At 36.0% G+C, this 139093-nt stretch overlaps 11 protein-coding genes, 1 long non-coding RNA gene and 1 pseudogene across 23 annotated transcripts in view; 7 read left to right on the top strand and 6 right to left on the bottom strand.

The window, feature by feature from the left end:
* Nucleotides 1-2496, top strand: part of LOC113697571 (uncharacterized) — a 3543-nt gene extending 1047 nt beyond the window's left edge. Inside the window, exon 3 of the mRNA XM_027217249.2 lies at nucleotides 2044-2496. Coding sequence (XP_027073050.1) covers nucleotides 2044-2290 — 247 coding nt within the window. The 3' untranslated portion in view covers nucleotides 2291-2496. The remainder of the gene's footprint in view (nucleotides 1-2043) is intronic.
* A 542-nt stretch (nucleotides 2497-3038) lies between these two features.
* Nucleotides 3039-11604, bottom strand: LOC113697285 (plasma membrane ATPase 4). The gene is made up of 16 exons (XM_027216838.2): nucleotides 11200-11604; nucleotides 8124-8243; nucleotides 7771-8007; nucleotides 6847-7608; nucleotides 6591-6713; nucleotides 6386-6490; nucleotides 6006-6150; nucleotides 5741-5905; nucleotides 5414-5652; nucleotides 5294-5326; nucleotides 5120-5201; nucleotides 4873-5033; nucleotides 4592-4765; nucleotides 3914-4096; nucleotides 3628-3809; nucleotides 3039-3523 (listed from the first exon to the last, which is right to left on the bottom strand). Exons 1-16 carry the CDS (start codon nucleotides 11254-11256, stop codon nucleotides 3427-3429), a joined length of 2865 nt encoding a protein of 954 aa, XP_027072639.1. The 5' UTR covers nucleotides 11257-11604; the 3' UTR covers nucleotides 3039-3426.
* A 12184-nt stretch (nucleotides 11605-23788) lies between these two features.
* On the bottom strand, nucleotides 23789-31244 carry LOC113694769 (homogentisate phytyltransferase 1, chloroplastic-like). 3 transcript variants are annotated; one of them, XM_027213632.2, is made up of 12 exons: nucleotides 31016-31244; nucleotides 30258-30529; nucleotides 29995-30078; nucleotides 29832-29906; nucleotides 29028-29111; nucleotides 27996-28085; nucleotides 26151-26252; nucleotides 25613-25708; nucleotides 25017-25088; nucleotides 24829-24924; nucleotides 24534-24638; nucleotides 23789-24063 (listed from the first exon to the last, which is right to left on the bottom strand). In XM_027213632.2, exons 1-12 carry the CDS (start codon nucleotides 31101-31103, stop codon nucleotides 24022-24024), a joined length of 1206 nt encoding a protein of 401 aa, XP_027069433.1. In that variant the 5' UTR covers nucleotides 31104-31244; the 3' UTR covers nucleotides 23789-24021. The 3 variants fall into 3 exon arrangements, with proteins under 3 accessions (XP_027069433.1, XP_027069434.1, XP_071911319.1); XM_027213633.2 differs by having other exon boundaries at nucleotides 30378-30529; XM_072055218.1 differs by lacking the exon at nucleotides 25613-25708.
* Nucleotides 31245-47215: 15971 nt separating this feature from the next.
* On the bottom strand, nucleotides 47216-50109 carry LOC113696336 (protein FAR1-RELATED SEQUENCE 5-like). The gene is made up of 4 exons (XM_027215763.1): nucleotides 47912-50109; nucleotides 47650-47779; nucleotides 47386-47463; nucleotides 47216-47290 (listed from the first exon to the last, which is right to left on the bottom strand). Exons 1-4 carry the CDS (start codon nucleotides 50107-50109, stop codon nucleotides 47216-47218), a joined length of 2481 nt encoding a protein of 826 aa, XP_027071564.1.
* A 4385-nt stretch (nucleotides 50110-54494) lies between these two features.
* Nucleotides 54495-57589, top strand: LOC113697609 (uncharacterized). Its single transcript, XM_027217292.2, has one exon. The coding sequence runs from the start codon at nucleotides 54695-54697 to the stop codon at nucleotides 57251-57253; it is 2559 nt and encodes an 852-aa protein (XP_027073093.1). The 5' UTR covers nucleotides 54495-54694; the 3' UTR covers nucleotides 57254-57589.
* Nucleotides 57590-59913: 2324 nt separating this feature from the next.
* Nucleotides 59914-66461, bottom strand: LOC113696107 (adagio protein 1-like). The gene is made up of 2 exons (XM_027215444.2): nucleotides 65734-66461; nucleotides 59914-62116 (listed from the first exon to the last, which is right to left on the bottom strand). Exons 1-2 carry the CDS (start codon nucleotides 66027-66029, stop codon nucleotides 60511-60513), a joined length of 1902 nt encoding a protein of 633 aa, XP_027071245.1. The 5' UTR covers nucleotides 66030-66461; the 3' UTR covers nucleotides 59914-60510.
* A 7072-nt stretch (nucleotides 66462-73533) lies between these two features.
* Nucleotides 73534-75446, top strand: LOC140010055 (uncharacterized). Its single transcript, XR_011817317.1, has 3 exons — nucleotides 73534-73959; nucleotides 74083-74161; nucleotides 75219-75446. It is a non-coding gene; the product is annotated as an uncharacterized lncRNA (long non-coding RNA).
* Nucleotides 75447-78142: 2696 nt separating this feature from the next.
* LOC140010015 (uncharacterized) lies at nucleotides 78143-81256 on the top strand. Of its 4 annotated transcripts, XR_011817272.1 has the most exons (4): nucleotides 78143-78713; nucleotides 78907-78994; nucleotides 80185-80306; nucleotides 81084-81256. XR_011817272.1 is itself a non-coding variant. In XM_072056392.1 (3 exons), exons 1-3 carry the CDS (start codon nucleotides 78373-78375, stop codon nucleotides 80236-80238), a joined length of 483 nt encoding a protein of 160 aa, XP_071912493.1. In that variant the 5' UTR covers nucleotides 78143-78372; the 3' UTR covers nucleotides 80239-80547. The 4 variants fall into 4 exon arrangements, 3 of the variants coding, with proteins under 3 accessions (XP_071912493.1, XP_071912495.1, XP_071912494.1); XM_072056392.1 differs by lacking the exon at nucleotides 81084-81256 and having other exon boundaries at nucleotides 80185-80547; XM_072056394.1 differs by lacking the exon at nucleotides 78907-78994 and having other exon boundaries at nucleotides 78144-78713.
* A 7754-nt stretch (nucleotides 81257-89010) lies between these two features.
* On the top strand, nucleotides 89011-98724 carry LOC113693605 (uncharacterized). Of its 2 annotated transcripts, XM_072055217.1 has the most exons (5): nucleotides 91788-92209; nucleotides 93316-93436; nucleotides 95932-97240; nucleotides 97524-97610; nucleotides 98345-98724. In XM_072055217.1, the coding sequence occupies exons 3-5, from the start codon at nucleotides 96900-96902 to the stop codon at nucleotides 98352-98354; spliced, it is 438 nt and encodes a 145-aa protein (XP_071911318.1). In that variant the 5' UTR covers nucleotides 91788-92209; nucleotides 93316-93436; nucleotides 95932-96899; the 3' UTR covers nucleotides 98355-98724. The 2 variants fall into 2 exon arrangements, 1 of the variants encoding a protein (XP_071911318.1); XR_011816913.1 differs by lacking the exons at nucleotides 95932-97240; nucleotides 97524-97610; nucleotides 98345-98724 and adding an exon at nucleotides 89011-89985 and having other exon boundaries at nucleotides 90377-92209; nucleotides 93316-93755.
* A 12186-nt stretch (nucleotides 98725-110910) lies between these two features.
* LOC140009722 (metal transporter Nramp1-like) lies at nucleotides 110911-115842 on the top strand (annotated as a pseudogene).
* Nucleotides 115843-117519: 1677 nt separating this feature from the next.
* On the bottom strand, nucleotides 117520-120098 carry LOC140009500 (uncharacterized). 3 transcript variants are annotated; one of them, XM_072055215.1, is made up of 4 exons: nucleotides 119566-120098; nucleotides 119318-119415; nucleotides 117954-118023; nucleotides 117520-117866 (listed from the first exon to the last, which is right to left on the bottom strand). In XM_072055215.1, the coding sequence occupies exons 1-3, from the start codon at nucleotides 119879-119881 to the stop codon at nucleotides 117970-117972; spliced, it is 468 nt and encodes a 155-aa protein (XP_071911316.1). In that variant the 5' UTR covers nucleotides 119882-120098; the 3' UTR covers nucleotides 117520-117866; nucleotides 117954-117969. The 3 variants fall into 3 exon arrangements, with proteins under 3 accessions (XP_071911316.1, XP_071911317.1, XP_071911315.1); XM_072055216.1 differs by having other exon boundaries at nucleotides 117520-117861; XM_072055214.1 differs by having other exon boundaries at nucleotides 117520-118023; nucleotides 119566-120097.
* Nucleotides 120099-124215: 4117 nt separating this feature from the next.
* LOC113694125 (uncharacterized) lies at nucleotides 124216-127964 on the bottom strand. Of its 4 annotated transcripts, XR_003449263.2 has the most exons (4): nucleotides 127431-127935; nucleotides 126805-127000; nucleotides 125013-125111; nucleotides 124216-124634 (listed from the first exon to the last, which is right to left on the bottom strand). XR_003449263.2 is itself a non-coding variant. In XM_072055213.1 (3 exons), exons 1-2 carry the CDS (start codon nucleotides 127618-127620, stop codon nucleotides 125023-125025), a joined length of 279 nt encoding a protein of 92 aa, XP_071911314.1. In that variant the 5' UTR covers nucleotides 127621-127964; the 3' UTR covers nucleotides 124216-124634; nucleotides 125013-125022. The 4 variants fall into 4 exon arrangements, 2 of the variants coding, with proteins under 2 accessions (XP_071911314.1, XP_027068779.1); XR_003449261.2 differs by having other exon boundaries at nucleotides 124216-125111; XM_072055213.1 differs by lacking the exon at nucleotides 126805-127000 and having other exon boundaries at nucleotides 127431-127964.
* Nucleotides 127965-132388: 4424 nt separating this feature from the next.
* LOC140009498 (cold-responsive protein kinase 1-like) lies at nucleotides 132389-138072 on the top strand. The gene is made up of 7 exons (XM_072055212.1): nucleotides 132389-133005; nucleotides 134648-134836; nucleotides 134919-135049; nucleotides 135414-135627; nucleotides 136152-136383; nucleotides 137267-137417; nucleotides 137514-138072. The coding sequence occupies exons 1-7, from the start codon at nucleotides 132972-132974 to the stop codon at nucleotides 137907-137909; spliced, it is 1347 nt and encodes a 448-aa protein (XP_071911313.1). The 5' UTR covers nucleotides 132389-132971; the 3' UTR covers nucleotides 137910-138072.
* Nucleotides 138073-139093: the final 1021 nt, after the last annotated feature.

The raw sequence follows: 139093 nt of genomic DNA, 5'->3' as shown, positions 1-139093 counted from the left end.
AGCACGTCAAATGGTAGGAGATTCTAGGAATTAGAAGTCTTGAGTTTAAATTCTCCTTCCCCTTCTCGACTCCTAAATCCCACCCTTCCTTAATGGCAAAAAAAAAAAAAAAAAAGGATGGTAAGGCGGCACATAATTGTCTTCTCCTGCTCCGTTTAAATTCATTTAAAAGTGTGAGCAATTAGGATTTGGTAAGTTTTAACCCAGAGGGGAAAAAAAAAAACTGAAGTGTAAAGCATTTGAATTGAAATTTTGGTACAAAAAGGAAGCGCAACTTGGAGTCGGAGAGATTTTTGATCTGCCTTCTTTTGATTTTCTTTATTGGTGTCACAATCAACATCGGAATCACGACTCTAGATTTGGGGTGCATTTTTGGGATATTGCGCAGAATATAATAATACCAAATGGTAGAAGTGCGTGTTGTTTATGCTTTCAATTTTATAGTCTACATCCACCAATTCAACAATGAAAATCATTATTATGTTGCTATGTATCTGAGTTTGGTAATATTAATTAAAACTTGTTCTTGTTAAATTGGCAATCATTATTAAACTTGAAGTAGTTCCAATACTCTTGTAAAAAGTAATCGTTCTAAATTTTTAATTGCTTAATTGGGCCAATGTAGACGTAAAAGGGAATACCACCAAATTGTTTTGGAGATTTGGGGGAGGGCGAGAGAATCGTGCAATCTAAAGAATTCTCAGATTTACCAGGCCTTTTTCTAATCTTGTATGTACGAATTAAGCAATTAGATCGGCTGATAAAACTCTAGAAAACTTTACATCTTTTTGGTTTTCAACTTATTGTTTGTCTATAGCTGTTGAGAACCCTAAATTGCTAATTTACGTCTCTTCTTCTAACTTGCATTTGTAACAATACCCGGACTAAAAAGGTTAAACCACGTTGCAGTCTTTCTCAGTTGTAGCAAATAATACTACATGTTTTAACAACTGCTCTGATTTAACCTGTTCTTTTAATTATAGCCAACCGCCTCGAGTATGCTCTTAAGACGTCCCTAGATGTTGTCAGCATGCTTCGAATCCATCTAATATTCCTATACTTCTTAGACAATTTTGCATATCTTTAAATTCAGAATTGCTGAAGGAAAATCCATACGTTGACAGCATAGTTCTCGCGTCTTGGCATTCAATTCAATACGTTACGTGCAAGTAGTTAGTAGTCGCTGCTGCGTAGATCTGGTGATTATAGCAAGCTTCATTAGTTGACACTATTTTCATGAGCATCCAACAACGTTTGTTTGTTTTATACACAAGGAGAGATCAGGAAACGTTTATTTACAGATGATGAAAGCATGCATCTTTGCTGTTTTTTTGTACTGTCATTTGTCTAATCCTTGACTTGGATGGGATGAAAATGAAAGGATTCCAAATATTAAATAGGATTGGAACTTGAAAGCTTTGTAATACTAATAGTAGAATATGGCAACTTAACAGAGAGTGGCGGCCGGTGAGTTCATGATAGGTGAAACTTTTTGATTTTTGTGTACGTCTCATCACCTTGGTGCAGTACAAACTTTATAGTAGTAATTGGCTTTGAGTATTTTGCACGAATTGTGGACCGTGGATCGGTATTTATCTGTTTGGTAGAAACTAATCAATATTGCTCTATCTTTTAGATTTGTTCTCTTTTCCTCCAAATCCTGCAATCGATCGGTTGCTTTCAGTCCCCGTTTGTTTTTCTCCTCTGGTCTTTTCAGTTCTCCTCCCGTCTTGTTTTCTGCCCTTTTTTCCAGCCTCGCCCGCCTTTTCCTCCCAAGGGAATACTTTTGTATCAATCAATGAAAGTATCATCCGTGACGTATACCAAACCTCAGTCAAATTATTAATTTTTGTGTCAGCTGAATGGCTTCAGATCTCATTTTTCTCTTTTCATCGTCTATATCTTACCATATACAAAGCATCGTCTACATCTTGCTTTTAGTGATATATTTTTATGAGGAATCCACCAGTTGTTTCAGCTATTACGAGGAACCCAGCCTCGATAATGCTTCGCTGAATAAGTTAACATGCTTCTTGGTTGCAGGACCAATATTTATGTAAACCCACCGGTTGCTCCTCCCCTCATCGGAGGATATGGATATGGGTTCGGAGTTCCATTTTATGGTGGTTGGGGCTGGACGCCATTCTCATTCTTTGCTCCAGGTCCAAGTGTTGCAATTGGCGTTGGCGGGGGATTTGATCTCTTTCTCTTGTTTTTTATTTTGGGCGCTGTTTCCGCAGTCATCAGAAGGTTTCTTTCATCAAGGGACGAGGATATGGATGAGTACTAGGCGGCGGCACGTCTATGCTTCTGAGGAAATTAGACTGCAAATCTGTGGCCTTTATACCAAACATGGCAAATCATGTATATATAGATAGTTTTGCAGATCACATTCTAATTAAATTACAAGTACCACTTGGAATTAATTCCCAGAGCCAACTTCCTTGGCTAGGGAAGATTTTCTTGTTTTTTGGAATCAATAGTCAAGATTTGAAACTTTCCTCTTCAAACAAAAGCAGCCCTAAGAGCATCTTCAGATAAAAAGTATTTTGTGCGTCTGTCAATCAGACGACTGGGCTCTTTGAATCCTGAATGGACAGTAAGTCAATTAACATCAACCGATTATGTCCCTTTTCTTTTTCTCATACAAGAACAATGATTACATCAGGTAATGTTTACTCCAATAAAAATTTTCAATTGCCCCTGGGAGATTCTGACAAAGATTAATTGATGCAGTAAAAAGTTTATTGACTTCCAACGAAAACAATTATCGATATTGTTGCATAAGGGTCCACGCTTTCATGCTTTGAGCATACGGAAGACAAATAACAAGAAAGTGATTGGGCCATTATTCAGCCCGAACTCACATAAATTTCAATTCGCAATAGTAGCTCTGTTTTGGACGCAGTTTCTGTCAAAAAGAGAGCCCGGTGGATGCTGTGAGTAGAGAGTAGTCGGTATATTGGCACTGTAAAATCCAAATTCAGTGAAAATTCGCTGGACGAACGAGAATTTGAAGCATCCTGGCTCAATTAGAATTTTCAGGGAACGAACGTCCACTGCAAACATTTGATTGAGAGCATCTCTTGAGTTGAAAATTGGAAGGTTTTCTGTTAGTTACATTATTCAAAAGTGACATCCAGAGACTGTAAAACCCACCAGGATGATAGAAGGAAGCAAAAGTGAGAGGGAAATTCAAGTTGAAGACGTGTTACAGAAGATATAACTAGGAGGCCCTTTTTTACTTGGGTACCCCTAAAACCATTAAAAAAAAAAAACTGAAGTAGACAGAAAGGGAGCTGTGTGGCACATATATTGCCCTTTCTCAAGACAGACTTTTATCTAACTAATATGGCCTTCTCTGCTTTCTCTGATCGACACTTCTTTTTCCAGCAGGCCCCTCACGCTCAGGGTTCATTAACTTCTTCAGACGGTATAATGCTGCTGAATAGTTTCAATGTCCAAGCCTTTGAGCTTCACCACTGACTCAACATGACCCTTGAGTGTATGCAGCTCCCGAAGCCTATGCCAATCGACGTAGAAAATGTTTATTACAGAGTTCCCAGGCACAAAATGCACATGCGTAAGGTGAAAATTTGACACACGGCTAAGCAACGTCTTAATTACCTGGCCATTTCAGCTCTCCTTTTGGCTTGTTCAGCAATTTCAGAAAGTTCTCTGTAGCTGCTCTTTTCGTCCAAGATGCCAGAGGCAGCAGGTGGTTGAAGTCCATGCAAAGTCCTCTGAGCAACAGCCCATTGAGCTTCCCTCTCCTCTTTGCCATAATCCTTCTTGGTTGTGAAAGCGATCTGTTTCCAAGGCAGCACAAGATGAGTTGAAGAGAGAGGAACACGAGCATGGGGAAGGGATAAAAAATTAAATTCAAGGCAGTTCGAGGAGAAATCCGCTATACCTTGTTGTCGATCAAGTTTAGCCAAGCCTTTCCACTTAATACATAACGAATGAAGAACTTAAGGAAGTCAAGTGGCACATAAAACACTACACTGTAAAGCCAGATTACACCAGCCCATCCCCAACCGCATCCTTTAATTCTAGCGAAACTCCAGTTAGCATAAACAGCAATCAACGTTGCAACCTGAAACACCAAAACATATTATGCATCTTAAACAGTCAGTAACAAATCAGAAGTAGCACCTTAATAAATTAGTAATCACAGGTAAAGGAATTCAACATCCAAGAAGAGTAGTATAATGTCATGTATGATAGGTAGGAAGGCTATCCAACTTCTTTCTCTATTCATGTGATACATTCAACTCTCATCATGGAGACATCCAAGTTGTGTGGATAATATCATGGAGAACATGGAAAAAAGATGGTTATTTAATCTAGTATCATTAGTAGTTAAACGCTGTTTCTAATCCTGAAAAGTCAGTTCTTAGGGAGGATAGTACATCAACTCTTTTGCTTCTGTTTATTTCCTTTTTCCTTGGTCATTCAACAAAATAAATGGAGACTCTACAATGAGGAGAAAGGAAGATGTAGAGCTCTTTCTACAACAGAATAGAAGTTTTTCCCCCAAATGGACAACTTAACTCTCTGAAGGTAGAAATGCGAAGGCACCAACACTTACCAGCTGAGCAATGACAAAAGCAGTTAACAACAACAGCCCAGGGCGTTCAACATAAGACCAACTGCGCGACCGAGTGACAAAAATCAGAGCCTGGCTAACAATACTGACTTGTAGGTATAGAGCAGCCATCATTTCATCCTCATTGTTCCTTATATTTTTGACCCCAAATTTGTCCTGAATCATCAAGAAAAAAGCAGAAAAATGATTTAAACAAGCAATATTTATGGAGTAGTAAACACAGAAAAAGAAATAAACATCAAACAGAAGAGCTTCATTCTTACGTGGAAAAAGTCAGTTTTATGCATTGCCCAAAAGAAAACAACAGTCATCACTGCCAGGTAGCCTCCAAGCACAACGCCAGTGGCAAAAATCTCTTTTAGTTTCCAGCTATCAGGGAGAGGTGATGGCTTCACTCTGTCCTTTGAGATTGTCATAATTGTTCCTGATTGAAGCAGCATATCCATTACACCAGACAACTTGGACACCCATACAAAAATTTGATTATTGGATTTGTACCAAAAAACTTACCGTCATTCAAGATAGCAATAATCAAAACCATAAAGGGAGAGAAATCAAACTTCCATATCAAAGCAATAAGCATGAAGCCAAACTGCAATAGAGATGGGGTGTCAGAAAAAGCAAGTAATTCAGTGTAAGGTTCTCTGCTGTTTAATTGTTATGCAAATGCTTTAATGAACTTACCACAATACGAATAGTAATGGAGACTGCATATATCTGTAAAAGAAAAAAGAAAATATAGATAATTTAGAAGGCCATCATACAAAAAGTCTGATACACTAATAGATAGGAGAAGAAACTAACCGTGTAATTCTTCATTCTCTGGAAAATAGCTCTACTAGTCAAAACAGCACTTATGATAACACTTAGACCAGGTTCAGTAAGCACAATATCAGAAGCACTTCTTGCAGCATCAGTAGCATCTGCAACTGCAATTCCAATGTCTGCCTTCTTCAATGCAGGGGCATCATTTACTCCATCTCCAGTCATCCCAACAATATGCTTCCTCTCCTGCAACTTCTTCACTATTTCATATTTGTGCTCTGCATGGAAACCATATAACCTTAAGCCTTGAAAGTCCCTGATATTAGTCTTCAGGAAGTGTAAATAGCCATGAGCAACACATCTTACCCGGAAATACTCCAGCAAATCCATCAGCCTTTTCGATCAACTCTTCGACAGGAAGGCCAGCAATGGACTCATCTTTGTGTTGACCGAGTAGAGAAGCAGAAGGATACATGTTTGTTCCCATTCCAAGTCTGCGTCCAGTCTCCTTGCCAATAGCAAGTTGATCACCTAGATATCAAACAATTTGAATAAATTAATAGTGAGAAGAATGAACATCAATAACATGCAGAACATGCTTTGAAGGGAAGATGAATAAGCAATCAATCACCTGTAATCATCTTTACATTTACACCAAGATTAAGGGCCCTGCGGATTGTCTCGGCACTATCATGTCTTGGAGGATCAAAGAGGGATAGCAAACCAACAAATTGCCATGGACCACCAGGACTGTCCTTTGATTTTGCAGGCACTTCCTGTGAATATGATATTACAGAGAGTTACCATCCAGTATATAAATGACATGATAAATGGTAAAACATAAAGTATCTAGCTGTGAGAAAGTAGTAGTATTTATAGCATATACGTTGACAGATGGGACATATTAGTGTAAAGGTAAACTGATGAGACATATTAGTATCTACATGTATCTATATATGAAAAACTAGTAGTATCCAAATGCATCAACCATAAATTTTGGGATCAGAAAACCTGTCTTGCAACAGCTAATGATCGCAACCCACGTTCCGCAAACTTATCTATGATAGCATGAACCTTCCTTTTAAAGTCTTCACTGGCATTGCAGAGAGTTAGAATCTGGTAACACATAATAAAACATGATTTTAGTGATTGTCTTTGAACTTTGAGCTATTTGTTTGTGGAGAAGGGAGCTGAATAAATGGATCTATATTAACACCTGCTCTGGGGCTCCCTTGCTAGCTCTATGCCAGTTGCCCTCGGCATCAATATAAGTCAAAGCAGTTCTCTTGTCCACAGGGTTAAAGGGCAAGAAATGGACTTCTCTGATACCAGCTCGTGCCTACAGAGCATAATGGAAATAACAGCATGATCTTTATTAAACCAAATATAGGAAGAACAGCAAAGTCAGAGGTTTTAATTGTCCAAAATTATATCAAAGAAAGATTTGGAAGGGTTCAAAATGACAGTGATACCTCCTTTGGATCAGCAAGCGTCCCTACAATGGCAGCATCAATTGCATCCTGATTTTCTACTCTAGAAGCCCTTGCAGCCAAAAGTAGAACATGCTCTTTGTCTACTCCCTTTGCAAATGCCTCGATTAAGTTTGTGTCAACAGTAAGCTTGTTAAGAGTCAAAGTTCCTGTCTTGTCACTGCAGAGGACATCCATGCCAGCCATTTCCTCAATGGCAGTCATTCTTTTTGTAATTGCACCCTGTTGAGATAGCCTGTGTGACCCAATAGCCATTGTAACAGACAAGACAGTGGGCATAGCAATGGGAATGCCTCCGATTAAGAGAACAAGGAGATTGTCAATTCCGTCTCTATATTTTCTGTGTTGAATGGGGTACATGACGATTAACTCAATCAACATTCCCACGGCAATGGAGCAGATGCAGAAGTTTCCAATGGCGGTTAGCACTTTCTGGAAATGCCCAACTTGGTTGGTGCTGTCCACAAGATGTGCTGCCTTGCCAAAGAAAGTGTGGACACCAGTAGCAATAACTACAGCTTCAATCTCCCCTTGTTTGCATGTTGAACCAGAGAAAACTTCTTCACCTGGATTCCTTGTAACAGGAAGGGACTCTCCAGTAAGGGCAGATTGATCCACCTTCAAGGGATCACCTTCGAGAAGACGAGCATCAGCAGGGATGATATCCCCCAATTTTATGCTTATAATATCTCCAGGAACCAGAATAGCTGCGTCCTGTTCACTCCATCGGCCATCTCTAAGCACCTATTTTTACCAGCCGGAATAAGACATAAGAAGCTAATGTACGTAATTGTTTAGTTTTATTTGTTTATTGGCATATGTGAGTCTGGCCAGTTTTAAAAAAGTGATTGGTGAAAGGTGAATTCCAAGATGATAGTTAGATGTAAAGGCGTGTGAATTTGGTACCTTAGTTTTTGGAGCAAGACCAGCCATAAGAGCTGCAGCAGCATTTCCAGCATTGTTCTCTTCAATGAAACTGATAGTGGAGTTGATAACGAGCAAGCACACAATACCAACAAAATCCTGCCAATCAGGGTCCTTACCACCTCCGTTTGCCAGTGCAATAGCCATGATAGCAGCAGCTTCCATGACCCACGAAAGTGGATTCCACATAAAACCAAGGAACTTGAGTATCTTGCTTTCCTGCGAACAGGTTGAAGAAATTATACAAAGTACAATGACATTCAGATACTTGCAAACTAGAAACTAGAGTAATTATGAAGCCATTAATAAATAAAATTAATAAGAATAAAACATACCTTTTTCTCTTCCAATTTGTTGGGGCCAAAGATTTGCAATCTGTTGGCTCCTTCCTCTGAAGATAAACCTTCCCTGGTACATTTTAACTGCTCAAACACTTCCTCGATGGGTATTTTTTCCTGTAATTAGACGGCAGAAAGCAAGAAAAAAAATCAAATCATTCAGCTTATTGTCTCAGGGATCATTTTAATGCACTGATTAAAGTCCATCAGCAAAATGAGTACTTCTGAATCCGAGTAACAAAATCCAATGCTTATTGCTAGGCACCGTGTCACATAGAAGTTCCACTAACACAACTTGAAACTAAACTAGAAGCCACCACTCTTCACAAAGCTGATTGATATTCAAATACATTGACTACAATTCTGATCTTTGCTTAGCTTTAAACATCTATTTGAGTATAGCTTTTGCACTATCCAGATCTGATACCAAAGTCAGATGGAGACAAGAAATAAAAATGAGCCATCACGTTATGAATATGAAAATAATGTACAATTAACAAATTTAAGTTAAAATGCTCCCTACAACTTAAATGAAAGGGCTTGTTCAACTCTAAAAGGGCATCCTCCGTTTGTGAGGGGGAAAAAAAGGAAAATAAAAAAAAAATTCCAAGTGGACTGATATTTCTTAAACATTTCTATCAATCAATTTAAATTTTTAATTTAATTTAAACAATTATCAACTAATCATTAGGATAATTATTGGGTAGCTTTACTTTTTGATTATTAATGGTGCAGCTTCACAACACTTTCTCAGTCACGCACTCGGATACCTGTTAGGCTGTTAGTCACATGAATAATACTCCTACTACTGTACTAGGACACCAAAAGTACAGTTTCATACGGATGTGTGAGTCATCTAAGTTGACTTTCGACTTGGGCAATGGACCCCACAAACAAGTTCCCAATCCCAAAAGAACGGCCCAGGGCCATCCCCACCAATCACACCAATTGACTAGCCCAGCCTTTGTAAGCCACCTTTCACGTGTCCATCACGCGCCAAAAAGCAAAAGTAACGAAGATATGGGTCGCGTCACGCTCTTCCTGACCTATTAGGCAGTATTGCTCCCCCGGTCCCCCCCCCCACAGGCCCCAACCACGAAGAAAAGACGGCATCCTTGAAATATCGGGAAAACCAACGGGTAAGATTTACTATTATTTTCATTAAAAATATTTCCATAATTAACTAATCCAGGGGCGGGTGCCAGCCTGAATCGTCAAAAAAAAAAGGGGGGGTAACAAAGGAAATAACCGAAATTGCGGACCAGTCAGAAAACCGTTAGGCCGGGCAGGCCGAGGTAAATTCCAAAACGAACCATCAATCCAGAGCAAGTGTAATGGTACCACGGAAAGGTACATGGAAAAGTTCCAACCTAAAAAAACACAAATCTGACACAACCAACAGTCGTAATAAAAAAGAAAACGTACTGCAAGTTTTAATTGGTAATTAAGCCTTACTTTCGCCATTAGGGACAAATTACATATGTGAAAAAGTCCTATATACGTTTTAATTTTTACCGGAATTAATTTTTATGTTTTTGTGCTTAGATCTTGTACAGAGTGGGTCAAGTGTGTTTGGATTGAGCTTTATTTGTAAAATAGTTTTTGATTATATCACAAACACATTTTTCAACAATCTTTTTATTTTTTCAGTATCCTTTTCATTTAAGGTATATCGCATCACAAAAAGGCAGTATCACCGCATTTTTCAAAAATATTATTTTAGATAAATCTCCAATCCAAACACATAATTTAAAACAAGATAAAAGATACAGATATCCGCTACAAGTATTGCTCATCGCTTAATGATGGTAATTTTGGGATTAAGTTGAAAGACAAATTTCTAATTGCTGGACAAAAAGATAAGGAATGACAAAATAAAGCAGTTATCCAGAACAACATGGTTTAGTTACCTATTTATTTAGCTAGGGACTAATCAAAGTACACAAGCCAGCGTATATGACATAAAATGGGCTGGTTTGTTAGACTGATAAACTATTGACCAAAACTTCCAATCACATCAGGTGAACATGGCTTCGTAATCGTAGCAAATTTAACAGGATATGATTATCAGTGGTACAATTAAAATAAAATGCAAATTGACCAGACCATATATAGTCCGATCCAAAATGGAAAACTCTTCTCATATCAAAATCATAGGAGTAATTATTTTCCCGTAGTTGCACCTATGGCTATGGCTATAACGCTAAGTCTTCGTCTTTTTTTCTTTTTTCTACTATTGGCCCCGCGCACCATTCTCGCACATCTATGTACGTATCAAAATTTACTTTCCATGACTAGTCAAAATTTTCTTGTACGCTACTATAATACTAGTAATTGAAAGCATCCGAAAAGGAAAATCTCAGGAAAAATTTTTTTTTTTGCTGAGAGATGGAATCATGGATTGAGAATAATCAAGTTTGACAATTATTACGTAATTGAAAATATTCAGAATACTTAATAATTTTATTTGTTTACTTTAAGAATAAACAAATAATGATAATTAGGAGTGAGTATTTAGGTTTGCATGAGTGCGTGCGTGCGTGGTGGGAACAAAAGAGAATCTGCCGAGCAATTTGCGCCGAAACGAAGCTAACAATAAAAGCAGTGAAAAGGGGCAGGGCAACACAGAGGATAGAAAAAGGTTAGGCCAGTGAAACTGGAGTGGCCCAAAATCGAATTTGGTTCTGAAAACTGCTGGTGAAATTAGTTCATGTTTGACCATGAGGAGAACGAAAACTGGAAAGGTTTATGTATCTACAAGCAAAGCATCTTAGGATTTCTCGTTTCACGCACAAAAACAGATTTACTGAAGTTAAAAACAGCTAAAAGAATGGAAAAGAATTTCTTTCTTTTTTTAAGAGAGAGAGAGAGAGAGAGACTATCAGGAATACTAAAAGTGAAGCAGATCATCGGTATAGCAGGTAGTAGGTGATTGGGAATTAAGGTTTAAGGGATGAAAAGGGCACTTGATGGATCCCTGTTTTTTCTGTTATCCAATTGAGAATGGATATGAAAGCAAAAATTCACCAAAGTCAAACGATGGAGAAGGGAGAAAGAAGGAAGAGAGTTTTACCAAATCGACGGTCTCATTCTTGATCTCTTCAAGACTGATAGCCTTGTCGCCACCCATGACTGGTGTCGCTGCCTCGCCTCCTCACCGCCGCTAGAGCTATCCCCGTATATATATATATACGCGAACTACTTGGTAAAGACACAAAAAGAGTTAAAAGAGTTTCCCAGCAGAAGGGATGGAGAGAACTTGAATGAAGAGGAGATAGAAGAGTTTATATCAAAGATTCATTGAATGAGTTATTACAATCCCCTAGGAAAGTAGTCCTAGTACATCACTAATACTAGAGGGTTGGGGATTGGGCGTGGGGGAGGTGAGATGAGGGGAGGGACAGGCGGCAGAACACACAATCCTGCCACAACCCGCAACAAGGCTACGGTTTAAAAGGGGTTCTGATCTCTTTGAAGTGAGATGAGGCCAAGAGGGGGTGCGTTTTTATACCTGCTCTGCCTAAACAAACCTCCTCAAGGGCACGAAGAGAATAGAGATGCAACCAGCTCCAAAAGTCTCAATCTTGCTTACAACCCCAACCCCTCAAGTGGCCCCTTTGTTTCTCCCTCGGTCTCTCTCACTTATAGGCATGCACATTTTATCTCTCTCTCTCTCAATATTAATTCGGCAAAATTTTTTTACCTACATAATATAAATATTGATTAATTTTCTATACGCTGACAGTATATACACTTTTTATCATTAAATTTATGACACATAATTCGAATTTAAATTTTGCATATGTAACGTATATCCAATTTTGATAGTGTATACGCCGTCAATATAAATAAAATTTACTTTATAGATATATGTATTTTTGGTTATTATTAGAATCTATTCGAGGAGCTTAACTAAATGAGATTTTCCAAATTTGGTCCTGAAGCTTGGTTCCACTTTTACCTCTTGACGGTTCATTTCTCTTCTTTAGTATTTGTAAAGGAAGTGCGTAGCATGTTTAAAGCTATTGTTCCTCGGCATTTAAGAGCAAAAAATGCTACTACTAGATCACTAAGCCGGCGTTAACAAAAAAAAAAAAAAAAATCATGTGCTTATACGTCTTCTATTATCATTGATTTGGATGAAACAATCGAAACATTAATAATTAAATTGTACATTCCACAACTCATAAATGTACTTTCCAAAAATTTTCAAATAAAAATGACCGAGAATTTCAACCAAAATATAGCTTTTAGCCTTTCGTTGATAAAATGCTATAGGTCAGAAGGAAGATTTTCAAAGATAAATGAAGGAGGATGAGAAATTCCAATCCATGCGAACTCGTAATCCCGTGCGGCTCACAATAATTGACTTTGACGCATCTTCACATAAAACACACTATTTATTGAGAAGTAACTTTTAGTTTTTTGGCTATAATGACTAAATAAATAGCTTTCGAACCATACATATATGGGGATTTTGGGAATTTACAAATTAGTCTTCAAGTATCAGGGACAAAATCGAAACTAAGAGTAAAGTTCAAGGATCAAATGTGCCAATTACTTTCCAATTGTTTCTCCCCGGCTACCTCACGCTTCTAGCCGGGTGCACCTGCATGATGCATCGGGGTGCCAACCTTCCTCACGCACTCGCCGTCCAAATTGGGCTGCCTTTGTGGGTCCCAAAGGCCAGAAAAAGGATACCATCAGCTTGTCAACATGGCAACCATTATTTGTGCAAGATAATTAATTGCCCCACCAACCCTTTCTCCTTTTAATTTGTCAGGCTGGGAGGGTACACCTGCTATAACGGTAAGGTACTACTAGAATGTTGTACGTGATGCTATATTAGTAGTACTTGTTCTAGGAAACTGAAACCTGGTCTGACACAATCATTTTCCCATTCTTTTATGTTAGTACAGTGCTAGTATATTATAGTACACTAATTAAGTTCTTCTGGTAGTAGTAATAGAAGCAACTGCTTTCCTCGGAAAGAAAAAAAATATATTATATACTCCCTCCGTCCCATTTTCATAGTCCTGTTTTCCTTTTTCGTCTGTTCCAAATTATATTCCACTTTCCAATTGAAGAATGTAGTTGTATTTTAATTTTCCTAAATTACCCTTATTCAACGTAAGTAGTTGTTACTATAAACCTACCCCATTTAATGAGAGTTGATTCTTTTTTTACCATCAATTCAAGTTCCCATAAAGTTGTACCATATTTAATGTGAGGGTATTTTAGGAAAATAGCAATCTAAATTTACTTTTCCAACAAAATTAATTACTTTTTCTTAAACTGTGTGAAAAAAAAAAAACAGGACTATCAAAGTGGGACGAAGGGAGTACTATCATTTATTATCTGCTGCCCTTAAATTCAATGTTAGTAGTCGACTCACGCACATACGGGGCAGCAGGAGAAATATGTTTCCCTGGGGGAGATCTTTTCCCATTTTTTGATGCCACTTTAATAATACTCCCTCCCTTTTTTTATAACTGACGTTTAAGAAATTTGCTCTTAAGTACTTTTATCTGTCGTTTTATTATCCCCATGTAGCATTAATTATTTTTTCACAAATTTACCATTTTATCTCTCTTTTCATAATTGGTGGGAGTTAGTTTGCATTGCTTTTGGCCTAGTAAAACAGCACCATTTAATACTCTAGTGAGAGAAAATATGGGTGAATTGGACAATTAATGAGGGTACAAAAGGAAAGTAGTGTATAGATTTAAACAATGAAAAATTTTTCTTAATTGGTGTGCAAAACTTTAAATGTCAGTTATAAAAAAAGGGAGGGAGTACAAGTTTTTGTTTCTTTTTATAGTATTATTTTAAAATTTTTAGAAGACGAGTTACGACTCTAATCTTCTTGTTAGGTGGGGAATTGTATTTAAAGTTGCTCAAATTTTACCTCTCAAAAAGTGAAGTCAAAATTCTTAACCAGTGGTGGCTTTAGAGGTACAATGAATGGAACTGTTCAATCTATATGTTCACTTTAGAAGTTGCTTTACAAGTTCCGTGAAATTCTGTATAGAAGCTCAAATGAGAGGATTTTTCAAATTCAGCTCAAATATTTCGAGAAAACCGATGCAATAAACAATTTAGGAGCTGAAAATTATATTGTTTCCGAGCGTTGAAGGACCATCCTTCATTTTGTATTCAAAGTTCGAGGAGAAAATCCGATTTATATCCATCAAATTTTGATGTCATAGACCAAAAATAAAAAATTTTTGGTGACTGGGGCCTCAACTATCTTCTGTTTTAGTCTTATAGACAATCAAATCTATCACTCAAAATAAGCAACAGCTCCAAAAAGCGTAATGTAACTCATACGCTAACATGAATTTTGCTCTTTTTTTTTTTTTTTAAAAAAAAATAGAGATCCTAAACTCTACTAGAATAAGGGAAAAAGGAAGTATTTGATAATTGAATTAAAAAGCCTTTAGTTATCTAATTGATATGGGTTTGTTTGGATTGAGACTTATTTACAAAATACTATTTATTTTTTATTATAGATACATTTTTCAATAAAATTTTTTTTATATTGTCAACTATCTTTTGTCTTACGTACATTATGCAATAAAAAGTACTATTATAATTATTTTAAATATTATTTCAAATAATTTCCTATTCAAACACTCTCAAAGTCGTCACTTAAACCGGTTTTTGGGAATGAAATTTGTTATTTCATTTCGATAATAGCAATGTTTGCTGTGAGAACGCAAACATACATACACAAAAAGTTAAAATCAAAAGCAAATATTAGCAATCTAACGAGATTATGGCTCTTGATTTTCGGGAAGCATTATCCCTTGTAATTTTACGGGGACCTAAATCCGTCCGTATCAAATGCAACACATGGTCAATGACTATCATGGCCACGGAAAACCGTTGAAAATGGGAAATGTCATGTGATAATTTCGCCAACTCTAGCTTTTGCATGGCCCACACTAATACTTTGCGCTATAAAAAAAACTACTAACAATTCATTACTCCACTGAAAATTTCAGAAATTAAAAATTCCCAGCTCAATAATATACATATCTTGTGAGCGTTTATCATTGCTAGGAAAATGGCAGTGACAGTGATTTATTTTATGACAAAAGAGATTGACTTTAATAGAGCGGGGCCCCCTACAACAGAAAGTCGTCGCCCCTTTGAAGCCTAAAAACGTCAAACACATTTGTGATTTCGATGTGAGTATTCCACTGTGCAATAACATAGTCAATAACGCCGGTTTTTTTTTTTTTTTTTTAAATTATAAAGTAAGTGGGAGGTCATAGTCCCGGTAAAACAAAGGACCGCATTACAAAAAGATTTAGGGTGCGTTCTCTGAAACTGAAGTTTTTGAAAAAGGAAATTTAAAATTTGAAATTTGAAATTATTAAATATTAAATATTAAATTTGATACATTCACGTTAAAGTGATAAATAAATAATTTATCATTTATTTGAATTGTTAAGTATTAAATCTAATATATTTGAGTGTATATCAAATTAAGAGATAAGTGAATAATTTATCACTTATTTTTAGGAATAAATTTTGCTTACAAAATTCAGTGCCACTTAATTAATTCAAATATTTTAAATTTTGATTATTAAAGACATATAAATATGTTAATATTTGAATCCATTAAGGATAAATGTTGAATTAGATTATTAAACAAGAACTTAACCTTCCGATTTGGACCGCTTCTTCTCCCGATTTGGACCGCCTCTTCTCCCGAGTCCTGACCTTCAGATTCCCTGAATTGTTAAATTTCTTGGATAAATTTCTTAGCAAGTGGTAGTATTTGTTCGCACCCAAATGACCACGATTCAACGCCATTGAAACATCCAATTCATATGCATGTCCCTCTCCGGCTCGTGCCACCCATTTTCCCTGATCTTTAGCTATATTGACAAGACGTTCCTCTGGGAGGGAAACCTAACTAAAGCCTGGTTTAACCACTGGGCCAATGGTTCAGTGGCCACCAGGGAAGGGTTTAAGTCCCTCCTTGGGTTGTAGGTGAGGGTTCAAACCTCACCTACAGCGAAAAAAATCTAAGAGTTGCGCCAGAACACTCCCTTAGTCTAGTTGGATCTGTATGTCCACTAGCCCCCATCACAGCCTCCTTAGACTCCCCCTTCCCCCTATATTAGGATAGAGTAGGTTATACAAATGTATTGTTGCTGACAAAAAAAAAAAAAAAAACTAAAGCCTGGTTTGAGATTTTTAAAAAGAAAACAAAAGAAAAAGAGAGCTCAACTCCTAAGAGAGAGAGAGAGAAGAAAAAGTTGGTAAGCTTGGAAGTTCAAGAGATAAATTGAGAAAGGGATAACCTCTCCTGAGGTTTTTGACAATTTCACTAGTCTCCCCTAAAGTTTATAAAATTATGCAAATCTCTCCTGAAATTAAGATTTTGATAATAAAATTTTAAGGTCTTGATAATAAAATTAGTCTAATTAGAAAAAATAACATTAAAAACCTACTTTAAAAAAAGAGATAAAACTTAGATTTCATGAATACACGTTATGCATGTATATAAGTTTTATTAGTAAAAGAATAAAAATAATTAAAAGTTAGAAACAATTAATTCATATATTTCATTATTCAAAAAGTTTATATTTAATAAATTAGACAACACCAATAAGTAAAAAACTACACTAATGATCACAAGATTCAGCAAAACAAACTAGTCATCTCTTTTGACATGATATTTGCTATTATTCTTGTGATTTTGATTAATAAAAATTTTCAAATTTTGTCTTTCTTTTTCATTCATTTTCATTTACTAATATCTAACGATTAAGTAATTAGAGTACTAATTAACTATTAGTAACTAATTAATGCAAATAACTGTTGAAAAGTTCATTAATAATGAACGATGACTTGTATTTACAAAATAACATCAATTAATATATCTAATGGAAGAAGAGGGAAAAGAAAGGCAAAATTTTAAAAAAATTTTTGTTCAAAATCATAAGAATCATAGCAAACACCATGTTAAAAGAGATGACTAGTCTATTTTGCTGAATCTTGTGATCGTTAGTGTAGTTTTGTTACTTATTTGTGTTGTCTAATTTATTAAATATAAACTTTTTGAATAATGAAATGTATGTATTAATTGTTTCTAACTTTTAATTATTTTTATTTTTTACTAACACAATTTATATATATGCATAACGGGGATTTATGGAATTAAAGTTTCATCTCTCTTCTTAAAATACTTTTTTTCTAATTGGACTAATTTTGTTATAAAAACCTTAATCGTAGGGGTGGTTTGTGAAATTGTGTAACTTTTGGGGAGGCTAGTGAAATTATCAGAAACCTCAGGGGAGGTTTTTGAAATTATCCCATTGAGAAACTTCTTACTTAGAGAGCGAAGAAAAAAGTTGGTAAGCTTGGGAGTTTAAGAGACGAAATAAACTGAGAAACTTCGTACTTGGAGAAAGAAGAAAAAGTGGGTAAGCTTGGAAGTTTAAGAGATAAATTGGAAAACTTGGTACTTATTTATCATCATAATTTTTGTGGATAGGGCCTCGTAGATAAGCTTGATATCTAATTTAAAATGTTCTTTTGACTTTGGCATCCAAAGTTGAACACAAAAGTTTGCAGCCCTGCCTCCTGAATTTAAAATTTTCCCGGTTTATCTTCCTTACTTATCTCATTCAATTCTCGAACCGCTTTGTCCTTCAGAAAGAAAGAAATGAAATGTTTGTTGAGATAAAAACTTCTTTCCCTGAACACATAAAAAGAGCACTCATATCATATGGTGGCAAACGGAAGCGTTGCCAGAAAAAATGCACTCAAAATTTAGATATTTTTTTATATATGGTAACATTATATTGCTACCATTATTAGCTAGTCCAATATCATAAGTATCAAAATTAAAAATGTAAAATGAGGTAAGATATAAATTTGAGTGCTCAAAGTCAAACTTGGTAAAAGTATTGGTCCTTGCTCAAAAAAAGGACGTTAGTTGTAGAACAATGGAACAGTAGTTTGAATATAACCGAACCATAGTTCAAAAGAAAATTTTCGTCTGATTTACGTTAATGATGAAGACGAAAACTACTGCACAAGAAGCTCGCACAGCTACGGCACCCAATCCCACTCGTTTATTTATGGTATTGCTATTCCCTTTGGTTTTTCGTTACAATTTGTAGTTTTACATGAAACGACAGCACAAAATGGTTTGTTAGTGCTTATATATAAAACTTTGCACCGTCGAATCTTGTCGGCCGAATCTGGACCCCTTTGTGTTCGATGGCGAAAACTATAGCTGTTTTTGGCCTCATCAAAGTAACCCGGGCTGGAGGATGATGGTTTATTCTCAAGGTCTCGTGGTTTGAATATTGTTGATTATTTCCCTGCAAGTTACGTTACAGCTTAAGCAGAATAATTGGCATCATTTGATTGAAAGCATCGAGAACCAGATATTTAAGAGCCATTTGGCAACACGTGTAGCCTGCTTGTTTGAAAATTCAATTCAATTCATACTTGCTGGTTTCTTCAATCACTTTGCCAGATTTCTTTTCTAATAATGCTGAGGAAAACGTAATCAGAGTACAATTATGGTGCCGCTAGACACATTTTGCCAAAATAGAAGATATATTTAGCCTTTTTGGTCGTTTTCATTGTCTTTGTCTCTGGGTTTTTATTGGCAAACTTACACGAAATTACCAACTATAGAAGTAAAAGTCAACCATTCAAGTGAGAGTTTCAGGAGATCATGATTCTGATGTCAATTATATTTGCACCAATTGAACCGGTTATGAGGGGGAAAAATGATATCTATTAAACAGCAAAAGCTCGAATGAAGTAATTCACTTTTATTCACGGATGAGTAGCAAGCATCTTCTGATGTTATCTCATCCGAACACATGATAAATTGATAATAGAGTTATTCACTAATTAAATATACATTAATATGTCTTTTTATAAAAAAAAGAAAAAAAAAAAAAGAGGATCAACCGTGACTCCTCACTTACCTCTTAGATAATTCGAACTCGTGACTTGTAGATTACAGATGAAATGTCTTATCAATTAGGCTACGCTTGCACCCGCTAGTCGCAAAACTTGTTTAGTTCACTGGCCATAATAAATTAGTTAATACTTGAATTTGCTTACGATAGTGACAAGGGTTTTTTTAAAAAAAATCTAAAGGCATTCCTTTAAAAAGAGAAACTCATATTTGAAGTGCTCCTTAATTATTAATTTAATACTCGTTGAGCACTCGTTAAATAAATCTAATATCTCCATTCTTATTTTGCTTTACCTTTGCAGTGAGTCGTGACGCATGGACTCATGAGAGTATGGCTTTTGGCTGGCTTTAATGTCCTTTTAGACAACTAAACCATGAGATCCACCCCATAAAGTAGATTTTGTTGGCCTAAATTTTCCAGGTTTCTTGTCTACTAGATATCTGCACAGAGCTCTCTGTCTGCAACCACTAAAAAAAAAAAAAAAGAAAAAGAAATTCAGCATTTCGCGAGCGATACTGGACATTCACATGAAGACATGCACGCACTCATATTATATTGTACAATCAATTAATTAGAGCTGAAATCACCATGATTTTGCAATTTGTACGGCTAATACCTGTTTTTCACTGTAGAAGGGCTTTCATATCATACCTACTACTTTGCATTGTTTGTCAACAACTATAGCCCTTCAATTTAAACTAGTGGCAATTAAATGTGTCTTAGTCCGCGAGATTATTCACCCTATTTTAATTACATGCTTACGTCCAGAGTCCCAATAATGGAGATAAAATTGCAGTCAAAGTGAAACGTTGGCTGTTAGTTGACATCAACAATGACTCAAAAGCGGGGTAGATTATGCAACTGATTTTTGACGCTATAAAAATAATGAAGTCAGCAATCACTCCAGCAGAAACCATACATGTCCGCAGCTTTCTGAAAAGGCCAAGTACATACAGTTCTCTAGAGGAAGTTTCATGTTCTCTGGAGTTTTTCAACTTCGTACCAGGCGTGGGATTTTTGATGACCAGGAGCCAAGTGTAGGAAGTAAAGAGAGCGACGTTTGTGGTAAATTTGGCTTCTGGGCAGCATATAGAAAATAGAGTAGAACCTTCCCTGGAAAAATATGGAAGTTGAAAATTTGAGCAGAGCAGCAGAGGGAATAAGCAATGTAGATAGTGATCTCATCGTCGTCGGTGGCTATCCACATACTTCAAACTGTTTCATAGTCAAACCTATATATGATATTACGGGTGATTGGATAGTCATTTCCAAATGTCTTAGCATAATGAATTTTTCTAAGCGACTAGTATAGATCATTGATTCTTACAAAACCCAAAAGATGTTCTTCTTCCTAATTTATCAGTAAAGGGAGGATGAGAGAGAGAGAACCAAACGAAGGAAAGGATAGGGAGATGGTAGATGGAGAGGCATCGAGAATTAAATCCCATTTTTAATGAGTGGAAGAAGCAAGCCGTAATTGTTTTGTTTGATTATGACCCAAAATCTCTCTCTCATCTTTTGTCTCAAATACTCGTCCAATGGTAATAGCACGCACTTTCCTTGCGTGCCCAACTTGAAGTTGGCCTCTTTGCAAGTTCACTTTTTCAACATGCTTTACGATGAAGGTTAGATAAACCAAGGTCTAAGGACTAAGGGTAGAGACTCCAAGGTTCTCGATTCTAAATTCTAATTCTCTGCTCCATTCCCGTTTTCAAATTCCATCCCTCCATGGAAAATAACGAGCAGATAAACCAAAACATTTTCATGTTTGAAGTTCATGGAAGGCAAATTTGTGGGGACTACTAATTCCTTGATTCTCAAATTTAACTACTACTATAGTAGATTTGGTCCTTAAAGTTTGATAAACAATATACTCCCTCCGTCCCACTTTGCTAGTCCCATTCCTTTTTTCATACAGTTTAAGAAAAAGTATTTAACTTTGTTGGAAAAGTAAATTTAAATTACTATTTTCCTAAAATACCCTCACATTAAATAGAGTACAACTTTTGGGAACTTGAATTGATGGTAAAAAAAGAATCAACTCTCATTAAATGGGGTAGGTTTATAGTAACAACAACTTACATTGAATAAGGGCATTTTAGGAAAATTAAAATACAACTACATTTTTCAATTGGAAAGTGGACTACAATTTGGGACAGACGAAAAAGGAAAACGGGACTATCAAAATGGGACGGAGGGAGTATATATATATATATATATATTGCCGTGAGAACCAACCTCTCATTACATTGCCCTTTTTCTCTCCCATTTTAGGTGATTATTGGGCACGTACACCTTAATTTGATTCTGTAACGGGGGACAAATGCGTGAATGTATAGCCTAAGAGACACATGGGACGGGAGAATAGGGCTATCCCCGCAACTCAAGTTTCTGGCTATTTTGGAATATATTCTACTTTATAGCCGTTTTGACTCTTGATTGAGAACTTTTGGCCGGATGGAATGGACAGAGGTCTCCTCCCCTTACTCTCCTCCATGATAAAAAATTCTCATGGTCCCACTCTCCATCTTCATCCCCCATTTTTTTTTTGGTGCCCCAGAAAATTTAGATAACAAAACTCCACTAGAAAAGCAACGACAAGATACAAGCGGTACCCAGAAGGATAAAAAGCCTAAAAATGAATACTACATGTTAACACGAGTGTTATTGAAAATTGCTTGTGTTTTGTACCCACTCCTTATCGTCCAGTGCTTTTTGAGGGGGTTTGCTTAAATTCCTCGTCTCCCATTATGTTCAGGCTTGAAAGTTGGTTTCAACTTTTCGACATTATTGTATGGGAAGATTGGGAGGAGAGAGGCTAAAAAGGCAGGCTAGATTCTATTCATCATTTGGTCTTATTTTCACTGCAGGTTTGGAAATAATTTAGTGGTTGTCTCGGTTGGGTACTTCCAATCAAGAAAAGCTTCTAACGCTCGATCATCCACATACATCTTAGGAAACACAAAGGCACTTGGATTTCAGGCTTGTAACATCCACTCATCCAACCCTTATTGCACTCCTTCGCACTTTGTCTCTCCTCCTCCCTTCGTGCTGTTCTTGTCAACTTGGTTCTTCTGTCCTGCCTTTTCTCTCTTCTTTTTTTTTTAAATTTTTTATGGGGTTGAAGAATAATCAATAAAGCATCCAAAAGCTCAACTTGAATTTATCTCCATCTCGTTAATTATGGGCTTGAATAGTTGAATGTGATATTGATTACAAATCAAACAGATCATCATTTTAAATGAATAGAGGAGGTCAAACTTTGGGCAAGCAAGTGAAAGATTGACAGGTAAGTTAAAAGGAATTTAATGTTTCCAAGACTTGACTTAATTAACTGGGACATTTCTAACTATGAGATCACACGCTGATTTACACTTTCATTTTTTTGTTCTTTCTTTCTTGGTGAATTGATCCCATCTTCAAACCTTCTCCTTTCCCCTTTCTCATTGTAAGGTTTGAAGTCTTTCTGATTCGACTTTCAGATCCTTCTCTTTTCCGTAGATTTTTTTTTTTTTTTAAATTCCAAACTCCATGGACTAAGCTAAAATTTGAACAAACTCTAAACCTAGGTAAAATGGCACCCAAAAAAAAAAAAAATCCTGTATAGCAATAAAATAAGCTCCAAATCTTACCTGAGCATAAAGATGACTAAGATGCCAACGAAAAAAAAAAAAAAAAAGCGGTCCCCATAAAATTTAAAAAAAAATTGAAAACTTCGTCAACTATTTGTACTCCTACTTTTTTTTTTTTAGCAATTTGGTAGTCCTAGTTAGTGATTCATGACGTTCACCATAATTGAACTAAAATTGCTTTGCCAGTTTGAGCTAATTTCTAATTGCCAGCAGCATCATCCTTGTAGGAAGCTTCCTGCATCTTTCCCTAACTCATCCAATTCACTCTGTCTACGTAATATAAACCCACTAAAATGCGTAGCCTGATTTACCTAAAATATTCAACCCACGGCCCAATGTTGAAGCTATCCCTTTCTGACGGGCAAAAGTTAAACAGGTGACCCAAAGAGACTAAATTAAAATATGTCTCATTCTTTGGCAATTTCTTCTTTAGCTCAAATGTACGACCGACACCTAGATTATGACTGAAAACGTTGTCAATTGGTAACATTAATATAATAACAGAGAAATAAACGTTTTTTTCGAGGGTCACTTTTTTTGAGGTAGTTTTCTTGGAAGTTTTCTTGGAATAAAGGTGAAGAAGGAGAACTAGAAAAGTCCTAGTCATGGTCTGGGCCCAACCCAACCCAACCAAACCGACAGTTCAACCCTCCAATCTTCGGCTCCGCCATGGTCTAGTGAAGATCAGCGAGCCCACCAGCTCCATCTCTACCGGTCCATAAGTTACAGCACCTAATTTTTCTTTCTTAATTTTTTTAAAAAAAAATAGGAAATGGTGGAATTTAAAGAATAGAAAAGAGGACAGAGAATCTAATTTAAACTCAAAGTTCAAAACTCTCAGACCTCAACTTTAACTATTAGATTAAGGCGTATTCATTTATCTACCACCCAATTATACTGAGCATTTGCATCCTCGTTTAGGATTATCTTCCTCTTTTTTTTTTTTTTCCCACTCTTTCACTTAATAATCCATATAACTATCAGAAAGAAAGAAAAAAAAAGCATGCGTACCACAATCATCAAGAAATTTTAACTCCTGAATTCAGTAAATGGTTAAGAGGGAAAATGACAACAATGACTTTGAAATAGGATTTCATGGCTAGAATTAGAAGTATTCGAGTCCAAGACTATGTCAGTCTTTTTTGCATGGAGTACAAATCTAAGCATCCTTGCTTGCCATATATATATACTTGATACAAAGCCACAGGGGTGCATAAGGGAAAAAAAAGGAAAAGGAAAAAGCCTTGTCATGCCATGAGGCAGACAAATGGGGGGCCATTCTCTTTAAATTTCTCCAGCTTACCTTACTAGAGGTATGAGGAAATACTCTGCATAAAAGAGCTGCAAAATGCAAAACGTTCCAAAACGCATTTTTAGTTTTGTACTGATGCTAAATTCAAAGATGCAGGAAAATAAGCATGTGTATAAAAGAACACCAGAGAACTTTCTGATGTATGTATGGGTCTAAACACCCCATTTCTCTTAGTAGTATGCACCAAATATGTACAGAAAGTTAAAATGGTTAATGGCTACCCAGCTTAGTGCCATTTGTCAATAGTTTGGATGCAAATTAAATCATGTGCTGCCAATAAGGACACACATCAGTGAGCTGGTCTCTAGAGCAAACATCCAAGAGTTGGTTTACCATTTGGACATTGCAATCATGCAAGGTTAAATAAAAGGAATGGAAATGTTTTCTTCAAGAAATATAAAAGTAGAAAGGAAAAAGAAAAAACTCTCACTTGTTTGATAGGCTAAAGTTTCATTTTGGTTTTAGAATATCCAATTTCATAGTTTGAACGAGACTGTACCTTCCAGATGAACATGTAAAAGGATATTATTTGTGTCTTGCTTTCCAGATCAACAGATTTGGCTCGCCTCCAAAGGATTGAAGCCAAGAGGATGTGACCACCAACCTGAATTTTACGATGTATTAAGACTGTAGTATGATGCTAGTTAATCGCTACTGAATTTAATTATGGAAGAAACCTATGTAAAGAAGTTTTGCAAATGAAACTCCTAACTTTTCAGAACTGTGTATGAGTGCAAGTTTAGTGCTTCGATGCCTCACAATGACAAAGTAATACTTTAGGAAGAGATCCTTACCATAATGTACTTGCTCCAGAGTTGGGAAGATGTCACTCCAACAAAAATAGCGACAATATAAGCCATTTGAAGAAGGGATATACAAATCCAAAACACCTGTCATAATTGAATCAGGACCAACCAGGGGAAAAGCAAAGCAAAATAAGACCTTGACCTGGAATTTTTGTGAACAATGTTTAAGAACTAACCCTCTCTTGACCCAATCGGACACTAAAAGATTCAATACCATATATCTTGTCTCCAACAATATCAGGAATATCCTACAAAAAAAAAAAAAAAATGTCATCACTTAACTCACTTTAGTCCAGTATCTTGCAGAAAAGCACAAACCAAGCTAAATGCAACCTGTATCAAAAAGTAGATAGTAATTTCTTCTTGTACATTGTTCAACATGCTGAATCACCTTTAGGCAGTTTAGATGTTCGTTTGAAGTAGCAATAGTCCTAAGTAAACCATTTATGTAAATTTTAGGGTTGAAGTTTCTTAGTCGCATCAGTCACCAGAATTCCAGATAACAGCAACGTTGACTTCAATGCAAGGGGACAAATTACAGAATGTTATCCTTTGATCTAAATATCAGAATTCGACACATTTAGTCACACTGGTTATGCTATCAGAGGAATGGTATAAAAAATCCAAGATAGCTTTAAATTGTAATCATAAAAAACCAAACTCATTTTATAGGTATCCCAATCCCCAAACTTCTATGATGCTGTTCAGTTGAAATGCTTTTGCTTTGTAACCAAGAGATTACCCCCACAGCATACCAAGTAAAAACATTCACCTTGAATAGTGCAATAACAACGGAGAAGAAGGTCATGAATGCAGTGGCAAAAATTACAGGCTTTGACAAGAGAGCTGGTCGTCTGAATACAAAAGTCTGAAAGAATTGACCACAGATTAGTAATCAGTTAGCAACTGAAGCTGACATAATATCATAAAGCTAAATATCAAGAACAAGCAATTCTTCACATCCCAGAAGAAACCCTATTTGTTAAGCTGCAGCAAAACTTATTACACTGCTATAAGTCTGTGAACAAGGGTCATAAAGAATCAGATCCACGCATCACCAGAACTATCAAGCTTATACATTGGTAATCATCCAGTCTACTGCTACCATATATGATAGTAAAGGATGATAAAAGTCCTCTTGTTGCATAAACTCGGAGACTACTAGGAAATGGTAAAAAGAATGCAATATTTCAACACGGTTAGCTTATCTGAGAATGACAACATAATTCGCAACTACAAACTGAGTCACTCCATTTCACAGAAAAAATATTTATACCAAAATATATTACTTAGAATGGATCGAGGATGACCTGAATGTGCAAATAAAATGCTAACTGTACAATTACAGCTCGCACAGCTAAGATGCAGAGTGCAGCAACAAATGCAAATCTCTTCCATCTCAACCATGGTACCTGCAAAGGACCGGGAAACAGTGAGCATTGGCATAGAAAACCCCTTCTGGGTATCCCAGATTTCTACCACTACAATGCTAAACATGGGCAAGTATTTACTTAAACAGCTAGGCCATTCCACTTTATGTAAGCCAACTCAGTCGCTCTATATTCTTATCCCAATATATCAACAGGAATCATTACTGTGCTAATTTGCATTGTCAGCAATAAATGTTCTAATTGGAGATGATATTTCAAAAAGGAAGTTATGGTCTCGTGCTTCCTGCTCTCGGATAGTTGCAAGGTTTTTCTTCTTTTTTTTTTTTTTGAGGGCTAGTTGTTGGCAATGTATTGAAGGAGCTGTTCACATATTAAAACGAATTAAATATTAGAAATATTTGAATCTAGAACCTCTTGCTTGATGACCTGCCAGCACCAAATGAACTGAAGATTGATAATTGAAAGGATGAAGGAGACTAAGAACAAGTTCCATTTTTTTCTTTTCATTCAGGAAAAAGCATCCTGTGCTAAACAAGGAATTCTGGAATCTTATATGCAACTATTATCTTGAAGGTTTACAAATAATTGCAAAATCGGAAGTTGGCCTGAAGTGGTACCACCAAAGAAAGGCCTGAAGAATTATAATACAGGAGGAAAAATAAGTTCCAAACCAAATTAATTCAGTGAAGCAATCCTGTGATCTATTAAGCAACAAAACTTGATTTTGAAAACTCTTATCACATAACATGACATCACGAGTAAATTAGCCAATAAATTGGAAATGTTATTCCTCTCACTCGAACAGTGTAGAAGCCAAAAACTGAACTACTTGCTAAAGCATAAGACTAAAATGAACACATTTTATGGGAGAAAATTTCAAAATAGGAGTTTCACATAATGTGTATCCACTTTTGCTTGCCAAGAACTTTTTCTCTTACAACAAATACAAGATTGGTTAGCAGCCTACTCACAGGATCTTCTGGCACATTTCATTAGGAAAGCTAGAATAATAGCAATGGTCCCTATAAACTAAGGACATGAGAGGGCAGAAGCCAGATGAGTTTGTGAGCTTCCAGAATTTAACAACCCTCAATGTAAAGTTGTTAATGACAATTTACTAGTGCATATAACTGAAACAACAATGCAGATCATATCATAGAGCAATTCAAGAACCATATATCCTTAAAGACAATCAAAGAATGTTTTAATGGAAAGATGACATGTTACAAGATTAGTTTCGTATGTATACCTGTCTAACAGAAATGTTGTAAGATCAGACTAAAAGGACAGATTGAACAAGTTACTGTCAACTTACCTCGTACTCTTATGATTAGTGACGATCAACCATTCTAACCAGCAAAATGCAGATGTCCATTCTAACCATTCTAAATCATGCTCATCAAACAGAACATTTTAGTTTCATGGGTGGAATATTCAGCTAACAATATTTACTTCAAATGTAAGTAGGTAGTGGCAAACATGTGGAGCCACTACGTTTTGCTGATGGATAGAGGGAAGGTGATACTAAATTGGGATGGACCAAAACCAAAACTAAAGACTTTATCAGTACTGACTTTGGGCAGGCAAAACATATAAATTGCTGCATTGGAGAACCAAAACTAAAGACTTTATACTTTGGGCAGGCCAAAAAAAAAAATTACTGCATTGGAAATTGACATCAGTAGTGCATTTGAAGGCAAAATCCAGAGTCTCCGGAAATAAGAAAACTATTTAGTGAAGGCATAGGTTTCATATTTCACTTACGTTCATTGAGTATGCAGTCCCAAGCACAAAGCTGACAAAAAGAGCCCAAAATAATGGCCATGAGCCTACTATCCATCCAAGCCAAAAGCTCTGTAAGGAGAAATAAATAAGTTTCATGATAAGTAAATAAGAATATATGAACATATTGCAAATATTCTAGAATTCCTCTGCTAACATTCAGAATATTTACTGAAGGAACTCCAAATATCCTCTAGAAAACTAATCACAATTGTTTCCAATATGGAAGAAAATACTAATAAAAACTAAATAGTTTATAGACTTATGACAAGTAATGAAGAACACACGAAAGTAGATAGGCAAAGATCTAACCACCAGCCTTTGGGTTGGTGGCCACCACCAATGCATTAAGGCTTGGTGGGGTGGGAGGCAAGAGTTACCAATTTGCCACAATTAAATGTGGCCTTGCTTAAAAAATCCAGGCGGGTGCGCAGTGCACCCGTCTGGTCCGGTGGTGGTTTAGTCCCCTCCGGGTTACCTCAGGACCTCTTCAGGCCCCCCTTCCCTATAGTGTAGGAAGCTATCGTATCGACAAAAAAAAATAAAAAAGATAGGCAAAGATCCGTGAGTTAAACTACATTGACTGACTCCCCCCATCAATGTTAACATGGAGTCACATTAAAGATGTTCTCAATTTTTAAAAACAGTTAGCCCTCTGGCCATCATCTTTAAAAGGATATTTCAGAGTTAACTACCTCTCAATTAAGGCAATTGTAATTTACAGAATTCATTGGAGCTCTTTGTAAATATACCATCTAATTAGTATAAAAAGTAGTTAACTACTTTTTATGATTTAAATATATAAGGTGAGTAGTGATAGGAGCTCACTGCCAGTAAAAAATGGTTAGCTATCCAGTGATTTATGTTCATGAAAAAAATTCTTTCAAGCTACTACATATCTAGAGGAAAAGTTTTGTGATTTGTCATACAATAGCTGGCAGACAACTAAACAGTCATACCATGAAAGAAAATGACAAAAGAACACACAAAGTTTGGTGGAAGCTTAAGAATTACCATTATGACAAATGATGAAACAATTATTATACCAGTCTTGACTGAATATTCCCCTGATGCCAATGGGAGATATGGCTTATTAACCTGAAATAACAACATCACTAAAATAAGTGGTGGAAGAGAAGAAAAAGAAGTAATGGCATTGACAAACAAAAGTCCAGTCATAAATTTAGTAGATCATAAAATAGTTAAACCCTGTCCATGTACGCCACCTCAGCTCCTAATTTATCCTTTGCGCCAAGGTAGAGAAAAGCAGTAATGTGGAAAATGAATTTTAATCTTGAAATTAAAATCAAACTTCCTAACAATCCCATATAACTGGACATGCAGCAACTCTCGGCGTGGCTAAAAGAAAACACTAATCGATATCGCAATTTCCAAGTGATAATTGTTATTGTTTACACATAATAACAGTTGTCACTTAATTCAAATGCAAAACAAAGTTTATGACTTTCTGATATAGTAAAAGAATCTATGATCTAGAAACTGCTCACATACTCTGCAAACTAGAAAATAAAGGTAATAGAGGTAACCATTCTGCAGAATTATATTATAAAAAATTAAATAAATTCCTTTACATGAATAGCCATATTGACCATGTCCTGCCATCAATCCTTCCCTTGAATTGCATAAGGTAGCTGGATTTCTTCTGATTCTTTGTTTCGTGAAAGTGCAATGCAAGAAGTAAATTTTAGATGTGGACCTAAAAGAGAAATGAATTTATACATGTCGTACCTTATCTATTTCCATGTCTGACAACTCATTCATGGACCTAAAAAAGAAATGAATTCATGCATGTCCTACCTTGTCAATATCTATGTCTGACAACTGATTCAGGCCAACAATGTATATGTTCATCAAGAAGGCAGCAGCAATGGCCTGAAAACCAACAACTTCAATGCCTAAAAACATCATATTAGATTATACCATACTTGAATTCTTGAATCATCCAAAACATCAAACGAACCTCGAACATCCCAGTGAAAAACAATGGAGAAAAATCTGAAACCTTTTCGACTGCAAGTAGAGAAACTGAAATTATGCTCAGTACCTGCTCACAGAAAAGTGAATAAAGTTTACAATCTTCCTTACAAACAGAGAAGTTACTTTCTATGTATGTGTACACATGCTATCCTGAAAATGCTAGCATACACAAACAAAAGTGATTACTGCTTAAAATTAGTTAGCATCTTAATGTCAACTCAGAGCAACGGGATCTCTGAACCTAACTGTTCCTATAACAGTGTGGGGACGTGAAAACCGATAGAAAGCATCTAAACTGGCTTGAAGTGACTTCAGGGGGCTGTTCGAAGGTTCAGATTCAAAAGGGTGTTCAGAGACAGCATTCACCAAATACTTATCACTTCCTTTCCAGCAAAAAGCAACAAATTTTTGGCTGCTGTCGCTACCAACATGCTGACTCATCAGAAGCCGCCTTTTTGGGATCACTGCTAACTGTTTCTCTAGATTGTTCCATCTTTTGCACTTCAAACCCAGCAGTCCTACATTTAAACCAATTATTTCAAGAGAAATCCTATAGAATCAACATAGTGGACCAATTTCAGAATTATAAGAAGTAACAAGAAAGGGAAATAAAACAGTAAAGAAACACAAGAAATTGCAGCATGCACCCCCTTTATGAGCTTCCGTATTTAATTCTTTTTTGTTTCTTCTTCAGTTAGCATGCATTCTCATAAAGCTAATATTTTTATCTACAAACAGCAGAAATTGAATTCCAGAATGAAGAAAATTAAGCTAAATTTTCTCAAGAACTGAATCCCAAGTGAAATTGACACGATTAGCTAAAAATTTTTCGATTATGAATTAAATGAGAACACATTAGACAATTTTAAAGTCCCATATAGCTTAATCCCAAAATCTTAAAAACTGAGACGAAAGCAAAAAAATCAATGCAGGTACCCCAGTTTTCCCAAAATCCAACAAAATAAATTATCAGAAACGACATTTGAGAACATATTTCTGCTTACCAGAGGAAGGAGAAGAAAGCTCAGAAGTGAGAGGAAATGAAGGTAAATATGAAGGCTTTGCAAAAGACCCAATGAGCAGAGACTCCATTACTGTTCTGGGCTTATTCAATAAACTCAAGTCAAGATGGTTCAGTTCTACTAGCACAGCAGTACTAGAGTACGGGCGTTAGCCAAGAAAGCGGGCTCTTTCTCCCTTCTTTTACGAGTGTTTGGTTACCAGATGGTCCATTACTTTCTATTTCAGAGGGAAGAAACACAGGCGAAAATCGAAAGGGACACGCCTTTGCAGTGCAACGTGTAGTCAGCAGGCAAGCAAAGCAAGGCAGTATGGGTCCATTAACCACATTTTTTATTTCAAGCCGACGTGCAAAGGGACAAGGACGGAATTTTAATGCACCACAATCCTATAAAATTTTTGTTTTTGTCTGAGGTAAAAAGATCCATATAGCCCCGTTTGACGAATGAATTTTTTGGATGTTTATCTAAAATTTAATTATAAATTATGATAAAAATTATAAAAATTTTTTGATGTGTATAAATTTTTAGATATTTTGAAATATATAGTTTAAAATTTTTGAGAAGTTTTTTGAGATTATTGTATTAAAAGTTGTTAAAAAAAACTTGAAGCAAATAAACTTGATTAAAAACTTATTTGCTAAACAGGCCCTAATTCTGTTGGGTCTATATTAGTAGCAGCAGGAGAAAAGAATAAAATTCGGAATTTGTTCAGCTGCAAAGATGATTTTTCCGAAATTCAATATTTCTTGTCAAATTTGCTGCTCTGCCATTTGGGTAGGCTCAATTTAGAGTCACATCAAGGATATAATTCAGAACATTTTGATTTAAGGGTAATTTTCTGCTTCACCATTTAGGGAGGCTTAATTTAGAGCCACACCAAGGATATACTTCAGAATATTTAGGGTCCGCTCATTTAATTGTTTTTGGTCAGTGCAATTAAAAATGGATCTGTTAAAAGAGTAAATACCTCAAAAAGCATAGTTATTAAATCTCAAGAAACCAATAAAAGGACCGAATAGATAGATAGGTCACTTGGTTCAATTAGTGACTAGGTGGTTAAATCAATGGGTTACTAACATGTATAAATATAAATAATATATTACTCATAAAGTGTTTTTAAATATTAATTATCATATTTAAAAATATTTATTTTGAATATATATAAATATTAATAGAATACTCAATTTAATTTTACATACTTACACATATAGACCATGTAGTAAAAAATAAAAAAAAAGTTATTTTATTTAGCAATAAAACAAGAGATAGCATTTTTTTATTAATAAGTTTTTTGCCTAAAAATGATATACTTCTGTGAATATACCACTATTGTTACATAATGATAACATTCTTAGTTTGAAGGTAAAATGGTTAAGTGTAAAATATAAAAGTAACCAAATATAGTTCAACGTGTATTTCATCGCATCTTAATGTGCTTAGTATTATTTCTGTTTATGTTATTTTTTATTTTCTCTTTTTTCCTTTTCAAATTTCATAACTCTCGTTGTATCATACGGCTACGAATTTCCTTCCTTTTGTTACCATTATTTATATATAGAAAATTAAATATTTATATGCATTAGCTTATTCTTTTGGTTTTGTATTATTGCTTATTCGGTGGTTTTTACTAGTAATAATTTACTATAGCTAAATATATGCTACATACGTTATTTAACTGCTTAAAATAGATTGGAGGATATCGTTAATCAATAACTACTAGTAAAAGTAGATGTGTTAAAATGGGTAATTTGAGCGGGTTTGGACGGGTTAAAATGGGTAATAGGTATAAGTGAGTCAATCCATTTATATTCATTTAATTAGATGAATATAAATGGGGAAGTCAAAAAATGAGTTGGGTTACAACCCATTTACTCCAACGTTTTACAAATTCATCTAATTTTATTTTGTAGACTAAATTATCAATTTATATCACCCTTTTGCAGTTTGCACCCATCATTAATTTTAAATATTTACTTGTAATGCTCAATAAGTCTAATTACCATTTTTTTTCCCATTTGTGTGCTATGTCGCAAAATTACATATTATTTAATAATTGAACAATAAGAATATTTTTGCTATATAATAGGGAAAGGATTTGGAGCCATGAAAAAGCGAGATATTAAATAATAATGATCGACCAACTTATGAACTTGAAATTGGATACCAAGAATTACAAATGAAAATAGAACAGAAAAATCTACAAGTGTATAGCTATTTTTTTATCTTTAAATTAAAAACTGGCCAACAGATTCTCCCACCTTTCGGTTAGGTTCTCCACTTTTTGATACTAACTTTGGTCAAAGGTGATGAAGAAATTAGGATACTATTACTAAAGACAATTCTAAATGGACGTGATTGTGAAAACAATTCTAAATGGATTAATTGAATTTGGTGGATTATTCAATTGAAGATACCCATACCCATTTATTCATGGTGCAAGTATGAGTAAAATTGCCTAAATGGATTTGTTTGACACGTATAAGTAAAAGTGATAAATTTATAGATTACATTAATAATATAGGTCGATTCATTATAATAAGAACAAAAAATATGTTTTATTAATAGAATTGTTGATGCTTATATTTCTTTTTTTTCCTTGTTATTAGTAATTGGTAAGGTTTAAGCTCTAATCCATTCATGTGAGTGAGCCAACTCAAGTTCTAAACTACATACACTTTGCATTAGAAGAAGCATATGCTTTGTTATGATCAATGTTTTCAAAAGATCTTTCGGTTTGTGGTTCAACCTTGATCAAATGTTTAATTTTTTTCATTTATTTTAGTGTTAAAATTTTTTAAATAAAACTAAAATATTTGTTTTAAAAATAAAAAATGAATGAAACTCGCTTGAACCATCTGATTTTTATCGATTTTTACCGGTTCATGATCGAGTTTGATCTATTCAATTGAATTTTTGAGTTAATGAGTGAATCGGACCAAAAGTATGATCAATTCATGGTTTGACCAATCAAATTGACCGATCCAATCCGATTTTCAAAACATTGGTTATGATATGGAGTTTGTGATTACTTATAAATAACAAAACTCTGCAATAAATAAACTACAACACAAAATAAATTAGAAGACACTAAAGTTTTAGTCTAAATTAATATATGATAATTGTTAAGGGAAGTTGTGTGAAAGGAGAGACAATAAAGGGGCAAAAGAGAAAAGGAAGATAAAGAAGATGAAAATAACCGAAAATAGAAAAATATGGTAATTGTATCTAGGGTACAGCATTGAATAGTCGTGTAAGATATTAAAGGGATTTTTCTATAATGGAGACAGTACGGATGTCCCCAGCAAGGGAAAAGCTGGCCCGTTGAAGCATCGATTAGCACGTGTCCAGCCACGGAAATCAAGGCTGCATGGAAACCGAAAGGAGAATTGCTGAGCCGGCGTGGAATAGTGGAGCACATGTTCCAGTTCCACCTCCACGTCAAACCAGTTGGCAAGAAATATGTGATGTTCCAGTTGGACGTCCACATCATTGCAAACGTGGAAAGATGATTAATTTAAGACCGGAGACCAACGAAACACTAAATTGCAAGTGGCCCCGGAAAAAGGCTGGGCAGTAAAAGGGGTACTTTCAGAAATATCCCCCGAGATTTCACTGAACTCCCTGAACTCCCTCTCACATAAAAATTAAACAATTACACATACCTTCCTTGGGATTTAAAAAGACAATTTAAATCTTAAATATTTTAAGAAAATTCTGTTATTTGGTATACGTATATTTACAATGAGTTTGTTAAAATTTTTTCCTTCTTATTTCTTTTTGTTATTTGTTCGTCAATGAAACTGTAGAACTGTCACTATTGTCTCTAGGTTCTATTATAACTAAATGTCGAATTAGTGAAATTTGTTACGAGTTAATTTTATATGTAATTCAATGTTTTTGTTTATTTTGTTTTCTAATTTTTATTTTTAATTGACAAAATGAACCTTTTTATGGGCCAAAACCAGTATTAAATTATGATAATTGCATTACTTGAAAAATTAATAAACTCGAAATGAGTTTATCAACATATTTTTTCTATCTTATAAATCTAAATCCATAATAAAATACCAGGAAAAAGTTTCCAATCATAATAATAAAATTATTATAGTTGTTTATAAAATAGCAGATATGTACATAAAAAAATTTGGCACCTATTCCATATAATTATACTAGATAATAGTCTAATTTTATAGAAAAAAATAAAACACGTTGTACAATGGCATTTATGGGTATTCATTTAAATTTGCCGAAATAAATATTATTTTAATATATTGTTACTTAAACTATTGAATTAATGGAGGTAAGCGTAATTATTCAAATCTCATGAGAATTCAATGAAATAGTCAGAAACCTTAGGAAAGGTTTCTGAAATCATCCCCAAATAAAAAGCATGGTATAGATGCATGTAATTTGTAGCAGGTTTAGTATGTCCATGAATAACAACTTTTATTTTGCTAGTGCAATCTTTTTTTTTTGCTTAATGATTAATTATGAATTGATCCAAGGTGTAAATAATTGTATAATAATGTTTGGTTAAAGTATTCATAGTTGTATGAAGAAATAATTGCACTTGAGGTATTTATGTACCATAGTAGTCTTAAAAAAGTTATGTATACAAAAATAGTGTGGTGCAATCATATCTGCTAAATAATACAATTCATACAATAGATGAAATATATTATGTGGGATGGTAATTAAATTTATGATGTGTGTGATTATATTGACATCGGTATTCATTTTAAGTAGAAATAAAATGAAAGATAGCATAGTGCATTTGTGCATTAGTGATGTATTACTATGTAACAAAATTAATAAGTTAAGCAATATAAAAAGTGAATTAATAAATGTACACGCAAATTACTATGTACGATAATGCAAGTGTATTGAAAAAGGATAAATAAAATTAGAAGGCAAGGATAAAAAGAATAACTGAAATGCATTAGGCACGATCGAGCTGATTAGAAGAGACAAATTATGAATGAAATTTGTTGGAAGAGAGTTAGATGAAAAATAAATACAACTCAATTAGAACAAATTAGTTGTTATATAATCAAAATAGATAATTATCGAAATTGGCAGAGTATAAATGATTAATTCTTAAAATAATAAATATGGTATATGTGTGTATGAGTGTATACATGTGTATATGTGTATGTATTGGTAACCATGATGAAATCGAACATTCCATGGGCGCATCAGTTTTGGCGAATTTGAGAAGTGGGATTTATGGGCTATAAGAATGATGCGATTAAAAGTTATAGAATGGAAGCAAAGAAGAGTTAAGTATTGTCACGTTTTTTTTGTGCAAGTGGCAGGTCTCGAACTTGAAAATAGGTACATCCAAATCATCCCTTCCTCTCTAAGTTTCATCTATAGTACAAGTTAAGGTATGACAAAGATGTTCGAGTTTGGTTCATTCGAGTGACAAAAAAGATTGATTGTTTAATAAATAAATCAAACTTGAACACGATGTCAGCTTCGTTTAGTAGTCGAGACAAGCACGATCCTATTCACAAACTTTGTGAATAGTTCGTGAACACATATATAACGACAAAGAATAAATGAATAGCAATATGAGTATACCTTTAAATATAGGATATATATGTCTTGTTTCATTATAAAAGTAATTATATATGAAATGAATATTATTTAAGTTGGTAAAAAAAGAAGCATAATTAAATTTATTGTAAATCATGAATGATCTTTGAAATGCATAATGAAATAGTTTTGAAAATGAAATTGGAGTTAGAGCTCAAGCTTGAATTCGATTAATTTAATTTAAGAAATTGACATCGAATTTGAAGTGTAACATATATACAAAATATTGAAGCTAGTTCGAGCAACATTTACAGGTCATTTAATATTCAATCAAGGTCGAATAATGTTCATATAATATGTGAATGTATCTTGAACATCATGTAATTAAATGGATTTGGCTCGTGGAAAACATATTATACAAGTATAATAAAAGTAAGAAAATCTGTGAACCCAATAAAATTAAATGGTAGAGAAATTGAATGGAAAGTAGATGAATGATCGCTTGGTAAGTAAAAAAAAGGGGAAAAAAATTTTTCCGGGTAATTTGGCAGAGCGCAAAATGCACAAGATATTAGCAATGCTTTAAAACGTAGTTAAGACTATGAACTTGATGTAGTTACATCGTTGCATAGAAAATGACCTTGTTGAAAAAAAAAAATTGGAAAAAATTGCCTTGTTGTATCGTTAACTGTTGAATGGGAACAAATTTGAGAGAACTTAGTGATGCAATATGTTTTGTTGCTTTAATCAAGTCCCAAAAAGTTTAAAATCAGTCACAGAATGTAACATTAGTAATATATATCATAGGTGTCAATGCATCTCATTTGTATGTACATTTTTTGAATGCTATCGTAGAAAATAGTATTCACATGATTATGGGATAACTTAAAATGTGAATCTTAAAAATGAAATAACTAATTGTATGAAAATGTGTTGTAGTTTGTACTTATATAATTTACGCTAGTCTAAAATAGCCAATACTGAGGACATTAAAATAAGAATTCTTCCCAAAGAAATCTAAGAATTCGTTGGGAATGTTACAAGATTGGTTAATTCGTATGTCTGTAATAGATGGTCATAATTTCATCTGGGTTTGAATCGTACTGAGAGGTACAGTAAAGGAAAAAAAATTGAAAAAACAACAAGATGTTTCTTTTGTCCCTTCAGGCAATCGAAAAAATATATTCAAGATACTTATGGGTTGGTGTGAATTTGAGAGTTTTTGAAATACTTGTTTTTTATCTACAATACTACAGTAATACACAAACAAAAACAACTCCAAAAACATCATATCTAAACAATATATCAAAAATAACTCCAAATATACAAAAAATAGAGTTTTATATATGTTTATATATAAATATTATATAGAAAAAAATATATTTGTTTAATAAATATACATATCTACATATAAATATTAATAAAAAATTAATATTAATAATTTGTTTAAAATAAATATATATACTTATAAAATTAACAAAATATAGATACAATAAATAAATAAATATATAAATATTGATATATTTTGTTTAAAATATATTGATATATATTTATAAATATATTTACACATATATATTTATGTAAATATATAAATATATATTTATATAAATATATTTATTTCAAAAAATAAAAATAATAAAATATATATACAAAAATATATAAAATTAATAAAATATATATACAAAAATATATAAATTAATAAAAAATATATACAAAAAATATTTTTTTAAAAAAATATAATTAATAAAATATATATACAAAAATAAATATATATCAATGTATATAAATATAAATACTTTGTTTAAAATATATTTATATATATTTATGTAAATATATAAATATGTTTATTTATATATATTTATATAAATTTATAAATATATTTATTTCAATTTTGTTTTATAATATGTATATTTCAATTATGTATATTATATTGTTTATATATTTATAAATATATTTATACATATTTACATATGAATATATGAATATACATATTATATTTATAAATTATATTTATTTATATGTATATCAAATATATATTAATATACATATTATATTTATAAATTATATTTATATTTATATGTATATCAAATATATATTAATATACATATTATAAAATAAAATTGAAAAAAAAATATTATATATATAAATAAATAAATATTAATATATAGAAAGAGAGCTGGTATTTTATTATTTATTAAAAATTATGACTTTATTTATGTCTTTGTTGAAAATTAGTTTTTAATGTTTTAAGGTCGAGGTAGATTCAAAATTGAATCTAACTTACCATTTTGACAAGGGTCTAGTTTCGTAAAATTATGTTGAGTTTCACATTGAATATATCGAAGGTAGAGTTGACTCAACTAGTTTGCACTTGTTGAAGTACATAAGAGGAAAGTAACAGTTGAGTGATAAATAGTTAAAAAATATAGGCGGGAAAGAAAGAAGACACGGAATTGATTGGAGGGAAAGGAAACTGGGCGGGAAAATATTGGGCGCTGAAAGGCTTATTCACCGAAGCGCACCGTTAATAAATAATTAAGTTGGACTTCAGCCAAAAACGATTATCATCATATAGGTTGCAGGCTATAGTGTAAACTCGGAAAGGAAAAGGTAGAATCGTAAAAAACTTGTAGAGTAGTGCAACCCATAAATAAGGCAGCAATGCGTCGGTAGGAGCTTTAAAGGCGGGAAAAAAAGAAGACACAGAATTGATTGGAGGGAAACTTTAATGGGCGGGAAATTATTGGGCGCCAAAAGGCTCATTCATCAAAGCACAGATTTAAAGAAGTAAGTGTGTTACATCCGGGATAAAGCTAAAAGTACAAAAGTAGGATATTGCAAAACTTGTAGAGGAGTGCAACCCAGCAAGAAGGCACGAAGGCGTCCCAAAGGAAGCCAAGGACCTGCTCGGCAAAGGAATCTGAGGATTCTACAGAAGATGTATGTCTCCCCTTATGTAGTCCAACGACACCCTTTTTCGGATGCTTCCCACATCCATGACAAACCACTGTCTACTATGTTTTTCCTTTATGTTGTGTGTGCATTAAAAAATATGAGAACAAAAGTTAAGTTCGTAGCTAATAGGACCTTCGTGAAGGTTTATAAAAAAATTAATGTTAAAGGTTTCGATTGGCATAACGTGTACGTGTATGTATCCACGGTCCAGAGTGAGTTGGGTTGCATTAAAGTTTCATGGAATATGCATGTTTCCGTGAGGGACCACATATTGATTACCAGCTTTGTTCTGTATGCATGAAACAGATGGTTTGGATGCATTTCATAGGCTAAGGGGAACAAGTAATTGTTTATTTGGTGAGGGCAAGGATGAACCAATTACAATGGTATTAATTACACTCCCATTATGAGATTATGTTAACAAAATTAGATAGTGGCATTTTGGAACCAAGCATTGGTTCGTGTATAATTAATATAGATAATTAATGCGCAGAAGACAAATATGTTGTGTTCGTTGTAAAAAATGAACTTAGTAACCAGTAATTTAACTGGAATGGCCCACATATTATTGATTTAATAAAATCAATTGTGTACCCCACACAAGACCAAGGGTTCCCGCATTACATTATCCTTCTTGGCAGTAGCTATACATTTAATTCTTCAACACAGGGATCCATTGAAAAAGAAAGGGAAAAATCCATACGGTGGACAGAGGACATGTGGCACGGATAGCTACTCCAACATAGTCAAGGTGCTGTCTTCAAATTGTAAGCAAGAGGTTGGTTGGAGCAGAGAAGTGAGTGTGATATCTGGTTATGGAGGCGTGCGTGAGGAGTTCCCGGAGCGGAGACACCCAATGGTTGCCAAGAATTCTGCTGGAATGGACACGAACGAGCATAGGGAAAAAGCCAGGGGATGGGATAACCCCATATCCATCTCTTCCACATTCACTCCCAGCGAAACTAATACAGCAGTAAGTAAGCCAAACGAGTCTCGCCCTAATGATGGCAAGGGCCAGACTGCAATGAGCCATATTGTAAGTGTTGCTCATACCATTCATTCCAATATCACGGATATTTTAATGAATGATATATTAATGTAGGTAGTATACAAGACTCGATCCTCAACTGAGCTGGTGAAGGAGGTTGTTGACGCTCTCACTATAGGCCAACAAAATGTTGTGCGTGAACTAGGCTTGGGTGGCTTGCTTGACATTAAAGGATTCAGGATCGATGATGAATTCCTAACATGGATTGTAAACAATTTCAATTGCCAAACGCGGACGCTTGATGTCCACGGTGTCAAGATGAAGGTCACACCTACTGATGTTGAAAGAGTTATAGGCGTGAGCTGTACTGGAGTGGATGTAAGTTTAGTGGGGCTAGACCTAGCCGTCGATGAAGACTTGGAAGCTCTACTTGAAATCCCAGTTAAAGATGGGGTAGTGGTTCTGTCAAGCATTAAAAAGGAGCTAAAAACCTTAGTCAGCCATGGATCAGCCTTCAGAGTGAAGTTCATACTCTTTGTCTTGGGGAAGCTTCTGGCTCCATCCCCCTATTGGGCACATAGGAGGGCATTAATTCCTTTTATGTACAATATTCAAACAGCTGGCAAGGTGAACTGGGCGACACTAGTGGTGGATGAGTTGAGCAACGGTATTGCCGAAGCTAAGAAGAAGAGTGCCCCAGAGGTCTATGGTTGCGTTGTATTACTGATGGTCAGTGAATTATTAATATATAATACATGTTGATAATTTTTTTTTTATCCATCTTAGTAGTAGTTTGATTTCATCCATCCTGCTCTTCCAATGGTTGCAAGTAGCTGTTGTACTTGGACAACTTCAATCTCTCCCATGAGCGGTACCAACCACTTAACGACCGATTTTTCCCACGATTAGGATGGTGGGATCATGCAAAAGTCGAAGAACGTGTGTTTGCCTTAAAGAGAAGCGGACTGTTTGCTGGAGCCAAGGTTGGAATTTAAGAATTTGTTGTATAAGGAGTATGTAATGGTTTATAATACATGTCAAGTTGGTTGATTGTGTCCTTCCCACTCGTTATTATGTTTCGTAGGTCAATGTAGTTGTCCATGGTAATGGATACGACAGACTGAATGGAATCTGTGCATCAGATGCTGAATCCTTGTATAGGAGGATGTCTGAAGTAGAGGATCGGAATACGGAGATGCAGCAGTCATTGAGGCAAGTTAATGGTGCCATGCGTTCCATGGCGCATGTATTTGAAATGCTAAAACGTGCAATGGTGCCTGAATCTAGTACGAAACCAAGCACCGACAAACGAGCTTGGGCATGCCACAAACTAGTAGATGAAGAAGACAGCGGCTACGGCTTGGGTAATGCCACGAAACAGACAATGAGTATTGCCTTGGCAACGTATTTGGCCAGTCCTCAGGGGGTGAATATTCTTAACCGCATGCATGTTGAAAACCACCTGAACAACCATTCACCTACTGCCCGATATACCCAATCAGTTGGTGCATATGATGGGGAAAAAAGTACATCCAATGACGTTACCTCACCTCCTAAAGACATCTCTGCTTGCATGAGACAGCCGAGGAGGGTATCTCCACCTATTCGACCAGTGGCAGATCAATTTAGATACACCTGTGGTGGTCGTGATACTTCACCAAAATATGAGTCAGAAACTGGATCAACAGGCCCACGCAACCTTATTGTTTTCAGACAAGGACGTGGTAGACCTTCTGGGGTTCACAACAAATCACTAGCACCTGTTCGAAAACATGCGAAGAAGAGTTGTACTCGCGAGAGGAAGCAGGTTGCTGCGAATGGTTGCGGCAATCTGAAAAATCAAACAGTATTTTTACTTAGTTTCAAATTTTTCCCCTTCAAGCTCTCATTGTTTTAAGTTCATCTGTGCACTCCAGGTGTATAAATGTGACCATGGCTCCCTTTTGTAGGTACGGCAGCGCTTGTTTACATCTCCTGATCTCCGTAATGGAGATATATCCCCTGTGCTCATCGCAGTAAGTGGTGGTAGTTTATATTATGTTCACGTATGTATACTGTTTCATTAACCATAGTTGTAATGCTCGTTCATTGATCCCACTTGTGTGCAGTATGTAAAACGTATGCAATGCGACTCCTTGCCGGTGCACCTATTTGGCAGGATCGTTAACTTTCTTTTTGACGACCAATTGCCTTCCAAGTCAGTGCACGTCACTGTGAGTGTACAATTTTATTAATCAGGATTTCCGTTTAATATTTGCTACCTGCTTTGTTACAGTACAACTCTCGTTAGATTGCTTGGACACACTGCATGCCGCAGTAACATTCTCCGACTGCGCCCCGGCATTTGGTTGGACACTGAGGTACTGTACTAGAGGCCGGCGTCGCTACGTGTATTAAATAACCAAACCTCGCCTAAATTTCAATTGTTTTTCATTAGGTTATAGATTGCTACTCTGCTTTTCTGACACTACGAAGAAGAAGAATCCTGGGATTAAGTACAGCTGCAACCATTTGGTACCTTCCAGCCATTGTTCAGGTAGGATTAATGTTGCTTTTGCACTTGGTAGGCCATTTTTTTGGAGTCAATGAATGATATCAACGCCCTGTTTGGATATTGTGCAGCAACTTGTTCTACAGAGGAACCTCTCTGCTCACAGACTATATTCTGACTACTTGACGGAAGCAAGTTTTGGAGGGGACATAAAAAAATGTGAGCAGGTAGGTTGTATGTGTATGTTTATTTTCTATTTCTTACATACCGACGTTGCAATTTCATATTTAGGAAGTGTACTCATGTGTTATTGCTACACTGTAGATATGTGTGCCCCTGAATTATCATGGGGAGCATTGGTACCTGTTCATCATTGACTTTGAATGCAAGAAATGCTTCATCTATGACTCCAAACCAGCTGAATATGCCACCGCTAGCAGGGAGGCATTAGCAAACTGTGTGGTAAGGCTATGCACTGCCACAAGTAACCATCTGTCCAAATTTACTCTCTACGCTCTGACTATTTTAGAATGTTCACCTCACAGCGCCGAAGGATTCACAGTGCCTTAGTGCATGGGTTTGGAAGTGCATACACCATAGACATCACTAACTTTGCTTTTCAGACGCCTAGTTGGTGCCCCAAGCAACATGACCAGTTTAGTCTCTCATTTCATTCACTTCTGCATTCTTAAATCTACACAATATAAGGGCGTAACAAATACACCCTCTATGATATTTTACCAATGTTTACTAATTCGTTTTGCTATAGTACAGTTTTGATTGTGGTATGTATGTCATGAAATATATGGAAAATATCCAGGAGATGCAGGAAGGCATTTTTTTTCAGGTTTGGCAGTCTTCCCATGCTACTATTGTACCTGTCTGTGTCAGTCCTTGGCTGACTTCTTCCTCTTCCTTTTTCCAGTTCAATTCGCAGACAGATCGGATGCGTCTTGCCGTGGAGCTATTTGTTTCAACAGAAAATACCGTGAGAAACACCGTTGTAATGGGGGTACCAGGGCTGGAACACATCCAGTTCACTTGATGTGGAATGAATCGATGTGTCTAGACTTTTTGGGTTTTTGTTTATGGGGTTTGTCATGTTGGAACAGGAAAGGATGAATTTTGGGGATTTTTTTTCCTTCTTGGGGTGGTTTTGAGATGAAGGCGCATGGGGAGACTCTTGAAGGACTTTTAGCAAGCATGTTATTTTTTGTCGGACTATCTTGTATCTGTTTGGAGTAGCCATGGGCCAAATATTAACTAGCTTATTGTCCCAATGAATGCATATGTTGAGAGACGACTGATATTTATGAGGTCAAAAAATGGACCATCAAACATAATGTGCTGACCAATTGCAATTTAGAGTTTTGGGAATTGTAAGTGGAAAATAGATTGTGCACAGATAGGGATATTAACTCTGTTGGTGCGAAATGAACGCATTTATTAATATATATTAACGTTCAAAATACATTTTTTTTGCAAGCACCTGATCAACATGTTTAGCAAACTCTCGTTCAATTTATTCACTTTTTTTTAATTACAAGACAAACATACAGGCGGTACTGGACTTAACTAGAAATGTATAGTTCATAAGACAAACAATGCATCATACAATCAGCAAGCAGACGCCTAGTTGTTCCAACACATACTTTGAAGAGCAGATAACCATCAAGCTAGTGCTCTATACTTATATATTGCGGCAATCTGAGTAGTCTGAGCAATCGTCCCAAGCATTTCTCTCATACTCGTCCCAAGCACCAAACCTCTGCAAAACCTCACTCAAAAAAATGCCACAAAAGACCCACAAAAGACCCGAATCTTAATTTCAATTTACTAATTTACCACTGTAATTTCTAATAAAATCAATTTCGAACAATTGGGTAACGCAACCGACCCAATTAACCCATCTACCACCACTCAGGTCATTTCACAAATACATTCATCAGACAAAGCTTTCCTCTTGTCACAAAAATTCAAAGCAATGTGGTACATGTTCACAAGCAAGCAGGTTTAAATCCCGCCTGCATAATAACGTTGAAACCCGCAAGCAGGATTCTGTGTTTTTTCTATTTCAAGGTTAGCTCGCATGCGGGTTAATGTTATATTTGAGCGCGAGAAGAAAAAATTGGTAATTAGGTTCTTTGGGCATTATAAGTAAATATTTAAATTAATGTCAGTTTTATTACACCAATATTATTGTATTATCATTATTATGATTATTGTATTATTTCTTATGCAAATATAACATTTAATTATTTAAATTTGATTTTATTTTTACAATTTATAAAATTTTTATCACTTATATAATATTTTTAAAACCCTAATACATCTAAATTTGATTTTATTTTTCAAATTTATAAGATTTTTATTTAAAAAAATGGGATACGGATAAGATATCCGGTTGGTTCGATATGCATAGGTGCATATGAGAATATCCGAATACTCTTTAAACCCGCATGCGGGTTTAAGGAAATTATGGCAACTCTCTGACACACTAGTTACCCGTCCAACTTGTGTGTATTAAAATATATTTAAATATTATATTTCATATTTTTGTTATTTAGAGTTTAACAAAACATTAATATTGGGTAGATTTGAGGGATTAAGGAAATATTGCAGATTATGCATATCCCTCAATTATGCAAAATTATGCAAAATTATATTCCATTTTCTAATATTCCTACAAATATGCAAAATTATGCATATCCCTCAAATCTACCCAATATTAATGTTTTGTTAAACTCTAAATAACAAAAATATGAAATATAATATTTAAATATATTTTAATACACACAAGTTGGACGGGTAACTAGTGTGTCAGAGAGTTGCCATAATTTCCTTAAACCCGCATGCGGGTTTAAAGAGTATTCGGATATTCTCATATGCACCTATGCATATCGAACCAACCGGATATCTTATCCGTATCCCATTTTTTTAAATAAAAATCTTATAAATTTGAAAAATAAAATCAAATTTAGATGTATTAGGGTTTTAAAAATATTATATAAGTGATAAAAATTTTATAAATTGTAAAAATAAAATCAAATTTAAATAATTAAATGTTATATTTGCATAAGAAATAATACAATAATCATAATAATGATAATACAATAATATTGGAGTAATAAAACTGCCATTAATTTAAATATTTAGTTATAATGCCCAAAGAACCTAATTACCAATTTTTTCTTCTCGCGCTCAAATATAACATTAACCCGCATGCGAGCTAACCTTGAAATAGAAAAAACACAGAATCCTGCTTGCGGGTTTCAACGTTATTATGCAGGCGGGATTTAAACCTGCTTGCTTGTGAACATGTACCACATTGCTTTGAATTTTTGTGACAAGAGGAAAGCTTTGTCTGATGAATGTATTTGTGAAATGACCTGAGTGGTGGTAGATGGGTTAATTGGGTCGGTTGCGTTACCCAATTGTTTATATCCATAAGTAAAATTTTATGATTCCCATACCCATCCCCTCACTTTTTCTTATTTATTTCTGATTTTTATTAGTTTTCATTAATTCACTAATATAACTTGTACACCTACCTTAAGGGCATTTATGGGAACAAAATTTCCTCTCTTTCCTGAAAAAACTTTTTTATGTTTACTTTAGTGGTCATGGGCTGATTTTGTTACAAAATCAGAAACCTCAAGGGAGGTTAGTGTAATTGTGGAAACCTCAGGGGAGGTCAGTGAAATTGTCAGAAACCTCAGGGGAGGTTTCTGAAATTATCCCTAAATTCATTATATGTGAAATGCCAATAAATTGGAGATCAAGATGTTACGTTCGGCAGCACATCGTAATCATGCATGCATTTGGCTGGTCATCACTTCGGCTGTGTCCTACTACTAGTTCAAAGTCTAGTCCTACTATTTACGATTACACTTCAGCAATTGGTAAACTTGTTTTTCCAAACCAAGAAAAGAAAAAAAAAACAAGACAAATGCACATATTTATGGATAACTCCATCCTAAAGTCATGGGATGAATTTTTAAGCAATTTCAACATCTGCCTTTCATACCTCTGGCTAAATCTAATGTTTCCATGAAACCACATGACACAATCACTAAGGAGTTAGGTTTCAAGTACAACTCCCGCCACTCCTAATCGATTGCCGCCAAAGCATCAAACAAAACAAACTCCTACTATGACTATATCGAACCCAACTAAACCCTTAGCTTAATATAGTAATAGTTGAACCAGATCACCATTCGGCTACATCGAAGTCCATTCCCACCAATGGGTCACGTCCATATGAGCTTGAGGATCCATGCCATTCCTGGAATGTCCATCGTGAAGTGCCCCCAAGTCAGTTTTGCTGTTGTAAAAAAAATTAAAATCATTTGGTACAATTGGGTACTTATCAACACATACTTGAGTACTACAAAGACTACTGCTTTCCTGTTTTCTGATGATCCCCACGCTGCTGCTGGGTGCGGTGCCCCATCCATTCTTGAAAAAAAAAAGATTTAAATCAATAATGAGTGCAACCTATGTTACATGACAAGGGTTAGAGTTATACATTATTTTGGTTAGGCCATCCAGCAGTCATCATCGTCAATCTGTGTGCTTGCTGTTCGCACCTATGTGAGCTAAGATTCAGCGCCTCTTCAGATCTAAATTGTGACCCATGATTACCATCTTCATCGCTGTTAAGTCCTGCTTGAAGAAAAGGCTCTGTTGGGTGCAAGACTGCCGGCTGCCTTGGCATCTTGCATGACCTCCTATTGTGTCCATCCCTTGCCCTGATTCATGCAATTCCAAATAACTGTTACATTTGGGTTAGATGAAACTTCATAAGTAACGCAATACTATAAAAAATCCCTAAAAATCATCAAGCATCCATAACAACTTATACCCCTCATACTTCAATCATCTCAGTCATGGCAATAGATATAACCTGCAGTTGCCGCACATCCTATGCTCCTGCTGTCTGCGTTTTCCCTTTGCTACTGCACCTCTTGCCTGCCTATCAGAAGGTGGGTCAAGGACTCCAAATTTTTTTGACACAGTGGGAGTCATCGATTGAATGGGAAGTTTTTCAGCTCTCAATTGCACTTCTTTCACGTGGACTGTCTCAGTTGTAATCATATCCTCTACGCGTCGGAATCCCTCCAATGTTTTTGCCGCATGAAAGCACAAGTTATTGCATCCAGAAATAAGTTTCGCGTACCTGGCCATCTCAGTCAACCTTATGCTACCATTTGAAGTATCATCCTCTAACATCAAACACTCCTTCGCCTTACGGGTCCATCTCTTTAATATACAATTTTCTGGAATCTTATCCAAGTGTTCAAACAGCATTATTCGAAACATATGACAACATGGTAGGCCCTGGGTTTCCATTTTCAAGCATGAGCATCTCATCTCCCCGGTAAACCTGTTGTATTGAACTCTATACTCAATCTTCAAGTAAGAGTGTTCAAGAAAATGGATACATTGGACCCCATCGTCAATCCCATTATACCTACAGTACATGCCTTGCATTTTCATTTCTTCCCTAACCATTAAAAATGTCTTTCTCGTGTATAATTCAGCTGCATGCCTCTCAAGGGAGTGCATTTTCGTTGCTGGAAGTAAATCTGTGTGCTCTGTTTCACTTCTATTTCTACTCTCCTCATGTCTCAGCCACGCAATGGAAATTTCGAATGATCGAATGTGCTCATACAATTTCAATTTTGGTGTCAAATACATCTTCAATACATGGTTCATTTTTTCACACCTTTGGGTGCTCCGCATCCCAGCAAAGAAACTGCCCCGCAGGTATGCCATTGCCCACAATTCTTTTCTTCGATGCATTTTCTGAACCCAAGCATTGGAGGTCAAGTCGAATTTTTTCACCATCTCTATCCATTTCAACTCGAACTGGTCAGGCGTGCAATTCATGAACATGCATCCTTTAAATGCATCAAGAAATGCCTTGTCCTTAACGTTTGTGTTAGCATTACACTCCAAGTGCCAACTACACAACCTATGTCGGGCGTTAGGCAGCAACTTTTGAATTGCCTTTCTCATTGATTTATCCCCATCAGTTACAACGGAGCATGGTTTCTTGTCATTCATACCCTCTAAAAATGTCGTTATAGCCCATTCATAGGCATCGTCTCCCTCTCCAACCAGTAAAGCACATCCAAAAATGCACGTCGAATAGTGATTGTTCACTCCACAGAAAACCACAAGTGGAAAGTCGTATCCATTTGTATTATACGTGCTATCAAAAACTAACACATCGCCAAAGCACCGGTAGTCATCACGACTACGTGAATCAGCCCAGAATAGCCTAATCAACCGACCTTCGTCATTCAACTGATATTTGAAATAAAAATTCAGGTCACCGTCATTCTTACCTGCCATGTATGCAAGTGCAGCTTCAGCATCACCTCCGGCAATCTCCTCCATCCGCTTGCTATGTAGCTTATTGTAAAGGTCTTTAGGCGTAAATCCTATGTTCCCATACCTACCAGCTTGCAATGCAAACAGCTTAACTATTTGACTTGCACCCACACCAATCCTTCTCAGTGTGTGGGCCTGGGCATAAGCACCATCAGAGACACGACGATGGGATCTCATGAAAGCGACACTCTCAGGGCTTGCAAGTCTATGCGTATGCTCACTTATGAATCCTGACACGACATATTTCTTTATTTTCAAATCATACCTGATCTTTAAACATGCTTTGCAGTTTACCCGAGTCATAGCCTTTGGCTCTCTCTGTCGATCCTGCCGCTCAATATGCTTGTCATCTCTCTTGCCCTCACGGTTGCACAACCAGGCCCTGTATCTTACATAGCCGTCTGGATGTTTTTTCTTGTAACCCCTTCTAATCCCAAACCCGATCGCTTTGCCGTAGTTCAAATAGAAACACTCTGCATCTTTGACAGTTTCAAACTGCATTGTCATCACATCATAGTGGCTCATGTTATGAACAACCTCATACACTTCTTCATCGTTCCCTTCTTTATTGGGTTCTTCTTCCACATCATCTTCTGCCTCTATTCTACTTGGGTTTACATACTCACAATCATCTGATTCCTCGTCCATCTCCTCGTCAAGCTCAACAAGATGCCTTCTGCCAATCTCATCTTCCCAACTTTCCATTCTATTCCTAAACAATTACAATTACAGTGTCATAATTTCGCACCATTTATTCAATAATCTCATTCGTTAAGCTACAAGACAACTCAAACATATATACATAACGTCTGAATTTTTTGTTTTAATCAAAAGTAAAACTAACTGCAACACAAAAAAAGGAATGAAGTACTTTTATAACTTTTACACCTCTTTGCTCTCCGATGTTGGTATTTTACGAATTACCCTTGACTTCAAATGGCAGCCGCCCAAACAATGCCTTTAAAACCCACCATCATACCACTCATAAGTCTGTTTCCTATGTCTGTATCTTTGTCCATATGTTTTCATTATCCTCACCTGCCATTCACACTAAGTATTGCATTGACTAGCCCATCCTTTGTTGTCCAAAATTTACCCACTCACTTTCTATCTCAATTGCCTTTACCTATTCAACTGATATTTTTTCCTTCTCTTTCATTTATTGCCCTTTTTCACAATTTAAATCATAACATACAATTTTTCCCCTTTATTCGCATGTTCATAACTCCTCTCCACATATGTACCACTACATTAAATTTCTGTCTAATTTAGTTTATGCCCCATTTATTTTCCTCTTCATTATGCAATGAATTTCATTTACATCCCACATTGATTGGCTACACTAATGATTTCTACACACATGCCAACTATAAACAGATGGCCTGCAATTTCCCCCTAATAAAACTGTTTCCCATATCCCGATTTTACTACAAATACGAATTTTTGACACTAACGCTTATTACCCATCTAACATTCCATAGTTATTATACTCCGATCTTGACCGTCATATACAATCATTTTCGCCACGATTGACCTATGCCAATCTCCTTACAATTTCCTATTACAATATCATATTACCTTGCACGCCGTCGACACCAGTGCTAATTCCGTTTCCCACTCTATCTTCTTCGAATCCGTTCTGGACTTAATTCTCCACAGCTCCCCGCCAAGCTGCTAAGCTATTTCTTCCCCTTTTCGCAGCGGCAAAGGTACAGTTTAAGACTTGGAGCCTGGAGATGCATTCAGTTTTTAAATGACTTACTGACAAACATGGCCAGCTACTGTGCATTTTTTATTTCCCGCTAGACGCAAACCTTGCACAAATGTCCCTACCCATTGTCCTCCAAAGCAATTTGTTCGAGTCCAACGGTATTTGTACTTTAGTTTGCAAAACAGTCCTTCGTGCTGATTCATTTGAATTATTTAAATTATCTGTTGCCACCTCAACAGACCACTAAGCATTCACGGGTCCCATGGATGACACCTCCCTCACTCTCTAACCGGAAAGAAACCGATACTATTGTACTTCAAAGACACAGCATCGTCTGGCCCTCCCCATTAATGCTTATGCGGTGGCCAATTCTACACCACATCCTTCCAAACCCTTGCTTTACTCTTCCTGGAGACAGCCGTACACTCTCCACTATATAACCATCCATATTAAAGTTAAACCACCATACAAGGAGTAGCTCCAACCTTGCTTCCCCGCACACCCAAAAAGCCCCAGAAAGCGGGGAAAAATGGTAAAGGAGGACTGATAGCCTTTGTCCCACATTGCTTGTGTGTGGGTTCTTCAACCTGGACTTAAGTTCCACGGAGGTCTCGTCCTGTCACCAATTGGCTGGACGTGGGTTCTCTGTGGGGTCTGCTTAGGTTTAACGGGCGTAACTTCCGAGTGTTTCTAATCTAATTGTGTGTGTGATTCCGCTGCGGAAAAATGTCTTTGTATAAAAATATTTGTCGAAATTTGGATAGCTGGTTTTTTCCATATTTATTTTAAATAAAATTCATCTAAAATACTATCTGCATTTATACTCTAGAATATTTAAAATTTTTAAAAAAAGTACAAAAAATTAAATATATACCCATGGTGGAGGTAGGTATAGTGATGGACGACGGGTGATGAGAAAAGGGACAAAAAAAGTATTATACACGAATACTAATATTTTTTTTTGTTCTAAAACAACTACACGATAATTTTAGATTACTACCAAAAAAACACACATTCGAAAGAAACTAGATTTGGCAGTGGTCCAACTTCTAACGTACACACTTGTTATGAAATGCGGCTACATATGTATGCAGCAAAATCACATTCACATCTAGCCAAAAGTAAAACTTTAAATTTCTAGATGGAGTTGCTATAAATTTTCAAGAATAGGGATATATTAGACATTCAATTTTTCACGCTAAGTTGGATGTACTTGAGTTAGCAGGGAAGCAGTTCATTTGCTTCTTCAGGCTGGGCAAGATTGAAAATTAGCTCCAAATATGGCTGCCATAACTACCTTCTGGCAGAGCCTCACCAGTTCACTAGACCATAGGTGCATGATCTTCTTTTACCAAACTAATTACATAAATAGCAACGTTTTGTGAACTTAAATAACTTCATCAATAAATTTTGATTAGCGATAGCGACCATAAAAGGGATAAAGAGTCTCCCCAGAGGAGCCGATTCTTTGCCCATTGAGAAAAAGAAAGAACAAGAATGTAAATCTGTCTCTGATAAACAAAGCCGACGAGAGCTGCCACCGACACGCTCAACCAGAAAGTAAAAAACTTGCAATAAAGGAACAAATTTATACAGACTTGAGAGGTTGGCCGAGCTATTGGAAGTTGGATGTCATCTAGTTCGTTTTAGTTCAGAAATTGGAAATTGTCTTAAGTAGTTGATAGAAAGAAAGGAAAAAGGAAAAAGGTAGATACGGGTCTTTTCTTTCATAGTACTTAACGATAAAGATGATGGTTATTGATCAACTGGGACAATGAACTTGGTTGTTGCGTGTTTTGCTTCAAAGGACTCCTTGACCAATGGAAGGAGGTATGTATTAATGTATACAAGGAAAGGATCCTTATCTACGAATTGGTCAAGATTCCAAAACTGTTGCCATCACTTTGAAGGATTTAAGGCATATATGTGTACATACGTAACTTTGGAGTTTTGAGGCCTTTCATCTAAAATCAATTTTGGGTCAATTGGTATACTAAAACCCCCCGAAAAGCCAACTCATATGCTGAAGCCAAGCCGAGAGCCTTGGTTGGGGTCATTGATTTTAGTTTGTTGTCCTGTTTTTTTTTTCTTTTTTTGCCAGCAACGATAACAATTTGTATAACCTATTTTAGTTTAATCTAAAGGGAAGGGAAGGGGGAAGCCACACATAGTGGCTGGTGGGAAGCAAGGATTGAACCTTTGACCTCCCACCTTGAGGAAGAGGGGCAGGAACGGTTGAGGAAGAGGAAGCAACCGTCCTGACAGTTCATGGCTAAGATTTGATTAAAAAAAATTATACGGTTCAGATCTTCTTTTGTACCTTGTTTTTAACATGTGTGGGACTCACAAAATTTTGTTTTAGAATTACACGTTAAAACTAAGTTATACCATATGCAAAAAGAGTTACGCCGTGTGCAAAATGCACAAAACCTTTAGGAACAGTTGCACGAGCAACCTTGAACCCTTGACCCTGCTTTGATGACCTGAAATGAGCTTCTCTTGGATGATGCAAGTTGCTATTGGACGGTTTTCTTGGATTTGACAACATAAATATTAAAATTTTATAACTACCAACATTAGAAGGAAATTACATTGGGCTTCTTGCTAAATGTGGATCTTGCCATGAAGCATATAGAAGGATTGTGCCGCGAATGCTGATCCACTAGCAGAACTACTCGTAGCAGTCCCGTTCGCCCATAGGATCCAGCCCAACTCTTGCTGGACAAACAAACAAAGGGGAAAAATATTCTAACATCATTAGAGATTAAGAGCCTGTGTTTGGACCGTTAATTCGAGGCTGCAAGTCGTGGGCTGGTTTCTCATCAATATTCAATACTGACAGAAAAATCCCAGATTGTTAAATGGACATCAAACAATGCACAAGCATGAGTCACTTTGCTCCGGAATGGAATCTCCAGAGCCGATTAAACCTCTTTTACGGAGCTTCTTGTAGTGGCAGTGGGACATGCTGTATACCTAAAAATATGTCCAAAATTTTTTTAAAAAAAAGTGCTCAAAAGGATAATTATTTGGTGGCATCAATTGCCTGAAATTAACAATAATACTTGACTTTTCTTTAAAAAAAAAGGTACTTGATTTCTTCCAACTATTGTCCATTTGCAACTAGAAAAGCCGAATTGAATCAAATTTTGCCTAATCGAATCAGATTCCAATTCGAGGAGTTCTGAATGTAAAACTTGAGTTCAACCTTGAATTCAAGTTAGATTTTAATCGAGATTGAGCTTGAGTTTAAAAGAACTCAAATAAATTTAAAAAAATTAAAAAGAATCACGAGTGTGAATAATAAATTGTCAAAAAATAAAAAATAAAAATCTAGAGTAACTTACTCAAGTATTTCTGGCTGGAGTTTCAATTTCTGCAGACAAGAAATGGGGAGATGGCATTAGTAAGTCAAGGTGTCAAACAGATAACAATACCAAGGTCCTCTGACATTCTTCCACCACTTCAAAAACTTCAAAGCAACCATAACCCCACCACCATCATCCCTTCTCATTTCACAAAGCCTTCTCACACCTAGTCTCCACTGTCCGTAGCTCTTTTTCCTTCCAGTTCTCTGCAATGGAAGGGACCCTTTTTCCCAATAGGCCTGGATTTCCAATCCAACAAACAAAACCAACAATTCAACCGCCTAACCAACGCTTGAAATTCAATACTTCAACTCTCCTTCCTCCTTTACATCAACAATTGCTGCCGCAGCAACAGCAGCAACCAAAGACTGCTTGTTCATCTTCTTTTCCTATTGATTCTCTCCTCCAACACCTTCTCCATATCTCCAACAATAAGCCACCTATCATCAAATCAGCCAAAAGCAATGGAACCCACTTCACTTCAGCTCTCATTTCTTCAGAAAATGGAGAATTTGAAGAAACCCGTTTGGCCAATTCAATTGCTATCCCAAGAATTGAGAGATACAGGGAAGAGCATGCTTTTCAGACAGGCAGTGGTAATGGGGCCCTTGATTTTCTCCCCCTGGACTGTAAGTTGATGCTTAATTCAATTCTTGAATACCCCGTTTCTAGTTTGAGTAAATACCTTGATTCTGTCAAGTTTCAGTTATTGGAAGTTGATTTGATGAGTTTGTTGAAAGGTTTAGATGTTCTAGGCAATTGGGAAAAAGCTATAATTTTGTTTGAATGGCTTGTCATGAATGATACTAAGGACAAGTTGGACAACCAAGTTATTGAATTAATGGTTAAGATTCTTGGGAGGGAGTCTCAATACTTGGTCACCTCAAAACTGTTTGATTTACTTCCCGTTGAGGAGTATTTGTTGGATGTCCGAGCATGTACTACAATTCTTCATGCATATTCTCGTACTGAAAAGTACGATAAGGCTATAGCATTGTTTGGATACATGAAAGAAAAGGGCTTATATCCAACTTTAGTTACCTACAATGTGATGTTGGATGTTTACGGTAAAAAGGGCCGGTCTTGGAATGAAATTGTTGGCCTTCTTGAAGAAATGAGGAGCGAAGGGCTTCAGTTTGATGAGTTCACTTGCAGCACTGTGATATCAGCATGTGGCCGTGAAGGGTTGTTGGAGGAAGCAAAGGGGTTTTTCGATGAACTGAAGAAACGAGGATTTGTTCCTGGAACAGTTAGTTACAATTCACTTCTCCAAGTGTTTGGGAAGGCAGGGGTTCTTCCGGAGGCTTTGAATGTTTTGAAAGAGATGGAGGAAAATCAATGTCTTCCAGACTCGGTAACTTACAATGAACTTGTGGCAACATATGTGAGGGCTGGATTCCATGAAGAAGCAGCTGCTTTAATTGGTACAATGACGGAAAAGGGGATAATGCCAAATGCTGTGACTTACACTACAGTGATAGATGCCTATGGCAAAGCTGGGAAGGAGGACAAGGCATTTACTTGGTTCAAACATATGAAGAAAGCGGGTTGTGTCCCTAATGTGTGCACTTATAATGCTATCCTTGGGATGCTAGGGAAGAAGTCACGATTGGAGGAGATGATGGAAATTGTCTGTGATATGAAAATAAATGGTTGTGCCCCCAATCGTGTGACTTGGAATACAATGCTTGCCATGTGTGGTAGTAAAGGAATGCATAAATATGTTAATCGTGTTTTCGAAGAGATGAAGAATTGTGGCTTTGAGCCTGATAGAGACACATTCAATACCTTAATTAGTGCATACGGTCGATGTGGTTCACGAGTTGATGCTTCGACGATGTATGATGAGATGATGAAAGCAGGCTTTATGCCATGTGTTACAACTTATAATGCACTTCTAAATGCTCTGGCCCGTAGAGGTGATTGGAGAGCAGCAGAAAAGATAATTTTGGACATGAAGAATAAGGGCTTCAAGCCCAGTGAAACATCACACTCCTTGTTGCTTAATTGCTACTCAAAGGGTGGCAATGTGAGGGGCATAGAAAAGATTGCAAAAGATATCTACGATGGCCGCATCTATCCCAGTTGGATGCTTTTGAGGACCCTTGTTCTTGCAAATTTCAAGTGTAGGTCTCTCATGGGTATGGAGAGAGCATTCCAAGAATTCAAGAACCATGGATATAATCCTGACTTAGTTATGTTCAACTCAATGCTTTCCGTTTTTTCCAGGAACAAAATGTTGGATCGTGCCCATGAGATGCTGCACTTGATCTGTGAGAGTGGATTGCAGCCAGATCTCATTACTTACAATAGCTTGATGGATATGTATGCTAGAGCAGGTGATTGCTGGAAAGCTGAAGAAATCCTCAATGGACTGCAAAGAAGTGGTGGAGAACCTGATCTTGTTTCCTATAATACTGTCATCAAGGGGTTCTGCAGGCAAGGTCTCATGCAGGAGGCAATCAGAGTTTTCTCAGAAATGACATCCAGGGGAATTCGTCCCTGCATTGTTACGTACAACACGTTTGTTGCTGGCTTTGCTGGACGAGGACTGTTCTCACAAGTAGATGAATTAATAGACTACATGATCCAGCATAACTGCAGACCAAATGAGTTAACATACAAGACAATAGTAGATGGTTATTGTAAAGCAAAAAAGTACAAGGAAGCCATGGATTTTGTTTCAAATATTAAGGAAAGGGACGCTTCCTGTGATGAGCAGTCCTTGCATAGACTTGCATTACGGGTCAGGGAAAATGTGGAGTCGTGATTTCAAGAAATTTTTCGTTCTGGTGATCCAGGGAGGATGCAGCATGACAAAAAATTAATATAGCAGTTGCCTGATATCTTTCTGCACTATTCCAAGGATTATATTGCGAGTCTGGTGTTTCAGAGTTCAGATTAACAGTTAAGATTAAGTTAGTAGTGTGAGACTCTTGGTATGGTGTGCCCAGGGCGGTCAAATTCTACCTTAACTGACTTCTGCTGTTTATTGCATCAAAAACAGGTCTCGAGTATGTCGCAATGAGTTACCCTGTCGCCTCTTGAACAATTGATTTCTTTGTTGAGAATATTGAAATTGATAAATATACATAGTTCCATTCCATCGTTCTTTTCCTTTAACAAGCTGTTATTTTCTCCATTTCAAGTTGTTGAAGATATGTGATATGATATTATGGAAATATTTGCTATTGTAAATATTAGGAAAGATTTGATTATAGTATTATATGATTATAGTATCATATATTAATTAGGTATCATATGATTATAGTATCATATATTAATTAGGTAGTAGATTGATTTAGATTAGCATGATTTTAGGATCTAAATTAGGTTACATTTGTGTATATATATTTGTATATTGTGTAGTCCAAAGGGATGAAGAAGAGTATTTTCTCTCCCTTTTTTCTTAGTTTACATAAGCATTGCTGGTTCTCTGGTAAGAATTGTAAGGAAGTAAGAAACACAAAACCTGCAATCCTCCCGCTTTGAGGAACTGTGCATAAGATGATCATGGGATGGCCAAATTCTTTTTATTGTCATGAGCTATACGTAAAATTTTGAGATGTCCAAGTTTCCTTATCTTTGCAACTGGAACCGCATCTTTCTATATGTTAGATAGGTCAGGTTTTCTGGATCCAGGGCACGGCCTAATCCAAGCTCAGCTCCATCTGGGGTTGACTTCAGAAATTCAGGCAGCAGCAGCATATTTCATATTTTGAAATCAAGACCCAAACCGAGCCGAGCATGATCCATTGGACCGTGTGGTTGGATTAATTCTTTACACTTTGCACTCGTATAATATAAGCAGTAACAAGAAAGGTTTAAGGTTCCAACTTTAACGTAGTTTCTGCGTTCACCTCAAACTACGTTTACCTCAGTGACCATCAAAAGTGGATGCAACGTACAGACAGAAGGAAGTATCTTTAAGAAGCAACATGATATGCAAATCCCAGATTTAACCAACTGATAAAGCAATGAACATGGAAAGTGCACGCCCTTGGCGGCTTTGAATCCTTCTCAATGCAGTTGTAAAAGGGCTTATATTTCAGTTTTATTGTACTATTTGTAAAGTATATGATTTTTTCTTGGTTTTATAGTGATTTATCCTTGTGACTCATCTGTTTATTAGCCTTTGTATGTGTTTAATGAGCATTGTAATTCTTCTTCCCCCCCTCCCCCCCAAAAAAAAATACTTCCTGAAAGACTCTTCTGCTCGTTCTGAAAATGGGAATATCTTTTAAAGCAGTACATTGACATACAGCAATCTTTAAAACTTCCAGTCAAAGATAAGATGATTATTAGATCAAAGGAATATCAACTCTGCATGGAAACCAAACCCCCATAAATCTTCAGATGACAAACGTGTCGACGCATTGCATCAAAACTCTAGATTTAATATTCAAAACTGAAAGAAAAAAAAAAAGTGTTGCATTCCCTGTCTAGAGACTCCAGACAGTGGGTTGTGTTTTGGGTTGGAGAATTCGGGAGGACATGGATTTCAAATCCGCTGTTTGGATGTAATAATTTTCTAATCTTTTAAGAATTGTAATTCCACTAAAACCGAACTTAGATTTCGACTCCTCCATTCAAATTCATTTGTCCCCTAATTTCAATCAATGAAGATCAATCTCTGTTGATCTTAAATCCTGTTTTGCGCTTCTGAGAAGGAAAATACTTGATGGTGAAATCTCAATCCAGTTTTCTTCCTTTTTTAGGCTCTGCTGCAGTTTTGCCAAAAACTGATTTTTGGTAATCATATCCGCTGATGTTATAACAGTATAACCGGCGCATCCAGCTGAGTTGAAAGAGGCAGTTCGGTGATTTTGATCTGGCAGAAATGTTGCTAGGATAGATACATTACAACATGCTTCCTAAATTTCAACAAAAGCCTACGTAATTGATTAGCTAAACTCCTGCCCAATATAGAAACTCACCGTAAGCAGAATTCGTCCAGAAATGAGTGCATATGCAATTCGTCTAGAATTTTCACGTTGCAGGGCTATTAGGGCAGTATATCATATCAGTGCAAAAGGCAAGTACTGATCATGAAAACCCAAAAGATTCTATTCCACTGGCTACGCAGCTACTCAAGTCTGTTCTGTCCACAATTTTCTTTTGTAAGATCTGGGCACCAGATTTGGCTAACCACGGCAAAGAGGAGCACCAGCAGCATCTCAATTATATCTCAGTTCTCAATTCTGATATTCAACTCGAACAAATTCATGAACAAAGTAACACTTAACAATTTGCAACATAAAATACATGATAAAGAAATGATACGAACTCTTAGTAAAAGAAGAACAAGAAAACTAGTTTAAGAAGGCATTTAACTCCGCAAACTAAAATAACCCGAACACTAGAAAATCCAACCACCCCGAAGTTTGATGGACATTAACTAAGCGGCTCATTGAATTCATACACTGGCAATAAGCAATATGACTATCTTGTTAAAATTTGATTCAAACAGCACAAAAGTAAAGATGAAACGGTTCATGGGCACAACAGCCAATACATCAGGGTGTTATGACATGAATGTGCTATATAAAACATGGTAGGGGCAAAAATCCCAGTGTAGCAAATGTCATAGACAAACCCCATACTTCGGTTTACACTTTTCATCATTTTTCAAATGCTCCTTTCCTGGGTTTCAACTTACAGAACCTGAATCACAACAACACATGGGCATACAAGATACTCTAAGCCTACATATAGTACCCTATTGCTCTATCTAGCCTAGAAAGGGTGATGACCTGAAATGATTTCAGAAGAACAACCAAAACAAATCTCACAAAATTAAACGCAGGTCAAGCAGATTTGAATATCCCTTGTGATATACCGAAACTGCACAAAAGACGGGCACAGCAGAAGAGTTCACGTACCACAGCAATAGATGCCTGTGTTTCTACAAGGGAAAAGTAACCTCTACAAAGTGGATGCTCAAAGAATCATGCTTCTTGAGATAGGAAAGCTCCTTCTATATTCCGGTTTGATAGCTGCTGAGTTATTCACTCGTTATTTCCCAAATCAGTTAATGTTGCTCGCCAATGATAGCTCATGAAGCTCACCGAGCATCCACTCCTCCCCAGTTTGACCCCCAAGGACTATGGCCCTAGTGCCTCCAACAACACAGGTACTATGTCCCCATGCAAATCTAGGTGGTCTACCAGGTACATTCAGAATCCTCCATGTAGGCTTTTCCTCTGTAGGGTCAAGAATATAGAGCTGGGAAGCTGAGTGAAGACCAGCAACTGAACCCCCAAAGACCAAGATTCTGCCCCCAGGGAGGCTCACTGCAACGTGATCAAGTCTTGGAGGCGGAGCAATTCCACCAGGATTTCCAGCACCAGGCATCCCACTGCCTGTTACACATCTCCAACATGGTTCGTCCTCACTCAAATCCATGGTGAACACATCACTTGATCTAAAACGCAAAGGACCACTTTTGGCAAGACCCCCAAACATCAAAATTTTCCTCCCACCATAAACAGAGAGAGTATGGCCCAAACGAGATGGTGGAGTCCATGTGACTGGTATCTCTCGCCAGATAGGCTTCTCCATTGAGAGATCAAGGAGAAAAGTGTCACTCAGGAGTACTCCAGAATCTGCACAACCACCAGACACTATCAACTTGGTCCCATCAAGAGTGCAGGAGCTATGCCAAGACCTTGGCAGGGGAGGAGCTAAACTGGATATCTCACGCCATGTCAGATGCTTGGCGTCCAAATCCAACACAAATACATCATTAAGCAAACCCTGAGTCCCACAGCCCCCAAAAAGAACTAGATGAGATCCATTCACACAAGAAAGCGTGTGACCCCAGCGTCCAGGAGGCGGAGAGCTTACTTTCACATGTTGCCACTCGGGGCTGCTTGAATTCAAATCCAAGACAAAAGTATCGTTCATAGGTTGCATGTTAACCCCTTCTCCACCAAAAAGAACCACACGGTTCCCAACTGCACATGCACTGAAGTTACAACGAGAAGGTTCAACTGCACCTTTAACAGTTAGTTTCCTCCAGGCTGCTGCTTCAAGAGTGGTAAGTTCCCTTGCCAATCTACCCCATCCAAGTCGCTTAGCCCCAGGTACTGCCTCCAACAATCGAGTTGTTTCACTGCCCCATGCATTTTGACAGACCCTTCGCCAAAGATCTTCATTCTTTGTCAACTCATAAAACCTCATACAGACAGAGCCAACAGATGCAATATCTCTTGGAGTTAACCGTGCAAGAATTTTGAGAGATATAACTTCATCGCTCAACTGAAAAATCCCACACAGCCCTCGATTTATATTGTATTTCCCATCTGAAACTGGTCCAAAAGTAGAAAGGCTAGAGCGGAATTTATCGCATGATCTTGCAGACTCCCTTACTGATCCAGGAAGTGGACCCAGATCAAGATTTACTTCTGTAAAGAACTGTATACCAATAATATGTGTTATTGCCTCATCATCTCCATATATTGGTGTCATACGCAATCTATTCATCAAGGGAGATCCATCTTTCCTAAAATTTAACAATTCCCCTTGAAACTCAACTCCTTCCTCAAGGCATCTTCTAATATCAGCAACAACACTAGAATCCACCAACGGATGCCTTCGCTTAGCGAAAGGGCCTCTGCATTGCAAGAAACGACTGCAGGAAAGCCAATGACAGTAAGGGACGTGGTAACTATTGCATGTCACAGAATACAATAGAAACCCTTTGGATAAGCAAAAAGGTGAGAGATAACAATGTCAAATAGTAAACGAGCAATAAAATCCCAAAAGAGACTTCTGTGACAGTTGGAACTTTATCACTGGAAAAGATAGTAGTCAGAGCAAGCATGTTGTGAAAAATCAGGCATAAAAGGAAAAACTTGTGAGAAGCTAAAAAGGGTGAACAACCCCCCCGTTCCCCTTTAACACTCCATTCTCCCACCCCCCCCCCCCAAAAAAAATTAAAGAGAGAGAGAGAGAGAGAGAGGGAGTAGGAGAGAGAAGAATGAAACATCAAATTTCTTAGTGAATATAAAGAATAACATCGAGTGCACTCAAGTACTCTAATGCACAAGGAAGGGCATCAGACATTACTTTCTTCCTACTCAAATTGCCATTAACTGGAACACAGTGGAACATATTAAGGATTCAAGCAAAATAGCAGAATTCACACCCAACAGTAAGTCAAGACCTTCATATGCAATGAAAGTTATATTCTTCACATTTGAGTAGTTGTAAGATGATATTAAGATAACAAAAATACAATTTACGTCCAAATGAAATGCAAATAGTAAATATCAATAACCACCGATGTTAATAGTTAAATGACAAAATATGAACAGATAGCATAAAGTAGCAGATGGATATTATCCTACATTGTGCAGACAATAAAAGATATGAAGTAGACCACAAATTAATTAACCCAACTCATCATATTTCACCATCAATTAGTAGCAGGGGAAGAAATCCAGTCTCCAGGCATCAAACAATCAATTATTCAACATTGCCTTTAAAAACAAATCAATTATTATTCAACTTTAGCCATCTATTCCAAATTTACAACCACAGTAATCAGCCTTTACACAGTTCCTAAACCAGTTTCCTTGGTAACAATATGAAAACAAAAGTATAAAGAACTAAGTTGAATCTACATGGAAGTGACAATATCTGAATGCACGTGAGCATAGAGATTAATCCTATATGACTGACAGTGTAAAAATTTTTACACGAGGGTGCAGATGCATGCCCATAGTCCATATGAAGATTTGGAGAAATTCCTCATGTACACATGGCATGCATCTAACTATGCTTGTGTAGAGAAAAAATGTTGTACTGTCAGTCCATATAAAACTGATAGAAAAGTAAATTTAGAACTCCAAGCCACCTTGAAACAATTTACCATAATGTTTAAATTGCCGGTAACCAATCTTTTGTCCCTCAGCTCGCTTGGATGAGTACAGATTCCAAATAAACAAGTACACACCTTTTTTCGTCTCAATAGATTGAGTTTATAGCAATCCAGTACTTTGGTGTGTATGGACAATTTTACATTTAAATTACTTGGATATGACTCCGCAGAAAAGACAAATATAATGTACAAGACAACCAACCGTTATGACATACTTCTTGTCCAGGTCTAGGTTTTTTATCCCGTTCACTTTTTCCCTAGCCATTCGGAGAAGGTTATTTCATATTGCTTGAGAACATGCCGAAGTTTCTTATGTCCTCCTTCCCTGGCTTGTGCCCAAAACATTTCCAGAGTCAAAGTACTGAGGGTCTTGCTCATGCAAAACCTCAACCTTATAAACAGAACTCCATTACCCAAGTTTCATCACTTTTTGCTTCTAAAACCAACTCTAGCACATATCTTTAAATGGCTAAAAAAATCTTCACCAGATCTAAGATGAGTATGAGCTAATAGAACAACCAAGACAAACTGATTCCAATCCAGTTGACGGGTCATAAAATCAAGGAGTAGTAGCAACATCTACTGACTATCCAGCAACAACAATACACTTCTACATAACCAAATAACATAACCATGATTTCTTTCCTCTTCTGACTAACTAAATGGTTCAATATCTTCCTTAACAGATAGTCAAGAAAAATCTGACACCAACAATTGAGGAGTCAAGCATATAGAAGATAAAAGTTGAAAAGAAAAAAATACAGGCCAACCAAGACCCCTTGATCACCATATAACTTGTAAAGTAGCATGCTAGTTGTTACTATATGGACATTTTACATCACAATATCAAAGCCCCATCAACCACAGTGAACCATACATGACCTACTGCAAAGGAGTGCTCTCTCTCCACTTCATTTCAGAGTTCTACCTGGCAAGACCTCTAAATCTAAGTCTTTCCCAACTATACTTTGAACAGCTGAACAACATAGACAAAGGCCTCCAGCACAGCTTTTCATCCATCCCTCAAGCACAGAATCTAAAAATGCTACATGAAAGAAGTCAGAGCCCAAGGTTTTCAGACCTCAGAGTGTGGAAGAAGCATTTTCCCTATTTTACAGCCCATCGCTAAAATCATTTGACTTACAAGGTAGAACAGCTCGGTAAAATCCATCCTCGGTGAGGTTTTCAAACACTCTCAGCCATTTTTAGCCTCTTGAAAGCTGTTTACACTAATTTATTATTTTCTTGCCCTTGGGATCTAGTCATTCCCCAAAAATTACATGCAGAACTCATTTTTCAAACATCTGAGAATGGAAAAGTATTGCTACAAAATTTACCTCTCTTGCAGGATGCACAAAGAATGAAGTAATGCGTAACAATAGAAACAGTGGTAAGAACTATATATCATTCACAGATTAACATCTAAATTTTTTCCCGTCTAAAAGTTGAAGCCCCTATACAAATTCAGCCATAATAGTTCCAGTCTAACATTGATAATAATAAGTTATGATGAAGACTAGAAACCATACTTCTCCTAACTAACTGTAGGATTTTTTCGATAATGCATCTCTGCAGTGATGGGCAAAATTCTAGTAACCCAATTTGGCTACAAATCACCAGATTCCTTCCTGCTGTCAACTCATGGACTGAGGAGATAACATATATTTCCTTTGACCTAATCATTCTGTGTAGTATACAAAATGAAGAACACAAAATATCATCACTTTGCAGGAACTAGCTATATCTCTTTTAGGTAATGGAATATGTCAATCAAGACTTCCCTTCTTAAACATAAGCAGGGTTTCCCCTTTTAAACATTGTAACTGTTTCCTCAATACTAGCCATTTCATAAATCATGAAGAATAAGCTACGACCGAAAAAAAATCAACCACAAACCGATAGCTAAGCAAGCAAAATAATCAGAATTTGTTTTATTCGAAGTAAGGTACATTTGACCTTGTCCTATAGCAAATGACATCCCAAAAAGCAAGGAACTTCGCAATAATAAGTAACTCTAACTAGGTTAACAGCAAAAAAGCCCAAAACTGAAACAAAGAACATAATTACATTAGAACAGCAAAATTATGCAAAATTAACAAGGAAATGTCCCAATTAAAGCTATATATAAGCTGACAATTCTCCTCGAACTCTAACCCCCAAATTTTTTCATGATTCGGTAAACAATAACAAATTTTCTTCCTTTTTACCATATTTTCCCTCCAAATTCTCCAAACCACGAGAAATCAACATGGAAAATCAGAAGACACAAGTTCCGAAAGCATTTCAAGAAAACCCAAATAAGAATAACCACAGCAAACCACAAAAAAGGAGGAAATTGCAAAGAATGAGGAGAAGTGGGAACTGACCAGTTGCGGCCGAGGACCTCTTCGGCCCGGTAACCGGTGACCATCTCGAACACAGAATTGACATAAATAATGGGGTGGTCGGGCTCTAAAGCATCAGTAACCACAAAGCCACAAGGGGCAGGCTGGAGCAATGAGTCCACAGGAAACGGCAAAGGGCCACTACCACCATTTCCACCACCGCTGAACAAAAAACCATTCGACCCAAATCCAACCTCTACTTCATCTTCCTCCTCCTCCTCGTATTCCACAAATTCATCATCTCCACTTGCATCAGAATTACTGTCCCACTCCATCATCAACCCATAATACTGATGATATCAACAATTACCAGTAATGATTGCTTGAAGGGTTCAAAAGGGGTGAGAAATAAGGGTGAATTGAGTTGGGAGAGTTCGAGTTATTTAGGGTTGGGTTTGTTTCTGGTGAGGGGGTTTGGGAGAGGGGCTTCTGTTATGTGGGTTGAGGAAAATGAATGAGTGGTAGGGAAGATGGGGCAAATATTAGCAAGGGTAGAAAACAAAAGAAAAGACCGATCCACAGAAGAGTGGCAAAATCGGAGCAGAAATTCGGTGTGAATTGGGCGCTGAGTCTACGGTTGGTTTAATTGCCGGTCTTAATTCACGTAGGTGGTGTGGGAACAACAAGCGTGCGTGCTGCCACCGCCTGCTGTCTTCTCGATAGGAAGTTTGGCTTTGGCCCCAAAAAGAAAAAACAAAAAATCTGGCCTTCTTTTTTCTTTTTTTCTTTCCGTGTAAATGGATGAAAAATAATAACAATTAGCATAGGTATTACTTATATAATAATTGATAAAATGAAAATTAAATGTATTAAAGTTTCAAAAATATCATGTAAGTGATTTGTTCTACTTACACATGAATTTTTAGTCATAAGAAAAGATTTTTTAGTCAAAATTAAATTTTTTGGTTACAATATAAAGCAACTTTTGTATTTTTTTTCTCATTTTGATTCAAACAAATAAGGCTCAATATTTCATCAATAATTTTTTATTCACAAATTATATGATAATATGTTTAAAATCTTAACACCATATGTAAAGAAAGTCTATTTTAAAAGAAGACATGGATATAAAAATAAGAAACAAGAGATAAAACTATTATAAATTAGTGGATTTAATGTATAAAAAAAATACTATGCAAATCGGATCGAATATTTGCTGGATCACAAAAAAGTGATATCTGAATCTGATCTGCATAATTTCTTGATCTGGATGTGATTCATCCGCATATGATCGAGTTTTTCGGATTAACACACTCTTAACATAATGTAATGTGAGATAAAAAAAAATTTGATTGAAAAGATAAATAACTGATTGAAAATGCGTTCACAGTGCAGTCACATAATCTTTTTAAACAAATGATGCAATCAAATAATGCATTTCCATACAAGTAATTTTTTAAAACAAGTAATACATTCCCATAAAAGTTTTTGTCTTTTGTAACACATTAAGCCTTAAGCTATTGATGACTTCACTTTGTAAATAGCTTAGTTTATCAGGTTGCACATATCAGCCTGATCATCTTTTGTATTTTTTTTTAATTATCGATTGTATTTGATAATACGTAATTTAAAAATTCTTGGCATATATTTATGCATACATTCAGCTCGGAATTAAATGATCAAACTTTGCTTGGTATTTTTGAAACGTAAAGTTGCTATATAAGCAGCAACTTTGAGCTTGTCTTAGAAATAAATTTTGAGATAGAAAATCTCTTCTCCTAAATTTAGATAATGATGATGCTCATTAAATATCTTAAAAGTGTGTTATCACAGCAAAACAGATGGAATCCAAAACAAACGTCACCTAGAATTGATATTTATGGAGGTTCGGCAACTGATATTGTACAGCGTGGAGGGGATGTTGTACCCAGATTTGATATTTTCACGGGATGGCACTCGCACATGAAAATTGAAAGAAATATCTGGAGTTTTACATTATCCGTTTCCTTTTTCGATTTTTATTTTGGACTTGGAATTTAAGGAGGAGGAAAGATCTTTTGCACTTTTTCTTTGCCAAGTGGACAAACGGTCAGCGGACCTTTGGGCCACTGTGGGCTTCCGTGATTCTGGGTATGGGCAATTGCAAGTGGGTAATATGCCAACTTTGGCATGCATCATTGAGATCTCAGATTGGGTAGGGGTATTTCACATCAGAAGGAACACAACTTAGTGAAACTGAGAAAAGTTATACTAGTATGATTAATCGCCCCGGGGCTTTGATCGGGTGGTAGTAGTCTAGTTAGGTGAGTATCATTGTAAAAGATCGAATCCCTGGTGAAATAACCCACACGGCTTGGGCAAGTTGGTGTGGGACACGTGTGGATTAGTCTGGTGATTCAGGTTACCACACATGATCACTGACAAAAAAAAAAAAAAAATTACTAGTATGATTAATCCTAGGATATCAGCATTTTAGTTGCAAAGATCTAAGTGTGCTATATGTGATTACATTACTAATTGCACATGAAAAACTTAGGTCCCGTTTTTGAATTGTTATTTTTGGATTTTTTTCTTATAGAAAAATCTAATGTAACAATCTAATGTATGTGGGGTAAAAAGAAAAAGAAAAAGAAAATGTGTTATTACGTAACAAATTTTTTAATAGAAAATTGGAATCCAATCTTGCACCAACTAGTATGTTTTGCATCTCTCGACTATACGGTATAATGACAAATGACAAATGAACTAAAAAGAATAAATTTTTTTTTTTTGTCGACTGGGGGGTATCCTAGTCAATTGACCAGACTAATCCCCCCAGGCTGGAAGAGCCTGCCCCAAGGATTCCAGGGCGGTACGGGGAGAGAGTCGAACACGGGACCTTGCTCCTGAAGAGGAGGCTATTGGACCGGTCGCACTAACCCCCGGGGGCGAACTAAAAAGAATAAATGAGTAGAAAGAAATTATGAGCTAATTTCATATTCTCAATGCTTGAAATCGGTTTAAAATACTAAGGTATGCATAACAAAGAGTACTTGTTTGCGTACTACATTAATATTGCAACATCAATATTTTTATGGCTTTAAGCAAGAATAAGTATTTGTGTTGTGGAAGACGTCTAATATGATTTGTACCTAAAGTGCATAACTTTTGACGATCTCTTGTCTCATTGTTATTCTTTTTGCAAGCTCTAGATGGCCACAATTCTCACCTTACACAACAGCCAATAAATTGTCAAATACACATGAGAAAAGCCCCCAAAAAAAAAATGGAACAGCTCTCGTGTTCCTCGTGTCCAATTTTGATTTTTGAGGCCTTATGATGTTGGGAATGGTAACTGGTAAGTGCACCCTTAGACATGGATTAGGAGCATCTGCATTACCAGTGACAATTGCACCGTACAACATAAGCACCAGGGCAGTAAATATAACTATTAGAACAATGAAATTAGATATTAACATAACAATATGTAAGAACACAACAAATTTCAATGATAGAGAAATTTTATTGTACTTTTACTGTTATTGTATACTATGTTAATGTCCATTTTTGTTATTTTTATGCTAAATTTGTTCTAATAGTGTTTGTAAGGCACCATGCAATTGCTATTGATAATTGTAAAGACCCTTAATCCCTTAGACACACACACGCAGACACTGTTGACAGATTAAAATTCGTAGAAAGTAAATAATTCAACATTACATCTAGGTGAGTAAATAAGAAATGAATTGCATTGATTTCCATTTTATTTTTTTTCCCTGAAGGAATTCATTGTTTCATATGTTTAAATATGCAGCCAACCGGGCCAACTAAGAAATGATCTTATTCATGTACGTTTTATATGTTTCTCAAAATTAATTAACGATAATGCATAACATTCGACCTACCGGGAATCCAAAAGCCCTGCCAAATTTCCAGTCCGTCACCCTGTCGCCTTCGACAGTGTTTTTTTTTTTTTTTTTTTTGTCAATCGTCATTTTTTATCTATAGTATCCTACACTATCTTAATTTAAGGGAGATATTCAACTGAGTCTAAGGAGAGTCGGTGGGGCCTGAACCACCACCGGACCCGTCTGAATTTTTTAGAAAACCATTTAATGCGACAATTAATGGGAGACAAGATTTCACACCCCATCAAGTCTTAAATGACTGGTGACCACCAACCAAAGGATGGTGGTTATCTTCGACAGTGCTTCTAGTAGGGATCTTTTATTTATTTAATTATTTTACTATCTAATCAATTAGCCTATGATTATAGGCAGCCACTATAGAGGGACAGGTAATCAGAAAACGACAGAATATGAAAATTGACAACGTGACAAAAATATGGGCATCTTGTAGAATGGTTCAAGTTAATTGGGTGCATTTTTTATCGTAGTCGTTATTTGTCTTCCACTGTCCAAATGGTGTTTTCAATTTGACCCTCGTACAACTTTTATCATAATTTATGAACAATATTCATCAGAATACTGTAACCTTTAACATGATAATGCCATTAAGTCATTTAGTGTATAGTCTGTCACATGCAGAAGCACTAGTGAAGTAGAGTGAGTGACATAAAGATTTTTGCTTCTCAAAAACAAATCACTGATTGAATCATTAGCCATGGAAGGAGGAGGAGGCTATTCTGTCCCTGATGGGCTTCAACTCTCTCCATTCTCTTCTGTCTCGCAATTGTCTGCTGCCGAGGCAGGGGCCAATCCTGCAAATGAAGATTCAAGATCCGAAGAGAAAAAGAGAATGGAGAGAGGAGAGAAGGAAATTCGACAAACATTGAAGGACATTTTTCAGCTTTCAAATTACTACTTGGTCTTCCAAGGTGTCATTTTCACATCCATCTTTGGTAATCCCTCACCCCTCAAATGCCAATACCGTTGGCTCCCCATTTCCCTCTCTGTAATTGCGGGCTTACTTAATCTATCAATTTTGATAAAATTGACTCGGAAGTATGATCGACTAACGCACGAAAGAGAACTGGATCTTGCCGGAGTTGGTAGTCGACCAGTGCCACCTTTTCTGAAAGAGAAACACGAAAGGCGAAATATTATTTCTATGTTCTGCTTGTTTATGTTTGTTGTGTTTCTAGTCATTTTGGTGTTTGGTTCGTGGGTGATTCTTTGCTACAAAAGTGACAATTGTCAGAGTTACGACTTCGGGAACTGCATTGAGCTGTGCAACAACGACAACGGAAGATGCACCTCAATCTGTCTTCGTACTTCATAGTAAGTGCAGAGGTTCGAGGGCTTTGCTGAATTTGATTGAAACTCAAAGATTTCTTTCATTAATAGAGGTACTCCGCCTTCATTCTGTGACTTAAGGTCTTTTGCTAAAATATAGTACCCAATAAAACATAAGAGTACATTTTTTTTTTTTAACAAGGTTTTTAATTAGTAATTCGCACCTAGCTAATAATTGCATGCCAGTCCATGTGTTCCTTTTGTTTTATTTTTTAATTTACAGTTTTTATAGGCAGAGGAGGAGAGAAAGGAAGAAGCGGGGAGGACAAGGAAGTTTGAGAATCAAATGGCTACAAAATTACATATTTTTAAAGCATAACAGTGGATACATGTTAAATGTATCAAATTTAAAATTTAAATTCAAATTACGACTAGTAATTATCGTGCATGCAGATCATATATTAGAAAATATCAATCATATGTTTGACTTGTGTAGATTGGTGTTTGTATGCGGAGGGTGGGCGCAAGTGTTTATGCAGAAGGTGTACATAGTTGGGCAAATGGGTCAATATGGATATAACTTAACTTATTGGTTCTTTTTTTTATTTTTTGTTCTTTTCCTTTCATTTGTTTTCTGAAATTGACTGCTCCGTACCGTACCCAAGAAAAGATAAAAATAAGGTATGCTTCGCAAAGAGTAATTAACTCACCATAAACCAACTTCTGATATTCTAGAGGTAAGTTTTATGCTACTTGACTCCACAGTCAACGGAAAGCTTAATTATACAGAAAGTGATGACATGTATATGATTCTCCCTTCCGTTTTGGCTAAATTTTGTTTAACACAATCATTAATTGTAAAATTAGAATTTGTATTCTTGTCTGATTTGACATATGCACCAAGGTTTGCTCATGTAAAAAATTTTCTGACAAAAAAGGAAACTCTACTTTCTTTTTTTTGGTTACTGCCCATGCAAGTTTTATTTCTTTTCAAGTCGAGTTGGTAGACCAACCATAAGTTTCTGAAGAAAGAAGTTTAAAACAACTGCGACCCAAGTTTCCTAAGTAAATCAAGCATTCGTCGCGGGGTCAATCAATTGAAGCTCCCAAGTCCCGTCGGATTTGGTCTATCCGATGTCCCCGAAGGGACCGTCCGGTTTGGTTTAGTTTCCAACATAAACATAAAACTATGAAACGGAAAACTGCCTCTGCAACATTAAGCATGCGCAATGCCTTATGTGTCTTACATTAAGAATACTTTCGAAGAGCAGCACAATTCTGGAACATGGAACCACAATTTTCAAGTTTGTGAAGATTTTTTTCTTTCATTTTTATAGCCTTAAAAAGGAAAAAAAATGAAAAAATTTCAGAACCTAATCAAAGTCAGTCAGGTGCTAGAGACTGAATGTTCACAAATTGAAGTGTAACCAACGCATTGTTTGTCTGATCACAATTTAGTTAATATAAAAGTAGCTAACACGTACGTTTTTCTCCATTCATGCATGCGACTGCTCAAAATCAACTACAAATTTTAAGTTGCAGTGCATCCTTTCCTCTGTGATGTCGCATTCGTGCTATCAGCATCTACGCGGTGCAAACCAGGTCTACATGGCTGCAGACCAGGTCTCAAATGACAGTAACAGCCCTTGAGTTTTTCCTTATTCTGCCAAAATATATATATAAAGAATTGAAAAAAAAATTTTCTTACGCTCGTCTTCCAGAAAATCGCAAAAGTAGAAAACATTGGGATATAGGGAATTGGAATGAATTGATAGTTAAATAGTTTGGTCATCCTTAAAATACATTCGCAGAAAATCTTTCTGGCATTCGTTCTTTTCAGTGTTAATATAAGCCATGAGAGGAATGAAAAAAAAAATAAAATTACAGAATTAGAGGATTCGGGTAAATGACAGTGGTCTGGGCTTTGAAGATGCCTTCCAAATATATACATATTAATCTTTCTATGGGTAACCAAACTCCTACGTTTATCCTTTTAGTTCACATATATGTTATATTTTCAGGCATATATTTCTCGTCATCTTCCATACGTTCTGCATGCACATGATGCAAGTATGGTGAAGCTAATTGATGATGCTATGTATATGACCTTTCTCCATTAAAAAATCCAGCTGAATGTCAGTGTCAAAATTCATTATGTATAGAAATTTTGTTTTGGTTATGACGAAAATCAGCTGCTCCTTGCAGTGCCCGTGCATAGCTTTTGCTCTTATACGTCCCCCACACAAACACACAAGTATGTTTGCCTTTCTCTGCACTCCGAAGTTACCCGGTGAAAATTAAAGTCAAGTCAAGTCCAGTTAAGCCAAGTATATTGCTAATGGATTTCCGAGCATGTCCAAAATTCAAAGTCTAGCCAAAGCACTCACCCACACACACACACACACACCCACACCCACACATACACACATTACTACCACTACGTACCGTCTAAATTTTTTTTTCTGATGGTCAATTTAGCTTCGACTAGTTGGTTAGCAAAGGCAATGAAATTGCTGATGGTTTTCCTAGCAAGTTTAAAATTGAATATCTGGCTGAACACGGAACAGCGTGACTGGGGTTTTCTTTCAGGTTTGGATGACCTGACTCGAAGCTCTATAAAAGTTGACAGCACCCGAGAAAACCAGCTTCAATCAAATTAAGTCTAGCTCATCAGTCGTGATAATCAGGAGGAAACCTGTCTCAAAATCTCGCCGGCCCTTGAATATTTGTCCCGATTTCCCACCTTAAAAATTGGAAAAATGAGCCCTCAAAAGACATTACTTGCTTGTATAACAGGCCAATGTGTCTCTCTAGAAGCACCCAAATCTGCCGCAGATCTGGAGGGAAGGATAGCTAGGGCTTCCCGAAATTACTCTCCGTATCCGGGAATCAATGTACTGAGGGTTGATCGAAACCGGCTTCTTGATCTTGCAGAGTATTCAAATTCTTCTCTAACATTCAAGATCAAGGTGGATGGCGAACCAACAGAATTAGAGGTCGAGGGATATAACCTTATCAGCTACCATCTCATTATTGTGAAAGTGGAGGGTCAAAAAATAATGCTGCATGGCATACAGGAGGGTAGAGAACCGCGGTGAGTTCGTTTATGCTGGCTATATATGCTTTCGAAATACCACTAGTCCATAACTAGTACAAAATCATTCTATTTCCGGGTTCATATAATACTTAAAAGTGGTACTTGACTGATTTCTTGAAGGGATGGCGGTGACCTGGATTGGGAGAACATAATAGAAGCCAATGATTATGGATGGAATTTGGGCACGGGGACCATCTAGGTGAGATTTCTCCTTTTATTTATATTTCTGTTAGTAGAGTATTTGCTCAGAAGTCACTGGACGTTGAAAAATTTTTGAACCACGATTACATATGATACCATAGACTACAGAACGAGTAAATTTATGAACATCCTATGCCAACAGGAATTAATGTTAAACATTATGGGCATATTCTGTTTTGATTATTCCATCTACTTTAAGATTTTGATTACCACATATCATTTTTTATATCTTTTTTTTAGCTTGTTAATTAAATTTTGAAACTTTTAATAGAAAAAAAATCTAAAATTAAAAATTTACCCTAGAATATTCTTGTTGATTCTGGATAAACCTCTCTCGAGGTTTACAAACCTTTCACTTGGCTCCCCTAAAGTTTTGAATATTACACCTAGCTGCCTCCCCTACTCTGAATTTCACTATAAAAAAGTTAGTCCATATGTCTAGAAACATCATATAAATGTTAAAAGCATTTTGTTTGCCAAAGTACCATTGAGTACTCTTATAATTTAAACTAAAAAAGATTAGATAAATTGAATAAAAAGGATACAAGTTGATCTAAAAAAATTATTTATGACAAACAAATAAGGTAAATCTTAAGAAAGTCATTGAGTGAATTGAAAATCTAAAGTTTCATGTTTGGAAAGACTTGAGAGGAGTACCAGGTTAAAACTTCAAATGAAGATATTCGTTTCTAGATGCCCCTAAAAGCGCACAAGCAATATTTGAGTAATTAATCTTATGTTGTATGCAGTTAACAACTCAAGTAAACAGTCCCAAAGCACAATTTAAAATATACTTTGAAAGTTTTACTTCAACAAAAAATAAACACACGCCATCATGAAAACTACCTATTGATTGCAGTCTATGAAACTGAAATGAATTGATCTAGAAGATACTGAATTGTTTTCTTTAATACATAAGGTTACTTATTATAAGTATGCATACTGTTGGAACTATTCTAGTAGTTTATTCCAGTACAGCTGAATTTGTGCTAATAAATTTTGAAGATGGAAAATTTCTTGTTCAGTATTTATGATTTTTGGATTTCACTTTTCAGGTCATTTTTTGCAGACATAGTGAACGGCAAGATAAATTGGTCAGTGCTAAATTTTAAAGCTTCAATAAGGGTTGTCCAAGTTTCCAAGCTTAGTAGATTGATGTTTTGTGGTTGCTTCCAGTTGTTTGTCGTCCGCCAAGTTATAAACTAAGTTATGAGAATTATAGTTATGTAATACATATATTTGGTTTGGAAGATTTTAAGTTCGCTGCTTCTCTGTTGTTTTAATCTTTGAAGATTGACTGCCAAAGTGTTTTGCGTTTGTTTATTTATGTACATTGTCCTTGAGGATGATTACATATGTTCTTTGACTCTACGAGCATATTCAATGGATCACCAGAAGAGGTCAATTTCCAATGATCGCGAGACTTGTCCTCTCCACCAACAAATTCAATTGGTTAGCAAACTTAGTTTACAATCAACCAGCCAATGACATTGCATGCTAGGTTCGACTGGAAAAACGGAAGCAGATATATATATATATATATATATATTAGGTATGATAATCAGATTTCTCGTGTGGAGATGCAAATCTTATGGTTCTCCGACATCTGGAACAACTGTATTAACTCACACATATTAATCTGGACTCTACACATATTAACTCACTATTAATCTCACGTCAAGATTATGCATCATTGGTTACGCCATCTCTTCATTGATTTCTAAACTGAGTTCCATATTTGGGTATCTGCTGTACGTCGGGAAGCCTGCCGATATTGCTGCGCAGATGACAACTATGGTCCTTCCCAGACTTCCATTTAGCTCTATAATTTTCTCGTGCTATTAATGATTAATGATCTTGGAAAAACTGTCCAAAAGCTTGAAACGATACTACTGTCTTCGTTTTCAAAAGGGATAATTTCAGAAATCTCCCCTAAGGATTCTAATAATTTCACTTGGCTCTTCTAAGGTTTCAAAAATTACACCTACATCTCTTACCCATTTAAAATGATAATACTAACATTAGTATTCTTAATAAAACTCTTTTGTTGCCATGTTTATGCCAGTATTTTTTTTTACCTTTTTCCTTCTTATTTTTTTTTTTTTTTATATTTCATCAGAAGTATAGAAGAACTATCAATATTGTCCCTAATATCTATTCAAATTAAACGTTAAACAATTAATATTTTTTTGATAACTTTTAATATCCTCCAATATTTTTGTAGCTGTTTTATTTGGTATCAAAATCAAGGATAAGTCAACAATGATTAAAACCAAATGGTCCAAAATCACTAACATTTTATGATAGTTCCACCACTAAATTAGCCCATAAATTTTTATTAAAAAATAGTCCATAAGCTTTAAAGAAAATAAAATAGCACTTTCTTCTCTATCTTAAAAAGAATTTATATTCCCAATAAAGCACTATGAAAAATACCATATTATAGCAAAAGATTTATTGTTATAATTGATTATCAAATAACAAATATTAGTATGAAAAACTTGACACTCATTTTGTTTAGAAGAACAAATTGAACTTTGTAAGATAAAGGTATTTTAGGTTATTCATTAAATTTTTGACTCTATTTTAAAGTTTGGTTATCAAAGTGTCAAATCAAAAGAGGTAAGTGTAATTTTTAAAACGTCAAAAACAAACTAAGTGAAATAGCAAGAAACCTCAAGGAAGGTTTCTAAAATTATCCCTTCTCAAAATTTTAGAAAGCAAGATATTTTGAGCCGAGAATCAGGAATAAACAAATTGTAACTTTGGGTTGGAATCTCAAATGTGGAGCTATACTTCCATAACTTTTTAAATATGCTTCCTTTGTAACGAACAATAAGAGTGTTAATACTAGTGATTTTCCCAGAGTTCCCCCATGTTGTCTTGCAAAATGGTGGTAGGAGAGATTCATTCCTCCATTTTGTGGACGAGGGGGGCCTTCTCTCTCCCCTTAGGTAATGGTTAGTCTAGCCCATTATTGTCGAGGGGTGGACCAATATTTTCCTATATTTTTTTTTTTAAAAAAAAAGGTTTTTCTCGTGGTTGCATTTTTTTAGCTTGGCAGTTAGGCGCAGAAACGTGATAACATAATTGAAATTTTTTCAAATATATATCACTAATTCAATTGGTAATATTGAATAAAAATGTAGAAGTTAGCTTTTCTCAAAATTCAGGGGCCATACGGTCTCAACAGAAACATGAGATTGTAATAAATCTGTCGTCGGGAGAGCCTGCAGAACCAAGTTGTTCCACACATGAACCAATGAAAATGAACTAAACTAGTAAGTGATAATCTTATCGGCTTGAGCATCAAAATGTTTTGCATGGACCCGCAATAAGCACACATTTCTTTTCAGTGTACGAGCCATTTTAATTCTTAATTCATGATACAAGCAGCTTGGCAATAATTAATGCATTCCTTGAGTTGATAATCAGTTTCGTACCATCATGAGCGAGAATGAAAATCTTGTAATTTGATATTCCTATCTTTCTTTTATCCTTTTTTATTTTTTGTTATTTTTATACGATCAGACTTGCGATTGGTCTCTAATTAATTACTCGCGTAGCCCTCCAATTTCTAATGAGTTTCTTCTGAAACTTGACATCATACTCACTGGGGATTGGAAAGAAAAGAAATCGCAACTGGCAAGAAAGATAGAGCTTTCATGTTTTTATATTCAGGATTCTTCACAAAGAAGAAAGAGCAAATATACAAACACCAAGATAGCTAAGAGGGGATCGACAAAATTGTAAGCAACAAATCTTCTATTACACAAGTCCACGTTACTCTCCTTAAGTTAGTGTAATTCTTTTAATATTCGATATATCTTTTCAATGAATTGGTGTAAAACAATATTTAGTACAATTACCAAATATTTTTTTACACCAATCTAATAGAAAATTACACCAAATATTGTAAAACTTACGTACACTCTAACAGGGATAAAATACATAATTGAATTACTCTAGAATCACTTATGAGTAACAGCACTTTTCTCCTCCGAAGTCCTATAACTAGTACCAATCCATCCCTTGACCGCTCAACCAAAAACCACTGCCTCTCACGCTCATTTTTGGTGTCATTGAACTTGAGAGGCCTCTCTCTCGTCATTATCATTTCTATTAGCGTATTAAATCAAGCTCTGATTAACCCGTCTTTTTTTTTCACAAGTTTAGTTTTGTGTGTTGCATAGTATCCCTTTTCTAAAGATGGGTAATAAACACAGTTCGACATCAATTGTTTGTCTATCCGGCCAATCTGTCGGTTTGAGGGCCACTGAAAGTGGCGAGGATGTAGAGCTACGTATGGCCAAGGCTAAGTTACGAGAGCACAATCCAGACCCTCAAATTAATGAAATAAAGTTCTGCAGGCATGAATTGCTGCGTGTCGCTGAACATTTGCGTTGTGCTCCAGATTACTTCTTCACAGTAGATGGCAATCCAACTAACTTGAAGGTCTCGCAGGGCGATCTTATGGACTCTAAATTTGTTGCCACCGTTGACAATAACGAAGTAAAGGTGCATAGGTTGAAGGACGGTGATGTACCAAGGTTAGTCTTTAGTAGTAGTCTACATGGTTACTTGTAATCTCGATCCCTCCGATGATGATATAGCTCATATATATGACTACAGCCTCGTTCCCTTTCATTTTCAGTTGTTAATTTTGTATCTTTAGTGGAAAAGAAAAAAGCTGTCAAAATTCTTAACAATGGAGGCTTTGGTTTGGTATTTGATCTCTTGAAGGAATCGTAATAGCCTGGATTTGGAAAAAATAAGAGACGATGTTGTTCGCGGTTGCTATAATTGGAATATGGGTTCAGGAACTATTTCGGTGAGCATTGATTAATTTTCTACTTTGGCTTTCTCCTTTGAAAAATAGATTGAGAGCATAATTATTTATCCTCCCACAGCGTCTAATTAATAACTTGATAGTTGATACTTATTCCTACCGTACAATTTGCAAGAACGATATATAAAGCACAAGATAATATTTTCACAAATAACTTCCATTTACAAAAATCCATTTTTTCCAAATAATTAATACAAAATATCAAATATTTAAAGGCAGTTAAATTTGATATCACGGGATATTTAAACAATTTAATATGAGAAACCAACATGATAAGTGTGTAAAATATCATACATTTTACATTCATTTATTCTAATGTAATAAGCATGAAATTTGGGTTCATATCTAACAGCCAATTTGGTAAAAATATAGAAATATCTAGTACCAATAGATTTTGTAACATATGTTTTCAGTTATACATTGACTGGTAAAGTTTGTGACGTCAATACAGTAAATATATAAACTTTTTGTACATTCAAGATGCGAACACATCGGTAACATGGCCCTTGTCGGGGTTTCTATCCCACATCGGTACTGGAGGGTTGGGATTTGGGTAGATAAGTCTCCTGAGAGCCTTCAAAAGTTGCTGGCTTTTGAAGGTATTCTCGGGGCTTAGGTTTATCTAACAAATTTCTTACTTTCGTAAAAAAATGTCAGAAAGAAACCTTGCTGGGGTTGTCTGGGTTGTGTGGTTTGCCCTCTTTAGGGTTTAGTAGCGGCTGCCCACGGGGCTTGGCCCTTGTCGGAGTTTCTATCCCACATCGGTACTGGGGGGGTGGGGTTTGGGTAGATAAGTCTCCTGAGAGCCTTCAAAAGTTGCCGGCTTTTGAAGGTATTCTCGGGACTTAGGTTTGTCTAACAAATTTCTTGCTTTCGTAAGAAAATGTCAGAAAGAAAGATGCGAACACATAAATGATTTTAGTGTTCATGATGAAGTGGAAGTCTAACAACGATTTTGAGGTCGTGGACTAAAGAAGTCAAAATTCTTGTTTGACAAATAATGGCTATATCTAATGCCACAAAACAAGTGATTTAACACTTGATCAAAGTCTACTTTGTTTTGTGCAAACAGCATGCGTAATCTTTTGGACTTAAAAAAACTTTTGTTAAACCTAATGGTAAACGTATGTCGTACCTCAATATCTGCTTCATTTGGATATTATCTCCAACAGCACTCCACGGCAGAAGCTTCCTCTAGTTCATACCCGAAGAGGCATGGCAAATGAAGGACCAAAAAATCTACGTGAAGTTTCAGACTCCAACCTGCAGTAGTTTGCGGATGGGTAAAAGAATGGTGATGCTAAAACTTTGGCAAGAGAATGCTTCTAAATTGTATTTGTCATTTCATGTTTTTGAACCTAGGTTGCATCAAAGGACAGTAATCCTGTATTTTTATACTTTAGTTTTAAGGATGTCGGGTGTATGTCTATATTTCTAGTTTAAGTGATGTGGCATTGTATATTATCTATATAGTATCTTTTTGAATCTATTGTTAGTAATAAAAGTGGGGCTTGATGTTTTTCACTTGTGTATAAGCGTTGCTTCCTTTGGTCAAAAAATTTTTTTTTTTTTTTTTTGCCTTTGGTCATATGTTTAAAAAGTAGAGCTCAAAATATTAGAAAAAAAATGTCAATTGACATCATCTTTATTTTTTAGAGGATAAGTCATGGATTTCCTTCTCTCCTTAAAACCCTAGAATTCGTGATTCTATACATATCTTTTACAGCAAAACCTTTTCCGTTTAAAATAAATTCATTATACTCCTTGGGCTTGAAAAACTAGCAACATTTGAAGTCTAAGCTTTAAAGGAAAAAAATTTACATTGCTACGGAATTAATAAAATCAGTCGAAGAAGAATGATGTCCAAACGAAATCTTCACACACCCGCACGCGCGCGCGCACACATATATATATATTTACAAACTTTGGTTAGTTTTCGTTTACGAGACTAAAACTTTTTTTTGGTAAAAAGTATACGTTTCACTTCCGTCATAGCTCTCAAAGACATAAAAATATTGAAGTTGGCAAAGTTTTTGTTTGACATTTCTAATTTTGCGATTTCGCTTTTCAGGTGATTTTTTGCAGATATCGACGATCAAGTTCTCACTTCTCATGGGTTGTTCCAAGCTTAATTAGTGGATTATGGGCTTTGTGGCTTCTCTAGTTGTACTTCGAGCAACAAGTTGAACCTTCTGGAAATATGTTTTGAGAATCGTAATTATGTAATGCATCTGGTTCGGGACATTTTATGTGGAGAGTGTTGGGGAAATCGGGTAATTTCCCACTCAAAAAATTACAACTAGTGATTAAACCGATTCAGTAATTTCCAGGAAAGATCGTCGAAACAATCTCCTTAGACAAAATTACCATTCCAAGTAAATTCCCAGGAAAGGCTGGAGGAGTCACAAGCGGTCCCACTTAAAACCCAGTCTCCTAGACAGAACTTACGTGCACGGTGTATTATCACAACTATACCCGTGTATACATAAATAATACGTACACACGAATAAGAAAAATACACCCAAATGAACCGTATAAAACACTACAAATATACCCGACAAATATAGACAAATATATTGAATACTATACTACAATAGAAAAGAAACTAATAAATAAATGCGGAACAAATAAAAGAGATAAGGAACGAACGCACCCGAAAATTGATAACGGAGTTCGGCCAATTTTGCTTACTCTCCGAGCACCACTCAAGCAGCCTGCTTTTATAATTTAGGAGAGAAGAAAGAATACAAAGAATTACAAAATCCTTATGGGTAATTCTTTGTTGTTCTTGGTACAATTTAATTGGAAGGACTTGAGAGCTATTTATAGCTCTCAAGCTAAGGTTCTTCCAATAATCCCACCGATGTGGGATAGACATTAGGCCACCAAATTCAACAATTGTTGGCCTTAGAAAGGTCAACAATTAAGGCTTGAAGAATTCAAGACTTTGAATTCAACAAATCTCCACCTTGGCATAATTTCTAATCCCACCCAAAAAATACAAATCTTCTCCCTCAAACAAAAAATCAAACGGTCATTGTGGCGCTTCCAAATTTGCGCCGTCAGGCGCCAACTCAAATGTGCAGGATGTTAACCAAGTTTAAACAATGTTCAAACTTGGCTCTTGTAACCACCTTGGTCAGCATATCTGCAGGATTCTCCGTAGTCCGAATTTTCTGGAGAAAAATCTCCTCTTCTTCGAGAATTTTCCGCACAAAGTGATAGCGAACATCAATGTGCTTCGTTCTTGCGTGAAAGACTTGGTTCTTTGCTAAGTGAATAGCACTCTGACTGTCACAAAACACGTCAATGTGTTTTTGACCAACTCTCAAGTCTTCAAGCAATCCTTGAAGCCAGATTGCCTCCTTCACAGCTTCTGTAATCGCCATGTACTCTGCCTCCGTTGTTGACAAAGCCACCGTTGACTGCAAAGTAGACTTCCAACTAACTGGCGCCTTGGCAAATGTGAACAAGTAGCCAGTTGTAGAGCGTCGCTTATCCAAATCACCTGTATAGTCAGAATCACAATATCCAACTACACATTGACCAAGTGATTTATCCTGCTCAAATACTAATCCAACATCTACGGTATTTTGGATATACCGTAGAATCCATTTCACAGCTTGCCAATGACCCTTGCCTGGATCATGCATAAACCTGCTTACCACACTCACTGCTTGTGAAATGTCGGTCTCGTACATACCATTGCATACATCAAGCTACCAACTGCATTAGCATACGGGACTTTCGCCATGTATGCTCGCTCTTCATCCGTCTTTGGAGATAATAGGCTACTAAGTTTCAAATGAGGAGCAAGCGGAGTACTTACAGGTTTTGAATTTTCATTCATGCCAAAACGTTGTAGTACTTTTTTCAAATACTGCTTCTGTGTCAGACAAAGCTTGTCTCTCGTTCTATCCCTGCTTATCTCCATGCCGAGAATCTTCTTGGCTTCTCCCAAATCCTTCATCTCAAACTCTTTACTCAATTGAGCCTTCAATTTGTCAATTTCAACTTGGCTCTTTGATGCTATCAGCATATCATCAACGTACAAGAGTAAGTAGATGTAGGAATCATCTCGTAGCTTGCGCAAATACACACAGTGATCGTATTTGCTTCTTGTGTACTTCTGGCCCATCATGAACTGGTCAAATCGTTTGTACCATTGTCTCGGTGATTGTTTCAATCCGTACAACGATTTGCTCAGCTTACAAACCCAATTCTCTTTACCAGCAACTTTGAATCCATCTGGTTGAGTCATATAGATTTCCTCCTTCAAGTCACCGTGAAGGAACGCGGTCTTCACATCAAGTTGAGCTAGTTCCAAATTCAACTGCGCTACCAAGGCCAACAAAATTCTAATAGAGGAATGTTTAACAACTGGAGAAAATACCTCATTATAATCAACTCCCTCCTTCTGAGCGTAGCCCTTAGCCACCAATCTTGCCTTGTAGCGAACATCATACTTGTCAGGAAATCCTTCTTTCTTTGCAAATATCCATTTGCATCCAATTGCCTTCTTGCCCTTCGGTAGTTGTGTCAACTTCCACGTATTGTTCTTCTGAAGAGATTGCATCTCTTCTTCCATAGTATCTTTCCATCTACCATCTTCTGTACTTCGAACTGCTTCAGAAAATGTGGATGGAACATCATCAACAACTGGAAGTGCATAGGCCACCATGTCAACAAAACGAGCAGGTTTATGAATTTCTCGTCTTGCCCTATTGACGGCAATTGACTCTTGCTGCTGTTGAGGTTCTTGGGTTGAAACCTCTTCCTCATCTGACTCTTCTTCTGTCATGGGAGAGTCACTGAAGGTGCTGTTTGTTGGGCTCACCATTATCTGCTCAAACTCCACCTGCTTCGGCGTACACTCCACCTGTTGCGGAGTACCATTGGTCATATCTTGTGTTACCTTATTCAACATGACAGATTCGTCAAAGGTAACATCCCTGCTGATAATGGTCTTCTTTGATTCTAGACACCACAACCGGTATCCCTTAACTCCAGCACTAAAGCCCATAAAGAGAGCCTTCTTTGCACGTGGATCCAATTTTGATTCATTTACATGATAATATGCAGTAGAACCAAAAATACGCAAAGAATCATAATCTGTTGCAGGTTTTTCAGACCATACCTCTAATGGAGTCTTGCCACCAATTGCAGATGATGGCAAGCGATTGATGAGGTGTTGAGCGTATGTCACAGCCTCAGCCCAAAACTTTCTGCCTAACCCAGCATTAGACAGCATGCAACGTACTTTCTCCACTAGTGTCTTGTTTATACGCTCTGACACCCCATTCTGCTGTGGTGTTTTTCTAACTGTGAAGTGTCGAACTATGCCACATTCTTGGCATATCTTCTGGAAGGGATCACTCTTATATTCTCCACCGTTGTCTGTTCGGAGGATCTTGATCTTTCTTCCCGTCTGGTTTTCAACCTGAACTTTCCATTTAAGGAAAATCTCTAGCACCTCATCCTTACTCTTCATAGTAAACACCCAAACTCTTCTGAAAAAATCATCAATAAAAGTGACAAAATAATACCTGCCACCAAGAGATGGAGTCTTGGCAGGTCCCCACACATCTGAGTGCACATAATCCAAAATACCCTTGGTATTATGGATACCAGTGCCAAATTTCACTTTTCTTTGTTTTCCCAGAACACAATACTCACAAAATTCTAATTTGCAAACTTTCGTACCTTTCAATAATCCTTGTTTGGCAAGATTTTGCAAGGATTTTTCACCAGCATGTCCCAATCGCATGTGCCACAACTTTGTTGCTTCCGCATCCTTCTTGCTACTGGAAGATGTTGTTGATGCTGCTGTCCCAACAACTGTACTACCTTGGTAGTAATACAGATTATTCTTCCTCACACCTTTCAACATCACAAGTGCTCCTGAAGTTACTTTAAGAATTCCATCTCGCATCTTCACTTCCAGGCCTTTTGACTCCAAGAGTCCCAAGGAGATGAGATTCCTCTTCAAATTCGGCACGTACCGAACATCTTTCAGGATTCTGGTGGATCCATCATGATTACACAGCTTGATTGAACCTATCCCAACTGTTTTACATGGATTGTTATTTCCCATGTACACAACTCCACCATCAAGTTCTTCAAATTCAAAGAACCACTCCCGCATGGGAGACATATGGTAGGTACAAGTTGAATCCAAAATCCATTCATCTGGATGGGATGTTAAAGGTGATACAGCCAAAGAGAAATCTGATTCCGCATCACTTTTGCATTCTGTAATATTTACGTCTTGCGGAGCTTTCCCTTTTTTCTTCAACTTTGGACAGTCTTTCTTCCAGTGCCCTTTCTCACGACAGAAAGCACACTCATCTTTGGCAACTCTGCTTTTCGATTTGGACCTTCCTCTTCTCCCCTTTGATTGGCTTTGTTGACGACCTCTTGCCACTAACGCTTCATCTGCTGCAGCTACTTTCTTTTTCATTTTATCCTGCTTTCTCAATTCACGACTATACAAAGCAGAACATACAGCATCTAAAGACACATTTTCCTTCCCATGAAGTAATGTAGTTTCCAAATGTTCAAATTCATCAGGAAGGGATGATAACAACATCAAAGCCAAATCTTCATCTTCAAAATTTACATCTAAATTAAACAGATCTGCTACTAATTGATTAAACATAGTGATGTGTTCATTCATAGTAGTACCTGGTTGGTAATCGAAACGGAACAATCTTTTCTTCATTAGGAGTTTATTCTGACCACTCTTTTTCAGAAATTTTCCCTCCAATGCCTTCCACAATTTCCATGCAGAAGTCTCATTCTTGAAAGCATATTTTTGCTCTTTGGACAAACATGATCGAATAGTTCCGCATGCCAACCGATTTATGGTACTCCAGTCCTTCTCTTCTATGTCATTTGGTTTCTTTTCTTCAATGGCAATGTCAAGACCCTGTTGGAAAAGGGAGTCCATGACTTCGCCTTGCCACATGCCGAAATGGCCAGTACCGTCAAATGTGTCCACCGCCACCTTCAAACTTGACATTGGAATCCTCGACCATGTGGACGAGGAAGCCGACGCCCCAGATATAATTCTTGACGTGGAATTGTCAGATGCCATTACAGACTCAAATGATAGTATTCAATATAACAAACTACAGACAAGCCAAAGGACGAACCTTCGGCTCTGATACCACTTGTTGGGGAAATCGGGTAATTTCCCACTCAAAAAATTACAACTAGTGATTAAATCGATTCAGTAATTTCCAGGAAAGATCGTCGAAACAATCTCCTTAGACAAAATTACCATTCCAAGTAAATTCCCAGGAAAGGCTGAAGGAGTCACAAGCGGTCCCACTTAAAACCCAGTCTCCTAGACAGAACTTACGTGCACGGTGTATTATCACAACTATACCCGTGTATACATAAATAATACGTACACACGAATAAGAAAAATACACCCAAATGAACCGTATAAAACACTACAAATATACCCGACAAATATAGACAAATATATTGAATACTATACTACAATAGAAAAGAAACTAATAAATAAATGCGGAACAAATAAAAGAGATAAGGAACGAACGCACCCGAAAATTGATAACGGAGTTCGGCCAATTTTGCCTACTCTCCGAGCACCACTCAAGCAGCCTGCTTTTATAATTTAGGAGAGAAGAAAGAATACAAAGAATTACAAAATCCTTATGGGTAATTCTTTGTTATTCTTGGTACAATTTAATTGGAAGGACTTGAGAGCTATTTATAGCTCTCAAGCTAAGGTTCTTCCAATAATCCCACCGATGTGGGATAGACATTAGGCCACCAAATTCAACAATTGTTGGCCTTAGAAAGGTCAACAATTAAGGCTTGAAGAATTCAAGACTTTGAATTCAACAGAGAGAAATCCATTTCATATTTGTTTCTTCTGTGGTGTTTACATCTTTGAAGATTGGTTATGAAAGTTTTTGTGATTTCGTTCGTTAATGTCTGTGGTTATCATGCTGATGATGACTATCTTCTATTGATTATCATGCTGATGATGATGACTCTACGAACAAAATTCATTGACCAGCAGAAGAAGTCAATTTGAATTGATCACCAACTTGAAAAGTTACTTAAAAAGTTTCTTCTGTAAATTGACGTTGTACGTTGTGCCTGATCTCATGATCCGACATAGGAGTATATAAATTGAACCAATCATACGCATGCTTGTTGGGATTATGACATTAATCCTGTTCTCGCCTTCAATTAATTCATTTGCTCTTATTATTTGCTTCGCATCGCTGTTGCTTGGTTGAGGTTTTTCTAGGATATCTTTTTAATTTTGGGATTAAAAAATTACACTTGTTTGGGATGGATGTCGGGACTAGGACGAAAGGAAAACAATGGCGAGTGCTAAGAAAGAGAGAGCTTTTATTGTTTATTTGTTGATGATTTTTTTGGTATAAAAGAAGAAACTTTGGGAGACGGTTTAGCGGTTAATCCAGAGCCTACATATGCTTCTTGCCTTATAGAATAGTTATTTATTTCAATTGCCAAGAAGGATCAATGAGATTGTAGTATTAAACAAATAACTAACCTTTACTCTATTATTACTCTTAATTTCTTTTTTTTTTGTCCTAATAATTTCTTCATCGTATCAATCCTAACCAACCGCTTTGACTGCCCTACCTTTTCAAAAATGACCCAAAAAGAACCACCAGCTCTTAGGTTGGTGGCCACCACCAAACCCTTAAGGCTTCACCCTTGCCTCCCACCAAAATGTCACTCTTGTGGCTCTTCTTCAAATCCAAACGGGTGCACTACACACCCGTCTAGTCCGGTGGTGATTCTATCCCCATCGGTCCCCCGTAGACTCAGTTGAGCCTCCCCTAGTTAGAGTAGGAATAGGAGTAGAAGTAGGGATGATAATTGATAAAAAATAAAAATAAAAATCAATGACCCAAAAAGGACCAAATAATCTTGATGCCTCATGTCAATATTAAATGGAGATGAGGCAGACCCAGCTGTAATAAGAGTCAAATAAAAAGGTTAAAAAAAGACATGCACCTACCATGCAAAGCAGACGCGCCATGCAGCTGAGTTTTCCCTTTTCATTTATTATAATTACATAAAAATATCTGTTTGGATTGCATTTTTTGAAATTTTTATAAAAATACATAGCAGTGATTTAATATTTATAAAATAAAAAAATAATTTAAAAATGTATTTATAAAAATATAAAAAATTTTCTTCAAAAAAATAACAATTCAAACATGATAATTTAAAAAAAAAGAAAAAGAAAAGGAGAGTGACTGCCCACGCGAGAAAGGGCGGTACATTGTGGGTAAGTAGCTAAAAATGGCCGCGATAGACCAAGAGCAAAAAGAACTACTACCATGTAAGAAACGTGCGGCATGTGTGGGGACCAAAGGAGACAGGACCATGTGGCACACCCCACCCTGAAGCAGTAAAAAGATCAAGTGTAGATAAATCGATACACACAAATAATAATCAACCACTGGCTCAGTGGCCACCAGGAAGTCCCTCTTGGTCTGTTAGGGAAAGTTTAAATTTTACCTATAGTGAAAAAAATTTAAGAATTGTGTTATAGTATTTCCTTAATTTAGTTGGGTCTGTATATTCACTAACTCTCTATCACAGTTTTGTGCTATAGTATGTTTCTTTAATTTAGTTGGGTTTGTATATTCACTCCTCTTTTTCCTAGATTAGGATAGATTAGGTTCTACAAATATATGATTGATGACAAAAAAAAAAAAAAAATAGCATAACCAAGGCAAGAGGGTTACAGAGTCCAAAAAGGATTAAACAGGACAAAATAAATGGAGGAATTACACTTTAACCGCGACAAATCAACCGTAAGTGTAAGCCTTACCCCGCTTTACGTGGTTTAGGATAGGATAGGATTCATGAACAGCATCCGTCAGAATATTGTACCTTTAACTTGATTGTGATTTATGTCATCAAGTCATCGTGTATACTTTGTCACATGCGGAAGTACTGGTGAAGTGGAGTGACATAAAGATTTTTGCTTCTCAATCAAAACCAAACCATTGATTCATTAGCCATGGAAGGAGGAAGAGGAGGAGGAAAAGGCTATTCTGTCTCAACCCAACTTGTATCATAATTTATGAACAATATTCATCAGAATATTGTACCTTTAACATGATTATGCCACTAAGTCGTTGTGTTTAGTCTGTCTGTCACATGCAGAAATATTAGTGAAGTAGAGCGAGTGACATAAAGATTTTTTGCTTCTTAAGAACAAATCATTGATTGAATCATTAGCCATGGAAGGAGCAAAAGGAGGAGGAGGAGGAGGCTATTCTGTCCCTGATGGGCTACAGCTCTCTTCATTCTCTTCTGTCTCACAATTGTCTGCTGCCGATGGAGGGACCAATCCTGCAAGTGAAGATTCAAGATCCGAAGAGAAAAAGAGAATGGAGAAAGGAGAGACGGAAATTCGACAGTTATTGAGGGACATTTTCCCGCTTGCAAATTACTACTTAGTCTTCCAAGGTGTCATTTTCACATCCATCTTTGGTAATCCCTCACCCCTCAAATGCCAATACCGTTGGCTCCCCGTTTCCCTCTCTTTGATTGCGGGCTTACTTAATCTATCAATTTTGATACATTTGACTCGGAAGTATGATCGATTAACCTACGAAAGAGAATTGGATCTTGCTGGAGTCGGCGGTCGACAAGTGCCATCTATTCTGAGCGAGAGACGCGAAAGGCGACAAATGATGTTTATGATTTGCTTGGCTATGTTCGTTCTATTTCTAGTCGTTTTGCTGTTTGGTTCGTGGAAGATTCTCTGTTACAACTCTGGCTCTCCTCTGAGTTGCAACATCAAGAATTGCTTTGAGCTGTGCAATGACGCTGGAAGATGCGTCTTAATCTGTCTAAGTACTTCTTGAGTACGTGCCGAAGTTCGATCGAGAGCTTTGCTGAATCCGATTGAACCTGATCAAAGTTCGTTTCATTCAATAGAGGTACTCATCCTTGATTAATTATTTCGTTCTGGGACTTGGTCTTTCTCCAAAGTGTACCCATAAACACAAATTAAGTACCTGCATCAAGGGTTTTTTAATTTGCACTACCTAATAACTGCATGCTAGACCGTGTGTTCCTTTTATTTTATTTTATGTTTTAGTTTCAAGGTTTTTATAAGCAGACGAGGAGCGGAAGGAAGAGGCAGGGAGGACGAGAAAATTAAAGACAATGAGAGTCAAATGGCAACGACATTTTCGTTAATTAGTTAATAATTAACTAGTTATATTGACAATATATACACTAATAGGAGTTCGGATATACTAAAATATAAAACATTAAATTTAAATTCAAATTAAGATTAGTTATCAAACATTCGCAACATGTGTGCAGGCAAATTACAACAATCCGGTTGGTGTTTGTATGCGTACGGGTGTGTATGCAGAAGATGTATAGAGCTGGGCAAATATGTGTACGACTTCTTGGTAGTTCTTGTTCTTTTTTATTTTTTGGTTCTTTCCTTTTCATCTGCGTTTCAAAATGACTAATCCATACCTAAGAAAAGAAAAAAAAAAGAAAAAGATCTTTGCCACAGACCAACTTTTGATATTTTATTGGTAAGTTTTATGCCACTTGACAGCAATTTAAGATCTTTCTCACAAAATTATGGCAAAAGTATGATAATATGTTTGTATTTGGCTCAATGTTCAAGCGAAAGCTTATGCAGAAAGTGATAACATGTATTTATTTCCGAGGATGTATCAAGTATATTATCCTCCCTTCCCTTTTTTTTTTTTACCAGAAACGACAACTGTAATATATCTTAATCTATCCTATATTAAGGGGAGGGAGTGAACCTAAGGAGGTCCAGAGATAACTCGAAAGGGACTGGATCAAACGAACGTACTACGCACCCGCCTAGATTTTTGAAGCAAATCCACATTTTAATATTATCCTCCCTTCCGTTTTGGATCAATTTTGTTTAACACAATCATTGTAAAATTAGAATTTGCATTCTTATATGATTTGACCTATACACAAGTTCGCTGCCGTTGGCTGCAGTTCCAATCCTCGGCCCCATTTTCCATGTGTTTTTGTCATGTGTCCCAATCTTTCACCTATCCCTTCCTACTTTTTGTTGCATGTCTCTCATTTTCAGTTCCACTTGTATAATAGCATTGCTAATTTGCTATTGAGGGGAAAAAAAAAATGAAAAGAAACTTTTTAATAGGGACTAAATCGACCGCGTATGCTTTTTAATGGGGATTGAATCAATAAGAAAAAAAGATAAAGCAAACCCATTATATGGAAAAAAAATTACTTTCATGAAAACTTATTCTCATCTTTCATCATTTTAAATGGGTGAAGTGTGTTGATATCAAAGGAAAATTAAAGAATTATTGTTTTTAGTTTTTCAGAATCATGATCCCATGGAAAAGAGTATATATCTTTCAATACAGCACCTTGCAACTATTGTTTCTAGGGTTGTTGGTGAGCCGAGCTACTCGCGAGTAGCTCGCGAGTAGCTCGGTCAACAACTCGACTCGAACTCGGGTTGACCGAGTTCGAGTCGAGTTTCGAGTAGCTCGACTCGTAATCGAGTCGAGCTTCGAGCCGTATATTCCGAGCTCGTGGCTCGTCGAGCTACTCGACGAGCCGGCATTAATTAAATAAAATATTTATAATTTAAATAATATATATTTATTATAATTATAAAATGACCATTATGGGTATAAGATATATGGAATTTACAATATTACCTTCTTTATAATAAAATCCTATAATGGCAAAAAAGTAATAACATAATTGTAAAAAACACTAAAAAGAAAAAATGTAAAAAAAGGAAGCCTTTCTTCCTTCTCTGTGCCGACTGTGCGACTTTCTTCTCTGTTCGAAGAAAGCCTAGCAAAAAAATTCACTTACCAGCCGGCAGCTGACTCTGACTGATTTAGATCTACACCCTCACTCCGTTCGTCGCCGACGCCGTTGCTCGCCGCATCTGTGAGGCTCCATCGCCATCGCCATCGCCTTAACAAGTCCCAAGTCCCAAGTCCCAAATCGAAGCTGCTCTCTGCCTCTCCGGCCTCCGCCAGTCCGCCGCGCTCTACGTCTCCTGTCGGCTGTGTCCTGCCGTGCTGGTTCATCGCTGCCGAGTGTCGAAGACGAAGCACCAAGATCTCACTAGTTCATCGCTGGTTCATCACTGCTCATCTGTGGCTCACTTAGGTAAGTGCTCCTCTGTTTTTGGCTCTGTGTCTCTGGCATTAAAATGGGCCAAGATCGACTAGGAAACTTGTTATCCTGAATTGATAAGGTTTCTGATCATTTTTGGGCTAGTTATTGCTTTAATTTGAGTGAGAATCCGGCAAAATTTTAATGCCCATTTACTGTTCGACAAAATGCTTGATTGAAAGTTTTAGTTGAAGGGTGATTGGTCTGCATTTTTGCACATGAAAAATACTGGCCAAGTCGGCCAGTTCACTTCCTCGCATCTAAGAATTTTTGGTGTGTTGATGTCTTACATTTTTCTGCTCCTTATGCTTCCGGTCGAGTGAATTCGAATTGATGTTATGAGAGGGAGTGTTGTGAGTCTCATTGTTTGTTGGAATGGTTAGAAATTGAAGCCAGATTTCTGGTTGCTGAATGGTAATTGATATTTGCTCGTTGGAGAAGATGATCACTTGTCCAAAATTGCAATTTCAGTCCCTCCGTTTTCTTTTTGTTTAGTGATTTGGTCCTGTCTTTTCCTGAGCTTCATATTTGCCTCCAACACCATCATAAGTCCCTTAATTAGGTCCCTGCTTTGTTGCATTTTCGTCAAATCGAGTCAAAAAGCTTGATAAGACTCGACTTGATAAGGCTCGATTAAAGATCGAGCCTTATCGAGTCGAGTCTCGAGCCTAAGGAAATTCTTCGAGTCGATCTTCGAGTATCGATTTTCGGGCTCGATCGAGCTCGAGTCGAGCTCGAGTTTCTGTGTGTATGAGTCGAGTCGAGCTCGAGTATAGTGATACTCGAGCTCGACTCGGCTCGATTACATCCCTAATTGTTTCAATGATTGTGAGATTTACCTGACAATTGGGACACATGGCAAAAAGACCAGGTCGCAAATAATAGCCTTGAGTTTCTCCTTATTTTTATCAAAAAATAGAATATCCGAAAAAAATTCTATGCTCGGGATCATTGTACCTCAAACTCTTTTACGGACTAGGTGAGGAGACTTGTGTTTGTTAGTGGCGTACCAATTGTGGAGGGCAAGAAACTGGCTTATTTTTCAGCAAGGTTCAGTATCTGCTGTTAGCCTAATTTCTGCTGTCCTTGATTCTGTGAAGGTTGCAGTTGCAAGTTGGAGACGCACGCCTTTAACAAGGCAAAACTAGGACTTGGCTATGGAGCCGGGGCTACCTCATATGTGTTTCAATGGACGAGCATTCTGGCTGACTGATGATTTAGGTATAAATATTGGGATAATTTCAGAAACCTCCCCTGAGGTTTTTTGACAATTTCACTGAGCTCCCATGAAATTTGAAAAATTGCGCATACCTCCCTTGTCATTTAAAATGACAATACTACCCTTCAATATTTTAACGAATTTCCCTTGTTTGGTATTCTTATGCTTAGAATGACTTTAAAATTATTTTTTCATTCTTTTTCCTTCTTATTCCTTTTATTTTAATTTTTTGTCAATAAAATTGTAAAATTACCACTATTATCTCTAGTTTCTATTGTAACTAAACGGCGAACTAATGAATTTTTTGATGAGTTAGCTTTATACGTAATTCAATGTTTTTTGTTAATCTTTCTTTTCTTTTTTTGGTATTAAAATTAACAATAAATTAAAAGGAAATGCCCAAAATCACTACTAAATTATGATAATCTCACCACTCAAAAAATTCATAAACTCTGAATCAATTATTTCAACATTTTATTTTCTATCTTATAAATAAAATACCATAAAAGTATCCTATCATGGTTATAAAATTATTATTATACTTATTTATCAAATAGTAGGTACGTACATGAAAAATTTGACATCTTTTCCTTATAATTACAAAAGTACGCCATATTATTAGACACAAAAGTCAATCGTCATTATCTTTATCTGCGAATGATAGACGACGACAAGTGATGGATTTGTTTGAGGACTCCTACTTTCATTCTGTGCTTCAATCCTAGAATTGGTCATTCTATATAGTATTTCTTTTACAACACGACCATCTCGATTTATAGTAAATTCAGAAAAAAAAAGTGCTCATCTGTAGAAAGATTAACTAAATTGACATCTGGGTAGTTTTACACGAAATTGCAGCTCACCGGAAGCTGAGTTTCAAACAAATTAACTCAAGCCCATCAGTAGTAAGTAATATTCAGGCCTCGAACTCTCATCGGCCCGACGACTTCAATTGTTCATGATTTCCCACCTTAAAATTTTTAAAAAATGGGTCACGAGAAGACATATTATTGTTTGCTCGTATTATTTACAGGCCAATCAATATAAACGTCTCTCTAGAGGCAACAAAACCTGGCGCAGATCGAAACCGATGTTGCAAAGTATTCAGCTTCGTCCTCCAATATTCAGGACGAAGGTGGATGGCAAACTAACAAGACTAGGGGTACACCAATATAACCTTACCAACTGCGCTCTCATTATTTGTAAAAATTGGAGGGTCAATAAATAATATGATGCATGGGATAGACAGAGTACGGTAGAGAACCCACGATTGTAGTCTGTCTAGGCTAAAGAATAGTACACAATCTTTCAATTTCCGGGTTCACATAATTATTGATAGTGGCTTTGGTCTTGTACTTGATTAATTTCTTGAAGGGATGGCGATGACCAGGATTGGAAGAATGTAAAAGAAGCCGAAGACTATATATGGACGCGGTGACCATTTAAATGAGACTTCTTCTTTTGTGGATTCTAATTAATTGGGTACTGAAATTAGGATTTAAGCAGATGACCCTTGAGAACAAACTATAGGATCATCCGATGAGAAAGGAACTTTTTGCTTCCTGAGACTACTTCTTTTAATCTTTTTGTTCAGAAGTCCTTTGAATTTGAAAAACGTGTTGAACCACGACTACGATGCAATAGACTATATAACGAGTAAAATATCGACACAATATACCAACTAGGAGTAAGTTGGTTTAACGAGTAAAACACGCTATACCAACGAGTAAAAAAATTAAAAATGCATAGACTTTGTATGACTTCTGGTCTTGAAGCAAGTTCTGTAGAAAATTCTTTAACGAACAACCATAAACAAGACACAGAATTTGGATAAACAAGATATAGAATTCGGATATATACCATATCGTTTGGAGAGTTACGATCAATGCATCACGCCGTTGATCTCTTCTTAATATCCGCAAACTCCAAAATTAATACTTTTAACGGTGCATGCTAGATATTTGAAACTTCAATCCTGTTTGGATTTGAAAGCTTTGAGTAATTAATCTTACGTTAATTTGGATGTGCTCAAAGATTCAAGTACACAGTCCTGAAGCACAATAAAAAATTTTTAATAGGAGTAAGATTTGGACATACATCGTAGCTAGTGAAAGCTGCCTAGTGATTGGAGTCTCTGAAATCAAAAGAATTAAGATTAATTGGAAAATGTTAAAAGTAGAAGATATATGATTTGTTCAAATTCTACATTGAGTACCGAACAACCTAATATTAAGATGTTTTCTTAAACAAAGATTATTTACGATGTATTCATCATAGTCACAACGTATATTTAAAAATCCTGTTGTCTGTTACATTTAAAATCACATTTACTTTGTTATTTTCCAACTTTTAATGTTAATCCACTTAATTTATTATTTGACGCGTATATGTGCAATATCTCTCTGTTGCCAACGCGCAGAAAATATTTATTTCCATAAAATTTTGAAGGTGGCAAAGTTTTTGCTCGATGTTTCTAATTTTGGGTTTCTCTTTTCAGGTAATCTTTGGCAGATATAGTGAAGGGGAAGGTGAATTTCACCGCTGGCGTCAAAGGCCTTAAGGGTTGTCCAAGTTTCCATTGTGGATTGATCTTTTGTGGCGCATGGCTTTTGGATGTTTTTCCATGAGATGTCCAAGTTTCCATGAAATTACAGTTGATTGGGATGGTAGTGGGGATTGGAAATAAAAGAAAGGCAATAAGGCAATAGCCCTTCTCTCTTTTTTATTTTTTGGGTTTTTTTTTTTTTTTGCAGAGAAGAACACAAAATAGCAGAAGAAATCTTGGGGGATGATTTAGTGGAAACAGGCCTATTGTCGTGTTTGAGTACTCAGAAGTCATTTTCCTTAATCTTTCTACGGGTGACCATATTTTTTTAGTTTATCCTTTCAATTCACATATTAATATTTTCGGGCAGTTGCAGATATTTCCTGTCATCTTCCATACATTTTGCAGCCATATGATGCATGTATCGTGAAGCTAACTGATACAATGTTTATGGCCTCTCTCCGTTAAAACTCCACCTGCATGTCGGTGTCAAAACGAAAATCAGTTGCTCCTTCTGGTGCTCGTGCATGGCTTCTGCTCTTGCACGTTCCCGGCCCACACAACACACACACACACATTTTTCCCTTTCTCTGTGCTTCAGAGTTAAGCCAAGTGAATTGCTAATGAATTTCCCAGCATGTCCAAAATTAAAATTCTAACTGAAGTGGGCGCCCACACACACACACACACACTAACTAGTACCATTGCATTAACCCATCCTTCTCTATAAATAGTACCAACCCATCCTTCGACACGGAAAACCACTGCTTCTCACGCTCATTTTTGGTGTCATTGAACTTGAGAGGCCTCTCTCTCGTCATTATCATTTCTATTAGCGTATTAAATCAAGCTCTGATTAACCCGTCTTTTTTTTTTCACAAGTTTAGTTTTGTGTGTTGCATAGTATCCCTTTTCTAAAGATGGGTAATGAACACAGTTCGACATCAATTGTTTGTCTATCCGGCCAATCTGTCGGTTTGAGGGCCACTGAAAGTGGCGAGGATGTAGAGCTACGTATGGCCAAGGCTAAGTTACGAGAGCACAATCCAGACCCTCAAATTAATGAAATAAAGTTCTGCAGGCATGAATTGCTGCGTGTCGCTGAACATTTGCGTTGTGCTCCAGATTACTTCTTCACAGTAGATGGCAATCCAACTAACTTGAAGGTCTCGCAGGGCGATCTTATGGACTCTAAATTTGTTGCCGCCGTTGACAAAAACGAAGTAAAGGTGCATAAGTTGAAGGACGGTGATGTACCAAGGTTAGTCTTTAGTAATACTCTTCATGGTTGCTGATAATCTCGATCCCTCCGATGATAATAGCTCATATATATATATATATATATATATATATATATATATATATATATATATATATATATATATATATATATATATATATATATATATAGATAAATAATATGACCATATATATAGCTTAGTTCCCTTTCATTTTCGGTTGTTAATTTTGTACATTTAATTTAAGAAAATGATGACAAAATTCTTAGCAATGGCGGCTTTGGTTTGGTATTTGATCTCTTGAAGGAATGGTAACGGCCTGGATTTGGAAAAAATAAGAGATGATGCTAATGGCGGTTGGTATGATTGGAAGATGTCGGGGACTGTATCTCGGTGAGCATTGACTAAATTTCTTCTTTGGCTTTCTCCTTTGTAAAATAGATTGAAAGTACATAAATAACTTAAATTTACAGAAATCCATTTTTTCAAATAAATAATGCATAATATCAAATATATATTTAAAGACAATCAAATTCGAAATCACGGGATATTTATACATTTTAGTATGAGGAACCAATATGATAAGTGCGTAAAATATCATACATTTTACGTTCACTTCTAATGTAACAAACACGAAATTTGGGTCCATATCTAATAGCCGGTTGCATTTAAATATAGAAATATCTAATACCAACATGTGTCTTCAATTATACGTTGTTGATCAGTAAAATATTAAGATTTTGGATAATATTATGTGTGATGTCAACTATATGTGTGTGTGTGCGCATGTGTATGTGTGTGTGTATATAGTGTTCCTGAATTGGAAGTCTAACAACGATTTTGAGGCCGAGGCCATGGACTGTCGAACCAAAAAATCCATTTTCGACAATCGATGGCCATAGTTTAATACTACAAACTGAGTGAAACATTTGATCCATGCATAGTCCATCTTCTGCAGACAACATACGTAATCCTTTTGACTTAAAAGGCGGAAAATTAATTGGGCGAGACGCATTTGACTTAAGCTATTATTTGTTATTGAGTCTCGGCAGGCGTTAGTTAACCCTAATGGTAAACGAACGTCATACTTTTAAGTATCTGATTCACTTGTGTATTATCTCCAACAGTCCACGCTAGAAGCCTCCTCATTCCTCTAGTTCAGACCGAAAGAGGCGCGGCAAATGAAGGGCCAAAATCTCTGTGAAGTTCCCTGCAGTAGTTTCTGGATGGATAAAAGAATGGTGGCGCAGAATCTTTAGCAAAATAAGGCTTGTAAATTGTAATAGTCATTTTACGTATGTTTTTTGAACCTAGGTTGCATGAAAGAACAGTAATCCTGTTTTTTCTTTCATATTTCTCGTTTAAGGATGTCGGATGTATTTCTATATTTCTAGTTTAAGGATGTCGTATGTGTTATGAACCTCACAAGTGATGTGGTGTTTATGTTATCTAGCATCTTCTTGAATCTATTACTAAGTTTGTAATAAAAGTGGCTTGCTGTTTTTGACTTGTGGTTTTAGTGTTACTTCCTTTGCTCATAAGATAAAAAAGAAGAACTGGAAATATTAGGCCAAAAATATCAATTGGCATTATCTTTATCTTCAAATTATAGATGATAATTAAGTGATGGGTTTGTTTGAGGACTTCTCCTTTCCCACTTCTGCTTCTCTGCTCAAAACCTAGAATTCTAATTCTATGTATTAATTTCTTTCACAGCAAACCACTTTTCTATTTATAATAAATTCATAGGAAAATATCTCATCTAAGACACGGTCTCTTTCTTATATCATTTTATTTTGTTTTATATTAATTTTTGGGAATCAGACTTGGTCTCCACTCTCTAATAATAATGTAGCCCTCTAATTGCTTAGAGGTTTCTTTTGTAGCTTGATGTTTTACATTGTGCCTGATCTTATAATTCTACATAAATTGGACCGTTCATACTTGTCAAGATGACATTAATGATGTTCTCACCTTAAATTGATTCTTTTTTTTCTTTGATAACCGAGTAGTTTTAAAATCAAAACCTCCTATTTACAATTCCTTCATCTTAACATTCAACTCAATCCATTCCCATCCGATTCATTTGCTCTTTATTATTTGCTTCACATCATTGTTGCTTGATTGATCTTTTTCTATGACCTTTTTTTTAGAGTAAATCTTATATACACTAACAGTGCATACATTATCACCGTTGGATTCATGACACATGTATAAAAATTAAATTTCAAATTCAAATTTTGTATAGTTGTCATTCATCCAACGTTGACAGTGTATACACTATCAGTGTAGGAAAGATTAATTCTTTTTTTAATAGCATTCAAAAATAACTGCTTTATTTAAAACCGTACACTATCGTATGTCCCAATCTTTTACCCATCGCTTCCTACTTTTTGTTGTATGTCTCTCATTTTCAGTTCCACTTGTATAATAGCATTGCTCTTGAGGGGAACAAAAAAAAATGAAAAGAAACTTTTTAATGGGGACTAAATCGACAGCGTATGCTTTTTAATGGGGATTAAATCAACAAGAAAAAAAGATAAAGCAAACCCATTATATGTGGATGCTGGCAATGAGTAGCATGGAAAAAAAATTACTTTCATGAAAACTTATTCTCATCTTTTATCATTTTAAATGGGTGAAGTGTGTTGATATCAAAGGAAAATTAAACAACTATTGTTTTTAGTTTTTCAGAATCATGATCCCATGGAAAAGAGTATATCTTTCAATACAGTACATTACAACTATTGTTTCAATGATTGTGAGATTTACCTGATAATTGGGACACATGGCAAAAAGACCAGGTCGCAAATAATAGCCTTGAGTTTCTCCTTATTTTATCAAGAAATAGAAAGATCCGAAAAAAATCCTATGCTCGTGATCATTGTACCTCAAACTCTTTTACGGACTAGGTGAAGAGACTTGTGTTTCCTAGTGGTGTACCAATTGTGGAGAGCAAGAAACTGGCTTATTTTTCAGCCATTTTCTCAATGTTTCCTAACAAAGCTCCTGGAGTTGATAGTATGTCTCCATTGTTTTTCCAAACATACTAGAACATCATTAAAGTTGATATTGTTAATGACATTACCAGCTTCTTTCATAGTGGTAATTTACTTAGAACTGTTAATGAGACCATCATTTCCCTAATCCTTAAAGTTGATAATCCTATGATGTTGACCAATTTTAGACCTATTAGCCTTTGCACAATGTTGCATAAAATCATATCTAAAGTATTGGCTACCAGACTGAAAAAAGTTCTTAAGCACTACATTAGCCCCTCTCAATCTGCTTTTGTCCTAAGGAGACAAATCCTTGATAATTTTGTCATTGCACATGAACTTTTGCATTTCCTGAAAAACAAGAGGACTGGTAAAGTAGACTTCATGACCCTTAAACTTGATATGTCTAAAGCATATGATAGGGTGGAGTGAAAATTTTTAGGAAGAATTATGATGAACATGGGTTTTTGTTCTACCTTTGTTGATTGGATCATGGTTTACATCTCCACAGTTTCATATTCTTTTAACTTGAATAGCCAAAAGGTGGGAAATGTTAAGCTTTCCAGAGGAATCCGACAAGGAGATCCATTATCTCCTTACTTGTTCATTATTTGTACTGAAGGGCTTTCTAACTTACTCAAGAAAGCTGTGGAAGGGAAGCAATTAACTGGCATCAAAATCTGCAAAGAGATAGTCCTATGGTTTCTCATTTATTTTTTGCAGATGATTCACTTTTGTGCTGCAAAGCAAGCAAACAGGAAGCTCTGAAGATAAAGGAGATTATACAGCAATATGGACAAGCTACTGGACAGGTAGAGAATTTTGACAAATCTACTATATTTTTTAGTAGAAATACTCCTAACCTGTTAAGAGGGGAGATAAGTGAGGTGTTGGACAACATGAGGGAAGCTCACAGTGGGAAGTATTTAGGCCTACCTATGACTATAGGGAAAGCTAAGAACCAGGTGTTTGGTTATCTGAAAATAAAATCAATAGCAAGCTACAAGGGTGGAAACAGAAGATGCTTAGTCAAGGGGGTAAAGAGGTTTTGATTAAATCAGTCATTATGGCAATGCTTACATATATCATGTCATGATTTAAACTTCCTAAAGGTATGTGTCAGGAAATTAGTGCTCGAATTGCCAGATTCTGGTGGGGGGGCGGGGAAACAGAAACTAAAGTGATTGGGTTAGGTGGAGTAAGCTTTCAGAAGTAAAAAGAAAAGGGGGGTTGGGTTTTAGAGACCTGGAAGCTCTCAACCTAGCTTTGCTTGCAAAACAAATTTGGAGGCTTGTTACAAATCCAAATTTGTTAGTAAGCAAAGTTTTGAGAGCTAAGTATATGAAAGAGGAAGATTGGCTAGGACAAGAGCCTCCTAACAATGCATCTTGGTGCTAGAAAAGTATTCACAAGGGGAGAAAACTACTTCAACAGGGTTTATGGAAGAGTGTGGGAGATGGAAGAAATGTGAAGATGTGGCGAGATAGATGGATACCCAGTTCGGTCAATGGAAAAGTATCAACTGCAAGACCAGCAGATTGCCAACTAGAGTATGTTCATGAATTGATAGAGGGAGAAAAGTGAAAGACTGATTACTTATAGTATTGGTTTAATGCAGAAGATGTGGAACACATAACTAATATCCCCCTCAACTTATATGGAAGAAAAGACAGACTGTTCTGGAAACATAGCAAGTCTAGGGTATACACAGTTAAAACTGGATATGCTGCTGCAAAAGTGGAAGGTGACACCAAGAATCAAAGGTTAGCACCTGGCTCAGAAACTAGTCGAAAAATTAGGAAACATACTGTGTGGAAAAGATTGTGGAGCTTAAATATTAAGATGAAGTTGAAACATTTCTTATGCAGGTGCTTGCAAAATGGATTGCCAGCTAATGAAGCACTCTATAAGAGAATTGGGAAGGGAAGTAGTCTATGTAATTGTTGTGGTGAGGATACTGAAACCATTGAGCACATTTTCTTTTTTTGTCCAAAAGCTCAAGTGGTATGGAGGTTAACTCCTGTGAGGTGAGAGGGGATAACTGAGTTGCAATATAACATGTGGAGATGGTGGGATGCTATGATGCAATCAGCTAGGGCGGTGCAAGGAATAGACAGAATCAAACTCACGATGAACATATTATGGCAAATCTGGAAAGTTAGAAACAAGATGACATTCCAGACTGAGAACGTGGATGCAAAACTGATAGTGGACAAAGCACACCAGGAATGGATTGAATATGAAACTGCGAATGAAACCGACACAAGAGCAAATGCAACATCAGAAGTGGACAGACAGATTCAGCAAATATGAGAGCCACCTAAGGAAGGAGTGATTAAGATCAACACAGATGCAGCAATCTCAGCTAAAATGGTAAGGAAAGGTCTGGGAATCATAACTAGGAACTGGCATGGAGAGACAGTGAAAGTGAAAGGAATCACTGCAAGGAGGAGAGGGGAAAGAGCCACAGAGGAAACGCTAGCCATAAGAGGTGCGCTGGAAATGGCAAAAGTTGCAGGATGGACAAACATAGAGATCCAATCTGATTGCAAAAATGTTGTGAGCCAAATCAACACAGGTAATGTTCAGGAATGTAGATTACAAACAATCCTGGAAGACATTGAGGACCTAAAGAAGAGTTTTGACTATTGCATATTCTCTTTTGTTTCCAGAACTGCTAATGGTTGCAGCCATTCTTGGGCTCAATTTGCAGTCAAGTCAATTAGGAGTATTGAATGGGAAGGTTCATTCCCAACATGGCTATCAAATTTAGTCAGAAAAGATATGAGGGTAGTTATCCCTTTTTATAATTAGTTTTTGTATTATCAAGTGTTAATATCTATAAAAATGTTATCGTTTGTTAAAAAAAAAAAAAAGAAACTGGCTTATTTTTCAGCAAGGTTCAGCATTTGCTATTAGCATAATTTCTGCTGTCCTTGATTCAGTGAAGGATGTAGTTGCAAGTTGGAGACGCACGCCTTTAACAAAGCAAAACTAGGACTTGGCTATGGAGCTGGGGCTACCTCATGTGTGTTTCAATAGATGTGTGTTCTGGCTGCTGACTATGATTTTGGTATAAATATTTGTGTAATAGTAATAGTAACAGTGCTAGGTGCTGACTTAGTTGGCATGAGTACATTCCTTTGTATACACTTCCATTGCTGATCAATAAAGATTCAATAATGTTAATAAAAAAAGATTGGGTGAAAAGAAGAATATAGCAATGCTCCTTCCTCAATGATTATGTGGCACGAAAAACCTTTTTCCGTGTTCGAGTACATGTATTTTCGGTATGCTAATTGTTAATATGTGTATGGATTTTTAGCATTAAAATTCCTGCATGTCAGTGTCAAAATTCATGGTAAAATTTTGTTTTGATTCTAACGAAAATAAGTTACTGCGGTGTTACACCCATAAGTTCAGAAGTACGCCAAATTATTAGACACAAAAGTCAATCGTCATTATCTTTATCTGCGAATGATAGATGACGACAAGTGATGGATTCGTTTGAGGGCTCCTACTTTCATTCTGTGCTTCAATCATCATAGAATTGGTGATTCTATATAGTATTTCTTTTACAACACGACCATCTCGATTTATAGTAAATTCAGAAAAAAAAAAATGCCCATCTATAGAAAGATTACTAAATTGACATCTGGGTAGTCATACACGAAATTGTAGCTCACCGGAAGCTGAGTTTCAAACAAATTAACTCAAGCCCATCAGTAGCAAGTAATATTCAGGCCTCAAACTCTCATCGGCCCGACGACTTCAATTGTTCATGATTTCCCACCTCAGACTATATGTGGACGGAATTTGGACGCGGTGACCATTTAAATGAGACTTCTTCTTTTGTGGATTCTAATTAATTGGGTACTGAAATTAGGATTTAAGCAGCGACACAGCTTTGAGAACAAACTATACATAGGAGCATCCGATGAGCGGAACTTTACTTCCTGCGACTACTTCTTTTAATCTTTTTGCTCAGAAGTCCTTTGAATTTGAAAAACGTGTTGAACCACGACTACGATGCAATAGACCATATAACGAGTAAAATATCGACGCAATATTTTAACTAGGAGTAAGTTGGTATAACGAGTAAAACACGCTATACCAACGAGTAAAAATGCTTAGACTTTGTATGACTTCTGGTTTTGAAGCAAGTTCTGTAGAAAATTCTTAACGAACAACCATAAACAAGACAGAGAATTTGGACATATACCATGCAACCGTAAAAAAGATACAGAATTCGGATATATATATATATATATATATATATATATATATATATATATGGGATAATTTCAGAATCCTCTCCTGAGGTTTTTGATAATTTCAAGTGTCTCCCTTAAGGTTTCAAAAATTACACCTATCTCCCTTATCCATTTAAAATGACAATACCAATCTTAATATTTTAATAAAACTCTTGTTGCCATGTTTATACAAAGGATGGATTTTATAATTTTTTTCCTTTTTCCTTCTTATTCATTTCTATTATATTTTATTAGAAGTATAGAAGAATTATCAATATTGTCACTAATATCTATTCAGATCAAACGTTTAACTAGTAATTTTTTTATGACTTTTAATATCATCCAATTTTTTGTAGCTCTTTTTTTGTATCAAAATTAACAATAATTACCAACAATTTGCCCAAAATCACTACCAAACTATGGTAGTTCCATCACTAAACTAGTCCATAAACTTTTATTAAAAAAAAAAAAAAGTAGTCCACAAACTTACAAACACAAGGTAACACTTTCTTCTCTATCTTAAAAAGAATCTATATTCCCAATAAGGTACTATAAAAAAATAGCTTGTCATAGCAAAAGATTTATTGTTATAGTTGATTATTAAATAACAAATATTGGCATGAAAAACTTGACACTTCTTTTTTTTTTTTATAATTGTGTTAAATTACTTTACAATTGTTTAGAAGAATGAATTGAACTTTATAAAGTAAGAGTATTTTAGGGTATTCATTAAATTTTTTACCTTATTTTAAGGTTTGGTTACCAAAGGGTCAAATCAAGGGAGGTAAGTGTAATTTTTAAAACTTCAAGGGAACTAAGTGAAATAGTTAAAAACTTTAGGGGAGGTTTCTGAAATTATCCCTATATATATATATATATATATATATATATATATATATATATATATATAGTTTGGAGAGTTACGATCAATGCATCACGTGGTTGATCTCTTCTTGATATCCACAAACTCCAAAATTAATACTTTTAAACGGTGACATGCTAGATATTTGAAACTTCAATCCCGTTTGGATTTGAAAGCTTTGACTGATTAATTTACTTAATTTACTTCTAATTGTATTATCATCAAAAAGGTTCAAGTGCATGTAATTTGAGAAGTAAGATGCACACATAAATTTTGTTAATTATCCTCTATTGCCTAAAATTTGAGAATACCATGAAAGTATCTATAAGTTATGATAATATGGATGCGCCTGATATTTTGGTGTGTGGAAAGGACAATAATGCTAGGTTTGGAAGGTTAAGCAGGTTATTTCTAAAGTACTATTTCCTTAAAAAATTACCAATTGTTGAAAAATGTCTGTTACATTTAAAATCACATTTACTTTGTTATTTTCCAATTTTTAATGTTAATCCACTTTTATTTGACGCGTATATGTGCAATATCTCTCTGTTGTCAACGCGCAGAAAATATTTATTTCCCTGAATTTTTGAAGGTGGCAAAGTTTTTGCTTGATGTTTCTAATTTTGGTTTTCTTTTCAGGTAATCTTTGGCAGATATATATAGTGAAGGGGAAGGTGAATTTTCACCGCCGACATCAAAGGCCTTATGGGTTTTCCAAGGCTTTTGGATGTTTTTCCATGAGATTCAAAAATTACAGTTGTTTGGGAAGGCAGTGGGGATTGGAAATAAAAGAAAGGCAAGAAGGAATAGCCCTTCTCTCTTCTTTTTTTTTTGGGTTTTTTTTTGCAGAGAAGAAGAGAAAATAACAGAAGAATTCTTGGGAGATGATTTAGTGGTAAATATGCAGGGAAACATGTCTAACTGAGATTGCTTTCAAAAAATATATAGAACCGATTATATCTTCCTTTCTGATTACGTAACGGGTCAAGTTATTGTCGTGTTTGAGCAGTCAGAAGTCAACCATATTTTTTTCGTTTATCCTTTTAATTCACATATAAATATTTTCAGGCGTCAACCTTGCAGATATTTCCTGTCATCTTCCATGCATTTTGCAGGCATATGATGCAAGTATAGCGAAGCTAATTGTCGGTGGCAAAATTAATGACAGAAATTTCATTTTGGTCAAAACGAAAACCAGTTGCTACTTCTGGTGCTCGTGCATGGCTTCTGCTCTTACACGTCCCCGGCCCACACAAAACACACAAGTATGTTTGCCTTTCTCTGTGCTTCAGAGTTAAGCCAAGTGAATTGCTTATACATTTCCCCACACACACACACACACACACAAGTACCATTACATACCATCTAAATTTTTTTGACCGCTGGGAGGGGAGATTGAACCATCAAATTAGTTATACAGCACAACAAGGGATTTAAATCACTTCTGCAAAGGCAAAGAAATTGCTGATGGTTTTCCCAGCAAGTACACTAAACAGCGTGACAGGGATTTTCTGTCAGGTTTACATCCTGGAGGCCTGAAAATTGTATCACTCAAATACCTAATGATGAATTACTCTATAAATAGCACCACATCCCTCGACCGCTCTACGAAAAACCACTGCTTCTCACGCCCATTTTTGGTGTCATTGAACTTGAGAGGCCTCTCTCTCGTCATTATCATTTCTATTAGCGTATTAAATCAAGCTCTGATTAACCCGTCTTTTTTTTCACAATTTTAGTTTTGTGTGTTGCATAGTATCCTAAAGATGGGCAATGATAAAACTGAGACATCAATTGTTTGTCTATCCGGCAAATATGTCGGTTTGAAGGCCACTGAAAGTGGCAGCGATGTAGATCGACGTATGGTCGATGCTAAGTTACTAGAGCACAATCCACTCCCTCAAATTAATGAAGTAAAGTTCTGCAGGCATAAATTGCTGCGTCTTGCTAAGTATTTGCGTTGTGCTCCAGCTAGAGGTGGCAAAATGGGCGGGATGGGCGGGATTTGCTTGGGTTTGAGATGGAACCGAGTCATATGGGTTTGGGCCCAACCTTACCCATATTTGTTTTGGGACTAACTTGGGCGGGATCATTTTGGGATGGGTTTAGATTGATCCCGCCCAATACCCAAATCCATTTTCTACATATTTTTTTTCCTTTAATTCATTTTTTATTTTTATATAATTTTAATATTTTTGATTTATTAAATTTCTTTTAGTTTTATTAAATAAACATGCAAGTGCTTTATACTCAAGATTCCCACCAAAAATTGGATTAACAAATAAAGGAAAAGATAGATATACAGCCATATTCCAACATATATCAAGATGGCCAAGGTCCTTAGGATGTTGAATATTTATCCTTATCATTGTCCAAGGATGACAGGTCTAAACTAACTGAAATGCTGGAAATTCTTGTGGATAATGACTAGGAAGACTACTAGATTATATTCGCTGGTATGACTATAAAAATTGTTAAAGATAATTTTTGAATCTAAGATTCCGTTTGGATTGACTTTTTTTTTCAAAAAATAAGTTTTTCAAATACAATGTTACATTAATATACAATAACTCAAGAAACATCCCATCCATATTAATATTTCAAATATTTCAAAAAAATTTTATAGTAAAAATTTTTCATATACACTACTACAATAAAATATTTCAAAAACACCTACCAAAAACAGCTAATCCAAACGGAGCCCTTGCCATTTGAGCCCAATGGGTACCCAAGTATTTCCCATCCTTTCCCATTCATTAATGGGTATAGTTGGGATGTGTCCCAACTTAAACCCAATACCAAATTATAATACCCATCCCGCCCAAAGTTCCTTTGGGCATGGGTAGCCCATTGGGACTTGGGACAAATTGCCAGCTCTAGCTCCAGCTTACTTCTTCACAGTAGATGGCAAACCAACTAACTTGAAGGTCTCGCAGGGCGATCTTATGGACTCTAACTTTGTTGCCTCCGTTGACAATAACGAAGTAAAGGTGCGTAGGTTGAAGGACGGTGATGTACCAAGGTTAGTCTTTAGTAATACTCTACATGGTTACTTATAATCTCGATCCCTCCGATGATAATAGCTCATATATATATATAGACACACACACACACACTATAGCTTAGTTCCCTTTCATTTTCAGTTGTTAATTTTGTAGTTTTAGTTTAAAAAAATGCTGACAAAATTCTTAGCAATGGCGGCTTTGGTTTGGTATTTGATTTCTTGAAGGAATCGTAACGGCCTGGATTTGGAAAAAATAAGAGACGATGCTAATCGCGGTTGCTATGATTGGAAGATGTCGGGGACTATATCTCGGTGAGCATTGACTATATTTCTTCTTTGGCTTTCTCCTTTGGAAAATAGATTGAAAGTACAATTATTTATCCTCCCACAGCGTCTAATTAAGAACTTCATAGTTGGTATTGTTCCTAGTGTACAATTTGCGAGAATGATAAAGCACAGGGTAATAGCTTCACAAATAACTTAAATTTACAGAAATCCATTTTTTCAAATAAATAATGCATAATATCAAATATATATTTAAAGACAATCAAATCCGAAATCATGGGATAATTATACATTTTAGTATGAGGAACCAATATGATAAGTGCGTACATTTTACGTTCACTTCTAATGTAACAAACACGAAATTTGGGTCCATGTCTAATAGCCGGTTGCGTTTAAATATAGAAATATCCAATACCAACATGTGTCTTCAATTATACGTTGATCAGTAAAATATTAAGATTTTGGATAATATTGTTTGCGATGTCAACTCTGTGTGTGTGTGTGTGCATGTGTATGTGTGTGTATATAGACACACACGCGCGTAAATGATTTTAGAGTTCCTGAATTGGAAGTCTAACAACGATTTTGAGGCCGTGGACTGTTGAAGTAAAAAATCCATGTTTGACAATCGATGGCCATAGTTTAATACTACAAACTAAGTGAGTGAAACATTTGATCCATGCATAGTCCATCTTCTGCAGACAACATACGTAATCCTTTTGACTTAAAAGGCGGAAACTTAATTGGGTGAGACGCTTTTGACTTAAGCTATTATTTGTTATTGAGTCCCGGCAGGCGTTAGTTAACCCTAATGGTAGGTAAGCTTACGTCATACTTTTTTTTTTAAGTATCTGATTCACTTGTGTATTATCTCCGACAGTCCAAGCTCGAAGCTTCCTCATTCCTCTAGTTCAGACCGGAAGAGGCGCGGCAAATGAAGGGCCAAAATCTCTGTGAAGTTCCCTGCAGCAGTTTCTGGATGGATAAAAGAATGGTGGCGCAGAATCTTTGGCAAAAGTGGGCTAGTAAATTGTAGTAGTCATTTTATACATGTTTTTTGAACCTACGTTGCATGAAAGAACAATAATCCTGTTTTTTTTCTTTTCATATTTCTAGTTTAACGTTGTATTTCTAGTTTAAGGAGGTCGTATGTGTTGTGAACCTCACAAGTGATGTGGTGTTTATGTTATCTAGTACGTATCTTCTTGAATCTATTATTAAGTTTGTAATAAAAGTGGCTTGCTGTTTTTGACTCGTGGTTTAAGTGTTACTTCCTTTGTTCATAAGATAAAAAAGAAGAACTGGAAATATTAGACCAAAAATATCAATTGACATTATCTTTATCTTCAAATTATAGATGATAAGTGATGGTTTTGTTTGAGGACTTCTCCTTTCCCACTTCTACTTCTCTGCTCAAAACCTAGAATTCGTGATTCTATGTATTAATTTCTTTCACAGCAAACCACTTTTCCATTTATAATAAATTCATAGTAAAATATCTAATCTAAGACTCGGTCTCTTTCTTATATCATTTTATTTTGTTTTATACTAATTTTTGTTTTAGAGGTTTCTTTTGTAGCCTGATGTTTTACATTGTGCCTGATCTTATAATTCTACATAAATTGGACCGTTCAAACTTGTTAAGATGACATTAATGATGTTCTCACCTTAAATTGATTCTTTTTTTCTTAACATTCAACTCAATCCTCCCCATCCGATTCATTTGCTCTTTGTTATTTGCTTCGCATCATTGCTGCTTGATTGATCTTTTTCTACGACCTTTTTTTTTTTTTTATGGCATTCAAAAATTACAGGATTATTTAAAACCGTACAATTGCATCTGCAGACAAACATGTCCAGCTGAGATTGCTTTCAAAAGAATATAGAGTCAATTATACCTTCCTTACCAACTATGTAACTATTTTCGTGTTTGAGTCAATTACAAGAAATTAGCATGATGCGGTATATAAATATAAAGACATCGCAAAGACATTGCAGAAATTAGCATAATATGGTGTATCAAAAATATAAAGATAAAGATATAGCAGTCATATATGGTGTATAAAGATAATGACATCGCTCGCAGTCATATATGGTGCATAACGTATGCCCTCAAACATCGCAGTCATAAGGTAAACGAAACGCTACCAAATTAAGCGTTTACTTTGAGCTTCAACCAAATTAAGTCTAGATAATCATCATTAGTTATAATCATTCATTGAGGCCTTCAAATACTCTCATCAGCCCTAGAAATCTTGTCACACTATTTCCCACCTTAGAAGTTTGAAAAATGAGGCACCGGAAATCATTACTTGCTTGTATAACAGGCGAAAAAGCCTCTCTCCGGCCAACCATGGCTGGCGCGGATGTGGCGAGAAGGTTAGATGAGGCTTCCGAAGGTTACTACTCTCCATACGAGGGAATCAAAGTACTGACGGTTGACCGACGGAAGCTTCTAAGACTTGCAGCGCATGTACAATCTCCTCCTGTAATTCACGGGATCTGTGTGAATGGCAAGCGAACAGGATTAGCGGTCGAGCTTTCTGTTCTTTTCAGCTACTCTGTCATTATAGTGAAAGTGGAGGGTGAAAGTATTATGATGCATGGGATGGAGGACGGTGCAGAACCACGGTTAGTCGCTTGTCCTCTCTATGCTTGCTGGAAATACTTACTACTTATTAGCTAGTGAACAATCTTAGGTTTTCCGGGTTCATATGATTCTAAACAGTGGATTTGTTCTTGTACTTGATTGATATCTTGAAGGATTGGCAGTGACCTGAATTGGGAGACTATAAAATCTACAAATTATGGATGGAATTTGGGCACGGAGGCCATCTATGTGAGACATCGCCCTTTATTTATCTTTCTGTTGGTAGAATATTTGCTCAGAAATCACTGGACCTTGAAAACTGTTTGAACCAATAGACTACAAAACGAGTAAATTTATGAACATCCTATACCAACAGCAATTAATGTTGAACATTATGGGCATATCCTGTTTTGATTATATCATCTACTTTTAGATTTTGATTATCATATGTCATTTTTTTCAATATTCTTTTTGCTTTTTAATTAAATTTTGAAACTTTTAACAGGAAAACAATAATCTAAAATTAAGAATTCGCCTAAGAATTTACTTAATTAGAAAGACATAAGAGTGGTACCGGATTAAAAGTTCAAATGAAGATATTCGTTTCTAGATGCTTGTACAAGAAATATTTGAAACATCAATTCTAGCTAACTGGTTCCGAAGCTTTAAATTGAGTAATTAATCTTATGTTTGGATGATACGCAGTTAACAACTGAAGTAAACAGTCCCAAATTAAGCACAATTTAGAATATACTTTGAAAGTTTTACTACAACCAATAAATAATAATAATAATAAACACACGTCATCATGAATGATTAGAATCTATTAAAATTTTAAAGGGATTGAATAATTGCAAAAAATTCAAAGTGAAAGAAATATGATTTGTTCAACTTTGAACTTCTGCATTGATCTATCAGATACCAAATTGTTTCCCTAATACGCGAGTTTACTTACTATAAGTATCCATGCTGTTGCAACTACTCTAGTAATTTATTCGAGTGGAGCTTAATTTGTACTAGTAAATTTTGATGATGGCTAATGTTTTGTTTAATGTTTATGGTTTAAGAATTTCACTTTTCAGGCCATTTTTTTGCAGGCATAGTGCACCACAAGATAATTAAATTGGTCGCTAATGAATTTTAAAGCTTCAATAAGGGGATTGATGTTTTGTGGTCGCTTTTTTTTTTTTTTTTTTTTTTTTCCAAAACGATATATGATTGTATTCCTTTTCAAAAGATGTACAAGTACGAGCAAAGGCTCGATGAAACTATACAAGCGGTCATTTAACCACTAAGGAAACAAAAGTTCCTCATCAAAAGTAATGCCTAAAGCATAAGAACTAAGCTTGGAGCTTAGATGATAGTTATCATTTTGAACTAGACAAAAGGAGCACATATGAAACAAAAGTCTAAGTTGAACAATATCCTCCACCACAGTTGCTAATCTGATATCCCGTGCTTGTTTGGATTGAATAAGGTTGAGGAGCTGCTGATTCTGAACTTGGAATTGGACCACCCTGTGTTGCATTCCAGCAACTTTACACATTGCCAATTTTAGAGCTAATGCTTCATCCAGCAAAAAAGATCCTGAACTGGTTTCACGCATTGCCCAGCCTGTGTGGTTTCACGCATTGTGGTCGCTTCAATAAGGGGATTTTAAAGCTTCCATGTTTCCAAGCCTGGTGGGGATTGATGTTTTGTGGTCGCTTCCAGTTGTTTGTCGTGCACCAACTCCAACCTTCAAGTTACTTAAATTACGAGAATTATACTAATAATTATGTAATGCGGTGTTCTTGGACTCTACGCATATTAATTTACTACTCTTATTAGTCACTGGAACCGACCTTCATCTGACGTCAAGATTATGCATTCCTTGTGTTGATAATCAGTTTCTCACCATCACGTGCAAGAATGAAAAGCTTGTTTTATATTTATATGATCAGGCTTGGGATTTGGTCTCTCATATTTGAGAAGTTTCTTCTGAAACTTGACGTTATACACAGTGGAGATTGGAAAGAAAAGAAATGGCAACGGGAGAGAAAGAGAGAGAGAGAGAGAGAGAGAGAGAGAGAGAGAGAGAGAGAGAGAGATTTTACGTTTTTATATTGGGGATTCTTCGCAAAGAGGACGAAGAAGAAGAAAGAGCAAATATAGCAAGAAAGCGAAGTGGGGATCGACAAAATTGTGAGCAGGGGATCCACCGTTACGAAAATGAGTGTTACACCTGACCAATTACTCACTACAAACCACACTGCTTCAATAATAGCCCTCAAGAGTTTATCACATACAGCAGATTTCAACTGAAAGATTACTTCATTCCTTAGCCTCCAAGCGTGATATACAGTAGCAGCTAAAGCCAATGTTCTGATCTGATCTGCAAAGGAATTTGATTTTGCAAGCCATGCAAGTTCCACATCTCAAGTATATGACCCACCCACGATGTACCAAGCACATGTTCTGCACCTTTGTCCAAACTGGTCTTGTCATGCAGCGATTGAAAATTAAGTGTTCCATGGTTTCCCCCTCCCTATTATGTAATGCACACAAGCCAGTAGGTAGCTTCCTGGTGTAGATTAGGTGAACTGAAAACCCTAAACAAAACTGAAAAATATGAATTAATTAGCTGGCAAGTTCCTGTATAAATAAGTAAATTAGCAGGAGCATGATACCTTATTATCCTTTACAAATTCGACACCATAAAGGTTTCCGTAATATATGAATACAAGGAAGCCTCAGGCTCAGAGATAAGACTGTTAAATAGCATCCACGAATCCGACACCTAAAAGGTTTGCTCCCCGTATCCTAATTGACTTCGGCTCTCATGCCTCTGTCGCGTGTGATTTTCTGAGGCTATATAAACACAAGCTATCTCACTTGATTTGGCTTCATTAGCGAAAAAAATTGTTGTTCCCAACCCAACCCAACCCATAGAATCCAGTTAAATTACTAGTACCCGTTTTTTTTTATTAATCTCAAGAAAGAACAGATAAGTCGATATCGCGGATGTAATTTTTGATGCAGTAGAATTGAACAGCACCAGCTCTGGAAATCGGACTAGTCTTGCCAATGAACCACTCATTGACAACATCGAATATGATCAAATTGTAGTGCCCGACAAAAAAAGCTGGAAGAATCTATTTGCGTATATGGGTCCTGGGTTTCTTGTTTCTATTGCCTACATTGACCCTGGAAACTTTCAAACTGATCTCCAAGCAGGAGCCCAGTACAAGTACGGTTTACTTTGGATCATACTATTGGCATCCTTTGCAGCTCTGATAATCCAATCTCTGGCGGCAAATTTAGGTGGTGTTACTGGAAAGCATCTAGCAGAGCACTGTAGGAAGGAGTATCCGACGGTGGCCAACTTTATTCTATGGATTCTTGCTGAAATTGCTATTGTTGCATGTGATATACCTGAAGTGATTGGAACAGCATTTGCTTTGAACATGCTCTTCAAAATTCCTTTATGGTGCGGGGTGCTAATCACAGGGCTAAGTACATTAGTTTTGCTATTGTTACAGCAATATGGGGTTAGAAAACTTGAAATCTTTATTGCTTTCTTGGCGTTTACAATTGCTGGATGCTTCTTTGTGGAGCTTGGCTATGCAAAACCAAAATCTTCAGATGTTATTAATGGCCTTTTTGTTCCTCAGCTCAAGGGAAGTAGTGCTACTAAACTAGCTATTTCATTTCTTGGTTCTATGGTTATGCCGCATAATCTTTTCCTCCACTCAGCATTGGTCTTATCAAGGAAAATTCCACGATCTGTTGCTGGAATCAAAGAGGCTTGCAGATATTATATAATGGAAAGTGGATTTGCCTTAATGGTGGCCTTCCTCATCAATGTATCGATTATTTCAGCAAGTGGTGCAGTTTGCAATTCCTCAAATCTGAACCAAGATGACAAGCAGAATTGTCAAGACTTGGATTTGAACAAAGCCTCATTCATACTGAAACATATTTTAGGAAGTTGGAGCTCCAAAGTGTTTGCAATTGCTTTGCTTGCATCAGGACAAAGTTCTACAATTACTGGAACATATGCTGGGCAATATGTTATGCAGGGATTTTTTGATTTGCGAATGAAACCATGGATCCGGAATTTTTCAACTCGATGCTTAGCCATAATCCCTAGTCTATTGGCAGCAATTATTGGAGGCTCTTCTAGTGCTGGAAATCTAATCATTATTGCATCAATGATGTAGTCGTTTGAACTTCCATTCGCACTCATTCCACTTCTGAGGTTTACGAGTTGCAAAACTAAGATGGGAATGCATGCTAACTCCATTTCCATCTCTGCAGCAACTTGGATTATTAGCTGTCTCATAATTAATGGGCATTAATATGTATTATCTGGCAGAAAAGTTGGTAACAGCTCTTCGCCATAGCAATTTCAGTGTCATTGGTACTACTTTTTGTGGAGTTTTAGGAGTTTTGGGCATGGTAATATATTTGGCTGGTGTCCTATACTTGATCTTGCTGAAGACTATGAAGAATGACCGCCTTCTTCTACCTGAAACTATGCAGATGGCCAAGGAGTTGGATAATGCATCGATTCCTTGTCTGCCTAGAGACGACATAGTAAACATGCAGTTGCCGAGGACCACTTCGGATGTTGATAAAAATGTTGTATAGCTGTCCTAGGGGAGCCAGAAGTAGGTGAAATTTATTTCTTTGGTACATGTAATCATAGCTGATTCTATACAGATGCTTCAGAATAAGTAGCCAATTTCTAATGTTGAGTTAAAAAAAGATGTGGAATTCCATGGAAGATAGAATAACAAATTAAATTACCCAAAAGCCATTATACAACATAAGCTTTTGGACTCAGTTTTGGCTGAAAGATGTAAAGGACGTAAAAGTTGTTATCTTGAAGAGGACTGGGACAAAGCGGCTGCTTGAACTTTTGGACTTGAGGCTTTGTTAATGGTCAAGTGGTAATCCTAACGAGTGATGGCAGATCAATAAGAATAGATTTCAAGATAGGATGGTGATAACCACCTGGTCGAATTGATTCAATTGAAGGTTGATGCAATAAAGATAGGAGGTATATAAACGTTTTATTTCGTGAATAAAAAAAAAAGGCATTAATTCATGTTGTTTCTTATTTATGTGCAGGATTTCTTATTTTTTGGCATGAGCTGTTGCTTGATAATGATAGTAGAAAAACTCCAGCTCCTCGTGGAAAGAAAGAAAAGTAAAGAAAACCCTCCAACCATTATTGTATTTTTATACACACAGAGACTGGTTGCTGAAGTTGACTTAGACGACATTACCAGTTACCTCTACTACTGTAACATCCATTCAAACGCGAAAGTTGATAATTGAGATCCATTGCCTAAAGTTGAAGAAAGGTACGTTGTCTTCAAGTGGAAGAATCTATCTTTCAAACTTCGGAAAAGTGATCCTTCACCTTAAAAGTGTGCTGTGCAGTTTAAAAGCACTTTGTGGATACCATACTCCGATGCCTTTGGATTCTTTACAGGGGAAGCCTTCTACTACTCCCACAGGGAGGAACTTGAGACTGAAGCAAATGAAGTGAACCCATGATAGTTTCTGAGCAGATTTACGTGGTTTACCTATTCTGTACTTGTGTTTCTGCTACCTTCTTGCAGAGAACAGCAGGACATTTTATCCGTCCGGGAATAGCTCAGGGAGTTTTAATCGGTATTACTACTATATTTGTAATAATGAAGCAGCATCTTTATTGAATAATCCATCTCTGCTAGCTTTGATTTCATATGTGGAAATAGTGATGATCCTGAATATCTTGAAATTTTGGATTTCTCGCTCCTTAGGCATATTTATCATCAGGCATACATTTAAGTGATACTCTGTAAATTTGACACTAGAGCCATTTCTACTCCTCTCTGCCATGTTCCGTCAGCTGCCCTTGGGTGCCAAGCTAATCAGGGCGGAGTCGACCGTATCACTACTAGTTTCCCACCAAAGGAACCACAAATCCGGGGGTTGAGCCTTTGGGGCATTTTTGTGTTGGAACTTTTTTTACTTTTTCTATTTTCCCAATATTCTTATCAATTTTCTGAAGTTTTGACAAAATAAAATTTATCTTGAAGCAACATTAAAAAAAAAATCCATAAAAATGCATAAATGTGATCGGTGAGCCCACGTAGTAACAATTGGCACGTAAGGAGGATAACAATTCCTTTTTTTTTTTTTTTTTTGGTGCAAAAGCAATCGACTTAAAGCTATGAGGATATTTGCAAAGCTAGTTTCGAGTTTCAGACACCCAAAGATATTATATTAGGCAAGAAGCAGAAGCAAAAAAATAACGGAAAATGCACCGCCATATTCTTGAACTTGGAAATTGATTTCCTTAAACGCTAATAATACAAATACAAAGCCAATTGATATAAACTTCACCACTCAGGGTAACAACACTAGCCGATATTGGGTGGTTGCTCAACTGAGACTATCAACATGAAGGCTTAGCCCAAAAAATACAGTAGTGACTTCAAAAGACTACAGAAACCAGTGCTTAATCACTAGAAATCCCCTAGTTCTTACAATAGCTGAAAACTCCAAACAGATAGTGCATTTGAGAAGAGCTTTTTAAGTATTTAGCAGGTAATTCTCTTATGAAATACATCATGTACTTGACAGGAATTTCAGGTGGCATCAATGGCTTGTCATCTGCCCTGAATGACAACAATGTTCCAATTTACCAGGACCTCACCTTAAGAGTACATGTCAATGCAAGAAAGATATGGTTAACATTAAAGTACCAGCCCATCAAGTAAATTACACGTTCTGCGCCTTATCAGATAAGCCTTTTGCCTTTGAATCCCCTGGATTCTGCCAGCAGTCAGAAATGAGTGTCAAATGCTAGGCCATACTGACTAGGGTATGATTTCATAACTTTCAGATATATTCATAAGATTTTGCATTTGCAGTAACTGAAATTGAATATTGAGTTCAAAATGGAATCAACAAGACACCATATACAGAAACTTCACTTTTGGTAACACAAAACATTTCAAGAAATAATTAAGAATTTCTTGATCCTTTTTGTTGAAATCGTTGAAATTCACCATTATTCATCATCCACAGAAAGACAAATGCAGTTACTCTCTTCAGCAAGATCCTTTGGAGAATTGACAAAACAAAACCTATAAAAATACTCCTTTACAGTGATCACTTCCAACAGCTCCAACCCCACCCATCCCTCCAACGCAAAAAATCAAAAGTTAAATTGATAAAAGCAAAAAGAAAAAGAGAAAACTAAAAGCAAAAAATACTAAAAGCCAGTCGTCCCCCTAGTCTGCAGTACTACATCTGAGTGCTGTGCTATTTTGGTCCAGATCCACTTCAGAGGCATCCTTGGTCCCCCTAGCATACTAACTAAAGACTTTAATTCCCAAATTCCCATTTGAATGACAATGTAAAAGGGATATTAGTGTCTACAGATTATTTAAGCTAGAATATGGTAAGCAATTTGCTTATTGAAAATTTCAAGTTGTAAGATGATCCATGAAAATGTCCTGATAGAACTAGGATCTACTTATTATCCTGACTCTTCGACAGTGTCTAAGAAATAGTATGACATCCATAATCTACTATTCTTCCCAACTACATCAGAAAGTCCTGATAGAACTAGAATCCACTTGTGTCCTGCCTCTTTGGTGGAATCTCAGAAATTGCATGAAAACCATAAACTATTGCCAATTCCATCGTTTCAGTTTGAACTCAGGCATGGGCAAGAAATAAAGCAAACTTTCTCAATATTACTAAATTGAATATACTCCATTGTGGGGGCTAAGATCATATCTTTGGTAACCTGGTCTTTACCTTTGGATTACAATTTGGCATATATCTTCTACTTGTAGTTCACATAAGTTTTCCATTTTTAATCCTTTTAAATAATCAAGATCAAACTTGAAAACTTCCGCTAAAAATTCAACTAGAGCATTCGTCTCTCACCCCTACATGCTCAAAAACTGCAATCAAGAAACTACATTCTAACAGTCATTACCAGTGAAACAATGTAAGACTCCAATCCTTGATTAGCAAGCATTATTAGCTAAAAAGGAAATACCTATAAGCTGAATTTATCTAGATGGGTAACAGAAAAGAAGAAATAAAAACTTACAGTTCCCTTTGTTTCATAGAAATCATCGAGTGCCCATTGATACTTGGACTGATTCAACCCGAACCAATACGCCACGTGCTCATCCAAACTCGCGTGAGCTATAAAAAGAAAATTAAGTTAAATCAAAACCTTTTACAAACAAAAGGAAAAAAGAGCAAAAATACCCAAATCCTGAATCTAACCAAAAAAAAAAAATTATCAGCTCTAGATTTATTTAACAAAAGGAAAAAAAAAAAAGAAAATTTTACCATTTTGAACTTTAGCGACGGCATCCCAGAAGAACCCAAAAGTCGAATGAGACTTGTGGGATGGTTTAGTGCTATAAAACTGCGAAGGCGGAGCCTGAACCGCAGGCGGCGGAGGAGAATGAGACTGAGTTGGCCGCTGAACAGGGGCAGGCGATGCAAGCGGAGAAGCGGGAACGGTTTTCTTGGGAGAGTCGGAGAGGGGTCGGGGACTGGGAGTTGTAGGAGTGGAGGGAGTAGAAGGAGGGGTTATGAAGACGGTGTAAGGTCCGATCTTGCCGATCCTCGGAGGTGGCTTCGATTCCACGTTCGCCGGCATTCCTACTTTTTCGTGAAATCTAAGGAAAGAAAAGAAATCTTAAAAATTTATCTTTTTTTTTTTGTCCTTTACTTGTCGGGAAAGGATTGGAAACTGGTGGGTGCTATTGGCGTTTAATGACTGGGAGAAGGTTCTGCGGAAGAAGTAGGAAAGGTGAGCGGAGTTTTGAGTAAAGTGAAGTGAAGAGTGTGAGTGGAGCTGCTGCGAGAGCTGGATGGTGTTATTTTTTTTAATTTATTTAAGCAGACACCAAGGACAGGGATAGGTCTTTTATTTATTTGTTTATTTATTTTCATATGTTGGATTAAAATAAATTACTGTAACCTCCCATGAGAATGTTTTACTATTACGGAGACAGCCACATATGATTCGTAAAATTCCAATGGCTTCCTTCTACAGTTCTACACTTCTACTAGTATATTTTCATTCCATGGTTTGTTTTGTTATGTGAACCCTTTAGAAATTCCTGATAGTATGAAAAGGATTGTCTCATTCTCACCAAACAAAAAAAAATTATCTTATAATTTTAGGATAAGGATAACACTTTGACATAATATATAGACAACATAGATAGTTGTAATTATGCCAAATAAATAACACCTTGGCATAATTATCTATGTTGTAGTTGAATGCATTAGCCTAAATGGAAAGTTGTGATTAAATGTTAACTGGTGGCTAATAGGCACTTGTTAATATGAATAAAGTTATTATGATGAATTCTAGTATTTAAGAGGCAAAGTCTTTAATTTTGAAAAACTTTAGTAAGGAAAGAATTTTGCAAATGATAAAAAAAAAGACTATTTCAAATAAACTAACAAAGATGGGGTGAAAGTTTGGCTATTTGTACTTCAACATCATCTCTTTTTTTTTCTATCTTTTTGTTTTTTGTTTATTGTTGTGCATGCATGTGTGTGTGTGTGTGTGTTTTTTTTTTTTTTTGGCAACATAAGTTTAGAAATCTAATAATTCATTTTCAAACTAAGAACAAAAGTTTGGCCAACTTTGTGCTATTTTTTATTATTATTATGTCTAAAAGATACATGATATTGTCAAAGTTCTTAAAGTGATTTATTTTTATACATTTGTATTTTGTAACTTTAGAGAAATGGTAGGTTTCCAAATTCTAAACCAAAGCAACCATTATGGCTTATTTAAAAAAAAAAAAAAAGATACCATTATGAACTTTGAACTTTTTATTCCCATAAAATGACAATTTGGAAGGAAAAATACAATTTATTTTGGAAGAAGACATAGAACACTAAAATTTTCATATTTGTAAAAAAAAAAATCAAAAAAAGATAAATTCAAAAAAATCAACAAAACAAGCATATCATATCTGATATTATAATTCTCATAATTTAACAAATTGTATTTGTTTAGTTTACTAGTTTTTATTTTTTCTTTATTTGATAAATGAATTTAACGTACTTCTCGTGACTTTTTACACACTAGTCAAAACTAAAATTAATGATTTTAGTGTGAAACCATGTTGAAAATTAAAATGGTTCGAACTTCCAATACAGAACATTTTCAACTGAAATGATAATTTCTTTCTTGGATTTTTGCATTTGTTTTGACTTTAATAGGTTTTCTCTAAGCATTGAGCATTTTAAATATGAGTTAGAATTTTCATAGTTCCAAATTGCTCTCCTAAGTGTAAGTATCTTAAGTTTAGGTATGTCATTCAGCATGTGAATCTCTTAAAAATAGCTTTCCAAAATATGAAATAATTAATGCATTAATTAAGCAGATTGTTTTTTTATCCATATTAAAGGGTGCCAATTAGAAAATCATGGAGAAAATAGATCGAACAAGTAATGTGCTAAATAAAGATCTCGTAGCTGCACAATTTCATTACTTATCTTAACAGCTGAATAATTGGCCATATTGAATTTTCACAGTAGCTGTATAATTAACAAATTTTAGTCGTCTCTCTCTTGGCCTTGTTTCAATTGTGGGTCAGGGTATTGGATGGAGATATTTTTGGGGTTTGTAGTTTTATCCGCCATAGCTAAGCACAACTGTGCCCGCCACGATGTACGATGATGCATAGCATATTATCTGCTATTATAATCACATGAATTACCATCTCTGGACCTTCTTATCGTTTCACATCAGAGCGGTACGTGTTCTACCCTAGTTTACATTTGTTAGTGGAGATTATCTAGCAAATTTTTTCCTTTTTTTTTGTAAGATACTGCATGTTGTAAAAAGATGATTAAAAAACGTGCTTAGAAAATCTTAAAAAAAAAAAAAAATTTTCCAAATAATTCAAATCCAAGCTAGCCTAGTGACATCAAACTAATTCTTCTTTGCCTTTTTTCATTTGATCACGGAAATTGCAACGACCAATATGAACAAATTAAAAGTTCAGATGTTGGTAATACATCTATTTTTCACGGGAATTAACTATGAAGTGTATCCCAGTACCAAAAAAAAGGTGTATCCAAGTGGCTAGTTATCCATTTCTACATCGAGGAAGAACAATCTTCTAATCTGTAGTGTATTTTGAGGTTTCCAATACAATAATAAGATTAGCAACAAGATAGCAATTGGATAACTGTTTGAACTAAACTAAACTATATTGCACAAAAATGATAAGATTACCAAAGGATAACTGTTTGAACTAAACAAAATTACATTGCACAAAAATAATGCGTAAGGTTTATTTGGACTGGTTATTACCATTTGAAGAATATGTACATGAAAGATATCAAGACTAGCAACGTTTTAGAGTGAGTAATGCGTAAAGAACTTCACGTTCCACAGACAAATATTCCTTATGCATAAGCATTTGCAGTAATGGAAAGCAAAGTTGACTAAACAACTTCATTGCCATCCACAATTGCCCAATAGGATACTCAGTAACACATGAATAAGTAAAAATCAAGTGAGCAAGAGAGGTCAAAAAAGGAAAAATAGATCATTACTCACTCTATTAAATATTAAAACTCTCTCATCGATTATTAACCAATAATTCAAATCACAGTCTTTTCTATTTAACTATCTATTTTCTTTCTCATATACTCAATCCGTCCCACTTTAATAGTCCTGTTTTCTTTTTTTATCTGTCCCAAATTGTAGTACAGTTTTCAATTGAAGAATATAGTTGTATTTTAATTTTCCTAAAATACCCTTATTCAATGTAAGTTGTCGCTACTATAAACCTATCCCATTTAATGAGAGTTGATTCTTTTTTTACCATCAATTCAAATTCCCATAAAGTTATACTCTAATACTCTAATTCAAGTTCCCATAAAGTTATACTCTAATACTCTAATTCAAGTTCCCATAAAGTTATACTCTAATTAATATGAGGGTATTTTAGGAAAATAGCTACCTAAATTGATTGTTCCAACAAAGTTAACTATTTTTTCTTAAACTGTGTGAAAAAACAACCAGAACTATCTAAGTGGGAAGGAGGGAGTATCCATTTTTCTTTCAAACTCATTTATCTATTATTATCAACCAAATGTATACTATCGCTACTAATAAAATCATCATACACACTAAACCACCAATACTTATATATCTTAGTACCTTATATATAAGTTATACTATTATGGTTATCATGAAAAAAAATGTTCTTGATATATATTTATAACTGCATTGTGTTTCTATTTTTTATTTACAATTATTGATATTATTCCTATAGAGAGAATTTGATTGATTTTGAACTCTGTGCCAATGGAATATATTGGATATTGATATTAGTAGTGATGGTTTAGATTATTTTGTATTAAAAAGGTGGCAGCCATGGAATTGAAATTTAGGAATATTGATGAATATTGTAGTATATTAAGTAAAATCTGATATTGTTATGAGATTGTAGGTAAGTTTTTAGGTGTATAATGTAGCGTTTATAGTTAATACAATGGTCTGCATCAAAAATTTTTATGTAAAAGAGGAATATTAGAACAAAGATAAGTATTTATTTAATGGTAATTTAGATGTTGATAAGTAGGTAATAGGGGTAGGAAATAAAGATAAATGAAATAAAGACTGTAAACCATTTATTCATTTACATTTTTGTTATGAATTATAACTCAAGGCCATTATAGAAATTTTGAGAAAAAGTATAGCCTTTTGGTAGTGAAAATAGGGAAGATAAGTGTAATTTTTAGAACTTGAGGGGAGCTTTCTGTAATTGTTAAAAACCTCAGGGGGTTTGTGAAATTAACCCTTTAGTTTAAACAGAAATTTTTTTATTTTTACCTTTATTTTAACTGGTCTGTATGCATGTGATGTGTAAAGTCACAATATTGAAGTCAAGACAATATCGTCACAGTACTCCCAAGATCGGCAAAAGAAGGCTCTCAACTTAAACACAGTCCTACCACGAACGTCCCTGCATATTATTTATATCTTAACATCTTTCCAAAATTTCAATACGGCGGGGGGAAAAAGGGAAAAAAAAAAAAAAAGAGTAGTAAAGCTACATTTCAAAGATAAACATAACATGCACTCTACTTTGTGCAGATTGAAAGCCAAGTCATGAAATTGAACAGGACTAGAACCATTTGAAACAGGCAAGCAGTTTCGACTCAACCGACAAATCTTCGTACTCCTTTCTCAGACAACGGTGGCACCGTTGATCACAACATTCTCGTATGCATCAAACAGTACTAATTATGGACATCTGTCCCCTCAGAGTTAACAGCAGGTACGCCACGGCATGGTCTTGAATCTTGATAGATATCCCACAAGCACCACGGCAAAGTCCAAAGAAACGCCAATCACGGAGCTGTTTTCCCTGAAAGTTACCCATTCCATTTCCAGCATCAAAATAAAGGGTATGTTCCTGATTTACGCTCCTTAATATCCAGAGAATTGACATTTCATACTTCAAATGCTAATCACAACCTCTTGCAGTAAACCACCATTAGCCTCTGATGACTTGACAATTTGTTGTTATGCATTCAACAAGCAGTAAGGTAACTTTATACCAATACATTGTTTTATTAAGATCTCAATCAAATTGTAAGACCATTTATATCTTTCAGTACAACAGTAAACCTTGTATAGCAGGTTCTATAGCCTAATCTGAGTTTGCATGGTCATAATTCTCTATTGCACCCTAAGAGATCTTGCCCATTCACTTTAACTATAGGTACGAAAGTGTTTGCCTCACCAATAGCTTTTCAAGCATCAATGATTCCAATGCCACATCCATATCCTGGCCCGTAAGCAGCCGTTTCATAGGGGCAATGACTGGCATTCAATTCCTTACCTGTCCCAACCAATTTAGCACATTACTAAACGCAATAAAATTAGCACATAATGGCACGTTGTTTTGGTTAAAATAGACAACTACAAGGCATCTGATGCGATCAACCACAGAACAGAAAACCCTCCACACTCAACACGAACTCCCCTCAAAATTTATAACGTCAACAGTACATTTGGCATTCAATTCCTTGGCTGGTTTATGCCGGATGACCTTTTGACAATTAAAATTTTTTCAAAAGCCATCAGAAATTTTACAAATGTAGATCTTCCAACTCACAATGCAGTAAATGGGCACACAATAATTACGAAAATGTCATTCATTAACATCTATGATTGTTCACTCACATCTGTGATCTTCCAACTCAGCAAGGCATCTATTAACATCTATGATTGTTTACTCCCATCGTAAAACAGACTGCACTAGAAGCAAATATGTCTGTATCTTCCAAAAACCGCACATGTTGAATGCAGGTAACAGATTAGGGTTGAGGAATGAGGCTCTGCTGAACCATTGACAAACAGAGACATAAAACATAATCTATAATTTACAAAAGAAACCAAACTTCCATTTAGCAACATATTAACTGGCCTATCATAATCCTTATCAGTTATGAGTTGAACGGCATAGAAATCTACCTAGTCTGACCAAAAGTCCCAAAAGCAAAAGCTGTAAAATAAGCAACAAGTAGGACATAGCATAAAGGGCATGATACCATTTGCACGACTAAGAACAAAACCAGGACTTGAAAACATTCTAACCACACAAGAATATTAAGTAGCATTATGTGCTATCTCACCAACAGGAAATGTCCTAGAAGACCAAGTAGATTCTTCTTATAATTATTTCAGATTTATGATAACATGCTCAACAGAAGTTATTGGGACTTTATCACTCAACCATATAAGGCAAGAGGTGCAGCAGAAAGAATGCCCCTTTTGTGTCGCTACATCGTCCAATAATTTCTGCAAAGGTGCACAACAAGACTTTTAAGGAGGACGGGATTCTGAAATTTTGGTCCATTATCGTTAGATCCACGGCCATTTAAGAGTCTTGATAAGACACCAATGGCCGTTCAAGAAAACAACTCTTGCACCCTATTCTCCAAGCATGAAATAAACTCCATCAGCAATCAGTTACCTTTCTCAATATCCACAACTATCATCCTGGAAAAAAGTACCACAATTCTTAACCTCCAAGCATTTTAAATTAGGTCCAACCAAAGCTTGCCTTCATATGGTTTCTCATTCATTAACAAACATGTACAATTTTATTTTTGAATTAACTCTGTGAAATATAAGAGCAAACTCAACCCATATGCAGAAAACATAGGAGCCTAAGGTTTATTTGGACTGGTTATTACCATTTGAAGAATATGTACATGAAAGATATCAAGACTAGCAACGTTTTAGAGTGAGTAATGCGTAAAGAACTTCACGTTCCACAGACAAATATTCCTTATGCATAAGCATTTGCAGTAATGGAAAGCAAAGTTGACCAAACCAACTTCATTGCCATCCACAATTGCCCAATAGATACTCAGTAACACATGAATAAGTAAAAATCAAGAGAGCAAGAGAGGTCAAAAAAGAAAAAATAGATCATTACTAAGAGTGTATACGAGTTTAACAGTGCATTCATTTACAGCCATAGCATTACAATTTCTCAGAGATAACATCAGCAAACAGATACTAACACGAATGACAGTGAAGTAACACCCGAAAGAACAAGGGCTCTATCTGTACATCAACTCTTGATTCTCCAACAACTCTACACAGGAGGAATGTTGGAGAAAGAGAAACCTTTGTAACCCTTATAAGCATAGTATGCAATCCTTGTGTAGTAAAATCCCGGAAGAAACAAAATACCCCCAAGTATTGCAAAAAATAGTCCTGAAATTGACAACAATAGTCAATATAAGCTCATCAACAGTTAAAAAAAGATTCAGGAATCAATCGAGCGTTAGCTAGGAAATCCAATTGAATGTGAGCTAAAGCAAAAAGAGCATTATATATATATAGCCGCGTGTTAGATAATCATTCAAGCATTATCATACAGGGGCACAAGACACTACCAGCCAACCTGAGCAATACCTCCAAAATCAAAACTTTAGGGAAAATTCAGAAATGAAAAATTAGACTCAATTAAGTAGTACTCTGCTCAATAACTGTTGTACCAAACCCTCCCCCACCATGAAAAAAAAAACCCCAGAACAAATTTAGCAGAAAAACGGATAAATAGTTAAAGGCAGAATCATATAAATTAGAAGTAAAGTAAGGGGTATAATAGGAAAATAGAGAGAGAGAGAGAGAGAGAGCTGACCATGAGCTCGGTCGCCACCAACTTTGTTGACAGCCATAATGACGCCGAGGACGATTCCTAGGGTGCCGAAAACTAAAAGAGCAACGGCAAGCGCGATCTCCTTGATAGGAGGGCGGTTGTTGACGGTGTAGGGGGTGTCCATCATGATGTCCTCATCGGATATCGAGAACGCGTGATCTACATACGCCATGTTTTTTTTATCAGTAGTATTGAAGGAAAGAGAAGTATCTAGTTTGTTTGTTTGATTGATAGATTTACTTCTGGGTTTGAGATTTTCTTCTTTGTAAATGAGAAAGTTTGCTGCTTGATGAAGTTGTTCTAGCAAATAGGAATGGTAAGCTTGGAGAAGAAAGGGATTATGGGGGGTTGAAGGTCAGAACTTAGAAGCGGTGAATGGAGACTTTTCAGCAGAAAAGACGGCTTGGAGTGATAGTGAGGGAATGGAATGGATGATGCCGTGGGCGTGCTGGAGATATTGGAGGCTATGTAATTTGGACTTTTTCCTTAAATCGTAATCCTACTTATGCGTTTCAACTTTCTAATACTACTATACTTTGTGCAACTAAAATACAACACCTCTACCCACTCAATTTCGTTATTTAACATGTTAGTGAGACAAGGGTGACCGCAGCAGTTGAACATCAATTATTCTTCCATAAAAGTATAGATATAAATGAGTTTAATTAAATCAATATTTTAGCATTCAAGTTTGTTTACTTATTAATGAGTTTAAATTTGTCGTGTTTATTCATCGAATCAGACTCTGTTTAAATTTGTCGTGTGCATTCATCTAGCAATACCCAAAACAACAGATCCAAACTCGAAGCGAGTTCAAAAATTTTAAATTGTTTACACATAAATTTCAAAATTTGATGCTAATCACTTAAAATTGAGCGAAATTTAAAACTTAATCAAACACAAAATACTATTTAAATTTAACTTAAACGGTTGGTGTACCAAAACTCGAACGACCTCGAACATAGCCAAACTTAGTATTAACTCGTTTGGTTGGTTTTTCAAATAATATGTCTTTGAAGAGATTGATCAAAAGATTTGAATTAGACTAAGATATAGGATTAAATTTCCTAGAAAAGAAAATTCGTTTCCTTAATGCTCTGGTTTTCCATAGTTACCTTTCGTTATGCAACGCCCCATTATCCAAATCTATTTAATTGATACAAAGATGGCAAAAAACATGTTTGTTGCTACATTTTCTAATTGTTAGTAGCACCTATTGTAATGCAATGGATCACGAGATTTAGAAGTGAGTTATATATAATTTGAATTGTAGTTTATTTACAAAATTGAAAACTTATTAGTACTCCACTATGTAGGCTATTTATGAGTGTCTAGTTAATTCTTGTATGCGGATTTCCAGCTGGGCGCAGCGTTTGACTAAAGCCAGTCTTCCTTTTTTTTTTTTTTTTTAATAAAAAATCGTGGAGAATAGTCTGCATTCATGAACATGCCGGCTTCCTGAGTCGTGGGCTCTGTGAAGCCATGATTCAGGGTTGATCTACACCTGCCCGATGGTTTTTGGTTAGGTAAAGTCCAATTTGACCGCCTTCTGGAAATTGACATCTTAACCGATCCGACCAAATACCATACACCATAATAATGACTGGTGTTCAAGGGAATGTATGTGGAATTAATAGGAAAATATTATTAAAACTTCGAGTAAATTTGTATCCTTCTTAGACGAATTGGTTTTATATTTTTGACAATAGATATTAAAAAAATTCACCAAATTAATGTGTATAAATAGATTAGTTATTTAAAAATTATTCATAACCATAATTGGTACTAGTTCATTATATTACGTAGTTAGTAAGGGTAGTTTAAGAAAAATGCGAATTGACAAAAATTTGGTTACATCAAAAGTCCACCTCCCCCTTTGTACACAGTATAAATGTTTGAGGTATTAACTGTAATGAAAAAGAAAAACACCTCTGTTTTTCCACTTCAATTGATGTTTTTACATATATATTATAGTCAAAATTGATGAAGTTAATCATATTCCAATACTTCTGAAAAATGGTTAATGACGCCTATTTTTTGGAAAAAAAAATATGATAATTGTTTTTCCTTTTTTTTCTTTTTTCTACCTTGTGTTGGACTGTTAGTAATAATATTTCCTCCTATATAACATATAAACATTTACAAAATTAAGAAAACTGAGATTCCCGATAGGCAATGGTTCTGGGATGAAGTGAATTGTCAAAATGAACCCTCAATCACAAGTATCCACAGAAAGTTAAAAACCCATTGCACACTTATTTTCTAATTGGGTTGGACTGGACCATCTCTAGGCCCCTCGTCCAATATTCAAGAACGGATGGAGAAAGCAAATTGGCCCCACATTAACTAGTAGTACTATCCTCAGCTATTTGGTTTTGGATTAAACTAGGGATGTGATTCAATCGAATCGAATCAGATCCAAGTATCGCCGCACTCGAGCTCAATGCGGTACATTGCTTGTAGAACTCGAGTTCGACTCGCATGAATTTGAGTAAAAGCGAGTCTTATCGAGTTCGAATTAGAAATATTTAAGAATTTAATTTTTTTTGACAAATTTTAAGCGGAAAAATATTATCGTCCTTCAACCACTCTTGTGGGTACAAGAGTAATTTTATAATAATAATATATTAAAAAATTAAAATTTTAAAACTCGAAAAGGCTTGACGAACCTTTGAGTCTTGCTACTTTATACTCGAATTTGACTCGTTTGGCCCAGCAAACTACTCGAATTCGAGTCAAGTTTTTGACTGAATTGCTCGCAAGCAGTTCGATTCGATTACAACTCTAGATCAAACGATCAAGTAACTTCAAAAAATCCCTTTTTACATACTTTCTCAAGATAAAATATTAAAAAACTCTCTGTGATTTGTCAAATGTTTAATTTAATTCCCTCTAATTTGAAAACTTGCATTATAGAGATTTTTAACTAAATTGAAAATTGAACGAAAAGTATTCATAGTTATATGTGAAATGTTAATATTTCCAAATAAGAGCGAGTATTTTACCCTTTTTCTCATTTATTCCATGAAGCCAAATCAATCAATCAATCAATTCTCAGGCAATTCCTACATTTAAAATTTGATCTCCTAAACATTGTTATTTGATAAATTGATCCAAATTTCCGTAAGTCTCTAATTAGAGTAATAAAACAAACAAATATAACGTTTACGCTTTTCGATTTTGTCAAGCTTCTGCCATTTTTCCTGTTTTATTTAAACATTGGCTAATTCAATATGATTGCTAATGTACCCTGCAATCTCCATCCATTTTTTTGTCTAATTGGCCGATTCCTTCAGTCATTCGTGTCTTTGATCCAAACCCTTTGGCATTAGCATTGACAAGTGTATAGAATAATACTATGTCATCTCTCCGCTGGCAAAGTAGTAGTGTGTCATATTTGGCATTGCATATCTTTACTTTATCAATAACTAGTTTTTTAGCCCTGACGGCATGCGTCAGGTAGCTGAGACTCATTATTTTGCTGCTATGTTTGTGTATTTTTTTTTCTTTGTTAGATACAGTAGTCATGTGTGTGAGTGTATGTTTTTTCCTAATTGCACAAATAAACATGACTTTAAAATCATGTTATCTTACACTCTTAATATAGCATTAATCAATAAGTAATGCCTAAAATTAGGTAGAACTAAAAGGCATATGGCTATACATGTAATGTGTAGCCTTGCTTATTAGTCACGTTACTTCTCTAAGACAAGCAATTTGACAATTTCCATTTTTTTTGACACTTTCTATTTGCTAGTACTTCACACTTAACAATCTTTTGGAAGAAAGAAATAAAGAAAGACAATTATAAAATGGGTTTGTCATTTTCTTTTGTTTGCTAGACTTGAATGAGCATTCAAACATATTTAAAAATATTTTCAAACCAATGTAAAATTGAATTAATATTTTTTGTAGATTCAGTGGCTTTTTCGTTTTACATTAATAGGTCTATATTCATGACACATAATTTTTATTCAACTCTATCCCACCATGACCTCGGTTTATATATACTACCATGTCTCCTAATCAGGGTTTCATATTGGATCCTATTCTTTTTGTTGCAATTTAGATGATTGTTTGATTGATAGATTAACAGGGCATCATCTATTGAAAATGAGCATGTGACTCTCAATATTGAACAAGTTTAACTTGCAAGGTGAATATACATATTTTCTTATTTTTCTCTCTTTCTTCCCTTTTTTAGGCTGTCTATATCTTTTTTTTTTTGGAGATTTTGATGATTTTGGTTTTGATAATTTGTATTTATTGAATCATTTTTTCATGCTCAAAAGAAAAAAAATTGGATCTATTGTAAAAATTCAAAAACTATAATTCATTTCTTAAATTGCATTTTTTTAAAAGAAAGTTTATCCTGTTGCCAAAAACAGACTGAACAGAACCAAGAACAGAATGAGAGTATTGCTGACCGCCAAAATATTCCCATCCAAGAGGCCTACGCGGCCAGAAGAGCAGGAGAGAAAGTGGTAATTAGAAGAGAGCAATAATTGAAATTGAGAGCAAGGAACAGAGACAGAAGGTAGAGCAAAAAGCGTCCACCGATTCAACGAGGCTATCTGCACCCACGTTTCCCCAAGCCGCCCAAAAATCATGCAACCAACAAACACCCCCAGAGTGCATGAAAATTATAGAGTAACCAGACCATTTGCCCACGCGGACAGGAGTGAATTTTCAACAAAACCACGCCACCCATCACCAAAAGACCAAAATACCCCTCAAAGTCACAAAAATAACGGCATAACCGGCTCATTCTGCACTGTTCATAAGCGATTGACGCTTTATATATATAAGATAAGATAAGATTATATCATTCTTGTAATCTTGTGCATGAATGATGTAGTGATGGCATATTTTATTCATTACTATAATAAATAAACAGTTGTCCCATGTAGTGATGATGCGATGGCATATTTTCTTTCTTTTTCAAGATCTTTTTAATACATTAAACGGCTCTCATAATTCTTAATTTGTGTGTGAAGTTCTAGCTACATGCAGCAAGGACAAGTGTACAACATGTGAAGGAAGATGTACAGTGGTTGTTCGAAGTTTTATACACCTGATTATTCTCGATTGGCGATCCATCGGGCACGTTTGGCTCCTCATTTTGAACCCCTCCAACCAAACAAGGAATGATTGAATGGCCGCGGTTAACCGTTTCTTCTTTTTAATTTTCTAAGATAAGATGAACTTCCAAAAAAAATTGTGAAATCTGCCGTCCTGCTTACAGCGACAGACATATGGAAATCGTCCCTCTTCTCTGTCGCCTACACTGCTTTGTATCGGCCGAAACTTCGCCCCTTTCGATCATCCCCATGCCCCCGTCTCCTTTGTCTGTCTCAAACAGTGGGATGCTTCACAAAGGAATAAAACAAAGTCAGGATAACCAAAAGCTGTGTGAGCAGCAAAACACAGTCTGGCTTCCTAAAACCATGATCCTTTATCCTTCACTAATCAAAGCAGCAGAAGAAAAGAATTAGTTTCAGTTACACAGATTGCTGCACCTCAATGGCTCGTCGTGTTATAATAGTTGAACAACATGGTAAGCTTACCTTCTAATGAATACTTTTTACTTAGTGCTAGTTTTGCTGATGGTATGGATCTATTTGCAGTTTCATAACTAATTTTCAATATTTGAGTTTGATCGTGTTAAGTACTTGTGTTTCAAGCATCATGTCTGCAATCAGGTTGTAATGGACTGAGTGAAGAAGGAATGTAGCGCTATAGAAGTCAGTATATGTTACTCTTGAGTGTCAAAGAAAAAAAGGATTGTCATGATTCAATGTCCCTCAACTTCTGCCGTATATTTTTCCAAAAATACCTCCTTTCTTCCTTCTGTTGGTTGTACATTTGATATCTTGGTTGGGGCTGCCGCTTATGCATATTTCACCCATAAAAGGTTCTACCCTTTGATGATTATTGCTCCAGCTAGTACTGGAGCTTTATACCACAAAAGGGAATAGTAAATACATGGCTTAATTGCAGAATTGAGTTCATGGGGTTCCAATTTCAAATTGTATACTAGCTGCCTTAGAATCAGAATTTGAGATGCAGAGGGCATGATGCTGTGTAATCCCTGTTGGGGACTACCCTGCAACGTTCTGATTAACAAACTTTTGTTTGTTGTTTTCCACCCCATTTTTGGGTTGGGGGGATTCAATGTTGGCAAGGACATATCTGAATAAGTTATGACATTTCTGAGTTTCTATATTCATGTCACCTTGCTAGAAGGTCGGATTATAGTTTTGTGTTTTAAGACATCTAGCATGTTATAGTATATAGGATTTACGGTGATGATCTCTGATCACTTGAATCTTCCCTTAGATTGAACATGAGAATTATTACATAGGACAGGTGGAAGATTGTTCGAGCATTTTAGAGCTTAGATTTTTTGTTGTAGCAAGACAGTTGACACGATTTGGTTGATTATAGACGCACTGTGCTTATGACATGGTTAAGGAAAATTTATCGTCACCAAGAAGTTGCATAGATGCTCTTAGCAATGTCAAGCATGTTAAGAATTTCCATGGATAAAAGACAAACTTTTGTTAAGAATGGGTATTGCGTTTGAAGCCGCCTAGCAGTTTTGAGCTTTCTCCGTCCAGCATGCAAGCATGGATTATTTAGCTTGATAGGCAATATATATGTATGTTGATTCTTTGGCCAGTGTCTTCTTGATGGAGTTCCAGGCCTCCCCAACTAGCCTTCAATAGGCTGTCCCAGTGCAAGCATTTTGCTTTCATTATAAAATTCACTGTGATTTTGCTATAAGTTGCACTGGTGGATTCAAAAAATTCCTACACTCGTACAATAATCTTTATTGTGTATCAGAGTATTCTAGCGGAAATAGCGATAATAGTTGTTAATTCATAATTTGGAGGGAATTTTCACACAAATGTCATAGTACAATCCTAATCCTATAAATTTCCACTATGTTAATTTCTTTTAAGACTGTTAAAAAGCGATTGTTCTGCTTTCTTATGGCTAGAGTTTCTCCACATGCATTCATACTACTGGCTGAAGCACAGTGCTGTATCACATAAAATTTGCTTGGTTGAATGTTCTCACATTCCTTTCTTTCTCAACATATTTTCTTGTATAGCAATTTGCTGCTAGGTATGTCTCATGTATTGGTTTGATATTTGATCTTACCATGGAAAGGTGTTTCTACTTTCTTGATGCAGTAACATCGGCAACACCCCCAATGCTTGATTTACAAAGTCCCATAAAGCATTCCTCATCAGCCTTGTTCTTTCTCCTTGGAGGGATGGTTGTGCTCATTATATTGCTTGTGCTCTTTTTCATCTACAACAAATTTATCAAAACAGGAAGGCTGAAAATGTTTACTGCTGGCCCAAAAAAGGGCTTATGCGGTATGTATTAGAGAATATGACAATTGGTTATAGCTAACCTCAAAGAGATCTCATTACAGTTCTCCACTATAATCAATCGCAGGGACAACAAACGTGTTAAGTGGAAATCTTCATACAATAAGCTATTATGACTTCGAGACCCTAAAAAAGGCTACCAAAAATTTTCATCACGCCAATCTGCTTGGAAGAGGTGGCTTTGGACCAGTCTTTCTGGTATTGATGATTACTTCGACTGTCAATGTATTAGTCCTTTCTTGTTTTTCCAAGATGTGAAAAAGATTAAACATGAGTTTGAGTCTCTGGCCTGCAGTAATTGTGGCTTGTAAGAAACATGATGGTCCATCTGATACTAGTCTTTGCATAATTATATGAAGAGAGCTGGACATCTTATTGCGTTAACTCCCCCGTAGGGTGAATAGGTTAATTTGACTATTTGCCAAGTCATGCAGCATCATTTTTGACATAAATGGTGTTCATCACTTAGGTGCTTGGAAAAGTTAAAGCAAAAATCTAGTCTATTGGTTTTTGTGCTGCTAATTAACAGTAGATTATTCAACTTGATGGTTGCTATTACCAGGGGAAACTAGAAGATGGAAAATTGATTGCAGTGAAGCAGCTATCCCTGGAAAAATCCCAACAAGGAGAATCAGAATTTCTTTCTGAGGTAAGGATGATAACCAGCATACAGCACAAGAATCTTGTCCGCCTTCTTGGGTGCTGCTCAGATGGAGCTCAGCGGCTTCTTGTCTATGAGTACATGAAAAATAGGAGTTTGGACATCATCATATATGGTATTCCTCATATCTCCTGTTTTTTGGCTGGATTGTTCACATGTTTTAATATTATGTAAATTTGCTCTACAGCAGAGATCACTTTAGTTGGATATATCTAGGAGAACCGTTGAGGTGAAGAGAAATAGGTTTAAGGAAGGGCAAATAGGGTGGAAGAATATTCCCCTCTTTAACCTACTAAAATCTCCGAGATTTTCCATCTGTAGACCAATCTTCATACTTGGTGAACTTTATCTGATTTCCTTTTAGTTTCTCGAAAATAGACACATTCGTCGTCTAGAATGCAACTGTTATCTAGTCTGTTCTTTATATTGTCTAGATAATATCATACTTAAATCTGGTAATGAACACCAAGCTAGTAAATGTTTCATATGATGATTGATGGCTAGTGAGAGCCGAAAGCATTGAAATACAAGAGCTCTAGAATAGGACTTCAAAAGGAACGATTAACTGATTGAGGAATTAACAGAAATTGATTTGTACTTCAATGTTTTGCTTTATGCTTTTTCTCTACAATGGGACAGGAAAAAGTGATGTATTCTTGAACTGGAGCACTCGTTTCCAAATAATTATTGGGGTTGCACGAGGTTTGCAATACTTGCATGAAGATTCACATTTCAGAATTGTTCATAGGGATATTAAAGCCAGCAATATTCTTCTTGATGACAAGTTCCAACCAAGAATTGGAGATTTTGGCCTAGCCAGGTTTTTCCCCGAGGATCAAGCTTATCTTAGCACTACATTTGCTGGAACCTTGTAAGTATGTTCCATTTATAGCTAAATAGAATTGCATCTTCGCATTACTCTACCATGAACTAACAAGATTATTAGTTTCAATTCTGTAAACTAAATTTTGTTCTTACAAGCTAGGAAAAGAACATAAAATAGAAATACTTGTGCCTTCAGAATCTCATAGAGAATGATGTAAGCGTAAATAAGTTTAAACGGAGTTGTATTTGTCTACTGAATTATACCCGGTTGTACAAGATCCCGGATTGCACAATCTGGCTGCTTCAAAGTAGATGGTTTTCTCAGGCTTTGTAACCCAATATTTCCCAAGTGCATCGACAACTGTGTGGAAGACTTCATGCCATACTATATAGTTCTTTTTCAGTATCCCATAGTTAGCAACACTCTGCAGTTTGTTACAGTTCAATGGATGATGCTTATAGCATAGCCAATTAGCACTCCATCATCAATATGATGTACCACCTATTGACAATTGGAGGCTATTTTTTAGCTTTAGACAAATAAAGCATCCCCTACTATGGGCCATCAGTTCCTTGTTATTTGCCCTAGTCGTTGTTACACCAGCAGTGTTTGAAGTCATTCTAGTTGCATAAGCAATCAGACCTGTCTGAAGCAAAGTCTTTTGCAGTAATATGATGAGGGTGTTTAGTCTCTTTTGGACAGAGTTTTGAATGGCATGCTAAAGAAGGATATAGAAGCTTCAAACTGCTAATCACCAATGCCAACTGACGAAAGTGAATCACTTCTCAAAAAACGTGAATTTGAAGATTTACACTTCTTGAATTAAAGTATGCATTTTCTGTTTTTTATCACACAGAAAAGAAGTGCATCTTCTGGATCTGATTTCTTTGTGTTCTGGCTAGTAACCGCCTCTTTTAAATTCTTTCAGAGGTTATACAGCACCTGAATATGCCATAAGAGGAGAATTATCTGAAAAGGCGGATATTTATAGTTTTGGAGTTCTGGTGCTTGAGATTATCAGCTGCAGGAAAAACACAGATCTTGCTTTGCCTTCAGAAAAGCAATATCTACCAGAATATGTAAGTATTTCAACTGCTGTAGTAGTTTCTACATTGAAACTGTAAAGTGAGGTATCACACGACTTGTTATCTGAAAAACTGTTCTTTTTAAAATAGGCTTGGAAGTTGTATGAGAAGTCAAAGCTGATGGATCTAGTAGATCCCAAATTGCGCGAGGATGGAGTTGTGGAGAAGGATGTTTTGCAAGTACTTCATCTAGCTTTTTTGTGCCTTCAGCCTCATGCAAATCTGAGGCCACCAATGTCAGAGGTCGTAGCAATGTTAACATGCAAAGTTGAATTGGACGAAGCACCAATAAGACCAGCCTTCTTGGACCGGAAGCGCAGGAATAATGATCCAGCTTCATGGGATACTATCTCAGAGGTCTTCCCCTCTCCACAACGGAGTAGTTCAAATTCGTTTCCAAAACCTGGAATACCACCTGCTTCATCTCCAAAACAGATTAATCCCACTACCCTTCCAAAATCTGCAAGCATATCATTGTCAAACTGATACTTGAGAAGGTCTACGACTCTACCCAAAGGCAAACTCTGTATTCATTTTACAATGCCTTTGTAAAGAGAATGTAAAAAAGTTTTGTCATTTGTTTTATTATTATTATTATTTAAAGGGATAATTTCAGAAACCTCCCTGAGGTTTCTGACTATTGCAAGAAGTTCCCTTCTAGTTTAAAAAATTACATCTACCTCCCCTATGATTAGCATTTCAGTAACAATATAGACCCAATATGCTAACTTTCTCCTCAAAAATCCTAAAATGTCCCTTTGTTACTTAGAAGGGGGAAAAACAAATTAATAAATTTTTTTGATATTGCAACTATTGTAATCGGCATAATCACCATCCTAACGAACTCAATAAATCACTTCACCTTAATTCCCATATTCTTGCAATTTTGGCAGCCTACTATTGCCGCCTCAAAGTTTTCCATGCAAATCAACTATGACCATTAAAGTCTGCATTCAACCTAATATTTAGTCTCATTTTTTTCCCTAAATTCAATGTTTGAATTGATCAATGTCACTATTTAACCTTGTTGTTACTAAAATAATGTAACCTACTAAGAATACCAACACGGAGCAACCAAAAGCAACACTAGAGACCACATCCCATGTCTCTAGGCAAATCTAATTATAGTTTTTATATCTCAAAATTCTTTTTTACACAATTGGTATAATATCGTAACCTTCTTTAATCCGCATTCCCTTTGTAGCTATCATTTTTATTTTCCTGTATATACTTTGTATCACCACCGTCTTTTTCACCTTCATTTAGTTTGATAACAAATATGATCCAGCAACTTGTCATTTTGTAATTTCAATTCAATTATACATATAAAAAAAGAAAACAGAAGAGAGAGTGTGTGTCTATTTGCGAAAAAAGAGATGTAGGAGAAAGAAGATAAGAGAAAGAGTTAGAGAGATAGAACAATAGTTTAGTTTGTGTAACAGCAGTTGTTTTAGAATAAAAGACTAGTTGTAATTGTAGAGTTTTTTTGTTTGTAGGAATTATTTATAAGTGAAGGATATTATAGTCATTTTACTACATGAAGGGAGGTTAGTGTAATTATCCAAACCTGAAGGGAGGTAAGTGAAATTGTCAGAAACCTCAAGGGAGGTTTCTGAAATTATCCCGTATTTAAATGATCAGTAGTTTTCCCGGTTTGCATTGCTGTTTCT

This window comes from Coffea arabica, chromosome 6e (genome assembly GCF_036785885.1).
Source record: "Coffea arabica cultivar ET-39 chromosome 6e, Coffea Arabica ET-39 HiFi, whole genome shotgun sequence".
Taxonomy (NCBI): Eukaryota; Viridiplantae; Streptophyta; class Magnoliopsida; order Gentianales; family Rubiaceae; genus Coffea; species Coffea arabica.
The sequence above is the reverse complement of the archived record's forward strand: the minus strand, read 5'-3'. Positions and strand labels throughout refer to the sequence as shown.

Bases quoted from the DNA above. Each gene is read 5' to 3' on its own strand.
- LOC113697285 (XM_027216838.2), bottom strand. From the start codon at position 11,256: ATGGGTGGCGACAAGGCTATCAGTCTTGAAGAGATCAAGAATGAGACC. The intron at 5,034-5,119 runs GTAAGTTTTTTG...TGCTTCAATCAG, and splicing joins TATTGCTATCTTGAATGACG to GAACAATTATGACAATCTCA. The intron at 3,524-3,627 runs GTAATTAAGACG...CGATTGGCATAG, and splicing joins AGGAGAGCTGAAATGGCCAG to GCTTCGGGAGCTGCATACAC.
- LOC113694769 (XM_027213632.2), bottom strand. From the start codon at position 31,103: ATGGAGTCTCTGCTCATTGGGTCTTTTGCAAAGCCTTCATATTTACCT. The intron at 29,907-29,994 runs GTTCGTTTGATG...GTTGGTTTTCAG, and splicing joins TTTTCACTGGGATGTTCGAG to GCCATTGCTGCTGCCTTCTT. The intron at 26,253-27,995 runs GTAAGTGAAATA...GGTCCTTTGCAG, and splicing joins GGACTGCATACTCAATGAAC to GTACCATGGTTGAGATGGAA.
- LOC113696336 (XM_027215763.1), bottom strand. From the start codon at position 50,109: ATGGAAAGTTGGGAAGATGAGATTGGCAGAAGGCATCTTGTTGAGCTT. The intron at 47,780-47,911 runs GTTATATCTATT...CAAATGTAACAG, and splicing joins AGGATGTGCGGCAACTGCAG to TTATTTGGAATTGCATGAAT. The intron at 47,464-47,649 runs GTAATCATGGGT...TTTTTTTTCAAG, and splicing joins ACTTAACAGCGATGAAGATG to AATGGATGGGGCACCGCACC.
- LOC113697609 (XM_027217292.2), top strand. From the start codon at position 54,695: ATGGAAGGGACCCTTTTTCCCAATAGGCCTGGATTTCCAATCCAACAA.
- LOC113696107 (XM_027215444.2), bottom strand. From the start codon at position 66,029: ATGATGGAGTGGGACAGTAATTCTGATGCAAGTGGAGATGATGAATTT. The intron at 62,117-65,733 runs GTCAGTTCCCAC...GCTTTCCTGCAG, and splicing joins GAGGTCCTCGGCCGCAACTG to TCGTTTCTTGCAATGCAGAG.
- LOC140010015 (XM_072056392.1), top strand. From the start codon at position 78,373: ATGGGTAATAAACACAGTTCGACATCAATTGTTTGTCTATCCGGCCAA. The intron at 78,714-78,906 runs GTTAGTCTTTAG...GATCTCTTGAAG, and splicing joins AAGGACGGTGATGTACCAAG to GAATCGTAATAGCCTGGATT. The intron at 78,995-80,184 runs GTGAGCATTGAT...TATCTCCAACAG, and splicing joins TGGGTTCAGGAACTATTTCG to CACTCCACGGCAGAAGCTTC.
- LOC113693605 (XM_072055217.1), top strand. From the start codon at position 96,900: ATGGGTAATGAACACAGTTCGACATCAATTGTTTGTCTATCCGGCCAA. The intron at 97,241-97,523 runs GTTAGTCTTTAG...GATCTCTTGAAG, and splicing joins AAGGACGGTGATGTACCAAG to GAATGGTAACGGCCTGGATT.
- LOC140009500 (XM_072055215.1), bottom strand. From the start codon at position 119,881: ATGCCGGCGAACGTGGAATCGAAGCCACCTCCGAGGATCGGCAAGATC. The intron at 119,416-119,565 runs GTAAAATTTTCT...TTCTTTTTATAG, and splicing joins CGTCGCTAAAGTTCAAAATG to CTCACGCGAGTTTGGATGAG. The intron at 118,024-119,317 runs GTAAGTTTTTAT...GACTGCTGGCAG, and splicing joins TCTATGAAACAAAGGGAACT to AATCCAGGGGATTCAAAGGC.
- LOC113694125 (XM_027212978.2), bottom strand. From the start codon at position 127,620: ATGGCGTATGTAGATCACGCGTTCTCGATATCCGATGAGGACATCATG. The intron at 127,001-127,430 runs GTCAGCTCTCTC...TGTCAATTTCAG, and splicing joins TGGTGGCGACCGAGCTCATG to GACTATTTTTTGCAATACTT.
- LOC140009498 (XM_072055212.1), top strand. From the start codon at position 132,972: ATGGCTCGTCGTGTTATAATAGTTGAACAACATG. The intron at 133,006-134,647 runs GTAAGCTTACCT...TTCTTGATGCAG, and splicing joins TATAATAGTTGAACAACATG to TAACATCGGCAACACCCCCA. The intron at 135,050-135,413 runs GTATTGATGATT...TGCTATTACCAG, and splicing joins GCTTTGGACCAGTCTTTCTG to GGGAAACTAGAAGATGGAAA.